The 143,466-nt window shown below is 41.6% G+C and overlaps 10 protein-coding genes across 10 annotated transcripts in view; 4 read left to right on the forward strand and 6 right to left on the reverse strand.

Annotated features, from left to right (window-relative positions):
• eif4g1a (eukaryotic translation initiation factor 4 gamma, 1a) overlaps positions 1-17,469 on the reverse strand; it is a 21,657-nt gene extending 4,188 nt beyond the window's left edge. Inside the window, exons 1-25 of the mRNA XM_084058570.1 lie at positions 17,018-17,469; positions 15,178-15,304; positions 14,884-14,970; positions 13,356-13,535; positions 12,534-12,636; positions 11,228-11,379; positions 10,914-11,006; positions 10,312-10,387; positions 9,286-10,218; positions 9,103-9,191; positions 8,243-8,429; positions 7,942-8,075; positions 7,197-7,349; positions 6,528-6,923; positions 6,029-6,175; positions 4,955-5,188; positions 4,599-4,703; positions 4,089-4,427; positions 3,571-3,688; positions 2,816-2,924; positions 2,411-2,658; positions 726-847; positions 420-592; positions 116-241; positions 1-23 (exon numbers count right to left, since the gene is read on the reverse strand). The exon at positions 1-23 is cut by the window's left edge and continues 59 nt beyond it. Of these exons, the coding sequence (XP_083914696.1) occupies positions 1-23; positions 116-241; positions 420-592; positions 726-847; positions 2,411-2,658; positions 2,816-2,924; positions 3,571-3,688; positions 4,089-4,427; positions 4,599-4,703; positions 4,955-5,188; positions 6,029-6,175; positions 6,528-6,923; positions 7,197-7,349; positions 7,942-8,075; positions 8,243-8,429; positions 9,103-9,191; positions 9,286-10,218; positions 10,312-10,387; positions 10,914-11,006; positions 11,228-11,379; positions 12,534-12,636; positions 13,356-13,535; positions 14,884-14,970; positions 15,178-15,252 (4,402 nt within the window). The 5' untranslated portion in view covers positions 15,253-15,304; positions 17,018-17,469. The remainder of the gene's footprint in view (positions 24-115; positions 242-419; positions 593-725; positions 848-2,410; positions 2,659-2,815; positions 2,925-3,570; positions 3,689-4,088; positions 4,428-4,598; positions 4,704-4,954; positions 5,189-6,028; positions 6,176-6,527; positions 6,924-7,196; positions 7,350-7,941; positions 8,076-8,242; positions 8,430-9,102; positions 9,192-9,285; positions 10,219-10,311; positions 10,388-10,913; positions 11,007-11,227; positions 11,380-12,533; positions 12,637-13,355; positions 13,536-14,883; positions 14,971-15,177; positions 15,305-17,017) is intronic.
• On the reverse strand, positions 17,414-31,488 carry LOC311045036 (serotransferrin-1-like; the record flags this gene model as incomplete). The annotated part of the gene is made up of 15 exons (XM_084056847.1): positions 17,414-17,514; positions 21,152-21,326; positions 21,517-21,704; positions 21,832-21,899; positions 21,990-22,140; positions 22,686-22,850; positions 23,519-23,627; positions 24,235-24,404; positions 24,524-24,671; positions 24,808-24,962; positions 25,110-25,168; positions 26,503-26,638; positions 26,842-27,039; positions 27,208-27,310; positions 31,336-31,488. 15 exons carry the CDS (start codon positions 31,486-31,488, stop codon positions 17,414-17,416), a joined length of 2,079 nt encoding a protein of 692 aa, XP_083912973.1.
• Positions 31,489-40,185: 8,697 nt separating this feature from the next.
• ubxn7 (UBX domain protein 7) lies at positions 40,186-52,141 on the reverse strand. Its single transcript, XM_084057158.1, has 11 exons — positions 52,056-52,141; positions 50,888-51,047; positions 49,207-49,271; positions 49,005-49,070; positions 48,675-48,787; positions 47,777-47,923; positions 46,979-47,069; positions 45,353-45,483; positions 41,651-42,152; positions 41,462-41,541; positions 40,186-41,326 (listed from the first exon to the last, which is right to left on the reverse strand). Exons 1-11 carry the CDS (start codon positions 52,123-52,125, stop codon positions 41,165-41,167), a joined length of 1,587 nt encoding a protein of 528 aa, XP_083913284.1. The 5' UTR covers positions 52,126-52,141; the 3' UTR covers positions 40,186-41,164.
• A 1,052-nt stretch (positions 52,142-53,193) lies between these two features.
• On the reverse strand, positions 53,194-58,886 carry ppp1r7 (protein phosphatase 1, regulatory (inhibitor) subunit 7). The gene is made up of 10 exons (XM_084057064.1): positions 58,828-58,886; positions 57,948-58,043; positions 57,774-57,829; positions 57,535-57,600; positions 57,178-57,308; positions 56,480-56,642; positions 56,217-56,333; positions 55,997-56,101; positions 55,706-55,792; positions 53,194-54,980 (listed from the first exon to the last, which is right to left on the reverse strand). The coding sequence occupies exons 1-10, from the start codon at positions 58,865-58,867 to the stop codon at positions 54,804-54,806; spliced, it is 1,038 nt and encodes a 345-aa protein (XP_083913190.1). The 5' UTR covers positions 58,868-58,886; the 3' UTR covers positions 53,194-54,803.
• A 4,514-nt stretch (positions 58,887-63,400) lies between these two features.
• LOC311045640 (uncharacterized protein) lies at positions 63,401-68,346 on the forward strand. The gene is made up of 6 exons (XM_084057595.1): positions 63,401-63,597; positions 63,690-63,884; positions 64,919-65,179; positions 65,907-66,005; positions 66,310-66,330; positions 66,946-68,346. The coding sequence occupies exons 1-6, from the start codon at positions 63,540-63,542 to the stop codon at positions 67,029-67,031; spliced, it is 720 nt and encodes a 239-aa protein (XP_083913721.1). The 5' UTR covers positions 63,401-63,539; the 3' UTR covers positions 67,032-68,346.
• A 1,298-nt stretch (positions 68,347-69,644) lies between these two features.
• cdc20 (cell division cycle 20 homolog) lies at positions 69,645-75,811 on the forward strand. The gene is made up of 11 exons (XM_084057221.1): positions 69,645-69,728; positions 70,867-71,082; positions 71,669-71,811; positions 71,897-71,993; positions 72,078-72,203; positions 72,489-72,685; positions 72,789-72,883; positions 73,031-73,253; positions 73,785-73,910; positions 74,323-74,440; positions 75,071-75,811. Exons 2-11 carry the CDS (start codon positions 70,872-70,874, stop codon positions 75,250-75,252), a joined length of 1,518 nt encoding a protein of 505 aa, XP_083913347.1. The 5' UTR covers positions 69,645-69,728; positions 70,867-70,871; the 3' UTR covers positions 75,253-75,811.
• Positions 75,812-76,551: 740 nt separating this feature from the next.
• Positions 76,552-80,316, reverse strand: elovl1a (ELOVL fatty acid elongase 1a). Its single transcript, XM_084058250.1, has 8 exons — positions 80,003-80,316; positions 79,138-79,232; positions 78,822-79,012; positions 78,575-78,655; positions 78,265-78,321; positions 78,024-78,129; positions 77,342-77,481; positions 76,552-77,194 (listed from the first exon to the last, which is right to left on the reverse strand). Exons 2-8 carry the CDS (start codon positions 79,196-79,198, stop codon positions 76,886-76,888), a joined length of 945 nt encoding a protein of 314 aa, XP_083914376.1. The 5' UTR covers positions 79,199-79,232; positions 80,003-80,316; the 3' UTR covers positions 76,552-76,885.
• A 7,105-nt stretch (positions 80,317-87,421) lies between these two features.
• On the forward strand, positions 87,422-93,067 carry kncn (kinocilin; the record flags this gene model as incomplete). Its single annotated transcript, XM_084058085.1, has 5 exons — positions 87,422-87,569; positions 89,525-89,593; positions 89,770-89,844; positions 90,566-90,659; positions 92,792-93,067. 5 exons carry the CDS (start codon positions 87,422-87,424, stop codon positions 92,835-92,837), a joined length of 432 nt encoding a protein of 143 aa, XP_083914211.1. The 3' UTR covers positions 92,838-93,067.
• A 4,701-nt stretch (positions 93,068-97,768) lies between these two features.
• Positions 97,769-98,389, forward strand: tmem275a (transmembrane protein 275a; the record flags this gene model as incomplete). Its single annotated transcript, XM_084058840.1, has 1 exon — positions 97,769-98,389. The coding sequence occupies one exon, from the start codon at positions 97,769-97,771 to the stop codon at positions 98,387-98,389; it is 621 nt and encodes a 206-aa protein (XP_083914966.1).
• Positions 98,390-136,739: 38,350 nt separating this feature from the next.
• Positions 136,740-140,319, reverse strand: glula (glutamate-ammonia ligase (glutamine synthase) a). Its single transcript, XM_084057621.1, has 7 exons — positions 140,219-140,319; positions 139,457-139,644; positions 139,202-139,363; positions 138,951-139,097; positions 138,716-138,843; positions 138,396-138,595; positions 136,740-137,779 (listed from the first exon to the last, which is right to left on the reverse strand). The coding sequence occupies exons 2-7, from the start codon at positions 139,620-139,622 to the stop codon at positions 137,467-137,469; spliced, it is 1,116 nt and encodes a 371-aa protein (XP_083913747.1). The 5' UTR covers positions 139,623-139,644; positions 140,219-140,319; the 3' UTR covers positions 136,740-137,466.
• Positions 140,320-143,466: the final 3,147 nt, after the last annotated feature.

Consider the following 143,466-nt stretch of genomic DNA (forward strand, 5'->3'; position numbering starts at 1 on the left):
GCACTAGAGGCTTGGAGATCTCCCTGAATACACAATTCACACAAATTAAGATCTCACCAGTTCATGCGTTATGATTACTCTGTGATGATGATGAGGTCTACAGTCAAAGCCTCACCTGAAGAGCTGTCCCATAGGGATGCCTCCTTCGTGAAGCATGGGTGTGATGAGCTCCGCCAGGTAGAGCCAGAAATGGGGGATGTCGATGGCCATGTCCTCTCCCACTTCCAGTATCTCCTGTAGCCTACAGGCCGGCAAAGCACAGCAAGGACGGCTCAGTATCACCTCAAGTCATTTCTTCTAATCTTTTCAGGTCACAACACATTGGGGAAGTACCCGAAGGCAAGATCTTTACCAGTGTGGTAAAGATCAGAGTGAAATACATGAATAAATATGCAGTGTATGACCCTCATCTCTCTCACCCTTTGTAGTACTGCTGTGTGGTCAGCGTTCCAGCCTTGACGAGCTGCTGCAGCAGCAGGCCCATGTGTTCCCTGGCGATGGTGCTGCGCTCGAGTGTCGACTCCAATCCAGTCCGCACGAACACGAAGAGCAGCGAGGCACAGTTGAGCTCCGCCACACACTGCAATGCCTCCTACAGTGCCCAGAGAGGAGAGGGGGAATCATAAGACATCATGGTCATTTAAAAAGACGCCGCCTCCAATACTTGTACACAACCTGACAAAGTAATTTTTCATAATAAGTGCAAACGGTCACCCGCTTTGTACCTTCAAGTCATTAATGTGCAGATACTCCTCTATGATGGCGTTGGACTTCTTCTCCAACTCATCTTCGCTCAAGGCGGGTTTGGAAAGAGCAGGGGGAGGAGTGGGGGCGTTTTCACGCTTTACTGTTGGGGGGGGGGGGGACAAAAACCTTTTCAGTCTCATCCTCTCTGGTTTTTCATCACATTATGTGCATAGTTCTATATTACAGCACTTGTTACGGGGCCAGGCTTCCAGCATGGACCCGTTTTGTTATTGGCATTATTCCATTTCTTCTTCTTCTGCCGTTTTTGCCAGTTCGGGCTGAACCGTGCATACGCTTTTTATGAAACTCGGCCATATGATAGATGGTCATAAAAAACTATCAAGAAATAAATCTCACAATCTTTCGTCAAAAGGTGGCGCTATAGCACTCAGTTGAAAATGCCAACTTTGAACAGGTACAACTCATGCCCTGTTTGACCTACAGCCATAAAACTTCAATACACACATGCGTCTCCTCATGATGAACAACTTTCACACTCTGACTTTTGACCTCTGACCTTTAGATCTCCCACCATTTTGAATTACATGAAAAGCTGTTAAAATCTATCTCCTCCTGGGATTTTTGAGCAATCTGCACGAAACGTTTTACACATGAACTTTGGACCTATGCCGACCAAACGGTGCAAGCGGATTTTTTCTAAGTGAAAAAATGAAGCTTTAATGAGCCAATGAATATTGCAGTTTTATGACAATTATTCATCTGCCCCTAACACATACATGCACACTCACATTTCTTTGAAAATTTGTAGTAATGTACAGGGTCATTCCAAATATCACTGAAACCAATCTTACTCCAATTGGTCAAAGGGGGGCGCTATAGCAATTTTTTGAAAATGCAAACTTTAAACAGGCAAAAGTCATGCCTCGTTTGGCCGACAGCCATTAAACCTGCTTACACATGTGCCTTGACTCATGAGGAACACATGTATCACTTTTACCAGTAAGCTCCGCCCTTAGATTGTCCGCAATTTTGAGCAGTTTGAGCAGTTTTGATCTACAACCTCACAACTTTTTAGATAGCAACGTTTTGTGAACTTGTAGATCGGCTACTTTCACTAGTTTTCGTTCTGAGGAGACACAAAAATGCCTTTATTGGTAAATGGTTTGTGAACCAGTGATTTAGAGTAGTTCGGGACACAGAGGCCTGGTTCAAAATGAACGGAAATACTTGTAAATATCAACAGACACTATGAGGGAGGCCATATATCTAGCTCAATGAGAAGAAAGGCAGTCTTGGAGTCCGTAGGTTGCTGGTTCGATCCCTGTCCACGACAACGTATTGAGGTGATCATGATTTGGCATTATTCGGATAACACATAGTGTGTCTTGAGGATAGGCTTAGGCGTTGTTTTACTGAGGTTAGGGTTAGTGAGGGTTTAAAATCCTCATGTTAATTGCATGGTCTTCTTTCTCTCAAGTTCAGTATTCTATGTTTCAATGGCTTATTGTGCATATTACTTATCATTGCTTCTTTCTTTTTTCTCTCTTCAATACCTGGCCCTGTATTATCGCTGCTTGCAGCTATATTTTTAGCTTGTGCTTCATGACACCTCTCCCTCTCTCTCATTCCACAAAGCCATTCAGAATATGCAGCCCGCCCAGCCCCAAATCCCCAAAGTTTCTGGTGCTGGTGCTGGCTATACCTGCAGGCTCCTTGCTGTGAGCCCTGTCTCGGCTTCCTCGGTCCCGGTCATCAGTCATGCTGGCCACGCGGCGCACAGGCTCTGTGGAGCTACGGCCATCTCCCCCGCGGGTGCCACGCTCCTCAGACTCTCGACTGAAGCTGCGCTTGGTGATGGGCAGACGGGCCCCGTCGTCGCGCCCTTCGCGGCGCTCGAAGCGGTCAAACCTGTCACTCCGGTCTCCACCACGCTCACGGCTGGAGCTGGATCTGAGGGACAAGAAACAAAGAGTCCAGACTGAAGTGGGTGGATACTGGAGATGGTGAAGAAATGCAGTGAGGGAAAACAGTGAAAGAGAAGAAGCAAAACCAAATAGAGATTGATACGGGAGAGGACTTGATGATTAGAGCTGTTGTCAATGAATACCTCTGTGGGACTTTGCGGTCAGAGTCTGCAGAGGACGACGAACCAGACTGGAGGGCCGAGAAACGGTTGACGGTGCTGGTCGCTGGACGACCCGAGTCTGCTGCAGCAGCTAGAATGGAGCACATGAATCACCCTAAGAAACTGATACCATCTTTGAGACCAATACTAGACTCGCTTTGAGTCTATGTAAATATACATTTCCTACTGCTGCTAATGATGCCATACCTGCCTTAAGAGTTTTATCATACCTGCTGTTCTACTTGTACTTTAACTTTATTTATACCTTCTCTACCTTCTAAATTATCTTCTAGTTATATTGTAATGTTGTATTAGCGACATTATAGTAGGGCGTCTAAGTACACTGTGACTGTGTCAGGCCTTGAAGCTGGCCATGAAGCTATACAATGATGCCAGTGGTCGTTCCACCAGGCATCCTGCCCGATCCATGGTCAAATGACCAATGTGAAAAGAACAAGTGGCTTGGGTACATCTTACTACAAAGAATCTTATTATGATTACAGAGTGCCAAAAAACAACCACCCAGTGGAAGATGAACAACTTGGATTAAACACCTAAAAAAAAACAAAGATTATCATGGGGATGCATTTTCCCTTGTGGGATTAATATACTGTAGGTCTAAACAGTCTCTGCGGCACATGTCCCACCAACATTCCGCTGCATGTACCTGTATGAGTAAGGGACAAATACTGTAAATCCATCTTGGTGCTTGATACATGCATCTTCACACATCTTACCTGGCTCTCCACCACTGACTGGTTTGGCTCCGGTTGTTCCTCCACTACTGCCTTTGCCCCAGCTGCCCCACATGCCTTTGCCACCTGGGCCCAGTATCTGGTTGTCCAGAGAAACAGGCTAGAAGCAAACACAGTGTACAAACATTTAGGCCAATAGACGAGGAATTTAAAAGCACAGTGCATTGTAACTAAGTAAGTAGTAAGTAAGTAAGATCTTTTAGATTTCTTTGGCTATTCAAAAATAGCTTATATACAAGCCCATAGCACGGTGCCGCGCTATGAACTTGTTTAAAAAATAATAAAAATAATCTATGGTTATTCAATAAAAGCAGATATACAAGCTCATAGCACGGCACTCTGCTTTTTTTTTTGTGAAAAGTTTTGCTATTCTTTGAATATATAATAAAAACTTCCATAAAAACGGTTAGGATTTAGAAAACATTTGTAGAATCGGCCACAGGTCTTAATGGGTTATACACTACTACAGCCTGGGCTTAATGAAGGTACTGTACACATACCTTTGTGATCTTGCTGAGGCGGGAAGGGTCAATGGGCCTGTTCTTGGTGGATATGGGCACCGTGTTCCAGCCCTCATCCTGGGGCTGGCTACCGCGGCCACCTCCTTCCCGGCCTTCCCTGCCTTCCCGGCCGCCTCCTTGGTTGTGTGAGCCACGGCCCCCCATGCCTCCTCCCATCCTGCCGCCTCCTCCTCCTCCTCCTCCTCCTCCTCCGTCCTTCTTGTTGAACATCTGCTGCTGGACCTTGATCTGCTCCCTGTGTTCCTCTAGTTCTGCGTCCTTGTGGATCTGGTCGATGGTCTTGGGGCCCTGGTCCCCTCTACGAGGTACCCATGAACACTATGGAGAAACACGGGGGAGAACATCTCTTACATTATTTGACGTTTGAACCGAGGAGAGGAGGCTGAACAATGGGGTTGATGAGTTATGAAGGATAACAGGACATGTTGAGGAAAAGGAGTTTGAAACCAGGGCAGCAATTTCATTGTTAATTTATAAATTCTATCCTACCCTTCTGAGGTCTATGAGGTCCTGCAGCATGAAACGGATTCTGGACGAGGTCTTCCTCTCCTTGATGATCTTGTCCATTTGGTTGAAGTACTGATCCATTCGAGGCTGCAAGGGACAGAGAGATGGAGAGACACTGAAACTACCATTTAGCAGAAAAGAAAGTTAAAACTGTTACAGTGCTGGACTGTTTCAAGAATCATCCTTAGCCGCTCAATCCCAGACACGTTGCTCAAAGGAAGTCATCATCACTAGAGAGAGTTTGATGCGGAACGTTCAATAACCAGCATCCCATTCCCTTTTGTGTTTGTGTATGTGTGTGTCTGCGTTTGTGTGGGGACATGTATATGCTCTGCTACCTTGGCTTTCTCAAAGTCTAGGTCCTTGCCAATGGTGGACAGCAGCCTGCAGAGGCACTCCAGAGACTCTTCGTCGTGATTCTTCAGTAGTTTGACCACGCAGTCGTGCATGATGGCCTCTGTCAGCATCTTCAGCTTAAAAAGCTCGCCGATGAATTTGATGTTGCCCAGCGAGCGCCGGCGGGCCTGGTCCCTGGCGCTGGTCAGCTCCAACTGCAGGCGCTCCTGATCCTCCTTTAATCAATTATAAACAACAAAAGTAAGGCTGGGCTCTGTCTGGACTGGGGTTTCTCCCAGTTCAGTCACTACTGCAAACAAGAGAAAATGTATGCGTATCATGATGGGTGCCAAAAGTTATATTTCTATCCAAATAGGAAATCTTAAATATAATATAATATATATATCTCTGCTATCCGGCAGGAATCAGCTAAATCCAAAATGTTGGAGTTAGGAGGTTTTGTTCATCATTGATAAGAACAGCTGAATGGACCTCCAAGCTCACAATAGGTTGGAGGTCAAAAGGGGGTGGAGCCTGGAGTCAGCTAAAACAGCTAACTCTGGCAGACTGAGCTGGTTTAGCAGACAATTTGAGGATCCAATGGAGTTAGCTGGTTTTGTCAGAAGCGCTTTTTAATGCTTTTCATTGGTTCAATATTTTTTTTACCAACACACAGACGTAAAGGGTGTTCTATGGCCCTGATTTATGGAAAAAAAATGCAAAAGCGTCAAAATGGATTTATCTGGTTTCTGCCGGACAGCAACAAATAATAAAATACAAGAATAAAATTGGTGAATTTGGTCCATTTCCAACAATTGGGCTGATGATGGATTCACTGAATGCTGAGTGCTAGCTGCTCCTCAGCCGCTCAATCCCATTAGTTATCCTTAGTGGCCCAGACACATGGCTCAAAAGAAGAGTCATCACTGGAGAGAATTTGATGTTTAACGTTCAAAAATCTTATGACCCCACAAATCAAATCATAGCCTTTTGATGCATTAAATGAGATGCATCATAATTTGCATTAAAACCACTTGAGATGGAATGATGGCTTTAAACAGGTAAGTGTTTCTCACAGGTTTGGCAGCCTCTATCTCCTTCTGCTTTTTCTCGAAGATCTCGTCATCGTCCTGGTCCTTCTCAAACTCCTTCTGGCAGCGGTTGAGCAGCAGCTTGCGGAAGTTCACAGTGACTCCTGGCTTGTCTGAGGTGGGGACTTTCAGCTGAGGACATCAGAGAAACATGTTAGGATACACCCCAAAGGAAAATGTGTTGCCTTGTCTAATAAAGACAACCAATGGGGGGGGGACATACTGTAGCACAGAGGTGCTGCACACTGGAAATTTAAGATCTACAAGCTCACCCTGTAATATGTTGTAAGCAAGATCAGTCATTTATAGTACATGCGACAAGATGTGCAACCAAGTATAAATCAGGCATCAGAGATGTGTGGTTGACGCTTCGTAGGTTGCTTAATCCCATCATTAGCAATCAGTGACCCAGACACTGTTCATCACTGAAGCAAATGGACTTCAGAATAATACATATATTGAAGTAGAAATGATGACTACTCACCCCCATAAGGCAGCGGCACATGTTGGCGTAGGCCACGGAGAAGTTGGGCTCAGAAATGGCCTTCTCAAAGATGAGGTCGATGACCCCCTTGAGCCTCTCCTCCGTGTCGATGGTCAGCTCCGTCACCTGCTTCATCAGCTGCTGGAACTTCTGTGGGGTCAGCTTGTTGAGGATGCTGCGCACGCACTTGAACAGCTCTGCCGTTTTCTGATTTTCGTCATTTCCTTCCTCTGCGTTTTCGGCGTCCTCCCGCGCGGTCGCCCGCGGCTTCTTCACCGACGGCTTCCAAGCCTTCTCGGCCTTGTTGAGCTGCACGTCATCGTTGAGTGACATGCTGGTGATGATCTTCCTTGGCTCTTTCCTTTGGCCCTGCTGTGAGCGACGCTGACCTATCGGCTGAACGGATGTCAATTGGAAGTGGATCGGAGGAGAGGTGGAGATGAGAAATGTGTGTGTGTGGTGGGGGTTGTTCGGGGGCATGAAGGAAAGGAGAGAAAAGAGGGATTAAGTAATAGGTTAAGTTAATGTGGCTTTAGAGCTCTACCATCTGTAGCAAGCTTCGTGCCGCGCTGCGAGCTAGCACATCTGCTATTTTTTAACATTTTAGAAAAATCTTGAAAGGGACAAAAATAATTCAGTAGCCAGAACAAACATGCAATTCACTCTTACCGGGCCTCGTGGTCCTCCTCCTCCTCCTCCTCCTCCTCCTCCTCCTCCTGTCTGCGACTGTCTTCCCATGTTGCCCAAGTATGCAGGAGTAAAGTCAGGGCCAGCGTGAGCCATGCGAGCAGGGTCAGCAGGACGTAGTGGAGTCTTATTGGCCTACAGACATACAGAGAAGGGAAGAATGTTTATTTATGCAAGTCATAAAACTACAAAGTATGCAAGTAAGTTATTTTGATGAAGCCAACATTTCCCAATCAGTTATTCAACAACAGTTAGGTCTGCTCCAAGTAATTTGTTTGGTTAAGAGGCTTTTACTCTTACTGTAAAAATATGAATTTGCTAGGCAGCTAGGTATTATTTGCCCGTTATACACACCTAGTCGGAATCAGTAAACATCATCATTCAAACCAACATTAAAAGGCCCTAACTCTGCCCACTACTTTCTTTTTTCTTTCCACTTAAATTGTATTCATTTTTCATGAAACAACACACAAGACAAACAGTTAGACATCACATATGTTGTCAGACATCATCTTATATATAAAAAATAAAATAAAAGGACAAATGCTGTTCTATGTTAATAGGAGATTGCGGATGAAAAAAACGTTTTAAAAGGGAGTAACATTGAACAATAAAGAATAAAAACAAAAGGGGAGATTTTAGCTCGTTTCAGACTTTCAAACAACCAGTTTCATTTTTTTCCCTGCCCACTACTTTCAAATGTAACTGTGTGCAGAGGCCGACATACCTTGTCCAGTACCACATCACTGATGACAGGTAATCCTTCAGGTTTGTTCATGCTGGCACCTTTAAACTGGAAGGTTAGCAGGAACTCCCTGTCGTACCGCTTCTTATCCTCTGGGTCAATTGGCTTCCAATTCTCTGAAGGAATAGCAGAACACACAGTGTGAGACATTTGTACTGGAAGGGTCCATCCTGTCAGTGTTGACAGAGCCATCTTTAAACACAAATGACAAAGCTATGCCCACTGAATTGAACTTACATGGCACGACTTGAAAAACTGGTAAATATTTAAATCCGGTACACACCTCCTTTGTACTGATACTTCTGCTCAGCGGGGGTAGCTGTGGGTGGGTCAGTCTCTGCATTCTGCTTGTCTTCTTTCTCCTCCCAGGTCTCATCTGGAGCCTCTGTGAGAGGTTTGGCCAGAGCGGCGGGGACAGGTTCGGCCTGAGTGGATGAGGGCTCAGGGGTGTGCTTCACCTCCTGCTGCTCCTGGATGGAACAAAACCACAAGTTGACCATTCATTTCATTATGAAGTCATTTTATATATCATTTTAAGTCTGAGATCGTGTTGCAATATACTGTCCTTCAATCATCTTTGTATACACGCCATGTTACGCGGACATCAACGCTAGAGCCATATGAAATCCGTGTTAACGGAATCGCGGACGGAATCGCGGAAATGACCAATAAAAATGGAATTGGAATAAAACACGGAATATTGCAGAATTTGAAAAAAAAAAAAAAAATCGCGGTAAAATATTTTTTTTTACCGCGAATTTTTACAAATCCACGGGACACCACCATTTTGCATGGCCACATCCTACTTTATAAACAGTAAAATCCACGTAGAAATAGTCTTAGAAAGACGATAGAAACAATAATACATGCGCGACGCCATTTTGCGCATGCTCAGACCGAAGTCACCGAATTATTTTGGGAACATTTTTGCGTATAACACAACAAGGGCCATGTATGGACTGTTATATCTTGAACATTTATTCATTTCCACTTACCAGACACTTTTTTTTATGGTAAAAATGAGCATAAAAAGCAAAATACAGAATTCAGAAATATTAAAATGGAAAAAACAGAATTTGGGAAAAAATAAAACGGAATTGGGAAAAAAATAAAACGGATTTCATATGGCTCTAATCAACGCACCTCTTTGAAGGCATCCAGGAGGTCTCCGATGGCCTCCTTCTTGTTCAGTTCCTTCATGTTCCTCTTCTTCTTTGGCACAGACACAGCAGCTTGTGAAGAGATGGAGAGGGGGTTTATGTTAAAAATCCAAGTGGTGATAACTTCAAATGTTAAAATGTGAAATTTGACTGCTTTGTGCTTTACCTTGCATAGTAGTTTCCTCTGCAGGGCAGCTGGCAGAGGTAGGGGCGACTTCCTCAACCGTCTCCTTACCCTCTTCCTCTGTCTTCTCCTGGGCTGGCGCTGCCACGGCAGCAACAGGTGTGGGTTCCTGAGGTTGAGACGCGTCTGACTTGGTGAGAGGTGTAGTGTCTGCAGAATCTGCCAAAGCCTCGGACAGGTCCTCATCCATGTCCTGAGGAAGGCCGTTAGAGAGAGGAGGCTCTTCTTTGTGCGCCAGTTCAGGTGCGGGTTTGGGTTCAGATTCAGTTTCAATGGTGGGGACAGAAGTCTGGGCCAGTGGTGCGGCGGTTTCCTGTGTGGAGACTGGCGGCTGTATGGCACACTCGGACTCAGAGGAGGTCTCACTCATTGTCTTTGTAGGTGGAGGAGCAGCTTCGCTGGTTGCAGTCTTAATCGGGGCGGCGGCTGTGTGAGGGGCTGCAGGCTCTGCCTCTGTTTTGACAACAGCTGCAGGCGCCTCCTTTTCGGATTTCTTCGTCGCCTCCTCTGTATTCTCCTCTTCCTTCTCTGGTACCTTCTCAGCTGCTGCCGGAGCAACCTGCGGTTCTTCCTTTTTCGTGGGGCCCTCTTTAGCTGCAGGCGTCACGGCTGGCCTGACGGGAGCGTCCACTGTGTCACCAACGACAGCTTCTGGCTCTGACGGAGGAAGAGGACAAGACAGTGCTGGAGGTGAGGGAGAACGAGCAGACTGCTTGTCCTCTTCTTCTGGCGGGGTTGGCGCCTCTGTTGCTGGCGCCTCTGTTGCTGGCGCATCTGTCACTGACGGAGTGACCAGCTCAGCGGGCGGGGCCATCTGGGTGTCCGTTTCTGCTTTGACCTCGACGGCGGGCTCTTGGTCAGCCATGGCAGGGGGGGGCGGGGTTTCAGCTATAGCAGCAGGTTCCATGTTTTCATCTGGTCATTCAAACACATCGAAGAACAGAATGAGGGCAGGTGGTAACAAACGCATCATTTTACAGATGTTTTTATAGAGACCAAAAGGCCCACCTGTTCTCGTCACCGCTGTGACGGGCTGTGTAACTTCACCGTTGGTCTGGACAGGGCTTCCCTCTGATGAGGAAACCTATGAACAAAGAATTTAAATATAAAAACAAATATTGGTAGTGTTGGATTAAAATTGAAAGGTTCTTGCAATTATTTAGTAGGTTATTGTTATGATAGAAATTACTGTATTCTCAGACAAATAGTTATTAAAATGATATTTTTTTGCAAAGTAACTGGCTGAGCCACCAGGAACCCTAAATAAATACATAGACCGACCAACGTACCTTATAGCAAACAAATCTAAAATTCAACTAATCCAACTGAAGAGTGAAAATGGCTTAACTCATTCTAGAGTAAACTTAAATTCTGATAAAATGTGTACTGTATACTTATGATAAACATATTTGCTGTGTCATGTAAGCCAGAACAAACAAAATGCCTAGGATTGGAATTGCAATAGTGAATACAACAACAGGGCAGTATTTTTAAGTTAAACTTGATAGGATATTGTGGTGCAGTAGTGCTGGAGGGATTGCACTTCTTGGTTCAATCGTTGGACATCAAAAGTAGAAGACAACAAAGGTGCATGTGCTGCAAAGTCTTACCTGTGGGGGAGTTGGAGTGGTGGTGGACCTTCCACCTGACATGATCTCCTCTGTGATATCACGTCCACCCTGGTTGGGGTCTCGTATTCTGATCTATCAAGAGAAAAGGGCAAGTACTGGTTAAGTCTCCACTACACACTGATCCCACATCCCAATCCTATGCAAACGATCCTCTCCCCACTGATCTATAGCAGCGACCCATCATAATGAACACTATTGTCATTTTGAGGCAAAAGGGAAAGTTCCACATTGAATGGACAATAAAGGTCCCCTCTAGTCAACTCATCCGCTGCCCTTTTGTTGGGATACACTACCGGCTTGCGCTCCCTCTTGGGCGGGCCTTGTGGCTGGGCTGGTGGCTGCTGAGGGGGCGGAGCTTGTTGCTGTTGCTGGACGGGGTTGATCATGACGGGTGCGGGCTGGACAGAGGGTGAGTACTGGGTCTGGGCTGGATAGTACGCACCGGCTGTAGGGTGAGATGAGGAAAGAAGAAGGGGCGAGAGAGAAATAGAAAGAATTTTAGCTATACCATCCAGGAGAAATATGCAGTGTCACACAAACAGACTTCCCTTCAGGATTTTGCAGTTCTGCTGTAATTGCAACAGCAAAAGTTGCTGTGCGTCTCCTTTTTATTTTTTCTTCTTTTTATTTTGGAGGGGGGGTTGCAAAGCAATCTGTTGGGTTTTGTTCTAATCTGAAAGTGTAATCAGTGGCCATGCTTGTTGATGAGTTCAAAGGAGCCTGTGATGACATTTTCAGAGGGGCTGCTGATTTGACAAAACACAATATAGTCATCATACAACTGCGAATTCCTGACAGGATGTAAAAGAGGACACCGAAACAGACACTAAAAAGGAGAGGCCACACCGAGCGCCAATCTAAGCCCTTCACAAAGCATGCACTGACAAATACAAACTTGGCAAGTAAAAAGGTAAATTTATAACTAAAATCCTACAGGCATACAAAGCAGCACCACTGAACACAGGGAATGCCATACGGTCTTTGCCACTGAAGCGTGCTGACCAACACACAAGCACACACTACTCACCGGGGTAGCGCTGGGAGGTGAGAGGAGCACCGTGCAGCGAGAGACGCCCGTTCTCTCGCCCGCCCCCTCTCCCCCCACCACCCCGCCTCTCCCTCGCAGCAAGAGAGGGCTCTGAACCGACGCCGCAAAGGAGAGGAAGGCAGCGAGAGGGAGAAGAGAGGAAAGGAGGGCAGGAAGAGACAGATGCAGAATGAGTAAATGAGAGGAACCAGAGAAAGCAGGGTGTTAAGGCTGTGTCAGGTGAAGACTGCAGATAGAAAGAACACAGACTGAGAAGCAAAATCAAGCCAGACCTCCATACAATTGAGTGCTCACCACAGAGTGGCGTGCTGCTGTTCCAGAGAGACAATACACAATGCCAACCTGCCAGGCAAAACCATCCAACACTACCATACGAGAAGGTTTTTCACTAATAGACATAGATCCAAACCAGAAATGCTACAGTACGTTGCAGTTAAATCTAGAGTACAATAGGGTCTTTGGTTTTTGAATCAAAATAATCATGTTTGTTGCATGATCACTGTGGTTATGGTTGTGCTTGGCAGGCATGAGTCCAGCGCATAGCCACTTACCATAAGCTTGGTATTCAGCAGGGCTGGTGCCAGGATAGAAGCCTGCCGTGCCACTGGTCACAGGATACTGCTGAGTAGGAGCCATGGTATATGGAGCTCGATACTGCAGAAAGAGAAACAGGTACAAAACGCTGTTTGCCAAGGATGGGTCATGATGAAGTTCATATATTTTAATGTGTCTCCAGTTCATTGTTTCCAGATTGTCAGTAGCACAATGTTCAGTAATATGTGACTGGCTACTTGTGTAAAAGTTATGGGTGTAACAGTTTACGGTTCGAACAAGTGGTGTCATAGTTCAGTATATTTTGGAACATAAGTATGATCTTTTTATTTTACTTTTTTTTTTGCGTGTATTGTTCAGTTCGTAGTATGTGCCGAACTGAAAGCCTTGTACCGAACGGTTCAATCCGAATAGGCTTACTTATATTGTTAAACCCCTACTAAAAGTACAAAATATTTTTTTCAATGAATGAGGTGCAACCATGAAGAAAAGGGTTTAATGGTGTAGACATCCAACCCTATCAAGTTCTGGTGGTAACGAAAACACAAAAAGGAAGGATATCCACACACTGAAAATTACACTCCCAATAGTTGAATATCAAACATTTCGGACACATAGACCTTCATCAGGCATCACGACCGATGAAAGTCTGTGACTGAAGTGAGATTATATAAAGCTTAAAGCCCAATTTATGCCTCTGTGAAAATGTGTTGCGAGACCTGTCGCCCGACAAAAATGACATCTCAGACCGAAAAAAGTGTTGACACTTAGGCTCAACTTTCAGGGTGCCGATAACCTTCCCTTTTGAACATGAAACCAACCTGTCCAGGAGGGATGAAGTAGCCCTGAGGGGAGCCAGCAAAGGAGAGCTGCTGCTGGGGAATCATCATCATTTGGGAGCCAGGCTGGTACACGTGAGTGGGTCCCACAGGCCGCGGGCCACTGCTTGTCTGGACCCTGGGAGCACTGGTGGGCATTGCCGGCCTGTTCTGATAGTAAGGCTAGAGGATAGAAGAGGGTGCACAGAGGGGGGTACAGAGAATATAGTAGTCAGGCACCACTTTCAACCTGGCTATTTGGGGCATGTTTTGGTCATGACTAAGGTTTTAAAAAATGATCCAAAATGTAAAGAATTCTTTGAACAGATCTACAATCTGACAACGCGTCACAATGCGACTTGTGAGCTTGTAGATCTGCTATTTTCACATGACTCTGACGTACATCAAAATAGCGCTTAAGTGGTTAGCAAACATACTGCCGTGCGAACATATCTGAGTACACAGGGTCCTACTAAGCTACATCTCGGATGCATGGGTGCGTGTGTGAGCGGGTGCATGTGTGAGCGGGTGCGTGTGCCTGTGTGTGAGTGCTTAGTCAACCGAGAGCTGAATGGACTGCACCCACAGCAACTGTCAATGTGTCGTGCAAGTTCACTTCTTGGGTTACACAGCGTCTAAATTGTATAGAATTTCATTTCGGCCAGCACCACTGAGGTTTACCAGAGACAGGAGAAGGAGGAGGAGAAGAGGAGGAAGAAGAAAAATGCCGTTACCTGTAGTGCTCGGTATCCACCCTTCACGTGCAGAAAGCAAGAGAGAGGGGAGTGAGATACGGGTGAAAATGAGGACGAAAGAGAACGTGGAAGGTAGAGGTGACAGCGCGTACGGATAAGCAAGTATAAGCAGCAGCGGCTCATCACTTAGCCATCAAGAGTGATAAGCTCAAACTACAAATCTACAACACATGCAACTCTATCACAGAAATACACAGAGGGCATCTATAGTGTAAATACAGTCATCCAAGGTTGCTTGTCTGCTGGTCTCACTCCAGCCTTCATCAGCAGAGCCTGATTATTATTAAATGGCTTGCTCAAAGTTTCAATGAGGTGAGAAGTGAAACGAGAAGACCATGCATCCCACAAAGAAATAGACATCTCTATTACATCGGTTTGGTTTTATATGTCAAGTGCAACAGGAATATTTTACTCTTACTAAACACAGGACCTAATCCTCCACTAAAAATGCATGCATCACACTGGGAAGAAGGAGGACAATATCGAGGAGAAGTGATGAGTGTTAGTACCTGTTGGTGTAAAGCACGGGGCCCTGCCGCAAACTGGTAGGACAGCGAAAGAAAGGCAGGAAGACAAGAGCGACAGCCAGAGAAAGAGAGTGCAAATAGACACGGAGACACACTTTAACCAAAGCCTTTAAGCATAGACAGCCTTGTCAGAACACCAATGTGAAAATGAAGGAATGAGAGAGTGACACCCTAAACAAAACCTATCAAATGCTTTAAGACACCAGTGAGCATTAGGAGAAAGACATCTAAACATGCACATATCGATACCTGTCTCGGCTGAGGTGCAGAATTCATTTGTGGAGGTGCTGGGGTTGCAAATACAAGCGAAGTGGGCTGTCCAGGGGGATAGGCAGTCTGAGCAACAAAAGAAAAAAGAATAAAATAAAATGTCAACAAACCTCCTGCAAGTGTCAAAACTGCCAAAGAAAGCTACATCGTTGCATATAACCCATTAAAACCGGGAAAGCATTAAAAAATAGCAGATATACAAGCTTATACATCTGCTTTTTTTGAACATTTTTGAAAAATGTTGAGTGTGAGAATGGGACAACTGGCTCTCACCTGTGTCAATCCAGGGGAGGGGGCAGGGTGTGGGACAGATGTGGGTCCCGTTATAGGCTGTGGTGGTTTGTTCATTTCACGTGCTTCTGTGGTTCTGCATTAGGGTGGCGCTGACTTGCCAGCCTACCTATGGGTAAGAGGGGGGAAAAAGAAGCTGATGTAACTACTAATAACTATACTAAGCGACACTATAAATCTGACTTACTTCTGGCTTGGATAAAACATGTCCATGACACATGTTCATAAATAGTCAAAGTACATTCAAATAAGAATGCTAAATTATATTTACCAAAAGTGGTGTTGTAGGCCCTTGTAAAAAATAAGGGGGAAAGAAATCGCAATATGCAATTTCAAATACTATTTCACAACCTGCACAACCCCATGAAGTCATAATAAACAATTTTGTGTTGAGGTCTGAACTTGAAAATTAGACAATTTCTGGCCAAGAGGGTGTGGTATATGTCCCCTCCTATGATAACACTGATGATGATGACCCCTCCCATAGCACTGTTCTCATTTCACTGAGTATTATTCAGCAACTGGTACATATGCTTGTATTATTTCCAATAAGTCAAATGTTAAATTAAACCAGTGGCGGGTGTAAATAATTTCCTAAAGAGTATGTCCACTGCAATTCTAAGCAATAATATCCGCAGTCCCACAATTAGCACATCTATCTATTGATCAGAACCCAGTGCTGTTAAAACTGCTCTGGCAAGAATATCTCTCTGTATCACATTGGCATATGTTATTTCAATATTTGAACCCCAAGCTAATACACAATGCATCTAATATCACGTTGTGTACTTAATTTTGTTCAAATGGATTTAAATAGCAGCTACGATTTCGTATTTAACACAGCTCATGCCTGACTGAGAATTTGGACTGGCCAGGATTTGAGTGTGAATTTAGGAAAATGGATACCTCAGGTCAAAGTTCATTTACAGTGTTACCAATGGCTTCCCTACCCCCCTACCCCCTCCCCCAGCGCTAAATAGACCTGACAAGAAATTCTTCTGATGACAGTCAAAACAACATTCCATATCACACGAAATATTTGTCCTGACTATTACTTGGATCACCACCCAAGTCCCAAAGAGTGTCAAATGCATCTGATCGGGAGTCAATAAAGTGATCATGACGACAATTCGTGTAGCAGACGTGTCATACACTATATCCACCTGCTGGAACAGTGGCTAGCATTAGGCTAGCTGCTGTAAAAGCAGCTCCATGCTGGATCTAAACGGGAGCGTCCATCATGTAATAAAGCCACCATATGGTTATCCAGCAGCCGGCACTGAGTGACAAGAGAGCCGTTTAAACCCCGACAGTGCTTATCAGTGCACTCAGTCACGCTGTGGCGTCAACAGTCGTGCGGTGGATTGTAAATGGAAAAACGTTATTGGCCAATAACTAGACGTTGATTCACAGGTTGTGTAAAAGCTACGCTGGTTAGCGTTGTAGCACAGCTCTGGTCCTAGACGTGGATGCACAACAGGCCCAAGGAAGGATCCTTGGGCCTGTAAGCTCCACGTAGGACCCAGGACTCAATGAGACCACCATGATCAGCTTATAGCAGGCTGTTAGCTCCAGCTCCGAGCCCTGCTACACCGAAGACTTTAAGTTGATTAATGGTCTTAACGTTATCCAAATCCAAATCTGAACATACAACCATTATCAGTCATTTAATTTACGACAAGTCATACACTTCACAGCAGGGGGGGAGATAGCTGGGCTGGGCTAACACGAGCTAACCTTGTGTGGTTTGACAGCCGACAGGGCCTCTAATTAATAATAAGCTGTGCCAAAAATTAAAACCAACAATAAAGGTTAACAATACCTGTAATTATGCTTCTTCTTACCGGGAATGAATAATGTCTGTGTGATTTGATGGGAAGACGGGGGGACTCTATCTTCTGTTAATTGAAAGCAGTGGCTTTAGGTTTCTTGTCCTCTTTCTCCAAAGGGAGAGTGGTTGCCCTTCTTTAGCTATTGACTTAGCGAGCTAGCTAGCTGGCTAAGCTAGCTGGCAGGTTAGGGTGAGTGCTGTAGCTGTCACTTGCTATTTAAATCCCCGAAGCGTGCAAAAGTGACAGCACACAAAATCAAATAATATAGCACTTCAGGAGTACTATTGGCAACTCCGATGCCCCCGAAAAAAGCCTCTGGACCGGAGGTCCATCATCAAGGCGCCGATGGTAACGGATTGCCGGTAAGATATGTTTCGGTACTAGGCTTACAGCGAGGCCATAGTGCGATGTTTCTCCTCTAGGGAGCCGGTGAGCCCAGAAAGTCGCATGGGCACTTCCGGGAAAATTAAAACGTGACGCCGGCTCCCTGATCACGTGACACAGGAGAATAGTGTATGGCTCTGGTATAGCGTATAGTGCTTTTTCAACCATAGTTTTCAACCCTTTTCATATCAAGGTCCATTATTTATTTGGCATTTGGGCCGCAGACCACCGTTTGATGAAATTTATCCTCTCAGACTCAAATCTTAGAATATTTTGTTATCGTTGGATAAGATTTTACACAATTCCATGCTTGATGTGATGCCATAGGAGAGATAACAGGCCAATGTTCATCAAAATAACAATTCTTCTACATTCTAATTGTGTAGACTTGTAAATTAAGTAATGCAGATGTATAACAATAATGTAACTTCTTGAGAGCATAAAATGAAACGAAATGGACCATTTGGTTGGTTTCATTTTACGCTCTCAAGAGTTCTATGAGAGATCTATAAGGGTCCATTTGGTTACCAAACCAACTCTCCATCATTTAGCTGGGGACCACCTGGAACCCCCTCAAGGACCACTGGTTGAGAACCACTGGTATAGCCACATTCAGGTTCATTGTAATGACTACATTAAACAATGCTGTTCTTTGTTACTCACATAATTTGGATCCTCTATTGCTGCTAAGTGGACTCAACCATAGAGTGTGTCCCTCTATTGTGTTGTACTTGTGCATGTTTTTAGTGTTTAATGTATTTGGAGCCACATAATATTGAGCCATAAGGTTTCTTAATTTCATAATATTAGCGGTGTTTTGTAGGTTTTACACTTTTAAAGCAGCCAGAAGAATCTTTTTCGGACAATTACATTCATCGCTTTACTCCTGCTCTTCTCTCGGCCAATACAACTTATTTTTTCAGGGGCATCCAGTGACAATTAATACTGTACTGCAGATGTAGACCATTCTGAAAGGTATTTCCTGTTATGATTCTGAAAAACCAAGGGTCGAAATATGGCCAATGTTTCAGAATCCTTGTTTTTTTGTTTGTTTTTTGTAAAATATTTGTATTGTTTTTTAAAGACATACAAAATACAAACACAGACAAACAGAAATTAAAAAGACAAAAAAATACAGCTCAGAAACAACATTTAAATAAAGATAAAAAGATGAGCAAGAACACGATCATAGGTCAGACTAGGGCCGGTATGGGAATCCCCCAAGCACAGTGGCGGACAGCGTAGGTCTCAGAATCCTTGTTAATTCTGTCTGTCTGTCTGTCTGTCTGTCTGTCTGTCTGTCTCACAACATTTGTCCCTGGTATAACTCGGGCAGCATCTGACCATTCAGTCTTAGCTTATTGTTTTTAGACTTTTAACGTCTTTCTTTTTTGCTCCTAATAAAATAGTTTTTAAGCTGTTTTGTAAAGCGACTTTGGGTACTAAGAAAAGCGCTATATAAGTCTGATGTATTATAATTATTATTATTAGTCTCAAACTCAATTTGGCAATTTGGACGGACCAGAACTGAAAAATCACGAATATCTGTATATTCCGGCCCATGGGTCTGAGAAGGTGGCACAAATCCTCTGTTTGTTCTGGAGATAGTATGCGGCTTCCCTGATTGGCCAACCCAAACCGTTGGCTTCACGGATTTGCGGAGCATCACGTCACGTTTGTGCCGCTATGGCAGTATTTAGTCCCTGATAGCGCACCGAAGTCTGACGTAATTTACGCATCCTACCTGGGTCGCGTTTTTTCCCCCGTTCTGAATTCCCATAGACGTGTTTAATATCGCGTCAAATAAGAACTGTGTTCCAAAAATAAACAAATGACCCCGGCGGTTTTACTCTCATGGATATAAAGCATCAACTGACGGTGAGAAAACCCTAATGTTACTTCCGCCGAATTAGTTACATTTTCGCCAGAAACGGACTGTTTCAAATATGAGTGACTGACTATCATAAACGATACAGAGCCACCTCCCTGACAATATTGCAGAGACAGTTTGTTTATTTTTGGACCACTAACCTGCTAACCCGACCCGTCGGCTTAACTGATTGGCCGAGCTTTACATTTGTGCCGTATAGCAGTATAATCGGAACGACTTGCATCGTTCCCGACATGCATGGCCCTTAATAGGCTGTCTGGTGCCCTCCTAATCATTACCACGCCTCATCTTACTGGTCATCAATACCTCAACAGCTTCCAAGAAGCTACAGATCTTCTTCAAGGACAGTACATTATCAGATCTTGGAGAGATTGCATTGAGGTCAAATGAGATCTGAAGCTACGTAACTTGATTGAGTTGCGCAGTAGAGACAATCTGTTCAAAGAGAAAACACCATTGAAGAGTCTGGTTTCATAAGTGCTTATGTCAGGTGGGGCAAAGAATGGTATTCTGCAGTTTGCAGAAAATGGCCACAAGCATATGATGTATGGTGCTGTTGATGGATGTACATCCCCACAGTGAAAGCTCAAGTAAAGAAAAGTACCTAAAAATGTACAGTACTGAGAAACTCATTTTGGTGCAACGCCGTTAGCCCTAAAGCCTGTGCTGTGTGCTGCCACCCTGTTGGCCAAAGGGTGATGATGCTAAAGGAAAATCCATGAGGTCAACAAAATCAATAGGGTTCATCCTGCAGTGCAAACTGTATGTTAGCTTATGAGATATCTAGTGCAAAGGTGACATTTTGGCCTGAGGGTGGCACTAGAGCAAAGGTCATGGGTCTCTACACTTCCTTCAGGGAACATGAAGGCATGCGGCACCTTTCATGCTATCTATCTATCTATCTATCTATCCATCCATCCATCTATCTATCTATCCATCTATCTACAGTATCTATCTTTAACTTTAGCCCTGTGCCACCCAAGTGCCCACATATTACATTTTTACATTTCGCAAATGTAATCGTTTTTCTTGAGACATTACAATGAAAGTCAAAATAATGATGTGTGATAGAATAGGTTGTGAAATTGAGTGTTGTTTATTTGAGAAGGGTGAAGCAAAGTACCTACATGCATATGAGACTGTCATCACCTCAGGCAATGAGGAACACCTATTTCAGTCGAAAACATGTTGTTTTTATCGAACAGTACAACATAGTAATTCGAAAAGTATACATTTTTCTTTAGTGTTCATTTGTAGAAAGTTGGGAGTAGTGCACAGCGTTGTTGTATAGGAAAAGAATGGGAGTTTCATACATTCAAAATAGGTTCAACATGTGTTTATGTATTTCTAGAAAACAAGCATCAACAAAACAAGAAAATGTCATCTTGGGGTCCTGTGAAGGTAGTTTGCACGAATCAGACTGAGTCACTTTTTTTCAACTAGTTTTTTTGCTGGCAGGAATGGAAAGTGCATGAATTCTCCAGATCTAGTGGGAAAGGAGAACATAAAAGTTAGACGTAAGAAGACAGAACAGAAATGCTATCATTCTGTGTGTGTGTGTGTGTGTGTGTGTGTGTGTGTGTGTGTGTGTGTGTGTATGTGTGTGTGTGTGTGTGTGTGTGTGTGTGTGTGTGTGTGTGTGTGTGTGTGCGTGTGCGTGTGCGTGTGCGTGTGCGCATAGTTTGCATAATGCAATAATAATATACATATCTAATGTATTTGAATTAGAAGGGGATTTCCTACATAATTGAATTAAAAGTGTATTGTACAGGTGTATTTGTGTAAGAAATTGAGTACCTCTCTCAAGCAAATATTTATCCATAATACCAACCTGAAACTGATGCAGTACATTGCCTTAGGGACTTCATGGCGGTCATATACTCAGGTCCGAGGAATTTATCATAGGCTGAACCACTTTCAACCTCCTGGAGGCACTTAGTTTTTTCCTTGAAGAGAAGGTCCTTTCCTCCAGCAGACTCGAACATTCGAAATTCGGTATTAGTGCCAGTGAAACCAAACTTGGCCTAAACATAAACAATAAGATTCAGCTCAGTGTTAGTCATTTATAGATTTCATTCATGTCTACTTCAGGGTGAAATCTAATGATAAAAAGAATATCACAGTGAAAATCCATGTAATGCTCATGGCTGCCCTAAATTCAACATTTCAACAGTGTGAGCTCAAGATTAGTTCTGTCTGGTTTGATATACCAACCTGCTGGTCGTTGAGTATGCTCACAACCACATCTCGCATTTCTGGGCGTGTCACCACAGCGTGAGCTGGCACTTTGGCTAGGTGGCATGACTCATGTTCTCTGATTGGAACGGGTGCCTTCTCAGGACAGATCAGCCGATAATCATCAGAATTGATATTCAAGCTTGTATCCCATGTTGGACGATTGCCTTGATACGAGCAGGTGCGATGAGAGTGGAGAAAGAGTTAAAGAGGCATGTTATTTGAGTAAACAAAAGGTAAGGTTGGGAGAAACAAGACTGTTTTGGGAAATAGCAGAGGTTAACAGTCTCTTACCATCACTGTTATCTGGAACAATACTGTGTTTGATGAAGGCAACATCTCCAGCACCCTCAACAAGACACCTATGAAAGGAATGCAACTTATTTAGCACAGCATTGTGAGGAAGTAGTCTTTAGTCTTAAGCAGGTCATAACTGCCCTGGCGTCCCTTACCTGAAGGCCCCGTTGTAGCCGTAGTACCGCTCTTCAGCGCTGGCTTTGCATTTGGAATTGTCTCCCACAGCTTTACCACTGCCAATGCACTTCTTACAAAGTGCAGAGGTAGTTTCAGCTCCAGGAGCACAACCGCTACTGAAGAAGTTATCTTAAGAAACGAGCAGAACACTTACTTAGGCTGTTGCTGAGATAAATCACTGTTTCCTAATTTACATGGCTCTAAATAGGAGGCCCAATGGACACTAATTACAGTAAAGGTAAAGTAAACAGTTTCCTGAATTTTATTTTAGACACGATTACTCTAAGCATTCATAATCAATCTGCGTCTAGTGGTCCTGTAAACAAAAACACATGACAACATACATAATTAATAATAATGATAATGATAATGATAATGATAATAATAATAATAATAATAATAATAATAATAATAATAATAAGGGTAACAACAATAATAATAATAATAATAATATAATCTGTAGCTAAGCATAATATTTATTTTGAAATTTATTATTATTACTGGATATTTCAAATCACTGTGTGGCACCCTGGAAGGTTTGACAAAATGTGACTGTAGTGGTGACGTTAAGCTAATTTATATAAAAATGGCAAGCATATCTAATAATGCAATAAAATGAGAGAGGGCAAGACACAGAGCTAGAGTGTGTGGGTGACAATTCCACAACTGCTTACCGAAGTCACATTTCCCTGTTTGGTCATGGATAAGGCCCATGGGGATGTTCCAGCCTGCAGTTCTACCAAGGCCAGTGTGGCAGGACTTCTTGCCCTGCAGGTTCTCCCAGGTCACCCCAGAATCCTTCTTCACCACTGCTACAGCATAGTAGGAGGAGGCTGACACTGTGGATGAAGTGCATAGGATTAGATAGGATTAGAAGACTAATGTTAACTAAAAATAAATAATAATTATTGATAATTCTCAAATCCCTGTTTAGTAGCCCCCAAACGCCATGCTGCTACTCAAAATGGTTTCAGGTGTTACTTACCAATTCCGGTGTTACTGCATTGCTCTGTGAAGAGGGTTAGAGATGTGAACAGTGTCAGTGTTGATGTAGAAGAGAATCGTATTAGTACAGTGTATTACATGTACACTATACTGTACGTGTGCAAGTGGAAATGTCAGCCTGCTCTTCTTGAACTTCAGTTCCACCTTGAACACCATCATCACACACACCCTGATATATAAACTGTCTCTACTTGGCTAATATTTGTGCAACACGTTACTGGACTTGACGAAAAGGCCCCAGTGCATTAGAATCCACAACATCTCATCTTCCCCCATCATCCTCAAAAAAGACCTTCTGCATCAAGAGGGACTCTGCCCACATGTTTGTCATCAGGCAAGAAGCAACAAAGATTCAGGTTCAGAACCACCAGGCTGAGGAACGCCTTCTTTCCTGATGCTGTGAGACTGATCAATAACTATATCTCACTGTTTCACGCAAAAAAAATGTTTTAGAATGATAATAAAATATCTTTATTCTTATATGTCTTAAGGATATTTCTACTTAGCCTTTTACCTGCATCATACTGCTCCACCATGGCAGGAACAAGACCACATTTTCCAGCTGTGTACACCTGTCCTCCATCCATAGCCATGACATCAGATTCTCCCCGCTAGGAAGCAGATAGGACAGTGTTGTCAAACCTTTTTCATGTCAAGGACCCCCAAATTCAGAAATATTTGGCGGAACCCCATCTGAAACTATTTTGTGCCAGGGAGGGACCCATATGAAAAGATTTGTGTTAAAATAATTATTCCAAATATTTTCCACCAATTTTCAAAACGTATTGTGAGCTTGTAGAGATATGCTATTTTTGAATATCCAAATGACAAGGGCGTCAATGGCTCAGGGGTAGAGTGGCTGGTAGAGCGGCCGGATGGGAACCGCAAGGTTCCCAGTTCGATCTCGGTCTCCCCCAGAGTCAGTGTCGAAGTGTCCTTGAGGAAGACGCTGAACTCCTAATTGCTCCCGATGAGCAAGTTGGTGCCTTGCATAGTTTCCTCCGCCATCGTTGTATGGATGTGTGTGTGAATGGGTGAATGTAATGCACAATCTATGTAAAGCGCTTTGGATAAAAGCTCTATTTACCATTTATTATAAGATAATGTTAAAGCGGTAAAACAACTGATTGTGGTGCTAATTTTGCTGGAGACCCCATTCAAGGACACCGGGGGACACATGAAATGGGCAAAGAGATTACCAAGCTTGTAAGAATTTACCATGATCTGCTTCACACATTCATCCACCGTGGGGGCTGTCTGGCATTCGACCACGGCAGCGCCATTAACAGCAGAGCCGACGAGGCTCCACTCGTCACATTTGCTCTTCTCAGCATGGCTCACAGCACACCATTTGATGCTTGGTGTGGCTGAAGTGGTTGCGGACGGCTCTGGAAAGCAAAGTCAAAGAAGGCAGTAATAAAATAAAATGCATTTATAACATCTGTCTGTCTGTCTGTCTGGCTGGCTGGCTGGCTGGCTGGCTGGCTGGCTGGCTGGCTACCCTTACCTCTCAGGGAACGGATGGTGCTCATGTACTCGGCACCCAAATACAGGAAGGAATCTGTAGCTGGGGGCAGCTTCACCAGTTTTTTTGTTGAGTCCTTGAACATCAGGTCCTTGCCTGAGTATTCACTAGAGGAGAAGAGATCCAAACCCTGAAAGTCACAAAGAAAGTTATTTTATGCATTATAAAGTCTCTGAGTTATTAAGACATTATGTAGCTTATTCTGTCTGTCATATCTGCAGCAATTAACATATTTATCTGGCTGGGGCGGGCCAGCTATGTATTACCTGAGCAGTGAGTTTAGTGTTAATTAAAGTAGCCAGCTCCGGGTCACTGCGGCTAACCACAGCATGGGCCGGGGCCTTGGCCAGATGGCATTTTTCATAGTTTCCGATGGGTGCTTTGGTGCCATCCTTACACAGCAACTCATAATTCACTCCGTCTGCGAAATAATAAGCCATTAAAACATATATATATTTCTTTGTGTTTGAAAATCATGACTGGAAGAGCCTTCTATATACCTTCTATATGAATCAATATTAATGCTGCAGTTATTTCATATCAGCATAGAAAATGTTTGAATACTGACCAGTAACAGTGCTGTGTTTGACAAAGGCGACGTCTCCATTTCCGTCCCTCTCCAGGCACCTATGGGACAGGTCAACACACAGTTTCAAGGGGGAGTGTAGACATATGAGGCACAGATAGACTAAACTAGGAGAACTAGAGCAGTGGTTCTCAACCTCTTTAGGCAGCGACCCCCCAAAATAATGGGATGATATTTGAACTGGGGACCCCCACCCTGACAAGCGCTTGGAATTGTAGGAGTTGAAGCATTACGTTTTTGACTTGGTTCCACAGTTACATTTGTGAAAATAGCAGATCTACAAGCTCACAGTCACAACGCCTCGGAATACAAAGCGATGTGAGCTTGTAGATCGGCTATTTAAAAAAATCTTTCTTATATTATTTGACAATTTGGCCAATGTTAGACCAGTTCTTATAGTATAGTTTGTTGATTACGTTTGATGCAGTGATGGTGTTTATATCTTTTTTTTTATAGGTATTAAAAGGTTCTTAAAAGTCCTTAGATTGTCACTTCACTGCCAAAAATCATATGGGGATCCCCCTGGGGGTCCCGACCCACAGGTTGAGAACCACTGAACCAGAGAACTAGAGCTAGAATTATTTGGTGACTGATTACTTTACCAGTTTTGAGAGCTATAGAGAAGGTTATGATTAGGATGTCATGTGGATACAACATGAGATATGTGTGGTTAGCCTATTTGGATATTAATTACGTATGATTAACATTATGTTCTTAATCTTTAGTCCTTATTGCAACCAATGAATCATTTCATTAATTATTTTATATAATCATTACACAATGAATAGGCCAAATACGTTTCTAGATCAAGGTTCAAGTTCAAGGTGTTTAATGTCAAATGAACAATTGTACAACACAGCTGTAGCAACATTGTAGGCAGTGCTATTCCTAGTAGATAGTAGTACTATGATCCTCCTCAATAGTCTAGATTAAAAACACAAATAAAATAGGAAGATAGAAATATTATAGGCTATATAATCTCTTAGCATAATTTCTCAGCACTACTGCCTTAAACATGTAATGTTGTTGTTAGTTGGAATAAACACAGAAGTACCCGGGAGGAAGTGGTCTAAGAAAGGGGAGGAGCCAAACCCGAGTTCCCGTTTTACACAAAAAAGGAGGTCGTGCCTCCATAGGCAAAAATGTAGTTTTTTTAATTTAACTTTTTTTTCACTGAATGGGTTCCCAGATTGTAGGCTATCTTGTTCAAATAAGATACCTGAACCTGAAACTGAACTGAATTTATTGTGAAGCTATTTGGTAAGGCAATATATATTTTTGTTTGCAGTCGTGTCAGTAATGCAGCTTTGAAGTGGAATTAATTAAGTATAGGTAAATAATGTACATGTTACAAGGAGGAGGGACGTGTACTCACTTGAATGCACCTGAATAGTCATAGTAAGGATTGGAGTGTGACCTGGAGCAGTCGGACCCGCAAAGCTGACAGAGGTTGGGCAATTTACTACGGTCAGCTCCTGGCACACAGCTGGCCGAGAAGAATTCACTCACCGCTACAAAACCATAACAATCATATTTAATTTAAGGAGATGACAGACAGATAATTCCTACATTGTCAATGTAATCAATGATAATTTAGACATCTCTCTAACAGTGTCTAAACATTGATAATGTATGCACCTATTTACTTTATTGACCAAAATATTGTTGGAGGAACTCTGAAAAGCAATGCATACAAGTACAAGCGAACTCTCACCCTTCTCCACAGATTTATCCTCGGTGCCTGACCACTGGATTTGTTTCAATGCTAATAGAGTTCCTATGGGAATGTTCCAGCCTGCAGACTTTCCTAATCCTGTGTGGCAGGACTTCTTTCCCTTGAGGTTTTTGATGCTGGAGACGGTGCCCCCCTTCTTTACCACAGCAACAGCGTAGTAACAGGTGTCTGCTGAAGCTATAGTTGTATACAGAGGGCACATGCATAGTTGTATAGCGATTATATATATATATATATATATATATATATATATATATATATATAATATATGTATAAAAAGAAGAAAGAAAATCGAACAAAAATATAATTAAGAGAACTACTTGCTGCACCAGTTACTAATCTTACATTCGCCATAGTCCTCAGCAATAATGGGGTGCAAATTGTAAGGAGCCAATCCAGCTGTGTAGATATCACCTCCATCCAAAGTGATGGCATCTGCTTCACCAGCCTGTCAGAAGAGATATTTATCATCTTGATAAATAATGATTCTAGAATTTACAGAGGTGTGGCATATATCTCTTTTAAACCAGTGTAGTTTTGGTATTAACAGTCGATTAAATATGCTGGTCCTTGTTTAGTCAGTTTAAGTAGAACATTTGTGGAAAATAAAGACAAAGTGAATTGGATCATGGTAGTGGTAGTAGTTGCCTATCTCTATTAAGTAGATTAGTTCTCACCTTAATTGCCTTGATGCATCCGATAGAGTCTAGTCTTTGCACACAGGCAAATGAAGAATCTTTGCCTGAGAGTGCTTCACATTTGACCATTTCTTGGCTGGATTTCAGACACCATCTGACTTTATCAGTGGGAGCCGTAGACACGAACGCTGTGGATAAGGATACATCCAGAAAATCTTGTTTTTCTTGGTTCATTCATTATGTTTTAAAGATGCTCAACATTTTTCAATTTCCACTATATTTGAGAGAAACGTTTCAAGGACAACATAATAATAATAAAAAAAGAATCGTCTTTACCAAGGCTTCCCAGCATCAACGAAATAAGGAGAAGATTCATGTTGGATCGTGGTAGTCTCCAAAATAGCACAGCAGACTGGTTCAGTGACAATAGCCTACTGGTTTTTATAGAAAACGTCAACGTGGGCTGATCAAACAGAGAAGGGTCATAGTTTGGTCAGGGTTTCCTAATGCATGGCTCTGTGCAGTTGTTCACTGTGAACACTGTGAACACTCTTTCATCTGCATGATGATGAAAGAAAGGCTGGAAATTCTGATATTTCATCATAATGGAAAGTAAAATTCCAGAAAAAGATAAATACAAACTTATACACTCTGCAATGGAATTATTTAATTTGGAATCAAAAGCAAAATGTCATTCTAGACAGAACATAGATATAATATAGATAACAAACAATCATCTATCCTGTACTGTACATTTTAAAACATGTTTTTTCTTCTGCTACAAAATGCCATTCATTCATGCTAGTCTGAATGTGTTGTTCTTCTTATTGATTCATGAAAGGTGTGACATATTTAGATACAGTTATGAACACAGCTAATTTATCACATGAGGCGAAGATGAAGACAAGTATCAACAAAGTTGGCATGACTAGTTTACACTGTCATATCAGTAAAATATGCCTAATGCTGTATACATTAGGCATATTATATATATATATATATATATATATATATATATTTCAGGTTAGACAAAAAAGTGGACAAATTCACCATAGCAAAGTCTTTTCCCTCCGAAAAGACACTGTGTGACCCATATAATGCAGTGTTTGCTGAGTCAACATTACACAACAGTAGAACTAAAGTACATGTTGATTAAAGCTAACTGATTCATGAAGACCTGCACATCAGATTTTCTAAATATTCAAAAATGCCCACTTTCACAGGAAAAGGGCAGATGAAGGTATCTGTTCACCAACAGTGTCTGTAAATGAAGGACAGTTTCACTTAAACCACTTATATTTTCCAAGGTATCATTATTGAATGATTTTATGATTACTTCTGAAAGCGTGCTGGAAAAGGTTAAAATAATAATAATAATAATAATAATAATAATAATAATTATTATTATTATTATTATTACTACCCTTATTATTATTCATTCTTAATTGTGAATGACTTGAGGTCTGAGCTGATGACACTCAGGTCACATTAGTATACACAATCATGTGAACTTTGACTCCAACCACTGACTCAGCAGTGATAGTGTAGTAAAACCTCTGGCCCAGGGAAACCACAGTTAAATCTGGAGTGTTAATTACACTTCTTTATGGGCCATAAAGGTCAATATTTACACTATGAATTCAATTTAACTTCAGTTTTTCAATTCAGTTTTATCATAGTGCCGAATCACCGCAAGTTGTCTCTAGACACTTTACATACAGTATAGAGTAGAGACCTGAAGTTGTCCTCCCTGCCCTGAGCAAGCATTTTATTAGTGACAGTGAGGAAAAACTCCCCTTTAATGGGAAGAAACTTCAGGCAGAACCAGGCTGTAGGGTTGGCAGCTATCTCCCTTGTTCTTCCTTGACCGTGACCTATCAGAGTTTAATGAATCTTACGGTGTGTAAACTACTGTATGCTTGGTCATTCTGATATACATAATTACTTTTACGTATATAGTTAACTGTACACCTGGTGCTGGTTATTCCAAAGTTACACTTGACTTAAGTGTACAGTACAGAGTGTGTTACCTGGGCCTTTAATAAAGCCAAGGTACATGCAGAGAGTGGAGATTGGAGAAGAATGTGTCTGTGTGGGGGCAATACAGTCCGTGTCCATATTGTATCAAACAACAGAGGACTCAAAAGACTTCAAATTTCAAACCCATCTTTGGTACATTATACTGTATGGCCTCATTTAGAATTCTTACAAAGTTCTTAAAAAAGCTAATCTCAATAAAAAACATTTCACATGCAATATGATACAAGAAATAAGATCCCCAGTCATTTAAAATTAATCCCACTCAATTAAAAGGGACACATAGCTACTTTCTCGTATTAGAGAAAACACATCTTTGTGAAGATCAGAGAATGGATAGTGAAACTAGTAACAGTACAATTGTTCAATAATCCATGCATATTCAGAATATGTCATGACCCCAAGATGTTAGCCTCACTGGAAATATCTTCATTAAATTTGAAAGAACGTCTGAAAACAATAGTTTTTGATCATGTCTTCAAAGAAACTGGTAAAATATTTCAGTGAAATGTTACAAGTAAAGGAAATGCCAGTTGTTGTACAGTTACCAATGGCAATACTATACCCATAAATGTACCACAGATATTTATCAGTTGGCAGAACATTGTTTGAAGACTAAAATTGAGAGACTTGTTGACTTCCAAATACAGTATGAACATGATTTCCATTATACAGTATGTAGTTGAAATGCACATTAAACAATTTGATTATTTTACAGACCTGAAAAACATAATTGAATAACAAGGATTTTTCATTTAAGGAAATATTAATATATGTATTTGATGTATGCTAAATCCGAGTTATTTTACTGTAATCCTGATCTAAGACACAACACTTCCTAGTATGCAGTGATGTATTCTGTCAACACTCATGCATAGGTTTAGATAGGGTTGGGACGGGAGTCCTTATCAATGTCAAATGAGGGGAATAAGGTCCAAACTGCTACCAGTGACAGCAGAGCCATGGGGTGTGGTAGTTGATAGTTTAATATTGTGTTACCCTATCTGCTCCCTTAAATAACATCCAGGACCGTGGCTGTCTACAGTCTGACCCGATGTTTAGAGGACTGAGCCATCCTAAACCAGACCAGATAGTCTGTCTCATCATCAAGTACATATTCCTACAACAATTAACCATGTGCTATACATTGAAAGAGGTTGTTGGGCTTGGATAACCTAATGTGATCCTGGAATATTGCTAATGTTTGGTTTTCTTTGGAATGCCTATGTTGCAACATCTATTTGTTCACTGATCGTGGTAAATCAAATAACAGTGTGGCTTCCCTGTGTAATTGAAAAGGCTTTCAGATAGTTAGCTAAATGAATTATCTGTTAAACATGTTGACCTGGCCTGGCGTGAACTGGAGATAGAAGTGTGCAGGCCCAATGGTTAAGGCACAGGTATGAGGCCGGGACTTGACGTGGCCAGGGGGATGGTGAATACCTAGTGGTCTGTCCTTTATGTTAATTTAACACAAAAATATGTGTCAGCGCTCGCACACATCCCACTGAGGACCTCTGTTCCATGGGGTTGAGGGAGATGGAAGTTCACATGGACCAAGGGTGAGTGACCTGAGCTAGGACTTCAGGAGGGATACAGAGCAAACTGGTGTCCAGAGCCAGGGCTTACCGTCACCCCCACACCACCCCACCCACCCAGTTTAGTCATTGACATGTCAATTACCTTCCCATGTTTATTGTCCCTGTCACTGTTAACCCCTACTGTTTGGTCTAGGGGAGGGTGTAGACCAACACTTGTCTCCTCTGATACACATGATGCCACTTCTTTTTCACCTGACAGTGTGGTTGGCGTCTGTGCTTGAGTGGAGTGGGTACATGCCCTCAGCAGAGAGGCGAAACTCTAAAAACCATAGGGCAGCAAGGAGGCACTTTTCATCATTGAGTGTGAGGAGGTGCTTGGTCATCATGGTGAACACGGAGATGCTCGCCATGGCTCCATGAACAACAATGTTGTTGAGGTAGAACCCACACCCGGGATCTCAGCAAAATTGGAAGCTGTGATCTTCGGCTGGGGGCCGAACAGAGTCCGAAAGCCATACTGTATGTGTGTAGTGGGAAAAAAACATTGCAAAGCAGTGAAGTTGTGGCTCTCTGGGTGTAATGGCACCTGTAGATAGTCCTGGCGGAGGTCCAATTGAGAACATTGTGAACCATGGTGAGCCTTCTGTCATTGGCAGGGTACCTGATGGGTATGATGTCCTTATTCACCACTCTCAGTTCCACTCAGATGAGCCACCACCAGGTTGGAGATCCAGGGTGACACAATCACCTACTCAACGATGTCATCATCCAGCATGAGCTGTAGCTCAGATGAGATGTCATGCAGGGCAAGGGGAGGGCAGTGAGAGAGAACAGACTAGCTGCACATTGCAATCATCATTTTCCATCAATAGTTTTGCACTAATCTTGCCATGGTTCATATGCTAAATGAGTTGGCCTCGCACCATCTCGTCCTGATGTACTGGCTCATGTGATGCTACTCCACATTCATGTCAACCAACTCCTCTGTACACCCAGTTATCTAGTAATGGTCACTGAGAACATCCACTGGAGTAACATGGACATTTTGGCTCATGATGAAGGGCAGATCAGCAGTAGTTCTTCAAGGGAGAGAAGGTATTTCTCGTTCACCTTCTCACCAAGATTTCCCCCAAACAGCTGTTTTGTGAACTGGAAACTCTTCTAGTAGATAACCTGGCTCTGTCATTTTTAGGTTACTGACCACTACGAGAAAGCTTGGCGTGCTGTATGGAAATCTTCAAATTTGTCTAGTTTAATGTTTCCTAAGATTTCTGTGGGTGTCATTATAGCCATTGATTTAACCGCTTTTGCAGGACAATATGACAAAGCATGGCTGTGCTTTGTTCTCCCTTCGGCACTGGTATCTCTAAAACTATGGCTCTTTTAAGGATTTGGTGCGTTGCTATATATTTGACCCGTACTAGCCTTAAAGGGGCTACACCATGAATTTCATTTTTTTTTAGGTTTTTAGTATTTTTTGGGCTCCCCAGTGTCTCTTGTACCCCAAAAAATATTTTTTTTTAACATTCAGTCATTCATGCTCATTTCATGGATTTCTTGAATGGGCGTGTCTGAACAGGCCATTTCAGAATGGCAGGGCAAGTGATGTCACTTGCCCTGATTTTGCATTGATGATGGCCAGACAGAATTGCTCAGTAGCTCCCCCCTGCCCAATAGGACGTTTTGGTATTGCAGCTGAAAAAGCTTGGAATGACAGACAGTCAGATTGTGAGAAAAAATATCTGGATGTTTTTTAGGCTTACAACCTGTTTAAAACGTATTAGGGGGCAATATTTATAGATAATATATATTTTTTAAATTCATGGTGTAGCCCCTTTAAGTCTCCAGACAAGTTATTGACTGCTGAGAACGAGCTGAGAGGTTCATGCTGGGTGAAAAGCTCAACATTCTTTTATGCAACATAAGACCACGCAAACAAGGTGGATGTTAGTGCAGCCGTTCTAGTTGTCTTAGAGATTTGGGGCTTGTAGTAGTGTCAGCATTTGACCTTATATACTGTATTGTGGTCCAAATAACACCTTTGTGCAGTTTTCCTCCTTTATCTGAACTTCAGTTCACGACCCCAGCTTGTCTTGTGCTTGACAAAAAAAGGATTTGCAGAATGATCTTCATGTAGTCCATGCACAGCTAAGTGAATACAATAGAGTCAATGTCCTCATCTGTTTGATCAGCTGCAGATTCCTCTCTCAGCTCTGACCTTTGTCCTATTCAGATGTTCTAAACATCAACTCGATGCACTCAACTGGCCTTCTATCCCAACACTGGTCCCTCTTTTGTTCTTTCTCTAAAGTAGGTAGTCTAGCTGCATGTTCTATACTAATTACGTGCGTATTAGGGCTGGGCAAAATATCATTATTAAATAGATAGTGACATGAGATTAGATTATATCATGATAGGCCTTATTTTATACTATACTACAAAGATTTGCAAAAATAGCCAACCTACAAGAGCCTAGATTGTTATTTTTAGTATTTAAAAAAAAATCTTTGAAAATGTTAAAACAAAATATTATCGTCATAATACCCTATTATCGTCACAATATCGATATCGAGGTATTTGGTCAAAATGATCGTGATGTTTGTTTTTGTCCACATCACCCAGCTCTATGTATGTATTGTTATTACTCCATTATTGTCTCCGCCAGGCCGAAGGCATGGTATAGAGTATGTTTTTGTTCCCGTCCCGCTGTGTGCCCCCCCCCCCCCAGCCAAGCTAACATTGGTCAAGCTTCACGTGACACGTGACAATATGTTGAAAGGGTGTGCTTTGATTGGCTAGCGAGACGCATGACGAAATACATAGGTGTGTCACTTCGAAACATTGTTTACATGTTTCGAAGTGACATCAGTGCCATCAGCCAAGCTAACATTTAGTCAGGGGATATTAGCAGAAAAAGTTCCAATCTTGGAATAAATTCCTTACCAAAAATCCTCACCAATGTGTTTGTAAAGCCAAGGTGTCTAGTAACACATCTCACAAAGACTGAAATGCAGTTTCCCTAGTTTCCCCACACCTATCCATCAGCCAAGCTAACATTGGTCAAGTGACACGTGACAATATGTAATATTGACAGGATTAATGGAGAGTATCTCTTCCTCTCCGTCCGTCTCTATGTGTCCGTCTGAAAACACCCAACATTGGTCAAGTTGCATGTGACATCACATGCACGACCTCGGAGCACAGGTCTCCGCCAGCGGACCTGTGCTATTTTAACCAAAGGAAACTAGAAAAAGTGCTCCTCGGAGCACAACTCTCCGCTGTTGGGAATGTTGGGAATGTTCTATCTGTATAAGTGTCCTATCCGTCCTGTCTGTATAAGTGTCCTATCCCTCCTGTCTGTATAAGTGTCCTATCCGTCCTGTCTATGTAAGTGTCCTATCCGTCCTGTCTGTGTAAGTGTCCTATCCGTCCTGTCTGTGTAAGTGTCCTATCCAATTGTTACAGTATCCGCCATTTCTCAACCATTTCGTGATTGTTCCTGTCTTACCTCACTCTTACCAGACTTGTGTTGGGAATGTTGGGAATGTTCTAATTCTTATGTTCTAACTGTCCTATCCATCCTGTCTGTATAAGTGTCCGATCCGTCCTGTCTGTATAAGTGTCCTATCCGTCTGTATAAGTGTCCTATCCGTCTTGTCTGTATAAGTGTCCTATCCGTCCTGTCTATGTAAGTGTCCTATCCCTTCTGTCTGTGTAAGTGTCCTATCCCTCCTGTCTGTATAAGTGTCCTATCCGTCCTGTCTGTATACTGTAAGTGTCCTATCCGTCCTGTCTGTATACTGTAAGTGTCCTATCCGTCCTGTCTGTGTAAGTGTCATATCCCTCCTGTCTATGTAAGTGTCCTATCCGTCCTGTCTGTGTAAGTGTTCTATCCGTCCTGTCTGTATAAGTGTCCTATCCGTCCTGTCTGTATAAGTGTCCTATCCGTCCTGTCTGTATAAGTGTCCTATCCGTCCTGTCTGTGTACTGTAAGTGTCCTATCCGTCTGTGTAAGTGTCATATCCCCCCTGTCTATATAAGTGTCCTATCTGTCCTATCTGCCAATTATGTATCAGCCATGCATTCATTTCGTGATGGTTCCTGTCTTACCTCACTTTGACGGTGGCTAAGACACCGTCAAAGTGACGCCATGTATTTATACAGTATTTCACCGTATTGTCACGTGTCACGTGAGGCTTGACCAATCGGTGTGTCATATTTAGAAAGTGAAAACAATACTCTCCTGCGGAGAGTAATAACTTACCCTATCTTTAATCACCTTTAACACCTATCCATCAGCCAAGCTAACATTGGTCAAGTGACACGTGACAATATGTAATATTGACAGGATTAATAAAGAGTATCTTTTCCTCTCCGTCCGTCTCTATGTGTCCGTCTGAGAACACCCAACATTGGTCAAGCTGCATGTGACATCACAATATGTTATATAAATAGGTAAGACAGGATCAATCAGGAACAGTACTTTCCAGTACAAATTACCCGACCGTGCGTGTGTGTCCGTCTGAGAACACCTAACATTGGTCAAGACCTGCCAGTGGCTGGCAGGTCTATATTACATATTCTGATGTAATATAAATAGCTTAGACAGAATCAATCAGGAACAGTACTTTCCAGTACAAACTGAGATCACAGCTGAGATCACACAATGCAACTAACTCCCAGTACGCGAACTGAAGAAGCAGCAAATCATCGTCTGAAGCTTGGTGTAGTAATAATGACTGTTCGATGGTTGATTTGATTGTGGTTGCTTACCGCCTCTGTATCTCATTACTTATTGCTATAATAATATAATTGCTATGATATAGTAACATGTTTGGTAAGAATTAGAACATTTCTAGAAGACTATGGTTAAAGATAGGGTAAGTGATTTCCTTTGGTTAAAATAGCACAGGTCCGCTGGCGGAGACCTGTGCTCCGAGGAGCACATTTTCTAGTATAACAGTATTATCATATGAATTATGTTACTATATTGTAGTGTCCTGTACCATCCCAAAGTGCCACTGGATAAGAGAGCTTCCCAGCATGCCTCTGGGCGCACACCCTGGCATTATTGTTTATTGCCGTTATTGAGTCGGAAAATTAGTTATGGTCGTTATAATTGTATACTGTATGAAGTTGCTGTCACCTCTCTCCCACATAGTTCCACCAGCTATGGGACCTACTGGAATGGAGTCTCGACATTTGCGCTGCCCATGACGAGGGCTGTCCCCAGACCACTTTGGTCCAACATGAGATTGGACCACAGCACTGTCAGTCGGACTCGGATGACGAATAAAGTCGCCACCAACAAGGACTAGCTGGGCCCCCAGAACCAAGGAGAGTTGCAGAGTTTCCTAGGCCTGCAGCAATTTCCTGCCCCCTAATGCACAAGTGACAGACCTTCCATTGGGAAGAGACATGCCACACTGCCTTCCACCAGCTATGATGGGAGGCACTCACTCACCATAGCCTGGTGTACAAATCATTCATTGTGGACAGACACCAGCTTCCACCAGCTATGATGGGAGGCACTCACTCACCATAGCCTGGTGTACAAATCATTCATTGTGGACAGACACCAGCGACAGAAGTCTGAATGCAGTGCTGTTCCAAGAGGGAGAGAATGGAGTGGTGGCGGCTTATTACAGGTGATCGTCAACGTGCAGAGCACAACTACTGTGTGACCTGACGGGAGTTCAGGCCCTACCCTGTATGGACAACAGTTCTTGCTCGAGGTCTCTGACATGGCTCCTCAGCCTGCTCTTGTCCTGAAGGAGAGGAGGCCCATTGACTTGAGTGATTTAATGTTTCTGAAGATTTATATGGAGTGTCATTATAACCATTGATTTAACCGCTTTTGCATTAAAATATGGCAACTCAAGACTGTTCTTTGTTCTACCCTGGGTACGGATAGCTAAAGACTGTGGTTCTATTAAGGACTTGGTGCTTTGTTATATATTTGACCCTTGCTGGCCACTTCACCCAAAAAAAACATTGTTTCAATGGATTAGTCACCCCATGGAGACTTGAATTCATGGATATTTTTTTAGTTTTTTGTCTCATTCCTAAGACAATAATTTGATGACCGGCAGCGGTTCCGGTAGGAGACACAACGAGTCTCAGTTGTATCTCCTACCGGAACCGCTGCCTACCGGTCCGCTGGTCATCAAATTATTGTTTTAGGAATGAGACTAAAACTAAAAAAATATCCATTAATTCAAGTCTCCATGGGGTGACTAATCCATTGAAACATTTTTTTTTGGGGTGAAGTGTCCCTTTAAGCCTCCAGACAAGTTATTAGTTATAAATTAACTTCCATTGACTGCATTCTGAGAATCATCAGAGAGGTGCATGCGTGAATAAGGTCCAACATTCTTTTTATGCAACATAAGACCCTGCAATGTGAGGTTTTTTAACCTATACTTTAGTGTTAGCATTTGACCTTATATACTGTATGTGGTCACACATTGTGGTCCAACTGATGCACCTTTGTGCATTCTTCTTCCTAGTGAGCACTCTTAACACTCATTTTTAAATTATACATAGCTTGCTGTTGTGCGGAAATGATCTTCATAATAGTCCATGAACAGTTACAGCAAGTGATTAATTAGTCAAAGGCCTCATCAGATATATTCAGATGTTCTAAACGTCAGGGGTATATCAATCGATTGAGACCTCACCCAAACAGAAAATATTTGTAATTGATAACATTTTGAGTTTTCAATAATTGGCCAAACTTTTCCATACAAAGTCATCTTACAATGAGAAGAACGGGAATACCACCGTGCCTCAGCCAGCACAAGGCAGGTCTGGTGCGCAGCGGTCTAAAGTAACGAAGTACTCAAGTAATGTACTTAAGTACAATTTTGAGGTATTTTTACTTTACTGGAGTATTTCCAATTTTCAATACTTACTTCACTACATATCAAAAGCAAATACTGTACTTTTACTCCACTACAATTATTTGAAAACCTAAGTTCGTTGTTCATTGTGATCTTGTAGAACTGCTATTTTCAAATGATATTTAAACATTTGAAAAATTGTGAAATGTGACATTCTGCATTATGAGTAATTTCAACTTTTGGTAATTTTAAGTGCATTTTTATACCAATATATTTGTAATTTTACTCAAGTAAATTTTGAATTCTGGACTTTTACTGGTAACAGAGTATTTCTACATAGCAGTATTGATACTAATAGTAAAAATGTTTTACTTTTTCCACCATGGCCGGTGTGTCACAGGAACGGGACAATACAGCAGCGAAAAGGAGTAAATTGGAGCAGCTCAGACATTTAAGCCTATTTTATTTTAAGGTGCTAGCAACAACAGGTGACTGACGTATTGATATCTACGACATCTTCCTCAGAGTCATGCCTTAAAATAAAAAAGGCTTAAATGTCCAAGCTGCTCCAGTGTCCTCTCCTTCTTACAATGATTGTCCCTGAATTCTAAGATGTACCCCTTGCTATTCATATTCTTTTCTGACTACGGGTGACAGCATAGAATTTCCTCAAATAGATTAAAATGTCCAACAGGAAAAGCTAACTTCTCCATTAGTGGATTAAAGTGAAAATAGATTTCAACATTGATATTTAAAAGGAATTAGACACAAGCATCAATGACTCAAGCACATCTTAGTTAATATCTCAAGTAAACTAATCCCCAGGGATCATAATATCGGATTTGGAGAAGGACCAGAGCCCAGTTGTCTCTGCGGGTTTAAGAAACACTAAAAGTTATTAATTTGTAACAAGACTTAAGAGTCTAAAAGCCCTGCTAGCTACACCCACCTGGAGCAAAGTGGTTTGAACAAACAGATACTGCCATCTTGAGGCCCACAAGTGGGGCTACAAATGGACAAAAGGGAAATGTAAGATTATTATTAGTGCCAGACTTGGGTAGGGGGTATTGTATATTCACTTAATGATTAACACATTGTAAGCAATAGCAGAAGCTTTAAAGTAAAATAAAGTACCATAAAAAAAAAAAGCTTTGACCTAAGGGTGGGGCTAGTAGATAAATGTCCATGAGGTGACCGAAATCAGTAGGCTTCTTTCTCCAGGAAGCATTAATGTGCTCACCCAGTGTCATGGCCAGCCGCCCAAGATTCAGAAGTCTTGTGTGGAAGTCAAAATTTTGTCTAAAGTGGTGATAGAGGTAAGGGAGGGAGGGGGCACCAAAATCAGTGGGGGCCATCGTCTGGCAAGCATGGCAGCAAATTTCACGGCAATCCAGCCAGTAGTTTTCAAGGCATGTTGTTTGGGACGTAAGTGGTAAACGAATCAACTGACAATCTTCCTTAGAAACCTGTCACTAGTGACAGGTTTACCTGTCACTAGTGTACCTATTGGGGTCAGATAAATGATAATTTTGCAGTTAAACAGCATATGACACATCCCAATTGAATTAAATGATCCAGTATTTGTGATACAAACCATTTGAGTAGAACATTATGGATGTCATAAAGACTACTTCATTGCCATTATTGTTCCAGTAGAGGGCAGGCTATAGGAAGATTAGGGCACATTATAAGGAAGTAGCCGTGATTAACCCTCTCTTTGCAGGAATATACTTCGCACACAGGAGCGAGACACCATGACAGACCCTGTGCTCACCCTGTAAGGCTCAGACAAAGTCGAAGGCCTTTGATATGTCTATGAATGCAATGAACAGGTTCTGCTGTTCTCTGCCTTTTTCTTGCAGCTGTCTTGTGGTGATTATAGCCACAGTGTTTCTGGTTTTGCAAAATCCACACTGGCATTCTGGAAGTTGCTCCATGTTGTTGAACAGCCGGTTCAGCAGTACCTGACAGTACCTTGGCCCAAACTTTACCTGCTGATGACAGTAGCAAGATTCTCCAGCTATTGTCACAGACAGTTTTGTCACCTTTGCTTTTGTTAAGTGGACGCAACGGCACGACATGTGCCTATCCCCTGAGGTACTCCGGTCAACAAAGTATAAAGGGTTTAAGTGATTTCCATACACAGGGGTGTAGGATATCAGATGAATGCAATTAAGTTAGAATAGCATACCAGTTACAGTTACATACCATGGACACATACTGACAGGTACAGAACAAGGCGTGTAACAGAAGACCAAGCCAATATACCCTTGATTTGATGGTTATATTTCAGCATCGGCATCTTTTCTTGGAAATTGGGCAGCATATAAAAAAAGAAACAGAATGACTACAGCTAAATATCAATCTCTCTACACCATCACTGTACAATGCAGGTCTGTTCAATGCATTGAACAACCCTCTCATTAATCCGCTTCTGTATCAAAAGTCAACCCGAAAAACTCAAAAACAATCCACTTGTCTATTAGTTAACCCATATAAACCTGATTAAAAATATGCAGATCTAACCAATCTTTTTGGATCTACAAAGACATCTCCAGGGGGATAGTAGACACGATGTTTGATTTGTAGTTTGTGGACCTTGTGTCTCCTTACACTTAATGATTACCACAATACCTCCATCACTGAACAAGTGATAGAGCAAATGTGGGACAAAGTAAATTGAAAAACAAAATAAAGCCCTCCTTGACCTGTCCGCAGATACAGAAAATATAAACAAGGACTAGAAAATAAATTCTGAAATCTGAAATCCTTGCAGCTTTCAGGGGGGGGGGTGAACGTTTTTTTTTTTCCTTTTTCTTTTTTTGTTACAAGTCCCCGGTGCCTCATTTATCATTGAAACATTATTCTGTCCTTTTTAATTTCATGTAGGCCATATAAAATGTATTCCATCCTGATGTGCTTTAATATATCAGAATATGAAAATGTAGCTCGAGCCAGAGATTACGTTAAAAAAGTGTGCTAGCGTCAATAACACTTTACTGGCCAGATTTTGAGCACTACAATTATTTTAGGGTATCAGTAGAGACATTGGTTGAGTATTCAGGCTAGTAGAATGGTGGGAAAACGCAATCCATCCAATATCGAATCGTGGCAACAGGGGGCCTAACTCCAGGAAAAATGTTAAGGGGCCATGGCCAGTAAAGTCATCCCAGGTCATTGTTAACAGGGTGAGGTCTATCAGAGAAAGATAAGGGGACGTGGGTAGTGAGTAGGGTTGAACGGGCTAGTTCCTCTCCTGCACAAATACAGTCTCCTGTGGACAAAGCCCTGCCTCTTGCAATGTGATGTCATAGTCCAAGTGGGCAAGCTTCCGTCTGGGGAAGTTAGTGACAAGTTCAAAGCGTTCATTGGGGTAGCCTTTTGACTGGACGTGTCTCACCAGTGCCTGTGACAGGAGAAAGTAATACAGTTGAGCGACTTTAAGAAAAGTTATAATATTCATACAAAAAGATATGAATTGACCACCATGTATAGAGCAGAAGCCGTTGCATTGATCAGAATAGATAAGTTGTCTTCTCACCATAAGTGTGGCTTTGGATGACAGAGCAATCTGTTCTCTCTGCCCATCTGGGTAACGAAGCATCAACCTTGCCTTGGGACCTAGGATAAAAATAATCATCAACATAGAGCAACACCAAACAGTATTTGTTCAACAACATGTGGACTCGTACACATACAGACAGGCACACTGGGGCTTTGTGTGTCATACCATTATCATCAAGGCAGTCAGAAGGTTTGGTGGCATTGGAAGAACCAGCACTTTGGGTTGCTGTGGTACAGTGGTTCTTTCCAGAGTCTGGGCCGGGCGGAGAACGACTTGGGCCTGCAGAGGAGGAGGGCTCTAGGTGGTTCTTTTTGCTCTCCTCTTTTCTGTGGCTGTGGTTGTTTTCTTTGTGTGGGGACTTCCTGTGCTGTGTGGGGGGGCTGTCGGGATGAGGAGGCTGAGGGGCCGGGGCAGTGGGAGGGGCTGGGGCTGGGGCGTGTCTAACTGAGGAGATCTTCTCTTCCTGGGCATCTGGCGTGTCGTCATCAGAGCCGTCGACGGAGATGAGGCCCTCGCTGTCCGAGAAAGGCTCGGCATCGGAGTCTTCCTCCGAGCGCGGGGAGTCAGGGGCCTCCGCAGCGGAGCCGGACTCGTAGTGAGTCTCCTGTAGAGATGCTCGGATGGCTGCCTCCAGCTGGCTGTCCTCACTGGCATCGATCAGACTCTCCTGAGACAGGAGGACAGACAGTATGAAGATGTTAAGGAGCTGAATGACAGCAGAGTGAAACAACATAGAGAGAGCATTGTTGAAGACTGTCCCAGAGCTGTAGCTAATGAGCAAAGTGCGTTCCATGTAGGCAGGCACAAAGCTAGACACGACAACATGGGCTCTAAACTGCTTCATGGAATTTATGTCTAATAAAAGTACAAAACAATCAAACAAAAAAGTAAACAGTTAATGCTTATATAACACTAGATGAAACACAGTTATAACCTATCCATGGCATATTGAAACAAGTTAGGGAGTTGCGTGCTTGCGGCTAACCTACAGTATGCTGTACTGTCATCCCGTTGTGAATTGTTATCTATATCACAGCCTCCTCGCTCTTCTTTTCTCTAGTCTCCGTCAACAACAAAAAACACCATGCACCTTGGCTGTTACTAGAACTCCCCCTTGTGGAAGGATCAGGAGCTCACCTGCCAAATGCCAATGGCACCCGTTTCTAACACAAACTCTCCTTCTACAATGCCTGAGGACATTTCTGTCATTTAAATGAGTCACTGAGGAACCTTGCTCTCTTGTGGAGTAAATGCTGGTTAATGCTGCTGGCGTCAACATTTTATGGAGAAATACTCAGTAGATTACTATTATCAGAACAAAGGGATTTAGGCTGAAATAAGTTCCTTTTAACTTTTTTAATTGCAATTTAAGTGTTTTCCATTTTAGTGCTTGCGGTCATGTTTTTACAGCATGGCTCCTTTGGGCCGAGTTGAGGAGGGTCTGTGCGTCTCAAGCAAAAAGACATTTGGAAATCTGGTAGCATCACACACTACTCATGCACACTACAGGATTTTATTGAGATTATGGGGCTTGCCCGAACGCAGCACCTCATTTCACCTCACGTGATCACATGCGGAAACAGTGGCAGAGTAGCAGATATGTAAACGACAAATGGAGCCGGTTAAACTTCCAGTGGTGACTGGGATGACAAGTTATAGACAGTGTTCTTGCCACGTAGAACATATACAAGCTGTCCACAGGTTGATTTGGCCAGTCGCCATGCCAAAAGTCCACTTATTCACTTCACATCTGTCTCCCTGTAGACCGTCTTTCTTTCTCTCTGTTGCGTTAATTGTCTCTGCCAGGCCGAAGGTGTGGCCGAGATAATGATTTTGCCCCTGTCCGTTCGTCTGTCTGTCTATGTATGTACAGATAATCTCCGCCACCACAAGGAGGCCAAATTATTTTTGGTACACATTATCTCTATAGTCATGTGATCAAGATAGATGTTACATTTTTCATATTTCATCCTGATTGGCTAAGATTGACTAAGATTGGTAGGGCCTAATACCTGGCCTGGCGGCCATCTGTGCTCCGAGTCCGAGCACATTTTTCTAGTTTTATGCTGAGGTCAATGGCAGTGGGTTTTGGCTGAAACCTTGCCCAGATATGTAAATTACTGACGTCATAGTACTGACGTCATAGAATGGCCTGAGATGTCTGAGATTTGCATGGAAGCGGCGTCACTATTAGACCCCGTCTTGTTTGTTTTATCATCTGCCTCAGCTGTATGGCACTTTGGGTCCACTGTGTTTTTAAATGTACTACATAAATAAAGGTGACTTGACTTGACCAGACACTCAATCATCACAGATCATGTAGATTTTCATATTCATATTACGACCTGACTGCAATCTCTCTTGTTGCTGTTTCTGCTAAATTATATACATCTCTTTATAAAGCATTAGTGGCTAAGCCATTGCTGAAATCTAAGACCTGATTTTGATGGCTATACTAAGATATCCATCACTGGTCATTTCAGCAATATCTAATTAATCTGTCCTGACAAGTGTGGCATGGACATGGCCGTACTGATACATTTCAATTAAATTAAAAAGTCTTATGTAGAAGAGGATAAGGGCCTACATTTTCTAGATTTGTATCTGTCAGTGCGAGTGCTACTGTATGTGTTATTTATAATAAAACAAAATATATGTGGCACTTCATTACAGATGAAATGTCTGATGATGATACTGTATGTATAGGCAGAGCTGTACAAGCTCAAGCAAACATTACATCTATACACATCTTCAGAGCATTCTTTCAAGCATATTGCACTCTTTAAAGGAGAATTCCAGTCATTTTAGATGTTTGCTTTGATGTATCGCTAATCACTCACCAACATACAAAGGGTCCAAAGTTATTTTTTTTTCCACAAATCCTCATTATGCAGTGTACTGACACTCAAACATGCACTGAATGTCCCTTATGAGCTGCCGTTCATGCAGAACGACATGGAGCTGGTTGCTTGTTTCTCTCACAGAATCTGGCAACACCGAAGACTTGCTTCACGTTGCCCCCACCTGCCTCTGATTGGCCTACAGAACATCCCCTTCTGTGACGCACGCGGAAGTTTCCCTCTTGCCCTGCGGAAGCTGGTGCTTGCCCGAGATACAGATGCCTCAGAGCCGGAGGAGGCGTCTAACTTTATATATCTATGATCCCATCCCATTGTAACCCAGCTTTGGTACCATGTAAGTCTGCCTCTGAGCAGACGTGAGTTTGAGCGGACATCCGTCAAAATTCACGGACAAAAAAAGATTGATGGATCAATCTAGGGGCGGCCATAGCTGAGTGGTTAGTGAGCCCGCCTAGGGAGCCAGAGGCCCTGGTTGCCCCAGGTACGATTCCAGGCCAGGCCAGCAAATGTGTCGATGAAATGAAATTTGTCCCTGAGCAAGACTCTTAGCCCCTAATTGCTCACAGGCCCTCATTGGAAACAAGACCGTAAGGACTTTCATGAACGGACCTGTTAAAAGGAATTATCCTTATCCTTATCCTAGACTGAACGTGAAAAAGCGTGTATATGCTCATAAGTACAAAATATGTGCGGTAGCCCATATCTAGCCCAAATCCGATAATGCCCTATCCAGATTGGAGTCGCATTGTTTTATGCAATCTGAACAGCAAAACAAAAAGGAGAAAAAAAACACATGGGAACAGATTTTTGCTAATCAGATTTGAATCACATTCCTTAGCCTTGTTCAGACTGCATAAAACCAATCCGACTGGATAGGAGATCAGATTTGGGCTGGATTTGGGCTGCCAGTCTAACAGGGCCTAAGTATAAAGTGGTTACGAGTGTCTAGTTAATGTGAAGCATTACCAGATCATTATCCAAATAAACACAGCAATCAAATACTCACAGAACGAGCGCGTTTTGCAGGGGGTGCGTGGCAGGATGGTCCATCTAGTTGTCCGTGCTCCGCCAAGAAGCCCGTCACCTGCTCCAGGAACGACGCGACATCCAGCTGGTTCCACTCCACCATTTTTTGACCTAGGTTGGATGCCAAGAGATGGGGGGGGATCACAACCTTTAACATGTCTCCAAAGTTGTTACATGTACGTTATGTAAGATAATTATATTTATTTACATTTATGCTTAGCAAATTTCAGGTTTGCAAAACATTCCAAAAATGGGAATGGGTCATCACATCAGTGGTTCTCAAAGTGGGGTCTGGGGACAGCCCCCACCAGGGGGTGCTCAGCTGTTTTACCACTTTAACCCTATTTCATCTGCTATTTGTGAAAGAAAATCATGTTTCCATGCATTCAAGGCTGTGCTTGATATGCTGTAGTGTTAAACCATTGGTTTAAACCTCCAACCAGTGCAAACACTAGTAGCAGTGTTATACCTTCGGCCATCTCACGCTTCCGTAGCAACAATGCCCAACTCAGAAGCTAGCATTAAGGCTTGCAAACCTAGCCGTCGAGTAACGCTCATACAGCTCAATGGTAACGCTGGTCAGTACTGTAGAAAACAAAGGCTTCCCTGATTAGCCTACTACAGAGCAGATTATTATGCATAGTTTTCCTAAAATTTTATTTAAAGTAATGCTAGGTAACTTTTTCAAAAAAAAATAGAGTTAAATTGTATATCTTTTGTGAGTGGCAAATGTTTCACAACACCCACTCCATGAATTTCACCCCCGAAAGCCTTTTATTTATATATTTTCTATTGAACTTGGTCGGGGTTGGCTGTCCCGCGAAAATGACGTCATCTGGCCGGAAAATGGAAGCGGAAATGCACCGGTTTCCTGTTTGGCCAGGAACTACTGCACCGGTTTCCTGTTTGGCAAGGAACTACCGCGCTAATAACAAAAAGGAAACTCACGCTGATTTTAACAGATTGTATGATTTGAAGAACGAAAAAAAAACATTAAAAGAAAACACAGCTCACGGTAACTAAAGCTCCACTGGCTAAGAGAAACGATCCACAGATCGTATAAAACAATTAAAATTACGCTCTTTGAAACGCTTCCGTCTTCCGGTGAAAACGAATGGAATTCTGGGTAACGCAGTAATAAACAAACGGCCTGCAGTGACGGTAATGACCAGCAGAGGCTGCTAAAAATCGTTTTGAAATCTGCACTGTACAACTTTAAAAAACCCCGCAATATATCACCTTGCATACAATAGCAAAATATATCGCATTATGTCGAATCGTGACCCCTGTATCGTGATACAAATCTTATCACCGGATCCATGCCAATACACAGCCCTAATAGACAGATATACTGTACATACAGTATGGGCATGAAGAATCACAGACAGAAAGACAGACAGATACAGAGATCTCCATTTATGGGCATAAACGGGACACAGACAGACAGATGGGGACAATGGGTACAATGAGCATTGCATAACCAGAGGGGCATGCATTCCCAACAGGCATCTGACTTGTTCATGATAAAACATAAAAGATGACATATGGAGATACACGGTTTCCTCCTGTCAGTGACAATATGCCATGTCCTCCAGTCAAGACTCACCTGTGCGGGGGTCCAGGATAGATATGTATGGGAACTTTGACAGCTTGTAGAACTGGATATATCTCTGTCCCTCTTCACTGTCATGATATACCTGCAGTTTGGAACAAGCAGATAAAAGTGGTTTACGGCAGGTATACACTGGGTGATTTCAGACATTTTAATGCACGCGTCAATCGTTCGCGATGAGTTCACGATTTAAGTGCTCACACTGTACGAGCGCCCGACGTGTTTGAATTGGCTTGGTGATAAAGAGTGTTGACAGACTTTGCACCATGTATTGATCATTACTCCTACTGATAAACACTTGGAGATAGGTATTTTGCAATGTTATGGAAATGCTGTAAGTTCAATATAATGGCTTGTTGTTTTTTTAGGGTATTTTTTGTTTCTAAACAATAATGGTTTGAATTTTGTTTAAACATTTACACCATCCCACCTCTAGCGTCAAGCAGCCCTGGCTTAACGGAAGGGCTTTAGGTGCTGAAGCACAGGGCACCAACCTTGGGGGGCACCAAACGGCGTGGAGAAAGTGAAAGAAGACAGAACTATCGCCTAAAAGCGCAGAAATTTAGACGCAGCGGCTGCTGAAGGAGTGCTAAAACGCACCGGTGAAGTGTCTTTTTTTCTGTGCTGCCCCACCCCCCCCCCCCCCCCCCCCCCCCCGACAAAATGGTCCCGGGGGTACCGAACCGGGTCCAAGCACTGGGCACCACTAAGGCTTAAGCCGGCCCTGGTGTCAAGGCTAGGTTTATGAGGCATACAGAGTTGGGCAAAGTGAGAGGGTGTTAATTCACACACCTGCCAGAAAATGAAGTGTTCTCTGATGATGGTCCTGACAGCATCGTTGCTCCACACGTCCCTGTTCAGACACTGGCAGGCAAAATCCTGCACATTCTGGATGTTGATCATCAGCCACTTATTCTCTAGCTGACCGCAGTCTTTTGCCTATGCACAGAGGACACAACATGAATTACACTCATTAGATTATGGGATCTACGTGGTAACATCCTCTGTGTTCTACCCACATTATTGGAGGTAGATTGTCTACATTTTATACCTTTTTATACTGTTTGTGCACCTAAAAGCTCTAGTAACATGCCAATTCCCACTCCCCAGGCAGTGCGAGGGCCAAGAAAGATTTCTAGAGTATAGTAATCTTTTCCTAGTCCCTGTGCGTTACTGTCTGATGACTCTTTAATTATTATTAGTATTATTTGTTACACCTAACTGTATCTTTTTTTCTGTATCTGTCCTGTGTATATTCATAACTGCTGTAATGTCATGACAACTGAATTTCCCCCACAAGATCGATAAAAGGTCCATCTAGTGTTAATTTAACTCTGAAGAGTGTACAAATGGAACAAAATGGACCCAGTACATTGGATTACTATACAATAATGAAAAAAAGAAAAAGGCAACGCAATGTCACACAGTAGTTAATTAACGATCAATAAAACAACAAACAAAACACAAATCTGGGATCTAATCAGAAAACAGGGTAGAAATCACCACCAATAAAGAAATCGGCAAATGTATTGTACAAAGATGACTGTAAAGAAACAGCTGTATAGCTGATGTACAGACAACAGAACAGACATGCTTGTCATCACAGCCACCATCAAAATTATCATTCAACATTCAGAACCCGCATAGAGTGAGTAGAGTAGTGTAAAAGATCCAGCGAGTGTGTGCTCACCGTCTCAAAGCTGCCTTTGTGCATGAGCTCAATGGGGGGGCGGAAAAGGTCTGCCAGGGTGCTCAATTTCTTATCCACTGCACTACCATTGCGCAGCTCCTGCTCCTGGCGAACTGGTAAAAAAAAGCATGTATACTTAGCCACTACAGGAGGAATTGGTACAGCTACAATGACAGAGAGCAAGAAAGAAGACACAGAGAGGGCAACCCCAAAAGAGACTGAAAAAGAGATGTGCTTATTACGCATTATCCCACAGCATTTTCTTTGTACTAAGCTTGCTCTTAAAAAAGGTCAGAAGAGAAAAAGCCTGGAGACATTAAAGAGGCTCACTTGTTTCAGTTTGGAAGTCACGGAAGCCGTCAAATATGGATCGGGCAGGTCTCCGTCGCTTTGGCACTGCAATTATAAATGGACACGGAAAGCACATTCAGACACTGAACAAAAGACTGACTGTTTGAAATGACACAATTATGTGTGAACTTTCAAGAGAATGATACAGTCAAAGGAAAGACAGTAGAGTTCAGTACAGCACCTCCAAACAGTGGTTCTGGTTCCACCAATATGTCTTGCTTCTGGGGAATGGGCGCTCGTACCTCACTGAAACACAAGACAACAGACATTAAAAGACATAAAAAAGACGAGGTCTAATAACAGTTTTCCCATGTGGATCTCAGACTTAATATGGCCAATCTGTGATGCCTCTCATCTATGATATATGACTCCATAAGTCCATACCTGGGGACGTGCGCACTAAAGTATTTGCAGACTTCGAGTGATGTGCTGTGTAGACGGTATATGCTTTTACACACACACACACACATCAGAAGTTTTTCTGCGCAGCTGTGAGGCAGGTTGTCGCGAACCCCCAGCGAATGCTTTGCGGACCCCCCAGGTGTGACCGGTGTGTGTGACAACCCGACGTGGAATGGTTGCCATCCACACAACCATGAGAAGTTGATGTTTAAGCTGTTTGATCTAAGCTAAGTGGAACTAAGTTGTGATCAATTGCTCAAGCCACTGAGGAGAAGCATGTGGGATAGACGGCCTTTCCATGTGACTGACGGACAGAGTTTATTTAGTTATAGATAAGGACAGACAGATATATATATTCATTCATTCATTTATATTTTAGGAATCCAAAACCAGATAGTACTCTCTAGATTTGGATGGCTAAATATAAAAGTCACTTAAGGGAGCTACAGTGTGACCCTTATTTGGAGTGGATCTCAATCATTGCAGTGTCCTGCGGCGTTTGCAGAGACTTCTACCGTCAGCTGAGCTCTGCCAGTGTCACCATGGAACTGTTTAATGCACAATCCATTACCACCAAGCCCTCCCTCATACATGACCACATCATGAAGAAAGGGCTTGATTTCATGTGCCTAGTTGAAACCTGGCATAAACCAGGGGATTATTCAGAGCTTGCCCCCTGGCTACAACTACATGGAAAAAGCCTGCAGCACCCGTGGTGGTGGTTTGGCCATCATACACCGGGCTGAACTGAAACTGTCTCCCCTGCTGATGCCTTGCGTTTCTTCCATGGAATACCTTGCTTTTGCAACAGAGTTCCTGAGTGTGCTTGAGTATCTTGGCCTGCAGAAGCACATTGAGGTTCCTACTCACATCAAGGGGAACACCCTTGACCTAGTTATCACTGACTCTGCCCCCATTAATCACCTGCAGGTCTACAGTCTGGGTATGTCTGACCACAAGGTCAGACACACCCGAGACAAGGTCTCAATGGCCTTGACATTTCTGCTGCCCACTACTAGACCTAAGCATCAAATGGTTCTGTCAATTACGAAACTGGAAAAGCATTGACCCAGCCACCATGACCACGGATCTTCAGCATATCTCCTTCCCAGTCTCTGCATCAATGGATGAAATAGTGGAGCACTACAACACATCCCTGAGCAGTGTTTTTGACCTCCATGCCCCTGTCAAGACACGTGAGATCAGATTTTGTCCCGAAATGATGCTTCAGACACGCTGGGCTCACTGTGCATAAACTGGCTTTCCGTGAACTTCAAAAGGCCTATTCGAAGTCCCTTAAAGATGCTCAGTCTCGGCCTGGGCCGTAGCGTGATGGTACAGGCACCCTAGGCTGCAATGCCACCCCGACAGTGTGTCGCGGGTTCGACTCTTGTTCCCTACGACCTTTAAAATCCTGGACTTTAAAATCCTGGATACAATAAGTGAGAACATCATCTTACTCTTCAGGAGGAGGACCTCTGCTGCTTGAAGCCGCTGTTGAGCCGGAGCTGGTGCTGGGCTCCTCTGCAATCCCTCCTCCATCTAGAAACATGGTCACTGCCATCTCTAAATTGTTGTTGCATGCCTCTAGCATGTGTTGTCCTATGCTCTCTGTGGCCCCTAGAGGAAACAAACGTATACCGGTTAATATACTACATACATATTATTTAATACTATAAATACATTATACAATAAAACAATGTGCATGGAAGCTGACAGCATTCACACAATGTATGTATATATTATGCAGGCAAGCCCCTACAAACCCAGAGAAAGCCATAATGCTCATATAACTTTGCCCGTGGCTTGGTGAACAAGAGTGCACACACATATTCTGTATTAAACTATACATTAGCCGACTGCATCGTTATTCAAACAAATATTCAAGGCATTTTGTATGTATGTCAGTTATGTACAGTCCATTATCAGTTTCCTGTTAACTGCGCATGTCCGTTTCACTTTCCCAAGTCTTGCTCTACAAGCCTGGCTCATCCATTCGCTAAAATACACTGATGTAGTTGAAACTCAGCACACTGTAATACAACCTCACTCACATTATTAAGCAACGTAGTCTTATAGATATCCGTGATGGCATTAAAATGCCGATTTCGATCGAGATGCCGACACGCGAGGCTAGAACAGACAGGGGAGATGTTTGATTCGCAGCCAGCCACCACTAACATGAGGCGGAGCTTCAACAGACACTGGCTGATGGAAGGAAAATGTTACGTCCATAATGATTCCACATACAATCAAACCTACAAAACACAAAAGGCAACGGGCCGAGCCATCTCGCGGTTAATCGATAACACCAGGCAACGCAATTGGTTAATCTGAAAGGAAACTATGTAGCAGGTAACGCCTCCGCCTTGTGGTTTAACAGGCCTTTGTTCGGGAATTGGGTGTTAAAGTTGGAGCAGCTAAAAGCTGCAGCCACACATACTTGTCGGCCCTCCTCCTCCCCGGCTGGCTGCTCCTATGTTCCCCCGGTACAGAGGCACTAACAGCGGGCAGTGCAACACTTCATGCCCGCTCCGTTTCCTGCCACTTTCCTGCGAAGTGGCTTTAATGAAAACGTCCCGTGACGACCCCATCAACCCAAAGGCCAAATGGGAATGTTTTGCTTACCTGTAATTGCTGTGAATTGTTGTATTAACCCATTCGCCCCCGGAGCCGATGCATCTCCGAGCGCCGCCATCTTACTTACCGCCACAAACAACAACACAAATGTTGCGCGTGCGTTCCGTCGTCCCTTCCCCTGTGGCGCAAAGGGCCTGACGTCACGAGAGAGTGGTGTTGCATTATGGGTTATGTATTTCTCCCCCCCCACAGGAGATTGCCACTTAATTGTTTTAGACTAGATCAGTGGTTTTCAACCCTTTTCATATCAAGGTCCATTATTTATTTGGCATTTGAGCCACGGACCACCAATAATATCAACAACAACAAATGATGTCCCTAGAGTCAGGTTTGTTGGAGGTCACTATTTGAAGACATTATTGGAAAAGACATATTTTATTTACTATGTTATTAATCATTTATTTCCTTATTGCCGTTATTACATTTAGCATGAGGATATTTGTCTCATTGTACATGTACTCCACTTCTGGCAAGTTCTAGCTACCAACATTTCTTACTTTCGAAATGTTTCATTGTATATGGCATGTTACAAAATAATGAATGTTTCCAATAATAGCCTACCTTTTTTTTAATTGCAAAATGTCATAATCACAAACGCGTGCTCCTCTTTCTTTTTTGGATTTAAAAATCCAAAAGGCTGTTAGGCTACCTTATTTTTTATTATTGAATTGTCTATTTTTTATATTGTCCTTGTTTGACTGCATTTTCTATAGTTCATATTTTGCCTACTGGTGGTATTGAAAAGGGTCAAAGTTATGTAATTAATTTCATCAATGGAAGAGTATAAGATGCCAATACTAAATGTCTATGTGAACAGTTCACCCCCCATATTATATGCATGTCATCTCATGATTACACCACTCGCTGGTATTCACAGTCCAATACATGTACAATACCATGCATACAGATAAATGTCCAATGCATGAGTAATGATCTAGGCCAATTTGCCAAGTAAACCTTTGGGTATTGAGTAAACGTACCTCAAGCACTCCTGTTCTACACAACAGGACCATGACAATTATCCTTAATTCTGTCTTCTTCAAATCAGTATATATATACATAATAGCAGTTTTATTACCATGATCCACAACTTTTTTGTTCTGAAGTAGAAAATGAGTCGTGTATAAAAGATGTATTTCTCTTTTAATTATAACAGGATAACAGGGAGTAAATCAAGTGCACTCAAGCATTATATATACACAACAGACCCCATGGATTAGTCAATTCTTATTTGTTTGTGGTCAAGTCAGTAATTGAAGACTTATTTGGCAACCATGGCCAACTATCATAAACAATACTATGTAAGCAACATAAGTATGTGGGGCAGTTACAGGATATTACAAACAGCAGAGGTCACCGTAGCCTTTATACATTAGAGAATTCTTAAAAAAATAATAAATTGCTCTGAGTCTATGACATAAAACGTCTGAGATTAGTTTTTTTTTAAAATAAATATCAACAACTCCCATCCAAAGTGTGAAAAATCGGTCTTCAAGAAAACAAACATACAAACAAAATTGGAGATGCTTCACAACAAAATGTTGATGAAGTCAAGTATTTTACATATACTTGCTTTTACATTTAAATTAAATTAAATTAATTGTAATTACATTAACTGCCAATGAAGTAACTCCAGAATTCGATTGATGCTGCTGACTTTACAGGCTTCTCAGCTTTGGATAAGCCTTGGAGATAACTACTGACTTTCCCAGACCAAAGAATAAAGTTTCAGCATAAAGGACTTGCTCCTTTCTGTTCTATCTTGATGCCCTCTGTCTCCACCTGGTGGCTTTAATGAATACAAACTGTCCATCTGCAAGTAAGTAACTTTCCATTGCCACAATCCTGCTTAAAATGTTGAATTTCTACACCTTATCAGAAATATGTACATTAGTTTAATATGGTCAGGTATACAATGTTATTTCCATAAAAGAAACTGATGGTATGATTAATAATCACTTATGTCAAAGTGATACTTTCATGGCATCCAACACACACTTTTTGTCTCCCCTCAAGCAGAACGTATAAGTGGATCCAAGTCTGTGTTGTGCTCATGTGTCAATGTAAACTTCCCCAGCATCAATGCATAGGAATTATCTTAGAAATGATTTTCTAATTATGTCATCTTGATGTTTATGTGATCATGACATGCACAATGACCAGTGCTTCAAGTACAGACTTAGATACACGTTACACACAGAAATTATTTGTGTACCAAATTCATCCTCTTAGAAGAGTAGTTGACCAATACTCAGTATTTCCCTTATTATGGTAACGCCTAAGACTGCAGAGCAACTTCAATAATGCTGCAATAAGCTCAACTTGCTTTTCTAAGGGCATTCCCGGGATGACAGAATAAGCACCCATCCCACATCTCCAACATGCAAAAAAAAGGGTTAAAGAGTAAATGTGAGCAGGATTAAGTTAACATGTTTTATACTTTCTAGTCACAGTCCATATCCAGCCTAATAAATTAATAAGCTTTTATAAAACAGCATAGGTTGTGCATGAATGTCTACATGTGCACATGTTAACATGTTACATGGATGAGCCATAGGTGAATTTAATGGCAGAATGTGTGCATGTATATTTATTTATAAGCAAATACGATTGTGTGTGCATACGTCAGTGTCTGTGAGGCCAATATATTTCAAATGGAGGTCCTTGTTGTAGGAAGGGCAGGCAGGGTGGTGAGGGTCAACACTTAAGTGGGCAGGCAGAATGTGAGCCTGCAGCTCAAAAGCGGATATAGGTAGCGTCGATCTGGCGTACGGTGGGCAGGGCCAACATGATCTTTCGTCGGTACTGAGGGTCCTTCTGTAGCGGGTTCCTCTCGAGATAGACCGTCTCCAGGGTTTTGGCATTCTTCAGCTCATCGAGATCTGACCAGTTGTCGATCTGATTATCGTTCATCTGAGAAAAGACATGACTAGTGTTATCTTTGCTTAGGTCTGACATGTCCAAAGTCCGGCCCAGGGGCCAATCGTGGCACGAGGGCAGATTTTATATGGCCCACGGCTTCCTTCCTCAAATGTATCATTTATGGCCTGCCAGTATAATTCATGGGAAATTCATACTGAAGTTTCTGAGTGTTTTGAAATTAATCTGGGCAGATACACCATTTCTCAGTAGAATGTGCAGCTTGTTCCTTGAGTCCTTGAGACAACTGGTTACATTTGGCTACACTGCCATTTGAATAAAAGACAATTTACTGGACTGTCAATATAATGGCAATACTTTTATGTGAGAAAAAAAGACTCAATTCAGATTGTATCAGATTTAAGCCCCTTGAGATGCAGCATCTCATTTTCGAGGGGGTCCCATATTGGTTTTGTTCACAGCAGTGACTTACATTTGGCCACACTGCCATCAAAAGACCATTAGATATTGCACTGGAATTAAATCAAATTGTTGTAATGCGATGCATTTGTATGAGACTTTGTCATGGTCCAAAGGTACAGTATGACAGGAGATGCAGTTGGCCCCAAACAATTTTCATATTTTAAAATATGGCCCCCTTTTGGACACCCCTGGCTTTAGTAGAGACACTAGACTTATCTAGTGATCAGACTGTAGTACATTAAATACAACATGATGCAGTATAATACTCCCACTTTACATTCTACAAATATACATACCCAGAATTCCTGTAGCTCTGTTAGATGGCTGATGTTTTCAATTTTCTTTACACGGTTGGCTGCAATGTCCAAGGTTGTGAGCTTTTTCTGTACAGGCATAACAATAATGTGGACATGTCATTTTAGCACGCTGCAAAATAGCTTGTTATTATACGTTTTGTGCAAGATGGTTAGTGCACAGTAAAATCCTCAGTGTGAGTTTATCGATTTGTACAAATGGGCCATTACAGGTCAATTTTACGTGGCAGGGCCCTTTAAGAAATGGCCTATTGTGTTTGTACTATGACTCACATTGTTCTCCAGGCCTTCAATAACCTCTATGCCATTGTGACTCAGATAGAGCTCTCTCAGGTTGCCCAGGCTCTGTAGGCCCTCTATTTTAGTGATGCGGTTACTCTGGAGATAAAAGACACAAATACACATATTCGCATTTAGGTAATTTGCCATGACTGTACAAAACTTGTGCATGTTTTGCTTGCCTTGTTATTGCCAGTGAATGTTGTGAATATACCTGGATACTTAAAACAGTCAAGTTGTGCAAGCCTTCTAGGTGCTGAAGCTGCGTTATCTTGTTGGTCCCAAGAAACAAACTTTGCAAAGACGAGAACCCATCCAAGTTCTCTATTACCTGTGAGCAAAACAAAGACGGCGACAGACACATACAAACATTATTTAATATACGATTCAAAATACTCCAAAATGTGGATAGAAACTGAAACCTTTAATTCTATAACTAATTTTACAGAAAGCTTTTTATCATTTCTCCTGTCTCACTCGGATGCGGTTGGAGCCCAGCTCCAGCATTTCCAGGCCTGTGAGGTGATCCAAGTTTGCAATAGTGCTGATTTTGTTATGTAGCAAGAAGAGCTTCTTCAGTTGAGTCAACCGCTCCAGACCTTCCACCTTCCTCAGGATGTTGAAGGACATATCAAGCTGCCTGTCAATCAAATAAATCAGTCCATAATAAGTCCAAAACAGTTACTTACTTTTCAGGAAATGGAATAACCTGAGTTCTAACTTCCAATGGATCCAATGTAGTTGTTATTTAGTCACAAGCTCTTATTAATACTTTTCATTGGTTAAATATTTATAAAACCCACAGACAGACTTAACCAATTTTAAAATAGCCCATCTACAAGCTCACAACTCGCCGTGATGCGACGTGTTGTGAGCTTGTAGATCGGCAATTTTTGCCACTTTTGTGTGACACTGTAGTATGAAGAAGTAGGGCAGTAATTATGGAAAGATATGAAAAGTTGAAGAATGGAGATACAAGGTTTCTACCCGACAGCAACGATATTCATCCGTCCAGATTAGTAGAAGACATAAAAACACACAACCAAACATCCATCGGTCATCATTATTACATCATCTCTATAATATTAGCTGAGCTGTGATGGAACCACACATAAAATGAGGTGAGGAATAGTCATTTTTGTTCAGTAGTCCTACGGTACACATTTCAGACTCACTCCAATTCTGTAAGGTTCTGCAGGCTCTCCAGTTTGCGGATCTGATTGTCATAGAGATCCAGTTCCCGCAGTGACGTTAGACTCTCAAGGTTCTCTATCTTTTTAATGAGATTCTGTCGTAAAGATAGTGTCTGCAAAAATACACACAGATAAACAAAAAACAATTGAGAAAATCAAATATTGATCACTCTACAGCGCATCACAAGCACCCTTTCCTTACCCCAGAACAGACAACAGACAAGTCCAAATTGTAACCAATGTCAAAAACAAAGGAGCAACCCCAAGACACATTAAAAACTACAAATTAAGTAGCAATAACTGTGGCAAAATACTAAGCCAAAATAACCCGTAACTTACTTTAGCCTTCTGTAGCACCTCTAATCCTTCAATCTTTCCAATTCGACAGTGAACAAGATCAACATCCTTGGAACAACAGAGACAGACATATTGATATTAAACACACAATGTTGTATAAATATGGTAATATTTAATACACTGTGAAAGGTTTAACCACTTTTAAAATCATAACAGTTGGTTCAAGGTGGTTTATGGTGACTAATAGCACAGCAGACCATCTAAAAAATACATCCACTCACCTCTTCATCAGGGTCGAGGGTTATTGTTTCCATATCAACAGGAGACTCTTCGTTACCTAAATTGTAACAAGAATAAATGACATGACATCATTCTGAGACTGCATTTTAGCCCTATGTTTACATATACAGTACATTGTATTGACACACACATATTGTACAGGCAGGCAAACTTACTTGTGGTAACGGGCTTATTAGGGTCCACTTCGCCATTGATGCTCTTCCTTCGGGTCTCATCGTCACCAGACTCCTCTGATTCACCCCTTCGGTCCACTACAGACAGACAGGAAACAATGGCAGCTTATGTTTCATTTAAAGACCAGTTATTGGTGACACGCTAGAAATTGAGGGATGATCTCAACTGATGCGCTCAACTGCATCCTATCCTTCTCATTCTTATGTATAAATCTGTGCCTTGTTTTTGCAAACTGTTAATAAAGTATTAAATCAATCAATCAATGCAAACCTGATTACGGTCAGTAGAATGCAAGTCCTTGACATCCCCACATGTTCAATAATTATAATTTTCAATTTAATTGCAAAAACAAACCGTGAACTCCAACATCAAATGAAACATGGGTCTATTGTCTAGGAATATAAAAAACAATAGCATGACAGGTTTTGATCGAGGGCCGATCGCTTTCTTTTACGATAGCTTGATGGGTAACGTAAGCTAATAATTGCTAACGCCTTAGCCATGTCTGTTCAATTGAAATTACTCTAAAAGCAAGCAAACACCTAGAAATTGTATTATCACACAGTTGACAACATAAAGCAACCTGATCATTATAACGATTAGGGTAGGTGGGCTCAGAGAAATGATCCATCGATTAGTAGGATATGACAAGTACATAACATTAGCATGTTGTTAGCATATTAGCTGGTATAGCCAAGGATTAAAGTATGGCCAGTAAGTAAATAGTGCATTGTGCAAGTTAGCATTGAGAAGGTGGGTTGCTTTATTCAGGTATATGTGTGTTCGACTAGATGAATGACGGTCCAGTCAACTGCCACAACAATGAATGGAGGCACCACCATATATTTATTGTTTACTCACCTTCCATGTCTTGAGGCTCTCCTACAGTCAGGGAAGCCATGTCTCCTGCAGTGTTGACAGGTTTTGCGAGAGAAACAAGCAACCAGGTCTATGAAAACAAGCCCAAAAGAAGCGAACCCGGCCTTCGCCCGTACATTGGCTAATTTAAACATTTTAACAACACAAATCTTGTATGGGGGTTCCCTGGCTGGCATAAAATGTTTTCAGATGGGGATCTGCAGACAAATATATAATCATTTGGGGGTCCTTGAATTTGACACTGTTTTAAACAAAATTAGGAATAAAGCACAAATACACTTTAGAAACAAGCCCAAACAAAAACGCAACCTGCAATTACCAATATTTACAAGCAACTTTACAGAAAAAACAAGCCCAAACTCGCTTATAATAAGCGGACATGGCAACACTGATCTCCTGGAAACACTCCTGACAACCACGCTCAGCCAATCAGGTGGCAGAACATCTGGCCGCTGTATCGCTGTTTGTCACAAGAGGGCGCTATAGCGGCCCTCCAACGGGTTGACTCAAAGATTCATTCATTCATTCCTTCATTTATACCGGCAGTGATGGAAAAAGCAAAACAAATTTTTACTTAAGTAAAAGTATCAATGCGTTCGTTGTACAAGTAGAAGTCCGGTAATCAAAATGTACTTGAGTAAAATTACAGTTTTGGCAAATATACTTAAATTACCAAAAGTATTCATTATGGGTATATGCACTGCAGAACGTACCGTCCGTTTCACATGTTATGTCTAAAATGTATCAAAATCTTTTGAAAATAGCAGATCTGCAAGCTCACAAGCGTTGCGAGGCAATGCCTTGTGAGCATGTAGATCGGCTATTTTCAACTAGGAAATTGGAAATACTACAGTAAAGTAAATGTACCTCAGTCAAAATTGTACTAAAGTACAGTACTTGAGTACATGTATTTAGATACTTTCCACTACTGGATACCACTATGTAGCCTGGTAAACCCACCCTCCGGAAATCTCATTTGTATTTGAGGGGGGGACTTTACTAGGCTAACCGCACAGATACAGGAAATAATCAAGTAGCTAGTTGCTTTCCCATTGTTTTTGCTCGTTGATGCTGATGGTATTTGAATTTAGACATTTCTATTATTCCCTTTAATTGTACATTCGTTTATTCCTTTTTATTGTTTTTATTTGACACTGGCTTTGGCAATGTAAATGTATGTTTTCTTGTGCCAATAAAGCTCATCAAGTGAATATATATATATATATATATATATATATATATATATATATATATATATATATATATATATATATATACACGCAGGCACGCACGCACGCACGCACACACACACACACACACACACACACACACACACACACACACACACACACACACACACACACACACACTGCTTCACAATATATATATGTTTATAATGAAGGTAAAGCACATCATATAAACAATCAATAAAGCACGCACATCCACTCACTAAAAAACAGGTGCTGGGCAGAGGTCAGAATCCAATTTTTAATTTGTTTTTAATTGCTTTCGTAACTATGATAGATACGAAAGCAAAAGTCAGATGAAATACATCATATGATAGTCTTGATCCAAGGCTAGCACACTGGATAATACCAGCTGACCAGCTGGCGCCCATGGGTGCCAGCTAGTCAGCTGGTATTATCCAGTGTGCTAGCCTTGGATCAAGACTATCATATGATGTATTTCATCTGCTGGCAGCCTGGCACCCATGGGTGCCTGCCAGCTAGTCAGCACAACATGTAGATGTAGGTGCTTGTGTTTACTTCACTGTCTGATGAAGAGCCGTCAAGGCTCGAAACGTCACGTCCAATGTTGATGTAAAAGGAACCGATAAATTGTTAAACTTTGGAGCATGATCCAGTGTGCAGACTTTATATTTTTGAAAGCATATCATATGAAGCATGAAGCAAACAACATTAAGCAAACAGCTGGCCACCCCCCTTCCTCCCACACACTCAGATTCAGACTTTCTTTTTCTTGGCTTTTTCTGTCTTTTTCTTGGCTTTCCTTCGTTTTTCGCTGCACAACAGCATACAAACAAGTTGCTCAGCGTCCATCGTTGAATGAAAACAAATTAAACTTTTGTTGTTGTTCTACCAAATGTCGGGCAATGTGTAGGGGCCCTTAGAGGATCACTTTCTGTCTGCCTACTTAGGTAGGTCAGCAAGAGTGTTGAATCATTGATGTAGTGATCTTTAGCTAATCTTTCACTAAACATTAACACTATTGTACCCAGTAGTACCATGCACATAAACACACAGGGCGAGAGACAGTTCCCTGTCCCAGATAGTCCCAAGTTATCTTTGTAGGCTTTTCAAACTTACAGAAAGATATAGTAGCCTGAAAAAAAAAAAGTGGTATTCATGCAATTGACCACGAGTCTACTGATACCCTTGGGAGGAACAAGATGTTCTGCATTCACTGATGCATAGGATGTACTAACATAAACAAAAGAAAGGGTGTTGTGATAGTCAAAGTTTCAACAACATCTGACACAACATGAATGTCATCTTATGGTATTGGCTATATTGTATTTTACAGTACAGTGCTGCAAAATCATGGCAGTGCAAATATACCAAATTCAAGGAATCAGAAAAACTGATCTTGTGTGGTGTGAGTGTTTATCTTCATATTTGTTACATGTTTTTATGTTTCTGTGTTTTTGTTCTAGCTGTAACACAAATTGCATTCCATTTTGGGATAAATAAACTTGACCTTGACCTGCGTGCTTGCGTGCGTGCGTGCGTGTGTGCGTGTGTGCGTGTGTGTGTGTGTGTGTGTGTGTATTTACACTCAAGTCCACGCACCCAAAGGCGTTCTTGTGCATGTCAGTCCATGCACCCATAGGTAGCACAGTAAAGTGTGGGTGTGCCTTCCATGGAGTGCATGTCAGTGTATGTGAGCGTATGCTTATTCAGTGTGTGTGTGTGTGTGTGTGTGTGTGTGTGTGTGTGTGTGTGTGTGTGTGTTATCAGTGTGCTTGCTAGCTGATTGCCGGCCTCAACAAGGCAACAAGGCCAATCAAACATCTAATACTGATTGGATCATTGGATTATGACTTGTGTCACTATCATTGTAAACTGATTGAAGAATCAGATACAACAGAAAACTGTGGTCACATCACATGTGTGTCTGTGTGTGTGTGTGTGTGTGTGTGTGTGTGTGTGTGTGTGTGTGTGTGTGTGTGTGTGTGTGTGTGTGTGTGTGTGTGTGTGTGTGTCATTACAATGCAGGGCTCCTTAGGGCAGTATGTTAATTAACCCCATAACAAATGTCTGGGAAAACATACCGCATATGGAAATGACGTTACGATACATGTGTATCATACAATATATCAAATTAAACCTATCTATCCTCTTCAGGTGGTCCTGGATAGTGTTCATCTTCATTCCTCATCCTCCTTTCCACAACCAGCTCAAGACTGTATGGGTTCATCTCTCGCTATGGAACTGGCCTTCCTCACCAGCTTGTTCAGGCATGCCTTGTTACCCCCCTAGCATGCCACAGGACAGAAGAGGACCATGGCTACCAGTACTACAGAATTGTAGAACATCTGCAGCAGACTGTTGCACTACTACTGCTTGTAGTAGTAGTAGTAGTAGTAGTAGTAGTAGTAGTAGTAGTAGTAGTAGTAGTAGTATAGTAGTAATCCACTAACAATTTCATGGTCTTTCAAATGTTGAGCTGGAGGTGGTTGCTGCATGTCGCACCACTCTACAAAGCTGTCCACTGTACTCCTCCTTGTTATCATCCATAATGCAACTGTGTCAATAGAGGAGACAATGGATAGTTTCACTGCTTGTACATGTATGAGTATAAGTGACAAATAAACCTTCTTGATTATTGAGTCGTCAGAGAACTTCTGTGATTGGCATCTAGCCGAGTTGAAGCAGAAGTTGAAGGTGTAGAGCATGAACAGGAAAGGTGACAGCACAGTTCCTTGGGATGTGCCGGTGTGCTCACCAACACATCTTGGCTCAGGCTGAAACCTTGCCCAAATATGGAGATAAATTACATCATAGTACTAACGTCATAATTTAGATGTCATAGGTAACGGAAGTCCAGCAGAACAAGGTGATAAGGGTTTAGGAGAAGTAGGCTAAATGTAAAACAACAGTTAATCAAACGAATGGATTCAGTCTATTATTTAAAAAGAACATATTAAGATAAAATAATTTATTTGAGGGGCATCAACATTTTCTTTTCTTTTTTCTTTCAAAAAATAGCAAATATGGCAGATCTACATGGGTAGTCAGCTGTAACTGGGATTTTATTCCAGTACTTTTTTTTTTACCTTCCAATGTTGTGCACTAAAGGGCCCTCACTGAAACCCCATCCAAAACAAAAACTATTAGCACCTTCTATGCCACCTCCATAAGCCTGATTTAAAACACCCCAGCGAGTATACTTGAACATGACAGTCCCCAGAGTCTCCAACCAACCAATGGCTAGGCCTACTACTGAAAATAATAACTGACAGGACACACTGTGGCACCTCCCAACAACACTCACTAACCAATCAAAAGCCAAGTCCTGGCATATATGTGCATTTAAAGAAAACATTGAGAAATTGCAGGCTGCGTAGTATTTTCTTACGGTCGCTGGAGACTTAAACGGATTAAAGTAATCGTATTAGGTTCTGATCGGTGCATTTTGAACTTGTCTCGTATATTGCAACTAAAGTGCTTCAAATGTATTCATCATTTACCATCATTTTGTTGTGCCACTTATCGTGGGGTTTTCCAATTGGTAAGTATAACTTGTAAGTATTATTGTTGTAGGCTATAGCCCTAATAATTAATTACGACGCGTTTTAAAGTTTGTAGCCTACTTTTGTATAGACACGGTAATTCAGATCCAACACACGGGAGTGGTCGGCAGGGCGGAGATCGTGGATCAGGTCCTTGTCAACGGAGCGTTTCTACCGAGCAGAAGCACGGAAGTCTCTGAGATCATAAAGACGTTGTCGACAGGTTCTCCCCTCAGATCCCTGGAGGCTGAAGTGATCGATGAAGTCAATCAGACTGCAACATCAGGTAAGCAATAAACGCATGTCCTTTTGTGGCTGCAGTCGATAGCATAGCCTAGAAGGATATCAGGATAGACTGTGCAGTGCACGGGCATCTGGGCACCTTGATGTAAAATTGGCTATTTTGTCCAAAAAAAAAAATATTTGAAAAATGGTCTTAAGTAATGAAAAGTATACATGATGTGAACACATGCACGGTACATCATTATCAAACTTAATTTTATCCTTCAACTTCTTGTTTATGCCCCAAAATGACTGGATGTACAGGTTTTGTAGCAATTTGTAATTGGCGAATGTTTAAGCATGTTATAATCATGTATACTTTACTTAAGACAATTTTCAAATATTTAATTTTTTAACATTTTGGACAAAATAGACAATTTTACATCGAGGTGCCCAGATGTCCCTAGTGCCTACCTAGCCATGGTTCACATGACGCTTGTACAAGCGTCATGGTGCCGAGTCGCCCTGGCTTATAGCGGTGTTCGATTTTTTTTTACATTGCCAACTCTCACATGTACTTAAACGTTCAGATTTCAAATATAAAGTGCTTAATCCCGAGCCACGGATGTTACAAGGCGACCCGGACCGCGATAAGTACACGTATCTCCCGTATTGTTCAATAAAACGCATTTTAATCCGATTGCCGGCCATTTTCTCCAATACTTTCAACCATGCGACACTAATGGTTGGGATGTGTTTTGCACTATGATACATAAAAAAAAAAAAAGGGAAAAACGGCGATGGGATTAAAATACTTTTTATTGAACAATACGGGAGATATGGGTACTTATCGTGGTCCGGATTGCCTTGTAACATCTGTGGCTCAGGGTAAGCACTTTATATTTGAAATCTGAACGTTTATGTACATGTGAGAGTTGGCAATGTCAAAAAATCGAACACCGCTATAAACCAGGGGGACTCGGCACCATGACTGTCATGGTATGACAGTCATGTTTCAGGGCTAGTGCCTACCTATCCTGTTACCACTTACCGCCTAGGATAATATGCAGTTTGATTTAGACTTTTCTTATTCCACAGACAACCACACTTTTGTCCGTTTGCGTGAATGCAAACTGGACGGGTCACAGGTGCATTTGACTGACAGTCTTTTCTACGACGGGGCGGTATACTTGATTCTGGACCGAACCGCAGACACATGGACAGCCCAGAGACCCCAGGCAGTACCACTCAAAACACGATGGGACCAGGAACCAGAGCGCACCAGAAAGGAGAGGATTCAGCTTCAGGAGGGGTGCTCTAAGCTTATGGAAGTGTTGAGGCTTTCTGAAGACAAAGCTGGTAGTATAGCCTAATATTCTTTCACATTTTACCGTCTAACTCTGCACACCATATTCCCTATAAAGAGTCATGGAAGCAATTTTGGATTCACCCATCCATCATTCACGCATGCATACAACTCTGTCTCGGAATGAATAAGCATGGGCACACAATAGTAGTTTAAACAAGTTTCTCCAACCTTCAGCAAACACCCTGAAGAAGGCGTTTGCCGAAACGCGTTGGTGTTTTTTAATGTTCTGTAAGCCCATTGCCCAATAAAGGCTTTTTAATTTCAAATCCACCTGAGTGCCTGGACCTGGATTTTTGTGCCTTTTTGGCACATTCTTTCCTTTCATGAGCACCGGTGGTTTGAGGGATACCAGTAGCGCTCCTGCCATCTCTCTCTCTCCTTCTCCAACCTTGTTGGAGTTGGCCATAAATTCACATTTTCACATTTTCCTATCTTAATTTCGTCACAGGTCTAAACAATATATTGATGAGGGTAAAATACCCTGATATTCGCTACGGCTACAGTGTCCATGGTTTCAGTTTTCAAAATGATTGTGCAAATTATTTTAAAGTTTTATATTCCATGACAATCGGTGTTGTGTGTGTATATGCTAAACAGTGAAAATGCATTGCCCATTTGACAAACCTGTTATACAACACATTCTGAACTGTGACCTGCAAAACTAGTAGTATGCAAAGTTCTATACAATATGTTTATTAATTGGGAATATTGTCCTAGTTCCACAGATGGCTATGACTGCTATTTTGGTACCAATCTTGGCACTGCTGGCTTTTATTGGGCTAATAATGGTCAGCCTACTCATCTCTAAAAAGCAAGGTGAGTGAATGTGATTTACCTTTGCATTTGTCTCATCTGCAACTATAAAACTGAATATTTATAGCCCTGCCCAAGACAGTTCTGTTATGTCAACAAACATACAAAATAATCCTTAACTCAAAATAATTGGGCTGTTTCGCTTTAGGACTATTTGCTTATGATATTATTGACCCAGTTTTCTCCTCTATAATTACACATGCTTCATTATAAACATGTTGTGGTATTTGAGGTCACATGAAGTCAAGTCTCATTCTCACGAGAAAATGTTCTGTATGATCATGGGATCTTTTTTTTCTGCTTCCAGGAGGAGTGAGACACCCTGGAGGTAAGCACAAACACATATTCTCATTTTGTTAGCCGTTTTAGTTAACAGGCATGGGTGAAGATTGATAGAAAATTAAAGATTAAATATCCACCTCACAGTAATTTAACCATAGGGTGTGAGTGTGACTGTGTGTGTGTGTGTGTGTGTGTGTGTGTGTGTGTGTGTGTGTGTGTGTGTGTGTGTGTGTGTGTGTGTGTGTGTGTGTGTGTGTGTGTGTGTGTGTGTGTGTGTGTGTGAGGGGGGGGGGGGGTTATGTCAGTCACATGGGTATGCAATTCCTGAATGACTCTGTCCTCAATCACATTTTATTATGAGTTAAAGTGACTATGTGCCATTTCACCCAGTGACAGGAATGACAGAAAATGTAACACAGACGTGCCCGTAGACCGTAGTCAAATAATTCATACTTGCAGATCAATGAGGCTGTGGGCAGGCCAAATGAAGTTTACTCTCTGTGTGTGTGTGTGTGTGTGTGTGTGTGTGTGTGTGTGTGTGTGTGTGTGTGTGTGTGTGTGTGTGTGTGTGTGTGTGTGTGTGTGTGTGTGTGTGTGTGTGTGTGTGTGTGTGTGTGTGTGTGTGTGTGTGTGTGTGTGTGTGTGATTTCTTTCCTCACAGGTGTCATTGGCTCAGTTATACACTATCCTCAGGACATCACAGAACTGTATCAAGAAGGAAAGGGCAATGGTTACCAGGCCTTGTAATTCAAAGACCCGGCTCTTGCATGTCATCGTCATTTATTGTATCCATTTCATTTTCCATATTGACAATAGGTCAGTGAGTATAACCTCAACAATCTGCTGCAACGTCTAGCATATTGTACTTTTTGGTCCTCTTCACAAGTTTGTTTCTCGCACTTTAGAATGTTGTACAGTATGTGTCTACTCCTTTACATTGGTGCATTTGAATATACAGTGTATATTTATATTGTGTGTGTGTGTATGTATGTATGTATGTATGTGCATATATGTACATATATATATATATATATATATATACACACACACACACACACACACACACACACACACACACACACACACACACACACACACACACACACACACACACACACACACACACACACACACACACACACACACACACACACACACACACACAGCTAGCTCCCTTGGAGGAGCAAGTTACGGCCGGGTCTTTTGCGGGGTCGCTACACACGCCCTCACGCTTCACTCTCGAGTCCCTCATGTCCCTCACGCAAGGGCACGCTCCACCGGTCCTCAACCGCTTCTGACACCAATGTAATGCTTTGCGCACCGAGCTGGAGATATATATATATATTTATACAAGTTCAGTCCTTCAGGTGTGAATATTCTTGATCTACAAGATGTGTTCCCCTTTTTCTTTTTACAGAATTCTCCTATATTCATAATTTCCATAATGTTTTGTCCAAAAAACGGCAGAAACTATGAAATAATAACGTTGGATCCACACAGATTGCCTTACACACATGAGCTTTTATGTTTTTTAGCTTTTAAATGAGTGTTTTGTTTTTAGAATCTATAGAACACTGGAGTGACAGTTTGGTCTGAATTTCTACTGGTCAATAGTGCAATATTCCCATTTACATTTGGTTAGGACAGGGGTCTTCAACAGGGCGTCCGGGACCCCTAGGGGGTCCTCAGAGTTACTACAGGGAAAGAGAAGACCAAAGGTAAAGTTGACCAAGTATTGACGGTTTAAGTGGTTAAATGTCTGAAGATACACATTGACTTGAATCCAGCATACTGATGACAGTGCTGTCAAACAGGTGTATGAAGCTATCTAAATCTATGACTTTTATACAATATGTAGTGGGGTTCCTGCTTCATCTCTCTCTCTCAGCTAAGGGGTCCTTGGCCTGAAAAAAGTTGAAGACCTCTGGGTTAGGATATTAACCTTCTTTTTTTTTTTTTGTCAAATATTTTTCATGTTTTGGATATGCATTTTGTTTCCTGTTGACTTGAATATGTCTTTGTGTTACTGAAAATTATATTAATAAAGAGATTTTTTATGAAATCTTTTGTGTTTTTATTGACGGGCCTCTAAGTTTATCTGGTAAAGATTATCTTGTTCACCTGTTGTCAAGATCCAAGGTTGATGGGGTCCATACTAAAACTCTCTCCCACAGCAGACGGAGGGTTGTTTTGGATTCCTTTTCAAGTTTTACTCGATGGATCAGAAACTGGACCATTGCTGGCACATCATTCATCCAATACTTTAATAAACTGCCAAAAATGTTCATATAACAATGCTCATATCAGCCTATAATGATTTTAAATTGATTGATTGAATACTTTATTAACAGTTTGCAAATAATACAGTGGTACGATTACACGAAAAGCCCCTAAGGGCTTGTTTCCATTGTGGTCCTGTGTATTCACTTCATCGAGACATTAAAGACATACAATAATATACAAGACATCATCAACACTAGTAGCAATAAAAATGTAAATATGTAACGTAAACAGTTGTGGGGTGGGGGTACGGGGGTCATTCAAATAGAAACACAAGTGCAAGCTGGAGATAAACCCCAGCATCCTTCTTGTGGGGAAGGCTTTCACAGAAAATAGCAGATCGACAAGCTCACAGCGAGTTTCAGCAGCTATTTTCAGCGAAAGCTTTCCCCACAATAACAGAAAATACACTCGTACAGAGCCCTGAGGGACTAGTTAAAGATTTATTTAAGTGTCAGGAAGTTATTTCCAAGAGGTGTACCTGTGTTCCTGTCAGACTGCATTATATGGCCTATAGGCGGCGGTACACATTGAGTCTGCCACCTTTCCGGGGATGGGAGGCACGATTTTGTCTGGTGTCGTTTGTTCAGGAATTTTGTTTTGCGTTTGTCGACCAGTGTTGCCATGTCTGCTTGTTATAAGCGACTTTGGGCTTCTTTTTCTGAAAAGTTGCTTGTAAAAAGTGGTAGTTGCGGGTTGAGGTTTTTGGGTCTTGTTTCCAATGTGTACTTGCTTATTTAGGCAAACCAGTGGTTCTCAATATTCTCATGAAAATGTTTTGTGCCATTTGTGTTGTTAGAATGTTTCAAAAGAATATTCCAAAAATTCCACATTTTATTGCAAGAGAGTTTTTGAAGATAGCAGACCTACAAGCTCACAACTCGTCGCACCGCAACGCGTTGTGAGCTTGTAGAAATAGCCGATGGTTTAAAGTGCTCATGTGGCCTAGTTGCTTCTTTTGGGCTTGTTTCTCTCTCAAAATATGGCAACACTGTTCTCGACCAATCATATCCATCCATACTCAAGCCCGTTGGCGTGGCAACGGTTTGAACGGACCAATGAGGAGAGCGCTGAGGGACATTTAAAGCAGGCGTTGTTTCTCTTGGCGAAACATTTGAAAATCCATTCTGATTCTCACTAACAGGAGCTATCCTTCGTCCGGAGGTAAATATACGGTTTATTAATATGTATTCTATTATTATATCATCCGAAAGAAAATTTAACATTTAGTTTTTTACAGGAATATCACCATTGAAATTCATGTTTTGGAAGAAAGTACCGTCTAACGTTAACTTAATGTTAGCAATGTATGTAGCTAACCGACTTTTTTGTCTAATGCTAATAACAAGACTTGGTAACGACGCCATTATCCCCGGTACCGGCGATTAACAGGTTAAAGTAATGTTAGCTAAATTAAACAGTGGTTGAAGAAGTACTCAACATTTTTTACTTAAGTAAAAGTACCAATCCACGATGTAGAAATACTGTTGCAAATAAAAGTCCGGTTTCAAAATTGACTTGAGTGAAAGTACAAAGTATTTGCATTAAAATATACTTAAGTACTAGTAAAAGTACTAATTTAGCATAATGTTCCCTTAAACAAGTTTCCAAATGTGTAAAAATGCTTTGAAAATTGAACAGATCTACAAGCTCACAACGTTGTGAGCTTGTAGATCTGCTAGTATTTCAAATGGCCTAAGTATGCACAGGGCTGAAGTGGTTAATGCATATTGTAATGATCAAATCTACAAAGTAACTCAAGTTTTCAAGTAATTGTAGTTGGTTAGGGTTAAAGTTAAAGTACAATAGTTGCCTGTTAGATGTGGTAGAGTTAAAGTAATACATTGGAAACCATTAAAGTATAAACTCCTCAAAAGTAACCAGTAAAGTATAAAATCCTCAAAAGCACTTAAGCACAGTACTGGAGTACATGTACTTAGTTACTTTACACCAGGGGTCTTCAACGTTTTCAGCCCAAGGACCCCCTAGCTGAGAGAGAAATGAAGCAGGGACCCCCTACTCTATATTGTATAAAATTGTGTTTCAGATTAAAACATTTTGTTTTACTTAGTCTGCTCTTTTCCCCCTCTACACCTATAGCCTCTTTGCCGAAAATAGGCTAATGTTTCCCTCAGAAAAGGAATTGTAGGTTCAAGTTAATGTAAAAAAAACTAAATCCTATCACATAAAGATTTGGCAGACCCCCTATAGTAGCTCTGACCCCCTGTTGAAGACCCCTGCTTTACACCACTGAAATTAAAGTTGTGTTAATCTCGGCTTGTGATCTACATCTCTTGTCCAGTTGCCATGGCTCAGTTTGGATTTGAGAACGACATTCAGAACATCATGAAGCTGGACATGCCCATCACCAACGCACCCATGCCCAGGTGGCAGAGGAAGGCCAGTTCCACCTCAGGCTCAGCTCCGCTGAGCAACAGCAGTCTTACACCAGGGAAATCTGGCAATAAGTCGCAGAGCATGTCAAAGACGCCTAGCAAAACACCAAGCAAAACTCCAGGTAACTTGCTCACTGTGTAACTAACTCTGAGAGGCTACTGTAACACATTTGGTCAGTGGTGGAAAACAAGTTTTACTTGGGTAAAAGTACAAAAGTATTGGACTCAAAATATACTTAAAGTACCAATTACACAGACTGTCCCATTTTACAAGTTTTAAAATCAAAATCTTTTTAAAATGGCAGATCTACAAGCTTGCGAGCCGTTGTGACCTTGTAGATCGGCTATTTTCAAATGGCCAAAGTTTAAATGGGTCTGAAGTGGTTAATGCGTGTTTTGTAATAAACCAAATCTACAAAGTAACCAAAGCTTTCCAATAATTCTAGTGGAGTAAAAGTACAATATTTGACTGAGGTGGAGTAAAAGTATAAGCTATTGGAAATACTCCAGTAAAAGTACCTAAAAATTGCACTTAAGTACAGTACTTAAGTAAATTTACTTAGTTACTTTCCACCACTGGAGAGGGGGTACTGTAACAGATGGAGGCAGGCTCCATTTGGTTACATTTGTGCACACATACAAATGGCTAAGTTAAACCGATTTTACTCAAATTTCATAGAAGTGAATTGAACAATGCCTTGTTCCTAGGTAAAAATGTGAAGTGTACACCATCCAAAGTAGGGGGTGACCGCTTCATTCCCACCAGAAACGGCAAGCAGATGGACATGGCGAGCTTCCTACTTACAAAGGAAAATGAGCCTATGGACACAAACGAATCTACAGCTTCGGCAGTAAGTTTGTTTTATGTCATGATTGTGTTTACTGCTCATACATTTTCAAAGACTGTTTGTTAATCAGGTTATGTGGTCTTTGAAGGACAACCGGAAAGCTTGGTCTGTCACACTTAATGGCTGTAACATTGAAGAGGCTAAGATCTTGCACTTTGGAGGAAAGCCACTTTACGCTCCAGAAGGTAACGTAGTTAGTTACTCATTCCTTTTTATATGGATATAGAATCAAGAAGCAGGTTGTGATTATACTTTCTCCATTTCCACAGGTTATCAGAACAACTTAAAAGTCCTCTACAGTCAAGGTTCGACTCCAGGCTCCTCCAAAAAGACAAGATACATATCTTCTGTTCCTGACAGAATCTTGGATGCTCCTGATCTCAGGAATGACTTCTGTGAGAAATTTAGCCCTCATTTTCAATTACATGCATTGTCAAAAACGCACATAGGCAAAAATGCCCCTGAAATCATGTGTCTGAGGGGGCAAAAATTGCTTTTTTGTTATGCTAACTTAAGTAAATCTCCCAAGATGCAGCAGGCATTGAGGGGTACATTACTATAAGATGTACAGACCTTTGGCCACATTATGTACATTTCCGTATCTGAAATTCTCAGGTTTACACATTGGTTTTATTATACTCTCGTATACTCATGCAGTGTTTTTTCCTGAATTCTTGTAGATCTGAATCTGCTTGACTGGAGCAGTCAAAACATGCTTGCTGTGGCTCTTCACGACAGTGTCTACCTGTGGAATGCCAGTGCGGGAGATATCACTCAACTGATGAAGACCGAGAATACAGAGGAGTACATCTCATCTGTGTCTTTCACCAAAGAAGGCCACTTCCTAGCTGTTGGCACAAGTGACTGCAAAGTTCACGTGAGTATGCCATACAACACACAAATAGTTTAAACTTGTTCAGGATCACATTACATTAATTTGCTGCTCTCCTTTTGTTCCCTTCTGCACTTTTCTTGCTTAGTTGTGGGATGTAGCAAATGAGAAGCGTTTACGCACCATGACTGGCCATTCAGCCAGAGTTGGAAGCTTGAGTTGGAATGAGCATGTGTTATCCAGGTACACTTTCTGACATTTGAATGTCTAAATCTTGAGTTGTGGTTGCCTTGCAGTTATTTGAACATGGTGCTAATGAAAGCTAATTATTCAACTCTTGAGTGAGCACACAAAATTGCTTGGTTATTTACTCAGTAATTTTCCTTGTAGTGGCTCCAGATCAGGACACATTCACCACGATGATGTAAGGGTGGCAACACATCGGATCGCTTCACTGAGCGGCCATTCCCAGGACGTATGTGGCCTGAAGTGGTCCCCTGATGGGAGATACCTAGCTAGTGGTGGCAATGACAATATGGTGCATGTGTGGCCTGGCGTGGCGGACGGCGAAAGACCATTCCACTCCTTCACTGAACATACTGGAGCCGTCAAGGTCAGCAAAAACTTTAAAAACCAGAGGTGTTTAACCTTGAACTTTAAAAGGATTTAAGTGAAATGTATTTTTCTTTGTAAAAGAAAATGAGTTTAGTAGCTCTATATTCCCATGGTAATAGTTTGTTCAGGAACAGGAGTCTCCCCTTCTCTCTAGCTCTTTAGAAAACAAATGCAGGATGAACGAGCAGACAAAATTGGAATTGGAACACTGATAAATGGGTTATCTCTCCTGAGTGGTGACCCACCTGAGAATTTTAAAGAGTTGGAGAGACGGAGACCCCTGTTGGCAAACAAGCCTATATATGACTATCTGAATACAGAGCTCTAATGACGTTTGTTTTAATAAAAACAAAATCTAATGCAGCGCCTTAATTCTTTTGAGGAACCAATGCATTTTGCTTCATCCTTGGTCCTCAGGGATTCCTTGTATACTGCTAGGCTTTGAAATGGCTTATCAGTTCAAGGAATCCCATGCAGGCACATGATCATGGAAATTCAGTGGTTTTGTAATGTAAAATTTCTCCCTTAGGCTTTAGCCTGGTGCCCATGGCAGTCAAACATCCTTGCGTCTGGAGGTGGTACCAGCGACAGATGCATCCGCGTCTGGAATGTCAATAGTGGCTCCTGCATCAGTTCTCTTGACACTCAATCCCAGGTAATGGCACACTCCTGCTTCTTCGATGCTGCAAGTCTAATGTACTCTAATGACTCGGTTGAACTCTTTTTGCAAGCCAACTTGGAGGCTTATGGCTTTCCAACTGGAGATTTCAAAACAAATTAAAATAATTTGGAGCTTGACCAGAAAAAACTTACTGTCTGCTGTTTGCATAAAACTACAAACTGTAACACGGAGCACTTTTGACTAGATGACTCAAGAGACTTGCAGCTCTCGTAATTCCCCATTTCTGTCTGAAACTATTGTAGTTATATTGAGATTGATAGTAACTATTGTAGTTATATTGAGATTGATAGTAACTAAACTATGATGCACACTGTGTGGCTGCTACAGCTGTGGCTTTCCTCTATAGAGTCTATAGTCTAGCTGAATGATGACTCTGCCTTTTCAGATATCTTCCCTGGTGTTTGCACCAAATTACAAAGAGCTTGTGTCTGGCCATGGATATGCTCACAACAACGTTGTCATCTGGAAGTACCCATCATTTTCTAAAGTCGTGGAACTCAATGGTAAGTTATGAACTTCAGTAAATTGTCACATTAGTGGGTGGAATTGTTGAGCACACTACCCATGGATTGCAGTTATAATTAAAGTAACATTGTTGCTGTTTGTTAGCTGGTAGATCAGAGAAATATGGAGACACAAGTTCTTCCAATGTATCACAATGTGCTGAGCTTGTACATCGTTTTTGAGAATAAAGTGGTCTGTTATATTAGAGCTTGTCTAATTATCCATTGGAACGCATGTTTTTTTCCCTTTCCTGAACTGTTTTGGGCATACAGGGCCCTATTTTTGCCGGTGCCTTACACATTATCCCTAAACTTCTTTGCCATTTTTACTGTTTTTAAAAATATTTTCAAAAAGTTCAACTAGCCGATCTACATCGACACGTTGTGAGCTTGTAGATGGCTATTTGAAAATGTTTTTAAAAATAGAAAATGGCAAAGAAGCTTGGGGGTAGTTGGTAAGGCACCGGCGAAAATTTGGCCCACAATGTTTTCACCCAGCAGAGACTCTGCTGGAATATGTGCAGTATCAATATGTGCAGTATCAAATGGTCAATGGAAACCTACACTGCACAAATTTCCAAATCGGTATTGTCAATGTTGTAGTCTCAGATGTAATTCTCTTGTTTTTAGGCCACGAGGACAGAGTTCTGAACTTGATTCCTAACCCAGACTGCTCCGCTGTTGCTTCTGTCGCCGGAGATGAGACCGTACGCCTCTGGAAGTGCTTTGAGTTGGACCCGGTTAGGAAGAAGGCCAAGGACAGAGTTACCAAATCTACATCTGGTGTCATTAGTCACCACACCATCAGATAATGGTTAAGATGAAGTTGAGGTTTAAAGGGATATTTCACTTTCAAACATGTTTAGGGTAATTGTAACGTCTACTCAGGCTTTTGTGAGCACCCCAGCCCAGACAGTTGGTTGCTTGATTCAGTATTTTGATATCCATTTTATCAAACATGCCCCCCTATACGACCCCTTTTTTTAAATATATATAATGATCCATTCATCAAAAACCCGTCCTTGGTTCTGGTGACTGTCATTGTCCTTTAATGCGTGAGGGGGGCCTTGTTTTCTTTCATTTATTTTTGCAAAAGGAGAAATCTAAAACGTATATTAGGAGGGCAGTATGAGTCACATTTTGGATTAATCTATTGTGACTAGACTGACTGATATAGACTGTGTTTGTGTCCTAAAATGAATATGTAAATACTGAATAAAGTCACTTAAACTGTCCGGGGTGGTCACAAAAGTCCGAGTAGACGTTAATGACCCAAACATGTTTGAAAGTGAAATATCCCTTAAGGATTTTATTCAATTGTGTACAGTTTTTAATTACGCTAAAATAAAGTTTCTCTTTTTTTTCTTTACATTTTGCATTCAGAGTTGCTGTTTCTCATGCATAAACTGTAATTTTAGAATTTCAATCAGAAGTGGTTATGACAACTACCCAGTCAGGTTTTTTGCAGTGTTTTACGCATTTCCAAGGCCTGCCTAATTTGTTAGGAAATTCATGGCACAAATGTTTAGTGTGGGCATTTAATATAATTCTCGTTTTTGTGGTGCACAGCATGCAATCAATAAATGGCTCAAGCCATGTCTCCAGGTATTAAATGGCGTGAAAGTAATGTATGGTAACAATTGCAGGTTTGTTTCCCAATCATCTGTAAATTGCAATATGTCTCTACTACAATAAAGATGTATATAATTATACTGTGTATCTGCTTCAAATAACTTGACATTGTCATCAGTAGCTGACCTGACCAGGGTATTCATTTCTGAATGGTATGGAGACTAATTGCAGATAGTTCTATTGAACACAGTATACCAAGCTTGTGGATTAGTGATTTGGTGTAGGAAAGGAGCAGATTTAAGCCCCTCTCAGATTTACATAGTGAGATTAAAAACAGGGAAGTAGCGTTCTTAAACATGATGCAGCTCTCAAGACTTGTGGAAGAGCATTCTAAAGTTAGCAGCCTTTAGTTTAGTACATGCACAACAGCAGTGCTTGATAATGGCAGGCTCCATGGATTCACTGAACCTTTCTGAAAATTACCAGTTCATTACGATTTCTGTTTACATTGTGTATTAATCAACCAAGTCAACATTTATCTAAAACATTTTTATTTCAAGATAAATAAGAACCGTTTAACATTAATTGTGTACAGGTTATTTACAGATGCCAGTCTTTTCAATGTACATTTTATTATGCTCCCAAGGGTCGCAACGCCAAACTCCTGTGTTGATCTTGTGAATACCATTCGTGACAACCGAACTAATAATCTGTGCCTCAGTTAACCATTTGAACAACACCGTGTCAATTTGTTAAATAATTTATGCCATTCATATCCAAAAACGAGGCATAAATACGTGTATGAAAAAAAAAAGGTTTGTACAGTTCAATGAGGCTCTCTCGACAGTCATTTCTCGCTCCTCCTGTGACAGGTTAGACTTCCTTCACTTTGCCAAGGATGACTTTGCCATTAGTGGAGTGGTGTGCTGTCCCATTCTCCTGCTGCTTACCATTGGACATCACTTCAACTTGGCGGGGTAAACCATTCTGCTTGGACTTGTCCTCCATGTTGACAGGAAGGCGGTTTCCCTTTATATAGGCCTGTACCCAGAAGTGAGAGAAGAGGAGGAAAAAGAAGGTTCCATATATCCAGATGAGGGCGATCCACGCAGGAACTTGGTAGTCACACTTCTCCATGAAGTAGTACTGGCTGATGTGAAGAGAGACCAGAATAAACTGTGTCTAGGAAGGGAATAGGATAGTGTAGAACAGGAATGGTATGAATAAAACTACATTTGTAATTCAGCTTTGAGCTATGATGGTACAATCAACTATGCTGCTAATTTCTGCAACTTAAAATTGATGCAGAAATAGACAAAAGGGACATACCAGCTGGATTGCCGTCATGTACTTCTTCCACCACAAGTACTTCTGGAATCGAGGTCCTGCAGCAGACAATCCATAGTATGTGTACATGATTACATGGACCGTTGCATTCACCATGGCGTGGAAGGAGCCCATTCCACTTGCTGGTGACAGAAGGAAAAACGCCCATTTATAAAAAAAGACCCATTTTCACAGCCTTTACAGATTCTCCCCCTACATGTTTGGCATAGTATTGTAATCGAGTGAGTGAGTAAAATAACTCAAGAAAAGATGGGTGGATCTTTATGAAAACATGGTGGGAATGATCAGTACAACGCCCCAAATAAATTATTAACCTTTGGGTGAAAAATAAATAAATTATAAAACAAAATATAAGGTTACAGGTTAAGGTTAACCAGACAATAAAATCAATGTTTACAAATTGCAGACTAGAAATCATTGGACATTTCTAGTTTATGATCATGTACAAAAAGGATTGCCGCAAATGTTACTGAAGGAAACTGAAGGAAAATATTTTCCATTTCAAGCTGTCGCTACTTTTCACTCTTTTGTCAGTGTGTCATTTCACACAATGTCGATGCATGAAAATGTGATGCTATCAAAACTGCTAAAGCTAAAAAACAATCTCCAGTTTTCACTATGTTTGTGTTGCATGACATTATACATAATATTGTGTGAAGCTTACCAGGGGTCAAAGTGATACCCCACCACCAGGTCCAGGGCATGAAGGAGTGGTGGAACACATGGAGAAATGTGATTTGGCTTTGTTTCTTTCTCGCCACGAAGAATACCTAGAATAAAAAGTTAGAAAGCTCAGGTTACTTTCACTAGTTTATAATCTATATCAATGAAATATTACATCTAAAGTGAAAAGTGTGGAAAATTAATGCAATATATGATTTGACACAAACAGAAAACATACTTACTGTGTCAAGGAGCTCAATGTATTTTGAAAAATAAAAAACATAACACGCTCGAACCATCTGGGTAAGGAATGACAAAGATCAGTCAGGCAACAATAACTGTTATGTTAAAAGAACTCAACTTTTTTGTTGAATAGGTCGTTTCATTAGTTTTAAATGAAAGCTTACATTTTAACAAAACTTCAGATTGACAAAATCAACACAGTTTTGCCTTTTGGGCCACAATGGGCACAGTGAAGGGAATCAATCCTGAGATTCTTTATCAAGTCTCCCAACTATGGGGAGGTTGATGGTACAGGAAGTGTTAGCTTACCCTTAGAGCATCTGGAGTGGTAGAGGTGTCAATAAGGTCACATCTCCAGGTATAGGTGGTGCCCCATCCCGATATCAAGAACTGATTAGCAAAACACACACACACACACACACACACACACACACACACACACACACACACACACACACACACATATATATATATATGGTCAAATATAATTGTTCAAGGGAATGTTAGTAAGTGATAAAACGTTACAGAAAATGCAAAAAAATGAAATCATGCTCACCTCATACACTATGTAGGCATTCAGTGCAACCATAGAAAAATTATAGACAATCATGGCCGTGTTGAGACGAAAGGGCTTGCGGTTGGCCATAAAGCGAGGCCCAACATACACAGAAAAAAACACATAGGCCAACAGGATGGTGGTCATCTCTATGGGGCTCTGCATCAGAGGATAGGTTTTCACCCTGTCATCTGAAGACAAAGGTAACACACATCAATATGTGAGCATACCAGCAGCAACGGTTACATGAGATATCATGTGATAGTAATGACTAAATATGTATAAATGAATAACACAAGAAGAGTAAGACACTCACCAGTTCTTTTCAGGACATAGTCATGAAATTCTAAAGCATTTGATACAACTTCCCGCAGCATGTTGACTGCCTCCGTTTACGTGGACTACAGATCCCTGAAATACACGAAAGACAAGCAGTCAGATTCTCAATGTCGCCCCGGAGAAGAGGCTGAGCTAACTGGGGGGGGGGGGGTATGGGGGGGGGTATAGACAGGTGAGTACAGTAACAGAGCGACCTGTCCAGCTGCTCGCACACTGACTGAACAAACACGAGACAGCTGTGGAGGCTCATCAAACGGCTCACGCTGCCCCCATACACCAAATAGTTGGTAATAATAAATAGGGAAACCTGTACAGTACAAGTTGTGATTTACTTAAGACTTTGTGATTTACAAAAACGTATTCAATAAGAATAGACCAATAACTTATACAGTACTTTACTAACAGTTAGTCAAATTATAGTACCAAGGCAGTGCCAATTGCCTCATGTAAAAAAAATAGAAAAGAATCGTCAGAGTGGTGCCACTCCAACAATGAGGCACTTTCATTGACTAACAGAGCAAGTTGAGCAGGTGAGGCAGAGGGGCAAGCCTATATGGTTAGACAACCTACATTAGCCCGGCATGTCAGCTCACAAGAAAGTAGCCGATTCATTCTAAATAAAAATGTTATATACACACAGCAAACAAAAACACCCACAAATGTGAATGTTTCCCTGCCAACTATGATAAGAAAGCTGATACAAAATACACAAGTCTGACCACAATGCAGTATGAGAAACATACCCTAGTGTGAAAAACTGTTACAACAGTACTGTGGATGAGCTGGTGGCATCACTGAAACACCTAATGTATCTTTTGCTGTTGCATTAGCAAGGCACTCACCTGCTGAGTTCAAGTCCAAAGCCCTCTTGTTAATCTGATGGCGATAACAGTTGAAAAACTCACGTAGGCAGCACTAGTGCTCACAGTGTGCCAACACAGTACAGTGAGAATTATGGATATAAATAAATAATTGTAGTCCTTGGGCTGTAGTTTCCGGTTGTTCTCAAATCCTTACTGAAATCCTGATCCAAATGATAACCACGAAGAACCTGGAACACATGAGTATGAGAGAGGGAATGAAAGATGAACAAGTGTAGGAGGCGATTCAGGCGAATTATGACAGCATGGGATTGGAAGCATTCGACTCAATTTAAAACCAGGGACACATTACAGACAACGCCTTGCTAGTTTCAGGACCACACCCTATTTCAGCCCTAAGCTCCACCTTCTTCTGCACACTTTGCTCATACGTAATTGGCCTGTTTCACTAATGGTCATTGAAAGGGCAGGGAACTAGTATCAATGAGTAGCCATGCATAGGGCCAGACCATTATTGCGTAAATATCTATCTGGTTAATTGTTTTATGTTTCTTTTATTGTCATTGTTTTGTTTGCATTTTACTTTGCTCCCTTCCTTCTGTTAACAATCATTGAAATCTGGAAAGGTGCAAAAACACAATATATTATTGTGATTACTGTTGGCATTGCCATTTCATGAGAGGTACTGTAGGTCAAGTCCACCTGAAGTTCAAAACTAATACTTCTCTGGCTTCATTAGAGGTGTATGAGGCTTTGCCACACTATCCTCCTTCCCTGCAGGTATCGATCTAAAGGCGATAACACAGAAGTCTGAACAGAATTTGGGCTAAAGGTGAATTCTCGTATAAGGCAACATGAGGCAATTTTGAATGTTACCCATCCCTTCCTGTCTCTTAAGGTGCTCACTCTCCGAGATGCATATAGAGGCCAGGCTAAGGGCTGCCCCGGTAACGCCCATGTTGCCTCGCTCTCCTGTGGCTCTGGTTCTACCTGTTCCCCAACCGATGAGAGATGGGTGTGTGTGGCCCTGATGGGTCTTGAAACTAACTCACTAACCCATACTTTGGAATGAAAGGCTGGCTGGAACGAGAAGAATTCAGGCACAGGGAGGGAGGGTGGGGTGGGGTGAGTGGGTGACGGAGACACATGAAAGGACCGGAAACAAGTCAGGTGACACACTGCTTAAGACATTTGTAGCACATAGACTAGAGGATTTTACTTGAGTTAAGTCTAATAAAGTCCTAGAATCTTAGGAGTTCTTCAGAGTCTTCTTAGTTCTCTTCCGTACCAATATAATCAATCTGCTGTTCTGGCAGTGTATTGAGTGGTCCTCTGTATAGTGATGCAATCACCATATTAGGGCATAGACAACACAACCCCCAGGCACTGGCTGCATCTCCGCTCGTCATCGGCTAATGGCAATGCCGTCATTCATATAGTCTCTTTAAGGAAATTCCCAGACATGAGGACATTCTAAAAGAAAATCGTAACATTGACTAACACATACATTCTCATTTCTATTTTTTAGTTGAGAGGGGATTAGAGGCAGATTGTTAAGATATATCAAAGACAAATTTGCGTAAATGCAGCTGTCAAAGGAGTAGCTTGTCACTGATCTATACATGTAGTTAGCCTTGCACATTTAAGATGATTTAATGTCCTTGAAGCTAGGTGGCCTCAGGCATCCAGTGACTACAAGAACGTCAGGTGTGATTCCCAATTGCAGTGTCTTCAGGCAACCAAAATGATTGTATAAACTAAGCTCATTAGCATGTATAAAGGTTTTGGTTATTGAATCCCCAAGTGAGCCAACACGTACAATACAGTAAGTGGTTTCTGCAAGGGCAGAGTGACACAATTTGTCACCCTAACCCTATACACAATGTGGGTGTCATGTACGGTATGTCCCATGAAGACTCCACAGTAAAACCAAGCTGTTTCAAAGCAATAACTACTATCTATCAAGGAAAACTTGTACTAAATTACAAAACACTAGTATTGTATCATACATACTACTTCTACTGCTGTTTTTCATTAAAGTTATGACTGCTGCTGCTGTCATGACATTCCAATGCCATGAAGGAAAAAGTAGTGGCCATTGTTTGTACATTCAATGCTGTCCAGAGCGTCACTTGTTTGTCACAGATGACATTATGCTACAAGACGACGGCTGTTTTGGTGGATCTTGTGACCGTATTTATGTTTGGTTAGCTCTCAGTTTTGCCCAAATGGCAGAATTCACTGCACAGAGACAAAGAGCATTACATTCATACGGTGCTCGGAGACTAGCACAGCTCATTGCTCAACAGCGCTGTGAGAGAATAGAGAGGATCCACGAGACTTGCCATTTGCCCTCAATCAGTGAAACATGGTAGAGGTCTCTGGAGGAAGTAACTGAAAGGAATTTGCAATGAATGAGGTTAAATAAAGCAGTGGTTCTCAACCTTTTCAGGCTGTGACCCCCCAAAATAATCATATTCAAACTGAGGACCCCCACCCTGACAAGCACTTGGAATTGTAGGAATTGAGGCATTCAATTTAGTTTGGATCGGTTCCACAGATAAATATTGTGACAATAGCAGATGTACAAGCTTGCAACAAGAGGCGTTTTACCTCTTTCTAAAAGTCCTTAACTGCCATCTGGGGACCCCCCAAAATCAAACCCACAGGTTGAGAACCACTGAAATAAAAGATGTGTATATTTACGTCTTTCACCCTGTGATCATTACGTAATTGTTCAGGTTGCCTAGCCTTGGTTTTCAAGGCTCATACATTCATTCTTTCAGTGAGGGTCACAACATTTGAACATTGTTGGAATTGTTGGTTAATGCCTCAGCACTTGTTACTGTCATCTGTCTGTCAGACACCAGAGCTAATTAAAATGAGCTCAAGCCTATGGGGTAATGGGGCTTCATCCCAAGACCTCCATAGGCACTAAATGCACACTATGATTTTGAGGACTAAGCCAAAGTTTGTGAAACTGAATTCATGGGCAAAGTAGACCTACTTGCATGCAACCACAAAACCTAAAGTTTGACACAATCCATGAACATCAGTGGTGTAGGCCAACTGACCTTTACTTCAGTTGATTTGAGTCATGCCAATTAAAGGACACATTGTTACTTTGCTTACTCATGTTAAAGCATTCATTTCATTGCCTTGTTATTTTTAGACATGACTGACTACACAAAAGAAAAACAAAGGAAAAAAAAAACGAATTCTAGGCCTAACCTGCCACGGTTGATTGTTTGCTGTCAGGTTTTCGTATTATGTTTTGTCTTCATTCTGTAGGTATAGGCCTACACATATTTTTGCAGTCTTTTGTGGGTACAATACCGTTTGTATTATAGGCTATATCCATTTCTAAATACAGGGAATGAAAAATACAAGTTTTATGCCGAATAAAACTCTTCCCAGGCCAGGCCACCAAATATAGGCTGTGTTACATGTTGACCCACGTGGGTTCATCAAACGATGCGTGTGTGGCTCTGACAAACACTCACCTAGAAGTTCGAACAGCTGTTTTGCAGAGCACAACAAAATGCTAAATCTTCACTCAACAGCGATCTGGGGCCGCTTTGACACGGACGTGAGTTTGTTTGTGGCTGCAGAATGAACAGTGTGTGGAGCTATGGTGTGGAGTCAGTGGGGAAGCTACTCTCTGCTAATCAGCATGGAGTTTGTGAAGGTGCGTCTCTCATTCCACCAGTGGTGGAAAAAGTACTCACATTTGTTTTACTTAAGTAAAAGTATCAATACTGCTTGTAGAAATACTCCGTTACAAGTAAAAGTCCGGAATTCAAAACTGACTTGAGTAAAAGTGCAAAAGTATTGGTATCAACGTACCAAAAGTAGAAAATACTCATTATGCAGAATGTCCCACTTCACAAGTTTTCAAAAGTATAAAATGTATAAAAATCTTTTGAAAATAACAGATCTACAAGCTTTGGCTATTTTCAAATGGCTGAAATGTAGGGTTGAAGTGGCTATGTATGTTTTGTAATAATAATCAAAATCTTCAAAGTAACTGAAGTTCAAATAGTTATAGTAAAAGTAGCCTACAATATTTGCCTCTGAGATGTAGTGGAGTAGAAGTAAAAGTACTGAAAATGGGAAATACTCCAGTAAAGTGAAAATACCTCAACATTTTACTTAAGTACAGTAGGCTACTTGAGTGCATGTACTTAATTACTTTACACCACTGCACGCGACACCTTCTCTGACCACTAGGTGCTGCTGTTTGCCATGTGGTTTTGATTGATTGATTGAATACTTTATTAACAGTTTGCAAAAAAAGGCATGGTGGCACAGATTTAAAAGAATGCTATAAGGATATCCCAATAAGCCCAGGGCTTGTTTCCATTGAGGTCCTGTGTATTCTGTGTATGGTCATGATTTTTCAAGTCCTCTGCATTCCAAGAGCACAAGACAATAGGCCTATATTATATTAACCTGGCAGAATAACAACTAACTATAGGCCTAGGCTACTAGCTTCAGGTAGCTTCCATTTAATTTTCATTTAAAAAACCTTAAAGCACCTAAATGCATCATTTGCATCCTCATGATTAGCACTAACTTGTGTGCTCTACAAACCTGTTATCTGGGATGGCCTCCTCCAGTTTGGTTAGTTAGGCGATTATGTAGATGCTGCATATCCATTTTCATAATCTATGTATGGACAGGGGCATTTTTATTATTTCATTTTATTTTTTATTTATCTTGGTTTGGTTCCGTTACCTGTAGGCCTACTTCTCCTGTGTTTCATGCTATGACACCTTGATTTCCCTACGGTGAAGCCGGCTTATCTTATCTTATCTTATCTTATCTTATCTTATCTTATCTTATCTTATCTTATCTTATATCGCAAGGAATTCTGGTCCCCATTCACATGACTGACCCTATGACCACATGGTCCACATCTAAACTAAACTAGAAACGGGTGCTCCTCGAAGCACAGATCTCTAGGCCTGGTTACCTGCCCCGGGCTGTGTCAGTCGTCAGAACATGAGGGAAATAAAGAGTTTTAGTTAGGAATTTAGTTTAGTTTTTATTTAGTTAGGGTACGGGTCACACCGCACTTTCATTCTACGTGGATTCTGCCAAAGCTTTTCAATGGGAATGGCGTGGTTTGATGGTCCTGTGCATCTTTCTGTGTGTCACGCACACCTGCGTTCTATACACCTTGTCTATTTGAAGCAGATAAATGCTCGAGACAGGTTCTGCTTTTCCACCTCTGTCCAATTGTGTGAGTCGAAGGCAGACCGTCCCAAGACTCAGGAAGCGACCTGGTGCTCGCAATTGAGCAACTGTGGGCTACGGGGAGGGTCCTGAAAGTGAGTGACAGGTGCATCACTACACTGGTTATTGGGACAGAATGTGCTGCAAGCTACTTCGTTTCTTAGAATGTGCTGGCTGCAAAAAAAAAACAGTTCATCAGCCGGCAGCCATAGTTTGGTGTGACCGTGCCCGTAGACTCTTTTTACGTTTTTTCAAAGAGTGATTTATAGAATTTGAGATAGGCAGCAAGTCAAGCATGACAAGTCAACACCTGAAATCATTTATTTCCTTTTAGTTTTAGTCTTACTAGTTTTAGTTAAATATAACAACACAATTGCTTTGAAAAAATCTGTCACTCTTTGTTGTCATTAGGATCACTGCATCACAACACACTTCTCTGTGTGTTGCGTGTAGGCTATGTGAAGATAGGTTAACACCTAATGTTATGCAAAGCAGGTGGGTGCTGATTTGAAAACATTGGAGTGGAGGTTCTTTATTGGCCTACTGGGAGTCCCAGTTTCACGCTTGCCCGATATTAGCTGCTCACAGTGACAGACAGACTCACAGTGGTGAAAACATAATCGCTGCCCTAATAAAAAGTTGATGTGCAGGAAAAAGTGAAGAAAGATCACAGACATTGAATGCTCAAGCATAGAAACTTATCTACACAGACAGAAGGCTTTACAGTGTTCAACCACAGAGGGTACGTATGTCCCCTTTATCTACACATTCCAACACAGGGAAGAAGGCTGTGAGCTGACAGAGCTCAGCATGAATGATTGAAACAGCCTAGCTCCTCCGCCTGACAGCGGCAGGGTTTCTCTCACAACAGGCTGGCGATACTCGTTTTTCGCAGCAGCCTTGCTATAGCGCAGACATGCTGGAAGGTAAATGCAGTTGAACGTAACATAACAATTCTGGGTTTACGTGTTACTGTGTACCAGCATGGACTACTCCTGTACAACTCTATGTTAGCACATAGAAACCTGTAGAAACACCATTCATCAGACCAAGAATTAATGTTATTATCTTCAGCTGTCTTTACCCATGAAGATTTCAGCTATGTTTTCCCATGATTGGTCATGGTTCTAAATGTTGATTTTAATAATTTGATAAATACATTTTTGCATCGGAGCTACGAGTGTGTGTGGCTGCTTCTTCATCTTATCTTAAAAGAACCCTGCCCCCAAGTAATTAATTGGACGTAGAGCAAGCTTGTGTAATTAAAGCCATTCATATTTAATTTAGGCATTTAGCACCAGGGGAAAATGGAACAGCTTCTCTTCTGGAACAGGAAAATACATCTTTTCACAACATAAGTTCATTTGTTACCCTATTTGCTAGTGTTAATCCCACTTACCCTCCTCGCTCTGTTGCCATGGATATGCTATTCCTATGGCAACTAGAGGCCTTTGCTGATGGCCTCGGGCCCCGACCGCAGAGGACTCTCTGAACCTTTCATTCAACATTCCCTTCAAGCTCGTAGATGAATCACATTAACAGTACATACTCTCTCTATCACTTTCTATTTCTCTCCTTCTTCCCTGCTCTGTTGAGAGTAGCTGTCATAGCTACCTTAATCTTAGATCACTTACACATTCCATGTGTGTGAGACCACATAGCTGTTTGTGACTCCGCATTTATTCTTCTAACATCACACGGCACGATGCCTGATAAGCTTCTGATGGTATCAAAATGTAATTTGATAGGTACTTTGAATTAGACGCGCTTTCCTGGCTACTTGATAGCCTACAGTTTGCCAGTGTGTTTGGCATGTTGCCTCGATAGTCGGAAGGAGGGGGTCAGCTGTGATCAGATTTATTACGTAGCCTACGTGTCTGCCACGGACATAAGAGTGAATGCCACAAGCTTTTTAATTTTTGGCAGCATTGGAAACCGGAGCTCCATCTTTAAAGATGCATGAGAAGTCTTGAGCAGCGAAGAACGGAGACGGACGCATTGACAGAGAAAGTGTTCCTTTATCAGTGAGAGTGGCAGAAGGGAGGGGCCACACTACACGCAGGTGACACTGGAGCTGGAGGTGTGTTGAGGGCCCCATGTCCAAGTAGCGTGCCTGTCTACGGGTGTGTCAGGGTCAGTCCTTGCGTGCGTGTGTCCGGAAGCTGGGCAGCACGGGGCGGGTGGGGGTCCTCCGCCTGCTGAATGAACACAGTCAGTATCGGGGAGTACCATGGCTTGCGGGTGGGCGCCGCCGTGCTCATCATTGTGGCGGGCTGCATCATCATCGGGGTGTCCAAGGAGTGTGAAGCTGATGCTGTCGGGGGCATCTTCCTGGGAGCAGGGGGCCTGGGTGAGTGCTTGTGAAATGTACATTTCAGAATCAACCGACGCACTTTCATCATGGTTATTTGCGACAGGTGTATCATTGTTAATTCAGTGCAATGTCCTAATTGCTGATTTCTTTTGCCAGACTTTTATCTCCCAGAACTTTTAATTTAATTTCTTAATGGTATTTACTTTTGGCCTGTAGTAGTGACCTGAATAATATTATATATACACATAAAAGCGTGATAAGCATAATAAAACACTCATTTCCAATCTGGTCCTGATGCTGCGTTTACTGTTGGCCTGTAGTAGTGACCTGAATAATATTATATATAGATATAAAAGCGTGATAAGCGTAATAAAACACTTATTTCCAATGTGGTCCTGATGTGTGGGTTGAGGAAGGCATGCACTTTCACGCACTTTCATAAAGTCACAAACTTATGAAAATACAATTGAAAGATCAGTGGCCAATGCTATTTTACATCAACCTTCCATTGAAAAACACACCTCAGTGACCATGCGATCATTTGATACAACATGGTAACTGAAGTCGCCTGATAGCGTAGGGAGCAGTGTATTCGTCTGGTCTGCCAAGGCAAGGAGTTCTTTGTCAGAGACTAAGTGCATGATCTAAGATATAAAATGTTATGTGTGATAGATGTAGTATCTCATCTCTCTATTACAAATGATCTGCTCAACTAAATTAGTATGTTTGCTGTCAGCATGAAGATGAGCACAGGCATTCTGCAAATTAAAAGAAAGCACATGCTATCTCTTTTGCCTGAGTATAATTAAAAGTAATCCAACCCATCATGTATTTCTTGGGGTTCATGTGCCAGAAAGTCTGCTCCAGAATGTGGACTGAGTGCTCTTGCTTATGTATCTCAACTCTTTCTGCTGTTTGAGCTGTTATGGCTCAGACCACCCCAGGACTGACCAGGATTTTAATGCCAACCCTACATGATAATTGAGATATTTTGTCAAGATTGAGTCTATCCATGCATGTTTTTTATTTGCCATGTCTCGAGGTACAGTATATGAATTTTCATGACAAAAATAAATGGATTCCATTCCACTATGGCACAGGAGTAAATACGCCTTTTTAGAGGCACAACACTGATCTCATGTAGCCTATGGGAAGCCATTTTCCTCTGCTCTGTCTTCAATGGGCCTCCGGGGAAATTTGATGCCAGTTTAAGGAAACTAATCTTGCATCCTCCTAGCACACTGCTGTTTCCTCGACGTTTATTAAAAGGGATATTTCACTTTCAAACATGTTTGGGGTCATTTTAATCTACTCTGGCTTCTGTGTTTCACCCCAGACAGTTTTTAAGTTGCTTGTTTCAGTATTTACATATTTGATTTTAATTTTATTAGACACGCCCCCTTCCTATATTAACCATGTTAGACTCATTTAAACTCACGTACCTCCCTGGTTCTGGCGACTGATATTGTTCTTCTAATGTGCGAGGGGCCGTGTTTCTTTCATGTAGGGGGGGGGGGGGGGGGGGGGGGGGGGTCTTATAAAATGAATATAAAATATCTAAATACTGAAACAAGCAACTTAAAAACTGTCTGGGGTAGACACGAAATCATGATTAGATGTTAAAATGACCCCAAACATGTTTGAAAGTGAAATACCCCTTTAATTGTTTGGTTTGGGAGTCACTGGTGGAATGTCAGTCTTTTCTGCTATCTGTTATGAGGCAAATCTAGTAATAGTAGTAGTAATTCTTATTTCAGTCTTGAACAATTGACCCAAGTAAAAAAAAAAAAAAAAAAAATGTAATTGATCATCAACTTATACAAGATATTGAAAACTATTCTTCATACCCTGCAATCGATCAAACTGCCCCATTATTAGAATTAAAGTGGTCTGAGAAAGTAAGTCTCCTATTGGTTTATGAAAGAGAGTAAACTTTTATAAACAGGTTCTTATGGTGTCATCTATAAAATCAACTTTTTTGTGTCTTGCAGGCCTGCTCATATCTGTATATCCCTTCATAAAAGCCTGGCTTAACCTCAACAATATGATGCCAATGTTTGGTAATTAAATGCCCTTCTTCACTATTTGCCAATTACATCTTTGTCAACATTATAGCTTACATTTAGCAGAGACAAATGTGTGAAAATAATGTAATGTTTATCCATGACATAAAGAAAATCCATCTCTTCTATCCATGTCAAAAGCCATCATGAGACTCAATAGTTTTCCATCACAGGGAACAGAATACGGCCTCACTCTCAGCCTACTGTCCCTGCTCCTGAACTACCAGCAGATGTACTGAGACGGGAAGGTGAGTTTAAAACATGATCATATAACCTCACTGATCTCCGGACATAAATGATTTTCAAAAATGCATCTTCGTTATTTTCTGAATGTGTCGTCGTGGTCGTATGAAAAAGTATCTATAAATTAGGCTTAGGATAAGATCAGATAAGATCAGATCAGATAAACCATCACTGATCTCTTGGGGAAATGCAAGTGTTATAGCAGCAACAGCAGTGGTGAAACAAAGGATAGGTGCAGGTAAGAGTAAGTCAAGAGCCAAACCTAGATAGATAAGAACTGCAAATGGTGGAGATAATATGCGCTTCTGTGTGCATCTCAGGTGTTAATGGGACACATCATTTAAAATGAACACGGATAGAGAAGGTGTAATGTCAACTTACAAAGGTACTAGTGGCTTCGGGACGTCGTGTCTTTTTTCAAGTTGGAAAATCTTCTGTTAGGGACACACCGCAAAATTTCTCCATAAATGGAACTTTTATTACTTCAGTTCCTTACAAACTACCTCCTGACTGAATCCCCCACATGGAAACATTGATGCCCCATGTTGTGGTCAATTCCCTGTTTGGCCGAGCCACTAGTCTAAACAAAGACTAATTTGCTCCGTAATAGACTAGAATGAACTCCTACAACTTCATATTTCTATCAGTTCACAGAAGTCCATGGACTTTATATTTCATACAATGTAATATTTTATGAAAAGTTGATCTGTTCTCCTGTTCTCAAAGGAACTCAGAGCCAGCTAAACCTGGAACGTTCCAAGAGTCGAATGGGAACCTTTGCGGAAGGAGGCCCAGCGGCTGAGGCCAACCCTGATGAGGGGTATGACACACAAACACAAGGCACACATACACTATAACATGTTGACACATTGCTACACAGACACATTGCAAACACACACGCGCGCGTGCGCACACACACACACACACACACACACACACACACACACACACACACACACACACACACACACACACACACACACACACACACACACACACACACCAGTATGAAATGGTTAATTGTGTCAAGGAAGTTTCCATTGATGCACTTTAGTGTGCGTGTACACACTACAGTGTGCTTAAGCTGTTATTTCATACCTACAAGGTCATGGTACCCCAGAGTCTGTTTCTGTCATGATGCCCCAGAAGGCAAGGTCATGATCCCCCAGAGTCTGTCTCTGCGGCACTCCAAAGTAATGGAATAATTTGTGCTCTTTGGATGTGTGTGCTTTTCTCTCGCAACGTACTACTGTTTCAAGAGGCTCTGCAAGGGTCAGATACTTACTACAGCATCATCTGCAGCGATAGCTCTCAAAGATTGCTTTCTAGTGGGATTCAACGGCAAATTTGCCCTCTTCTGTATTTGACAGCTTGTGTGAATCACCCATGAAAGGGGCTCATGTTGTCATTCAGCTTGAAAGGAAATAAAAGATTTACCACAAGGCAGTTTTTAGATGTAGTAAAAGTCTATTGCTCAGATACATATGTTCAAGCACTACTATATTTCTATCAGTCATATTTCCCCTTTTGAGGACTGGACTTTAACTTATCATTTCTGCCTCTGCTCCATTGTGTCTGGCAGATGACGATTGGTTGAGGGTCTCAGAGAAGAAGAGGATAAACTTGTGAGTTCCATGTATTATGGAGATTTTTATAACAACAATAGCTCCAGAAGAACAACCAGAATAGTTCATAGGAGAATAGTATCTGTATTTCTGTTATTTGCCAATCAATTTACAAATGGAAATGCCACCTCCTAAAAGTTAAAGAGTACAATTTATCAGAGTGTAGAAACTAACAGCGTGCCACCTGACCCAGACTCATGTAACAGCGCCGCCTCCATCTTGGTTGTGTGTACTGTGGTGGTCATACTTTTCTCGGTTTTGACCACAGCCTTCTTCAAGGGTATTGTATAGATCAGTGGTTCTCAACCTGTGGGTCAGGACCCCGAACCACAGGTTGAGAACAGTAAAAAAAAAACTCTGGGGGTCCCCACATGATTTTTGGGGGCTCCCCAGATGACAGTGAAGTGATCATTTAAGGACTCTTAAGACCTTTTTAATACCTAAAAGAAAGCTAAAAACAAATCAAATCAGAAAGTAATCAACAAGCTATACTATAAAAACTGGTCAAACATTGGCCAAATTGTCAAAGACGCAAGAATTGTAAAAATAGCAGATCTACAAGCTCGCAACGCGTGGCGTTGAGAGCTTGTAGATCTGCCATTTTCACAATATTTATGAAACCGAGTCAATTCTTAATTGAATGCCTCGACTCCTACATTCCAAGTGCTTATCAGGGTGGGGTCCCCTCTTTAAATATGATTATTTTGGGGGGTACGGTCTGAAAACTTTGAGAACCACTGGTATAGATCCCATAGCTCACAATGGTGTCTCCCCACATCGGTATGACTGCTCTGATGAGTACACACATCCAACATGGTGGGGCGGCACATTATACGTGATTCATACTTGGTTGTGCGCCATGTCACACACTGAAAATAGCCATGTTAGCTCACACAACTAAGTATAAATGACCCCGTTACACAGGCACACAATGATCTGACCTTTTTTTTTTAAATAAATTATAATGAAGCAATCAACTCATACTGGATTTTGTTACTAGGTAACCCAGATTCTATCTGCGTTACCAGAATCTGGAAACACAGATTTCGTTCATACCTGACAGGGTCTTTTATCCACCTTGCAGGACATGTCTGCACATATTTGATTTGATATTTGATTTGACCACAAATAATTAGGTTTATTCTTATATCTTATTTGAATATAAGTATTTTGAATTAATTGGCACAAATAAGGGCCAGATAATACAACATTATCTGATCACATATGCACGTATTCATTCATTTACACTCAAACATACAAGCTCTCTCCCTCACACTCCCTCTTATACTTCTCTCACATGCCTAACTCATGTTTTGATCTGTTGCAGGACATCCTCAGACATGCCGGACGTCTTATCTCGGAGGAAACTTTAGCAGTCACCTTCTGAGCAAGACCAGCCATGATGTCATCTGTTAACACTGACCTGACCTGTCCTGACCTCACCTGGCAATTGACCATATTCACACAGCGGCCATTTTGCTCTTACAGAAATGACCAGTGGTGGACAGTAACTACAGTACATTGTAGTACTGTACCTTTTTGGCGTTTTTTGTTGTTGTTGTAAATAATGACTTTCCCGCTACATTTTAAATAGAAATATTGTACTTTTGCCTCCATAAAACTTCCAGGAAGGGACTCTTGCCCCCCCCCCCCCCCCCCCCTTAAAAAAAGCTGTATTTCAAATACAGTTAAAATAGCCGATCTACAAGCTCACAACGCGTCACAACACGACACATTTGTAAGCTTGTAGATCTATAATTTCTGAACATTTCTGGAAATTTCTAAAAAAATCTGGAAAAATTGGAAAATTCGGGAAAATTCGGGAAAATTCGGGAAAATTCGGGAAAATTCAGGAGAATTCAGGAGAATTCAGGAGAATTCTGGAAATATGTTTGTAATGTGTACTTTTGAATACTTTGAATTACTTGAGTTTATACTTTGTCCACCATTGGAAACATCATAAGATCAAAATGGTTCCCATGTCAATATGGACAGTAACATTATCAATTTTATTTAAAGGAGATGTAAGTGATATTTTGTAAAAAAAAAAAAAAAAAAAGAAAGAAAAAAAGGTAAAAAAGTTAAAGCTCTATATTCCAATAATAGGGCTCTCTCCAGCTCTCCAGCTCATTAGTAAGCAGAAAATACATTTTCAGGTCGGGACACCAATTTTATCCAATCAGGAGAGAGAACCATCATTTCATCATCAGCTCAAGTTTATAGTGTTCCAGTTCCAATTATGTCTGCTCACTTTTTTGTTGAATCACTTCCAATTTCACTTGTTTATCCATTATCATGTATGAGTTCTCTCCTAATTGGATACAATTTATTTTCTGTTTACTAAAGAGCTGGAGAAACAGGGAGACCCTTGTTACTGAACAAACACTATAATGATTGCTATTGAAATATAGAGCTACTTAGCACTACAGCACTACAGATTTATACGCACACACACGCACGCACGCACGCACGCACGCACGCACGCACGCACGCACGCACGCACGCACGCACGCACGCACGCACACACACACACACACACACACACATTAATGTAGTAATTAGTGCTATGCTTTGCTAAGGCCACTCTTTCCATTAGGTTACCATAGTTGTGGTACCTAGAGAGATGATAATGAGATAATTTGGTTACACTTTTTTTGTTTATTTATTACTATACTAATACATACAGGGTCTTGCCGGGCTCCCTGTGGTATTTGTTGAGGTCATCTTATTATCCTATGAATTTATTTATACAATTAAACTTTCAAAGCTGAAATCAACCTATGGCCTCAAACTGTATAATGTGTCAGTGAAGTACTTGTATTCTTCACACCGACTCTTGACACAACCCAAAGTAGAGAATGTATGCTCCCTCTCAAGCAGCTCATATAGTATATCATCACACAATGTACTCAACAACCAATCAAGAAATTATTATGATCATCATGGGATGATTGAGGTCTTAAATAATTCATATCCCCTAGCCTGTGTTGGGAGCATGGATTTCCAATTATTTTTGGTCTTGCTTGTGTACGTATTGATGACTAAAATGAATACACGTGTGCACACACGCAATAACATGTAGGGACATTGCGAATTGCACCCCCCCCCCCCCCCCCCCCCCCCCCCCACACACACACACACACACACACACACACACAGTGAAAAACACAATGCATTGATATTCAGGACAGCACAGACAGAACGGCTGCTGCATGGCAAATAGCGTGGGGAGAATGTACTGCTGATCTCAATGTGATGTGGTGTCAGGCTGAATAATGTGGTATTGCCCTGTCCCTGGTCTCAGAGGCAGGGGTTTGAACATTGTGTTCAATGTAATTATATAACTTTTAAAAGCTGTGGTTTGAGTTTGAACTGTTTTGGTCTTCCTTTAGCCTAAGGGCTGCTCTTCAAAGAGCCCCGAATGTTAACCACTTAAGCCCTTTATACGATATATAATAGCAATAATAGCTTATCTACAAGCTCACAATGCATCACATTGTGATGCATTGTGAGCTTGTAGATCAGCTATGATCGAGACATTTTGAGATATAGAATGACATGCCCAAAATAGAGACGCCAAGTCGAAAGTGCACAAACACATAGCTTACTACAATAATTACAATTAAACAAAAACAAAAAGCAGCAGTAGTGAGAAAGACACCATGGTGTTTAATAGTAGCATGAACAATAATGGTACAGTAAATATAACAGCAATAAGTAGTGCAATAAACTGAGATAGTAAAGTGATGATGTTCATTGTCAAGAGACAGTAGTCAATAGTCAACATGCAGGTCTTAAATACAAGCCTTGCCCTTGGGTCAAGCTTTGGCTGTTAGAAGCCTGATGGCTGCTGACACAAGGACTGGCCAAATGGCTTTGTGGTGTGCCATGGGGGGGATGTTCCTCATCCTCACAAGATCATTGTAAAGGGCATGAGAAGATAGTGATTCTCTGGAATAGCTTTCAGCTTTCTCATCATCTCCCTTTCAGTCACCACCTCCAGACTGTCCAAAGATTGTTCATTTTATTGGCATCCCCTGCTCCCCCCTGCATGCCACAGCACTTAAGAGAACACTACAGTACTACAGACTGGTGGGACATCTGCAGCAGACTATTGCACAGTTTGAACGACCTAAAGGTTGAAGCATAATATTGCCATAATGAATCTTCTTTTTCTTTCTTCTTCTTGCTAATTCCCTTCAGTGGTCACAGGGGATCATCTGTTTCTGACTAAATACTAGCCTATATTTTTATGATGAAACGAAAAGAAAAGAAAAGAGAAAAAAAGCTTTTATTCTGACTTACACCCAGTATAGTATGTCAGAGTAAAGGCTTTTTCTCTATGAGTCTGTCAAAGGTGTTCCACTATCAGACTTTTCATATAGCACTGTTATTTGTTAACTTAAATAAATTAAGTTGACAACCTCCTCTGTTATTTTGCCAATAGTAACCAGTCCCAGTGCCACTGCCACCACCACCATGATACATTTGGTGCTACAGCCGTGCTTTCGGTTTTCTTTAAATTATGTAAGGTGCACGCCTCATAATTGTAATTCCTAAATGAAGCAAATTACGTATTTATAGGGGGGGGATTGGGAGGATCGTGTTTAGATCTGGCCATGTCATGCCATGTCATTCATAAATCAGAGGTGACAAACCACAAGGGCATGTGTGTGGAATGGATTGACTATGTATATATATATATTTATATTATATAATATATATATTTTGGAAATAAGATAAGCTACTATTTGCCTGGGCAAAAAAAGATTGGGAGTTGAATTGGTGTAATGCAGAGTGCATACGATAAGCAACAAGTAAAGCTGTGTCGTTGTGAGGTTTGCGCCACTAGTTTCAGCACCAGGAGCTGTCCACTCGATGCAATACCCTCACCTCCATTATCCACCTTCTAACAACCCTCCCCCTCGGGTTTCCACACGCGATTTACAAAGGACGGAGCGGGGAGACAGAAGACTCACACAGAAGACTCACACGGACACTGGTGCACAGTTTTGAATGGAAGAAAGGGGCAAGATTCAATTGAAGACTTTTAAATGACTGCAAGAAAAATACTTCAATCATAGGCTACAGTAGTTTCACCTTTGTCGTGGTGCATGCTTCTGAGCTGAACTGTGTCGCGTCTGAACTGTGTCGCGTCGCGTCTTATTAGCCTACAGTTTTATATTCCAGAATTCGAAGCAATGCCATCTCACCTAAAGTGAGTTTTTCCTCGGTTTGTCTGTATGACTGGGTCGCATGGCCTTTCTGTGGTAGGCTACTGTCAGCATAGCCTATTGGTGTCTTGGCTTGATTGAACGACTGTCATGACTTTGTGCTGTTTGAGATGTAACCCCGCAAACCATGACGAAAATTCCTTGTTTAATAAATCCACGTTGCTGAAACAACCGAATAAACACCCTCAAGTGCTCGGAACATCAGCGTAAAGGGTAAGATTTTTTTTTGTTAATGTTCTGGAGCCTACAACAGATATTAAATAATAGGAAAATAATATTTCATTGAGCTCGATGTAAACAAATCCACGATCAAGATTTTGATATTAATTGGCTACATATTGTGTTCTTTAGAAGTATGAAATAAAGAAAACCCTAGGTGTTAAATGTCATCTGCATTTGCTTGATTTAGACCTTTTCCCTGTTCATTTGGACTGATTTTGAGAGGGCGTTCGTTTGATGGATGAAAGGGGTCATTTGGCAGTACTAAAAGATCATGTTATTCCTCATGTGGCCTTGAATTAATGAGCCATGTCTCAGTACCATGCCTTATTGCGCAATTCTTATTAGAATAACAGAAAGACAAAAGCCCTTACTGATTCCGATTAGGCTACTTGTAATGTAGGATAATATCTGAGGCTCCTATCTACTGCTGGCCATACTAATGGTCTCCAAATGTTTTAATTTTTTTTGCAGAAATTCACAGGAAATTTGATCAGATAAGCTATTTGGTGTAAGCTTGTAGACAATCACTGAGGGGTGTCTTCGAGGACAATTTATACTCTGTAATAATTACCTATCTGGTGAATGATAGTCTACCGTGTCTTTTGTAGCCCAAGAGCATTTGAATGAGTAGCCATGTCAAACAACAAAAGGGGCATGTAATTTTTATCAGCAATGATGCATCTTCTTTTTTCAGGTGCAGGTGATTTTTCATTGTGAACACTGGACACAATTTAGTCGAGGGTTGCCATGGGGAACAGTCTTTGCTGAACCATAAAAAGAGAAACAGCTGAAGAGAGAGAGAGAAAGAGAGAGGGAGAGAGAGACAGACATAGCCTTGCGGTGAAGACATGGTCCTCACTGAAAGGAGCTCCAGCACCTCTGTGCCTAAAAAGGAGTCAAAGAAGAAGAAAAGGAAGAAGTATCGCCCTCACAGCCTGCCCTCCCCGGCACTCTGCTGTGCCTGTGGACTGTGCATTATGCTGGCTGGAATCAACATCACCCTGGTGGGGGCATTTGCCTTCAGCACCCTGGTGCCTTCTGCCAATCCTCCCATCATCATTGGGCCTATTCTACTTCTAGTGGCCTTTTCCTTTTTCGGAGCCTGCTGCGTGTGCAGTCGCCTGCCCCCTGCCCAGGGTTTGCGTGGATCTAAGGTGGGTGGCAGGGGCACAGGGATGATTGGGCGCAGTGGGTTTGCTGGAGGAACAGCGTTCGAAATAGAAACTAGTGAACACACATTGCAGGACACAACCGCAGTGCAGCTCAGCCCCACACCCTCCCCTGGCTCGTCTCGGGCATCCAGCCCTGAGCGAGATGGTCATGACACTGCCCCACCTGGGCCCTGCAAGCCTTTTGCCACAGAGTCCAATGGTCCTTCTTCTATTTGTGCCATTGCTACCTACTCAGCCTCCACAACTACTGGAGGTGCAGTGAAGCTTAACTTGCCACGTGAAGAAATGGCCACCTAGTGCAGACCAAACTGACATACCACTGTAGGAACCTTCTGCCAGGACTTGACTGCTAGCTATGTAAATATGTTTGGCTTGGTGGTTTATGTGTCCAACAGTTTCCATGAAGTATTATTTTGCTGCTTGTATACTAATATCAACCATTTTATGTTGTTCTTGTCCAGCCAACCAGTGATTAACATGCCATGTTAACTACAGTATGGGCGTTATGAAACATTTTAATGTGCAAATGTAGCCACTCCCTTGTCTCTGGTCCCACTTTGAAGAGGCCGGCCTCTGAAGGTGGTCTGTACAGGGGACAGGTGGTGATTATGTGTTCTGCGGTCTGCTCAGGCTCGCCACACTCGCGTGCTGCGCTGTCTACCAGGTCCCACTTCTTTATAGTTGACTTGAAGCAACCGACCCCAGTATGCAGGCGGTTCAGCAAAGTCCATTGCCGGCGTGGTAGATCTTCTCCTATGATGCCATGTCCCGGGTCACTGGTGTAGCGGTGGATATGTGAGGGCCCGGCTGACTCCCACTCCTACTTCCAGGATGTCACCAGCCATACGCTTGTAGACAAGTCCTCAGTGACAGAACGGAGCATCTCTTGTGCCGCCTTGTTGTACGGATGGCGGGACTTGAGGCGGCTCTGCTGTCATTGTAGTGTCATGCAATGAAGCTTATTTAAGGAAGGGACACCTACGTCATTTTCTCTATCCAGCAATTCCAGCCGGCAGATTCATCACATTGGGTGCCAAACTCACACCAGAAGTTTGGTGAAATAACATTGGAGTCTATGAGAGCGGCTAGACAGCTTATGAACAAACACTATTTCTGAACGATTGAGACCTTATACTCGGCTCATGAAAATAAAAGATAACATATCACACATTGTTTTCTGCTGTGTTGCTTTTCGATGTGTAAACTGTATAATTTTATAGAGGTATCTAAAGAACACAAAGTATGTTTCTGAACGTGCCAGGTATCGCAAGACTGTTTCTGTCTCGCGATACCTCCGAGACAGAAACTATACCTGCCACTGTTTAGATGCCTCAATAAAAGGATGTACTGTGCACATCGAAAAGCAAGTGATTAGAAAACAACCTGTGATATGTCTTCTTTCATATTCCTGAACCGATTATATGACAAAGGTCGCAATCGTTCAGAAATAGTGTTTGTTCATGAGCTGTCCAGCCGGCTCTTATAGACTCCAATGTTATTTCACCAAACTTCCGGTGTGAGTTTGGCACCCAATGCGACGAATCTGCCGGCTGGAATTGCTGGATAGAGAAAATGATGTTGTGTCCCTTCCTTAAATAAGCTTCCTTGCAAGACACTCCATTCACTGTCATGTATTTCATCGAACTTCCGGTGCTAGGTTTACCCATGAGCGTCATATTGCATCCCCGGCGGCTAGCGCGTCCCTTCCTTAAATAAGAGATTCCTTGGTAATATGTATGTAGTGCCATGTACAGTATCTGGGCTTTCCTTGCCAGGTTGATGGTAGCAGGGGCAATTCCCACACGGACAGGCAGGTGGGCTTCAGGCAGCCGGTTATAATCCGTAGAGCGTTGTTGATGGCAGCATCAACCTTCTTGACATGTGGGCTCCTACATCAGGTTGGAGCACAGTATTCGGCTGCAGAGAAGACAAGGGCTTATGTGAAAATTTGTAGTGTCTTGGCCGAAGTTCCCCAGCTCGTACCAGCAAGACGTCACTCTTTCAAATCTGCTCACTTTGGCTGTCATTGTCATTTGGGTGTATGTAATGTGTTTTAATAGACAAGGGATGGTTCAGGGGAGGGGCAGAGCAGAGCTGCTTTATTTTGAAACACTATGGCTTGTAATTCCCCTTGTTTAATAGTAGGTGCTGTGTATCACACAATAGAGCTTTAAGGATATGATAGTGCTTGAGTTGAGCCAATGCATTTGTCATGAATGATTCTGTGTATTCTTACATTTGCTTTTTTAAAGTGTTATTGTGTATATAGTATAGGCACCTGGCAGCATAACTACGGTGTAAGTTTGGGATTTTTGGTAGTACAGTATGTCTCTAATTTTGTTTGTATTTTCAATCATGACACTTGAATTAATATGTTTTAATGTCATTTCCTGAGTAATGTTCTGTAATGATGTAGCTTTGTGTTTTTTGGATGCAGTTGATAAGTGGAAAACTGTTGCTTATTCAAAATACCTGCAACTATGATATTTGTTTTGGTACAGTATGACTTAACAGAGGCTGGGCATGTGGTACCAACGTGACCATCTGAAATATACAGTACTCACCATTCTCACGAACATTGATTCACTGTTTGCATGGTTTGTATCTTAATGGTCTGATGGTGATGTACTGTTTTTACATAAAACACTGTCTTTTAACACTTGCTTTTCAAATTTGATATGGCATGGCAATTCATTTGTTCACCCATATTTTAAAAGATGTTGACTTTGTGTGTTGAAGTACCTATACATACAGTGCAAATTTGTAAAGCATGTGTCACTGCCAGCCAAGATACAGTGTTGTGTGGGGACTTACAATGTGTACAGTATTCCCCATCACTGTTACTAATTGATTGGCCAAGAAAATACACCCTATCCTAATTTCCTATTTTAAATCAATGCTGCATTTGACTGAGATCTCAGGATCAAACTAACGAGGGCTATATGTGCATTATTTGGTTCAGAATTTATTTTCCATATTGTTAGGGATGCTCTAGCTGTGATGTTTAAATGCATATCCATTACAAAAAGTGTGAAACGTCACTCTACTGATAAATATGTAAATGGTTTATAATAGTCTGTCTCATTTTAATCTCTGTGTCAGTATTGGCTGCATGTAGTCAAATTGCTGAGCTCCTATTTAGAGTGGAATATTGGCCAATTGCATTGAGCATTTGCATTATATTTTCTCTCCTTACTTAAAGGAGAATTTCGGACTTGGCGTTTTCCTACCCTGATTTGTGTTTGAAAAGTCATGAGAAGAGTGGTCCCGGACCCCCAGTGGAGAACGAGTGAATTTCTCCATTCTGCGGATCGCTCCGCCAGCAGCTTTAACGGCCGTGGAGCGGTCTTAGCTCATTCTACTATTAATTCTACTATATTCTACTACTATTGAAACCCCACCGCAGTTGTCAAACCCCCACACAATTGTCAAACCACGCTGAAAATGAAAACCATTGCGTATTTTACTGAGTTTGTTTTGACAGAGAACAGGTGTGAAAGTTAACATCATGTTTCTGGTGATCTGGTAATATTATTGTATATAACACTTCTTAGAGCCTCTGAAACTGGAAGAGATTTAATATTTTTGTGAAATTTGTTTATTTGAAGAGATATTGTGTCACATAAATATGAATAAAAACAACGTTACAGTACAACACAGAGCTGCTTATTATCTATACACATGGCATGACAGTGTGCTCTTGTTACATGGCATATTATATATCATCATGAAGTGGAGTAAATAAAAATGTGTTGAGTTTTGAGTGTAGTTGAATTCATGCATTAAATATTCAATGAAGTGCTCCGCATGATAAACTTCAAAGACATTTTTCATCACAAGAGGGTGATTAGTTTATACAGCGGTTGGTTAAAACATGCTCAGCAAGACATGAAGATTACATGTTTTCTCACATTAAACAGAGAAGGGGTTAGCTTACAGTATGTTAGTCACAGTTGAGTGTATGCTTATAAGTTGACTCTTACAATGCTGATGCTATTGGTTGAAGTGATGCAAGCATGAATGAATGAATGGTTTTATTTTAGTGTCATGCCACCTTGTGGCCCATCCCATATGGGATTATATGACACCTTTTCCAACATAATAACAATATTCAAAAGAAACATTTCTGATACAAACAATGGTTACCAATCATTGCTGATCATATACAACATAGATACCAACAGTATCTATTGAAGGACTAGCTAGCAATAGTCTGTCTGTCTGTCTACAGTGTCTACAGTGTGTGTGTGTGTGTGTGTGTGTGTGTGTGTGTGTGTGTGTGTGTGTGTGTGTGTGTGTGTGTGTGTGTGTGTGTGTGTGTGTGTGTGTGTGTGTGTGTGTGTGTTCTCAATTCTTAAAAATGCAGCGATTGATGAGGATATTCTCATCTTCACGGTAAAGGCACGCCTCCAAGTGCTGCCAACCAAACTGAATCTGTCCATCTGGTACCCTAATAAACATGACTCGTACTGCCTACATACACCATGGACAGTATCAGACCATAGAGTCCATGTCCCAGGACTGCACATAGCAAGGCATGACAGAATTGTTGACATTACCAAAGATGTGTCACCCATGTCTGATTCCTCTGTTGTGTTTTACAAAAACTCCTGTGTGAAACCAGAAATGTTTCAATGCAATGACCCCTATGTATTTGCAAATATAACAGCTAATACACCAGAGCAGAACAGCAGAGAGGTTTTGTTATTGGAAGTTGGCTGTACTTTTGATTCAAGTTTAGAGGAAGCTTTCCTTACTAAACAAGTAAAATACCAGCCATTAGTACAAGCCATTATACATCTAGGCTATAAGTGTCAGCTCATTGTTTTTAAATTTGGCAGCTTGGGCCATGTCCACAGGCTGGTGGTCAGGGGCTTGAGGATTATGGGGTTGTCCAAGTGTAAGGCAAAGCAGCTTGCAAAATATTGCTCAATCTCCTCCATTATAGGCAGTCGATATATTTGGAGGAGAAGGTGTTTCCTGTACCCATCATTTTTCTCTGGTGTGTATGACCAATGTTAACTGTGAATATGTTCATGCACAGTTGTGTGTGTGTGTGTGTGTGTGTGTGTTTGTGTGTGTGTGTGTGTGTGTGTGTGTGTGTGTGTGTGTGTGTGTGTGTGTGTGTGTGTGTGTGTGTGTGTGTGTGTGTGTATTTTAGCTGCTCTACACTGTCATTGCCACTAGATAGAGCTGGAGATCCATAATTGGAAGTTATGCATACCGTAAATGTCGTTTGAGATAGAGCCAGTAGATGTCAGCAGAGTATAACTCTGGGCTATTGCTCAAGCTCTATGAGAAAAGGGTGTGTGGGAGACATGGGGAGAATGGGGAGTCAGGAATAGGTATAGCCTATACGAATATGAATACAAGGTCTTAATATGTATGACCTACATAACCAGGAGTGACTATTAGCTGCAAAGGCCAACATAGAAACTGTGTAGACAAGCTGTATCAAGCATGTTTTGTAAAATTGTGCCTAATCAGTACTATCAGTGTACAAAAAGATGATAGACTAATATAGTTCTGACTGGCAGCCACAATTGATTGCGCAAATTTCACCAACAATATCGGTCTTGTTTTGAACACAATGCTAGGCATACTTGTGATGGTTCGTTAGACCAATGTGAAAACTGATAACGTGAACTCAGCTGATCACATTTTTATGATAGACGACCGTCGTATTACTTAAATTTCCCACTGTCCAGTGTCGAAGGCTCATAATCAAGGCATGATTGAGAAATGGAATGGCGTCCTAACTGGTGGTAATAAGTAGGCATGCAAAATGGTAAAATGCTCTCAGATGATATAATATCATACTATAATTTTTATTATAGCATCACAACAAGAAGATACTGTAGCCTACTGATTGAGTCTGATTGGACCATTTCTTTTTTTAACCATTATGCCTACATTATTTTTCATAAGAGTTTACTAGCTATGATCTGGCGAATAATGTCCCAAAGCTGAAGACTGCCTCGAGTTGTAAATGCTATGGATAATAAAATAGACCTTTTCCCAGAAATTCCCACAGCAGTCATTTTGATACGTAATAGTAGGGTAAACACAGGTGTATACAGCCTAGCCTACTAATTAAGGTTTTGTTGATCAGGTCATTTGCCGGAACAGGTTACATGTTGGATCACCGGAAAGGCTCCGCTATCGCCTTCCAAATTGAATTGAACCTTAATTAGTAGCTATCATTGGTAACACCTGTGTTTAGCCTGCTATTTCGTGTCGGCATGGCTGCTAAGAAAAGGCAGGCACCAGATGGAGACATGTGTGGAATGTAAGTCAGACCCAGAATAATTATTGAGTTGTTTTTGATTTGTGATTAAATAAATGTTTCTCAAGAGCTGTTTGAGAATGACCAACTGGTGGTTCATCATGTAGCAAATGATTTACTGTCTAGTCAGAGGTGAACGGGGTTGTGGGCATGAGGAGAAGAGACGTTCTATATCTGCATGCTTGCTCCATAAAGGCCAGGGTGACGAGATGTGGCTTACTGCTCCAGTTTAGTTTTACCCCTCAGCCACTGCAACATGCCTACTACAACACTGTCACGTGTGTAAAAGCCCAAAGAGATAACCCTATCTCTTCCCAAGGCCTGGTGTGTGTGTGTGTGTGTGTGTGTGTGTGTGTGTGTGTGTGTGTGTGTGTGTGTGTGTGTGTGTGTGTGTGTGTGTGTGTGTGTGAGTGTGTGTGTGTGTGAGTGTGAGTGTGAGTGTGAGTGTGAGTGTGAGTGTGAGTGTGAGAGAGAGAGAGAGAGAGAGAGAGAGAGAGTGAGTGAGTGAGTGATCAGGCTTTTTGTGTTTTATCCTTTTGGCAGACACATGTATGTTCATGTAAAAGCTTTTATGATGATGATGGCCTATTTTCTAAGATAATTTGAATGTGGAAGCGCTTGTTTCTTTTGCGAGGCTCTATGCACAGCAGTGATATTGGAAATAAATTGGGCATCTTCCTCTTCCTTACTTCCTTCACATGTGTTACCAATGAAACTAATGAAGGCTCTCTTCCATTCTGGTCCAACAGAGTCAGGGTGCTGATGTTGTGCATGCTGGCTCACTGGAAAAACTCTGCTGCACCAAGTGGGTCTCAAAGTGGGGTACCCTCATGGTTCCCAAATTGCCCTTTATGGGTGTGTAACTCTGACACACCCATAAAGGGCAAAGGGAGAGTGTACAAATGGAACCAAATGGACCCTACAGGTCCATTTGGTTCCATTTGTACACTCTCAACTATGTTGTGATCACCATTCGCCTGACTCTTTGAAGTCGTGTGATGAACACACGCTCAACTAAAGACTGACGCTGACCTAAGCGTTTAAACTGAAGTGATCTCTGTGGGTAGTTTCGATTGTAGCGTAATGCCTTCACAAAAGTCTGAAGTTGGACTAGCTAGTGCTACATCTTTTGTCATAAGTGCCACTGCTTCCCTGGCAATCCCTGCTGTAACAACGATGTTAGGAACCGCCCGGCTCCTTTCATGTCATGCATCAGTGAGATATTGCGCACAGACAGACAAGGCACAGTTACTCGTGCGCACTCACGCACATGCACGCTCACACACTGATTGATTGCTTAAATACTTTATTAATGTGTTTGTTAACAGTAGGGCAGTGCAGTAAAAAATGATAACAAAAAAGCCCCCCCCCCCCCAAGCACACACACACACACAGACAGACAGACAGACAGACAGACAGACAGACAGACAGACAGACAGACAGACAGACAGACAGACAGACAGACAGACAGACCAACCATCCATCCATCCATCCATCCATCCAAACTGCACATGCACCCTGCAGTCACACCTGCAATCACAAGCAAGCAGCCACAGTCTGGTCTGAACACAAGCTGTGAGGGGTTTCGTGGTGGGTGGACCCCGTACTGCCCATCCGCTCTAAACCGGAGCATAGCGGTTTCTGATGCATTGCATGTGTGTGCATGTAGAGTGCATGTCTGTGCGTGAGAACTCAGACGATTTGAATGGTTTGGTGAGATGAGGGGGAAGGAGGGAGTAATCAAGCAGAAAGGATTAGAGGAAGACGAGCTGCAGAGAATAGAGAGAGAGAGAGAGAGAGAGAGAGAGAGAGAGAGAGAGAGAGAGAGAGAGAGAGAGAGAGAGACAGAGAGAGAGAGAGACAGAGAGAGAGAGCAAGAGAGAGACAGACAGACAGACAGTGGTTATGTAATCTAACCCAGTTCATTCTGCCTTACTGGGTTAGATGGGAGGACAGAAGAGGGATTTGGAGGAATGGGTGACTTCTATAATGGAAATGTCTTTCATTGTGTAGCCCATTTATTCTCAACCCTTTTAATGATGATGATTATGCATTAGGCCACGGACCCCCATTTGATTTTTTTTTTTTAATCTCTGGGACCCCAAACTACACTGTGAAATCCTAAATTTTAATTTAACTTTGTGTACACATTGAACAAAATGGACCAGAGAGGGTCTATTTAATTTAGCAGGGGACCCCCTGCAACCCCCTCAAGGACCCCTGGGGGTCCCCAGACCTTTCTCATCCCAACCTAGGCGTGGATTCTAATCTGCATTTTAATTTTGTGCCAGTGTCATCAGGAACGACACCCATCATTTCCACCTAATTCGGATGCTATCAATGCATTAACAGTTTAGTAAGTTTAAGCACAGGGCATGGAGACAACACATTAGATTTTTACAATGCTTATATGGTCTCCTCAATTGTAATAGTTTAGTGGGCAAAAGGTGATCACGGGTGGTGGTGAACTTTATGAACTGACTGGCGTCTCTTGGAACAGTAGCCTATCTAGTGGTCCACGTCGTAAACTATATGGGGCTATAAAAGGCCACAAAACCAATGGGCTGTGAAACACTAACCTATGGTTAGTTAGTTTAATCTTATCATGTTACAAATTCTAGCAATGCTGTTCATCAGAGAGCATACAAAAGGCACTGTTTTGGGATGTTTTCGTTTAACGTATGCCAAGGGTTCCCAAACTTTTCAGGCCCGCGACCCCCCAAAATAATAATATTTGAACTGGGGACCCCCCACCCTGACAAGCACTAGTTTGACTCTGTTCCACAGATAAATATTGTGAAAATAGCCGAACTACAAGCTCACAACGCCTTGCATCTGCGAGACGTTGTGAGCTTGTAGATCGGCTATTTTCACAATGTTTGCCCCTTTCTTACGTAATATTTGACCATTTGGCCAAATTGGTATTAAAAAGGTCTTAAAAGTCATTAAATTGTATTTTGTGAAGAAATGTACAGATACCCTGTACACACTTATACTGTTTGTTGGTTTGTTTACTGTTGAGTGAGAAAACAATGTTGCACATCAAGCTAATCATCTGGGGATCCCCAAAATAATTTGGGGATCGTTCCGGAACCACTGCCGTATGCTAGGCATGGGTAAACCTTTTTCCATTGGTCTCTATGACAGAGGGGGGGGGGGGGGGCAACATGGAGAACAAAACTCCTTACAGATCTGGGGGGAAATGATACAGGGTATTTTGATCAGAACCCCTGAGGGTCTTAATAGTAATGCCACAGTGCTCTGAATACAAATGACCACTGACAATGTCCAACTTGCCACTGAGCCTCTCTTTTCACCCCCCATCAAATGGCATTTTATTCAAGTGTCCGGGTTGTTGCATAACCTCCCTTTGTGTGTGTTCACAAGTCTATATGTGAGTCCTGGGAGAAGAAAACATAAACAGTGTGTGTGTGTGTGTGTGTGTGTGTGTGTGTGTGTGTGTGTGTGTGTGTGCGTGTGTGTGTGCGTGTGCGTGTGCGTGCGCGTGCGCGCATGTGTGTGTGTTTGTTTTTTGGGGGGTTCAGTTCCGGGTGGAAGGGGGGGTCGGGGGGGCTGCCCTTTCTCTGACATTGCAAAATAATAGTGTCACTATGGAGATTGGGAGTTTAGTTTGCTGGTTGTTGCGTGAAACGGCGTTGATGCTGTGGCATGCAGATCAATCCGTTTCCTCTTTGCAAAGGTCAGCCTTCAGTTGTTTCAGTGAAATTCAGTTCCCATGCACTTGGACTTGGGTGAATCAAAATTCTAATTTTGATTCACCAAAGTCCATCATCTGTTTGTTTTTGACACATTGATGTTGAATGTTCTTTCCCGGTAGCCCGCTTTTAGGACAAACAATCAATACCCACACACCAAAAATAGAAGGGTCTTTGTGCCAATATTTGTGTGTTTGTACAGGGATGCTATGCAATGTGAACCTCTGGCCTTTTGCACAAAGTGGGCCATGCATGGCACGTTGTCAGGGCTGGTGCATGCACAAGTCTTGTCAAGCCTTGTGAATACCTTTATCTACAATGATACATAATAAGTGTAAGGAGAGAGCCATGTGCTATAATTATTGGGAAGTGGAATCAAATTGGAAAATCAAGTAGAGATTTCCTGGTGTGAAGAAGGCTGGGTAAACAACATGCCGTGCTACTTTTTGTCCAGCAGAGGACTCTATGCTTCAAAGAGCCACAGGAAAAACAATGAATGAAAAAAGCCTTCTTGTGGGTTCAAAGCAGACCGCTTCAGACCTGTTTTTGCTCATCTAGAAATAGCTAAGGTTTACACTCAAAGAAACCCTATGTATATTGCAGTCAACCACTACAGCAAGAGAAAGTAAAAAAAATGCTTTGTTTCTGTCTTGTGTTGTTGTTGTACAGATATCGATGTCAGTGTTGTTGATATGTCTCTGCAAGTATTTTTATTTTATTTTCACATGCACTTACAGTACAGCTGTGCCAACATTGCAGGCGGTGAAAATATTGCTCTAGTCGACTCAGCAGTGTGATAACAATACAATAAGATTAATACAAAATAATACTCTGTTGTATATACATACATACATACATACATACATACATACATACATACATACATACATACACATATATATATATAGAGAGAGAGAGAGAGAGAGAGAGAGAGAGAGAGAGAGAGAGAGAGAGAGACACACACACACACACACACACACACACACACACACACACACACACACACACACACACACACACACACACACACACACACACACACACACACACACACACACACACACACACACACACACACACAGAGTATATGAGTGTGTGTGTTTGTTTGTTTGTGTGCTTGTGTGTGTGTGTGTGTGTGTGTGTGTGTGTGTGTGTGTGTGTGTGTGTGTGTGTGTGTGTGTGTGTGTGTGTGTGTGTGTGCGTGCGTGCGTGCGTGCGTGCGTGCGTGCGTGTGCGTGCGTGTGTGTGTGTTTGTGTGTGTATAGTTACAAAATACATAATACAAGTCACAAAAGTGGCTTCATTGACAGTAAACTGAACAGTGCAGTATTCTTCTATACATTATGCAAACCTGTCTGCGTGTGCATCTGTCCCTCACGTATCTTGAAAACCGTCTGACATCAAATTCAGTGTGCGTAGCGCCGAGGACCTGTGGGAGTGCCGTGCCCGGTGTGAAGTCAGTCGGATAGGCAGTTGTCTAGAGCTACCAATATAACTGATATGCCGATATATGGGCAGGGATCTCCATATATGGGCATAATAGGGACACAGACAGACAGACAGACAGGCAGACAGACAGACAGACAGAAAGACGGACGGGTACAACGGGAATTGCTAGTTTCTATATCCTATATTGAAATTGGCGGATCCTTCTGTTTGCATATCCGTCTGCCTACCCCCCCCCCCCCCCCCACCCCACACACACACATCTTGAGATAAGAGAAACTTGGTGTGTGTATCGAGAACCATCCTACCGATCAACTTCATTGTCTGTGATCATGAGTGAACAGGGAGTACAAGAAGGGCCTGAGAATACATGCTGGGGGGGGGGGGGGGGGGGTATGGGGGTTGTGTTAGGCGTCAATGTGGAGGTGCTGGTGCAAATCTGCACCACCTGAGTACTGCCTGTCAGGGAGTCCAGGATCCAGTTGCACAGGGAGGTGTCGAGTCAAGGTCTCTGAGCTTGGGGGCAGTGAGGAGGTGATATGGGCTTTGACTAGCCACACAAAGAACTTTGTGGTTATTGGTGTAATTGGTGTAACCTGTTGCAACTGGTGTAATTGCAACAGGGCAGTAGTCATTCAGGCAGCATACAAATAACTATGTACTGTATTGTACAGCCCAAAGTTGCTGTTATGCTGTTGTGGCTTTGTAATGCTAGGTTTTTACAGGTCATATCGGTGGTGAAAGACTCATAGGTAGTTTTGCACTTGCCCGCGTATAACACAATACACCTCTTAAATAGTATAGTATGCTGAGTGATCCAAGCAACCTGAGACTCATGCCGAATGGACCCTTGCTTAAATGTGAGGCCTCATCTATGCATGCCTAAGCTAGACTAGTGTTATGTAACAGGTGTTCACTAGGTCTCCCATAAATAAGTAATGGCAGGCTGATCTTTGATGGACTCTAGCATCCAATGTGCCTGACAAAATACCCACCACACAGCAACAGCCTCCCCACAAACCCAGAAAACATTCCTCAAAGTACTTACAATAGTTAAAAGTCCCTTTCCTGCTGGGAGAAAAGCACTGATTGAGTAGATGGCTGGTGGTCAGTTGCCACCTGTGGAAGAACGGAAGCTCTCCATGCGTATCCGACAGGCCGCTTTTTAATGGCAGGCCGGTTTGCCATGGCAGCGGCCTTCAGCACGCATAGCAGTGTGGGGTTGGCCGGTCTGTGTCAGCACTCATTACCGTCCACAACCTCATCGGATCCCCCTTCCAGGAGTCCCTTAGAGAGGAATAAAAGGGGGATGCTTTACACTTTAATGACTTTCCCACAGTGGCTCTCCAAAACAACAGCTCCCGTTAAATTGCTGTGCCTTGGCTGAGGCTGGAGGAGAGTCCCCAGCGCTGAACAGACTGAGGGGGAATACAGAGTCCACTGTCTGTCCACTCTGTAGGGCCAGCCAAGAGGGGGGGAATAATCAGCCCTTTATGTGGCATGGGGCCTAGGGACAGCCTCAGCATTGTCCCCCCCCACCTCCTCCCCTCTCACCCTGGACTGATTGTTCCTCTGCAGGCAACATGTGGTCACGTTGTGACACCCCTTCACCCTGACCCAGGGTTTATGCGTCTATGCAACTACCTTCCCCCATACTCTCAACCTCCTCTGCAAGAAAACAGCATGAGGTGAGGATATGCGGAATGAATAGAGAGTTTAGAAGAAAGAATAAGCAAACAGACCAGGGGACCTACCTCAGAGATCATAACTCAAGCTGCAGGAGACAAATGAGGGCTATGTATAACTCTTTTCTTTGTGCAGATTTATACTACTAGAAGTTTGGGCCTTACATAATAATTTAGTCCAATTATGGAAATCTCAGTATCTGTCAGTCCCTATATATGGAGATCAGTAAATGGCCATATATTGGCATGCCCCATTTTGTGCCCATATATTTGTTTGCGCCTGATGTCACAACAACAACGACGACAACTACTACAACAACAACAACAACAATAATAATAATAATGCATTTGATTTGTATTCCATGTTTTGAAAAGCTTGATCCAATGATGATTCACAGAAAATGTGGTAACAATCTGACCTACGCTTTAGATGTCAGAATGTGTTAATCACAAATTTTGGTTGGAAAATCTTGTGTAGTAGACAGACTTTAGTTGTTATATTGATTCAAATTTGTAGAGTGAGGATAGATTGAAGTCTTTTGCAAGTTCATGGTGTAGGAGACTTTTCAATGTTCAAAAATGTAACCTTTAATTATACAGCCCCATCAGGCTGATTTGGGTCTTATTTCTTGTGAATGTAATGGGCATAACTTCCAATTTCATTTGTCTACCACTTACCATCGAATGGCAATTTGCTAAACAGAAGGAGAAAATTAAACAGAAAATAATAGACTTGAACCCCTAATAATGGAGGATTTAAAGCACATCTAATATCCTCTGCAGTCATTGTCGTTCACATAAATGTAAACTGCCTGACGTCAGTGAGAATAATACAAGCACTAAATGAAGATGTGCCTGCGTATGGTTTACCTTGGCTCGCCCCTTTATTGTACTGTACTGTCAATGGCGTCAGATCCTTGACTATCCCAAGTGATGAGTCAGCAATAGGTTGTCACTCCTTGCATTACATCATCTCTTCTAGACCTATGCAATGGCACGCTGTTCGCAAAACCACGCACCCAATTGTAATACTTACTTTTAGTCTTTTCAGCTTTGAGTAATGCTGTGCTTGAGCTGAACACCATATCTTTCAGATGCTGGCGAACAAGGCCTGACAAAGTGGATTACAGTTAGTAATGGTGTATGTAATAAAACATAATCCCCACTGTACTTGTCAACACTGTAAATCCTCACTGAGCCAGATATGCACAAGCAGACCCCAACCTGTGTGTGTGTGTGTGTGTGTGTGTGTGTGTGTGTGTGTGTGTGTGTGTGTGTGTGTGTGTGTGTGTGTGTGTGTGTGTGTGTGTGTGTGTGTGTGTGTGTGTGTGTGTGTGTGTGTGTGTGTGTGTGTGTGTGTGTGTGTGTGTGTGTGTGTTTGAAAGAGAGAGACTGCGTGTGGCCCTATCATAGGCTTATGGGCATGGCAAGTGGCCTCAGGCCTGTGCGTAAATGTTAAGTATGTTTACTATGTGGGTGTGTCTCCCTACACAATACTCCCTCCCTTTGTTTGGAAACCATGGTGACACGTTACTATTGAGAATACTGACATAAAAAAACAACCCAACAACAACTGTATGTAATAGATAGCTGGCACCTATCCATTCTCTAATCGGAATGGGTATTTAAGATGGCAGACCAGACTCCCCAAGCCAGAGTATCAACTCTTATAGTCTTAAGTCTTCAGCAGCAAAGGTACTGTAAATGCGCTACTAACAATATTGACTAGGTAGTTAAAGACCTCCTGTTCTGCTATTGTTTTGCATGGTGTGCTGTTACACCTCACACAAAGAATTCAAGCGTATATGGAACTTCTCCTTCTCTGTTTAAATGAACTACGGTAGTACAATCACTGAGTGGCTAGGATCATCCCATGTGAGGGACCACGCAGGTAGACAAATGAGACACAGGATGGTTGTGCACCATATGGGTATTTATTTACCAAAAATAAAATAAAAAATACATGGGAGCCAAGGAAAGCGCAATTGAAAACATGAAAGTGAGTTTCCCCAAACAATAGCTTAACAGCACCTTGCTGTGACAGGTCACAGCAGTGCTCTTGATGAAGATTTTACTGGATGTTTCCTGGCAAGTTTCCACTTCATGTTGAACCCACAACAGGCCATGAGCCTCCTTCACTCTATGCAATCTGATTACGTTTTATTCAACTCTAGGGAAGCATGAGAAAGAGTGAGAGAAGGAAGAAAGACATTTCCTTGAGAAACTTGAAATCAGATAGTCTATTTGACAGAGATTGTGATAACAAACAGGTTGAAACCCAGACAGACAAACTGACTGTACCTTTGTTATGGTTCAGAGGGCAAAAGTCTAAACTAATTTGGGTGTCTAAAGGCCTCTAATCAATGAGTAGCACATCTGCATTTTAAAACCGCTGATGCGTTCCGCCACCTAGACAAGTCTGCATGTAAAGCCAGCACAAGGAAACAGCTGTTTCCTTAGCTTATTCTGAATCAGGACATGGCCAAAGCTGACTCATGAGAAAGAGTCACGGATAACCCTTGCCATAAAAATATAACATAAGACTATATAAACCCACTACAGCCTGATGATGAGAACGGACAGATGTAATCATTTATATATCTCCTGTGAATGAGAAAGTAATGATGACTATATCTGCTTCGCTTTTAAAGATATCCCTGAAAGCCATGCTGCTCTTTACACCCAACTGAACCAAAGTGGTTTGAACCGGCCGAGCACGGCACTGTCACTAGTGGAGTTGAAAAAAAAGATAATAAAATAATAAAAAAAAAAAAATATTGTATATTCACTCAGTTGAGTTGAGGTAGAGTTCAAAGGACGTGGTAGATGATAATTGTCCCCGGCGTCAGCGTCACTAGCCCTATGATTGACATATGCCCAGCCTTGTGACACAGTGTGATCTTGATGTCAGCATAATCACGCTGCCATAAAGAGATGCTCCATTCATACAAGCAGACAATGGATGGCTCCTTCCTTTGAGCGTGTGTTATGAGATATTCCTCGGGTCAGTAAAACAATTCACTGGTTTTTAAACTGCTAGTCATGACACATACTGTAAGTGGGTCACAGCAGGGGGCAGGTGGACCATGGGATGGCCAGAATAAACCTTGTGAATGTTATGCTTGACAGTGTTTTAAGTTTTTAGTACAATTCCATGCACTATTTGTGAATTTGTGTATCATTGTTATAATTTGCATTAAGGGTTACATATCTGTTAGTAAAATATCTTAAAATATGAGTGATCTTGATCTTGTCTTTTACTAGTATGTTTGAAGACGGAAATATGGTCTGCATGCATGCCGGTCTGACTGGGTCATGGTATAAAAATGTTTGGGAAACCCTGCTCTAGATCAATAAAGTCAATTCACCCTGAAACTGGTCATGAAATTGACTTATTGATTATATCTCAACATAATAATTGTAGCTGACATCACAGCTCTCTTTTATCTTATTTTCTTTTTTTAAATGGCTTTGCTTCACCAAAAGTTCCTGTGTGCATGTTTGGAAAATAGCACTTGTGAATTTAAAGAAACAACAAACTAATGACATTACATAATGTCCAGGAAGTAAAGACTACTTGACTTTAAGCGGTGGGTGTGTACAGAGGGATTCACATCTGCTACCAGAGCTTTATCCCCTTGTTCTGCTAGAGCAAACACATGCTTGAGCCGATCAGTGATTGAGGATTTTGTTTCGAGAGTAATAAACATTTCTTTGAGTTTTGTCAACTACGCTGGGTGCTACCGTATGTGCAATGACGTCTTAAATAAAACACTGCAGGACAGAGGGAATTACTGTAAGAAGGCCATCATTCAATTTCTAAAATTCCATACACACGTTATTAATGCTTCAGGAGTGATTCTATAGAAAAAATAAATAACCTAAAAAACATATGATACTACTACTACTAGCAACAATAATAATAATAATGCTAAGAACCTTATAAACTGGTCTGCAGGGGTTGACCACATGTAGCCTATCTTTCTATATCAAACTCAAATGTGAAGAGTTTCTTCCATAAGGAAGGACACTGAACTATTTTAAACAGGGATTTACATGTGCAATTTTCCGGTTTTCACCTTCGAGTCTGTTGCTGGCTGCTGTACTGTACCTGGTCTACTGGTGCAGAGAGCACCATCAATAGGCTTATGGGCATCAGCCCTTAATGAGGATTTGTACACTCCAGTCCCCCTGTCAGGAACAATGACCCAGCTGTGTGAAGTCCTCTTCTCTGCACTAACCACTGAGTAAACTTTTGTATAGTAGAATACAGCGGAAATGACGGCTCTGCAAACAGGTCACTGGAGTGCTAATGAGCCCTCAGCTGTTGTAATGCATGTAATGCTCCATGGTGTTATGACCACAGATGGATTACGTCCGCTACACAGCTCTTATTTAGTGTACGTACTGCACCAGGAACTCAGGAGAACTCAGGTGTTCAGGAGAAGTGGATAAGAACTGGGGCTGTTGGAACTGGAGTCTGGACACTACAAAGCGGTGCTCACGTGTTTAGACACATCATAGATATCATCGCTCACGCTCAACGGCAAATTACTGCTCATTTGATTTAACTCATTTTGCAAACCTTCAGGCTGGGGTGCCCGAACAGGGGAGGCTTCTTATGTTTGAAGTTTCAAAGAGGCTTTAGCCGCTCTGCTTATAATGAAGCCATTGAGGACTGATGAGGCTTTTGCACACTATGAATAAACAAACCCTCACGCTCTTACATAACAGTTAGCAGGGCTAGCTCCAATTATCATACAGCCATTGACAATAGACTTTGGATAAGCATTTCATTGTGTCAGATTTGGTTTCACGTTGTTACCCGTGATGGATTTGGCAATTTAGTGAGAACCCCTATCTATCTGCCTCGCCACCACAAACTTTGAATGACACATGCACAAGATTTCTCTCTGCTTGGATGTAGCCTCAATTCAACTCAATGCTTCACATAATATAGCCATGGACTACTAGTGGTCCATGGCATAATTACAGGCGGTCCATGGGAAAACGTTCAAAAAGGAAATAAATATACGCTGTAAAATATATTGAAATATATTCATATAATATTTTATAAGTACAAATGTTTTAAATTAAAAGGTGGGGTGGGGTGGCCCTTGAAGATTGCTTGAAATATGCTAGTGGTCCAGAGCTCAAAAAAGGTTGAGAACCAACCACTGTTCTATGCCTCTTTGATTGATTGATTGATTGATTGATTGATTGATTGAATACGTTATTAGTCAGAAATGTAAACAGCTCGTGGTACAGTCAGACATTAAGGCTAAAAGGATAACACAAAAAAGTCCTGGGGACTTGTTTCCAATGTGGTCCTATATGTATTCTATTCATCAACATAGAATAAATAAATTACAATAATACATGTCATCAACAAATACAAAACACTATGTGTGCAAAGGAGAAAAGGGAAAAACGGCGGCAGTGAATGACACCTCCTTTCGATGGGAATTTGCATTTACCTCCCCTTGTGGTCTCCTGATAGATATATATGTAATATCAAAACCAATCATACTCCCTTTTCTGTGGAATTTCTTGAACTCCGACTTCCCAGTAACTGACCACATTGATGCGTCATCTTACTATAGATCACGAGGTCATTTAGTGCACTGTTTCTCAACAAGTGGTCCATGTACCACACTGGTTGTCCATGGCATAATTACAGGAGGTCTATGTATTTTTAAAAAAATTATTATTTTTATCCCACGATTTTGTAACCCCTATTTTTTTACACCCAGTGCCAATTGTCTATGTAATCCTGGGCACCCACTCCCTCTACCAACCTAGGGAGGCCAGGGCCGAGCTCATGCCTCCTTCAATGCATGAGAGCCAACTGACCTTCTTATCACCTGACAGGGGAGAGTTAAACGTTATTCCAACCAGTTCCTTTCCCCTCCATCAGGCGCCCCGGCTGGCCAGGGGGAGGCAGTATTGTGACCAGGATTACTGCATGTTTTTGTAAGGGTACCTACCCTAGGAGACACAGGGAGAATATGCAAACTCCACACAGAAAGGCCCTTTCGCCAACCCCACCTAGGGTATGGGCACAAGAGGTAAATGTATGTCTCTTCTTGGCTATAGTGGTGGACACTATAGCCACTAAAGAAGTAGGCCCCTCCCATAAATGTAATGGGCTAATTATATTGTCACTCCTGAGATCACTTATATTTCATTTTGAGAGGTTTGATCCCCCCAAAAATCATGTTTTTGCATCAAACGGTTATTTTGCGCATTTGTGGCGCTCCCTCTGAATCAAAGTGGAAATGCTTTTGGGAAAAGTAAACCACCCTTAACATGTGATTCAAATTTGGGATTGACTGGATGTTTTGTTCGGGATTTTTGGCATTATTTGTAAAACAAGCCCCTCCCACCAACTTTGGAAGCCTTTTACGGACGAACGGTATGGACTATCAGAATTCCACTTACTTGGATATGTTTATTGCATGGGTCCAGAGATCACGTGTACCAATTTCTTTTTGACAAAGAGATTTGGACAAAATCTGTAGGAGAAGGTGCAAAAAGTGGAAGGAATCCAGGGGAAAATATTGTTTTATTCTACGGTGATCACTGCCTGAATCTAGAGATGTCCGATATTATCGGCCTCCCGATATTATCGGCCGATATTAGCATAAAAATTGATATCGGGAAAATATCGGTATCGGTTTTTGAAAAAAAAAAATAATAATAATTATTATTTATTTTTTTTGCTTTATAAATAGGTTACAGGAGTTCTTACTGTATATTGTGTGTGTGATATGAAATTTGAGCTTACCCTAATCACAATAATCCCCGCATATATCGGTATCGGTTGATATCGGTATCGGTAATTAAGAGTTGGACAATATCGGTATATCGGTTATCGGTAAAAAAGCCAATATCGGACAACCCTACCTGAATCTTTTATTTTTATTTTTGTTTTGGTTTAATTTCTTTTAATTTCGTTATTTTGTTCAAGAGTTATAGGCCGAAACGTAAAGTGGGCTGTTATAGCGCCACCATGATCTTGACTGGTGTAATTAATTATTTTTTTAATAATTTTACACTTGACTATAAACCTCCCCTCCAAGTGTTATATATATGTATATGTAGCCCTTACGGTTTCCGAGAGAAAAATACTTGAGTGGGAGTTTTTGCAATTCCCATTATATGTCAGTGGGGAAAATTAATTCACTAATAAATTCATATAAATTAAACTATGCAACCTATGTCTTAGCAAAATACAAGCACACGATCAGCAAAAAGTGTGGGAGGAGTAGCGCGGCAAAATAAAGTTTATCTATAATAATAAGAAAGTCGGACAAGTACTATGTGTGGTTGCCCTGTTAGGGCAACCACACTAATCTGTTTTACCAAGGTGTATGACAACAAGGTGTATGTTTGTTATCGGAAAGCCAAGTACGGATTTTGCTGAGTTCAGAACTGAGGGCATCCTCAACTTGCATTTTGTTCTCGCCCGAGAGACCAGGAGTGTTGAGTAGTCAGCGAATAAGAACAAATTGCAGTAACAGGCTGCTTTCAGTTTCACTTTTGTTATCAATACCACTCCCTCTGTGGAATTTCGTGACCTCTGACTTCGCAGTATCTGACCACATGACTGACCACATTGATGTGGTCAGTCATGTGGTAAGTCATCTTAGGTCACAAGGTCATTTAGTGCACTGTTTCTCAACAAGTGGTCCATGGACCACTGGTTGTCCATGGCATGATTACAGGAGGTCTATATCTCTTCTTGGCTATAGTGGTGGACAGGGACAGTCTCATGTCATTTTCCGGCTCCAACCTTGCCCTGTACATATTCTTCAGGTAGGCAGCGTGGAAATACCACTCTCACAGAGATACGTAGTTTCAAAAGGTAAAATACTTTTGCTCTTACTGTAAGCTTTATAGGAATTCTGCCTGATAACTTATTCAGAACGTCACAGGGACTGTGTTTCATAAATGTGCCTCATGAAAGAGAGATGTCAATGAGCGGATCATCTTCTTGTAGTAGTTTTGGAATTGAAGCACAAGAGTCCTCAACTGACCACTGATAATGATGCTGATGTCTTTCTAACGTGTTTCTAACTGCTGTACTGCCTTTGGCAACTGAATTTCCCCTGCGGGATCAATAAAGGTCTATGGAGTCGGCTGATCATTCTAGGGAAGTCTCTGCCAGTCAAGCGTTATTATGAATCCCACGCCGCGTCCTGGATTTAGACCCGCCTTACGTGTCTGATTGGCTCCCCGGCAGGCATAGTTTTACTGAGGTTAGGGTTAGGGTTAGGGTTAGGTTTAGGCATAGTCTTACTGAGGTTAGGGTTAGGGTTAGGGTTAGGTTTAGGCATAGTTTTACTGAGGTTAGGGTTAGGGTTAAGGTTAGGTATAGGCATAGTAGCAAAAACGAGAACTGTCAATCACAGCGACTACTGACCAATCACAGCGCCCGCTCAGCGGGTTTGCCACGACGCGGTGTGGGAATCATAATAACGCGCCAGTCAAGCAGCCCAGGCCTCCGGTCTCCAAGAGGGAAGAGAGAGAGGAGTTAATCTGGGGAGATGTGCCTCTGCCATTTAGTACAGCAGGTTGTCAGAGTCCATTAACTAGGTCTGTTCTGCTTGGGGGGAGGGGAGTAGACTTCGGCTAGCCCCCCAGCCTCAGTTTGGCGTAGGGAATATGTAGGGTGGGTGATGGCTGATTTAAACTGAGATTAATTAGACTCTGAGTTGAGCTGAGTGTGACTACACACCTGTTATGTGTTTCGAGCCAATCAATGCACACAGGATAAATCAGAGGAAAAACAACCCCCCCCCCCAACCAGGGTGTCCTTGAGGCCGGGGTGGACAACTCGCTATCATACGTGTATATTGTTAAAAGAGGACACAAGCATTAGCTAGTGTTTAGTTCCTCCTGTTTAAGCCGGTGTTAGCTTCCCGTTTAGTTTAGTTTTAGCCAGGCAGCTCTCTTGGCGCCCAGTCTCGTCTCTTCCGTTTCGTCGTATTTTAGCTCCCGTTTTAAGAAGAAGGTCTCTTCAACTTGCGCCCAAAAACAAGCGCTGCTCGTTCTGCTTTTCCTAGATGTACAGCTTTCCTTCATGGACATCCATATTACATCGGCTGTCCCCTGCAGCAGTTTTTATGTAGCATTACAGTTTCTGTTCTAGTCTGTTTCATGGCATGGCAAGCACAATTGTATGGTTCTGTAAAGCACTGGAAATAAAGAACTGTGATCTAAGAATTGACATCTGTACCCCACCATTGAGCCTGTCACACATAGATTATCAAAGACAATACAACTTTGAAGAGTTGCCATTTCAATTTGGAGCCTGGAATTGCATGCCTGCAATTTACATCTGTCAAGTAATACAAATACTACATATTCCCTGTTAGGTAATGTCTTATTATGTTTTTCACCCTTGGACTTACATGTTATGACAAACTGAATAGTGTCAGCATGGCACATGCTGTATTTATTGGTTTGAATACAGCTTGGTCCGATGACAAAGAGCATGCGATTACACACAAAGATAAGGAGTAGCCCCTTATCTTTGTGTATAACTATTATGCTTCAATTCTGGATTTCACAAGATAAATACTTTACCAAATACTTTAATGTACTTCTCCCATGAGCTCATGTGTTAGACTGTTTTTTAGACTGTTTGTAATTTGCCTCAACACTTGGTTGGCCCCATATATGCGCTTGACCATATAGCGGTCGGATTGGTGGTTCCGGACAACCGGGTATGGGCGTATACTGCTCAAGGTATACTGCTCAAAGACAAATAATATATTATATAATATTATTAATTCATCACATAGTCTGCAGAATCAGTAATGTAAGTGAGTGGATGTGTGTAAAGTATGGTGTTGGGGGATGGATGCAAACAAACAAATCAAAATGTGCAAGGGGAGAGCGGGTTAGAGAGGAAAAGGACTGGTTTTAAAGCCCTGAGAGCACTGGGCCCAGGTGCTTCAGATCAGAGCTGATGGCCTCCGAGCTCCACCTACCAAGTACCTGGAACCTAGCCTGGTAAAGGTATGAGGTCATTAGAGAGCACAATAATTGATTTTTATACGAATGCGAGGGGTAATTGTAATGAAAACAAAACGATATCGGTATAATTTTATGGAAGAAATGGTGAGATATGTCCATTTGCCACTGTTTTTATGCATGTACTTGTCTTTGTTTGTGTGTCCTTCTGTTGTTGCCGCTTGTCTGTTATGTTGCGTTTCTTGAATGTAAGCAAGCAAAGTCATGACGTTGTTATGTCGTTAGCACAGCAACCAAAGCAACGTCAACCCAGGCTCTTTGTTGAAGTTGTTTAAATCAGTCTGAACCAGTGTTGGAAAAGTTACTAAAACATAGTAATATATTACTTATTACATATTACTTGTTTAAAAAGTAATATAGTTACTTTACTTATCACACCCTGCCAAGAGACTGGAGTTAATTGGGGCACAAATCGAAACACCGACCGGAAAACAGTGACCTTCAACAGTTCACAGAATGGCTGCGTATTGGTGAGGCTGGCAGCCAGCAGCACATGCTGTGTTTTCAAACAACTCCCTCCCCACACTTTCAGGATACAAGCGGGACTCCCTTTTCATTCCACTGTAACACATGGAATCTATACAGCAGATTTTGACCTCACGGCGTACCCCAGCCTAGATCCGGAGCGAATCTCGGGCATGAATATCGTCTAGTGTGAGGGTTCAAAAATCCAATCTTAACCCTCCCAAGTTGCTCACAGGACGGTCGGGCCGCCCGACCATTTTCAAACATGCTTGATATTTATCTGGATCGCTACCGTATGGAAGACCACAGCGGGGGACCGAGAGAAAGGTGGCCACTGTTCCGAATTAAGCAAGGGACGAGGGCCGCTCTGACGCGCGCAAGGCAGCCGACCAACGTGGCTGGTGATATTTTTGGGCGGTGTAGCCGCCCCTATATGTGAGGTCGGGACATTGACATTTGCTGCACTGTGATTGGCCACCCATTGTACCCCCCTAACCCTGCACTGTGATTGGCCACCGATTGTACACCCGTAACCCCTACACATTCAATGCAAATCTATACTTTTCTTTAAGTGAGCTTCCATCACTGTGATGACCACTAGCTGCACTGTGATTGGCTGACTCTATTGGCTGACTCTATCCAGCACTGTGATTGGCTAGCGAGACACATGATGAAATTAACAACCTATAAATAGGACTATGCACTTAAAAAAAAGATTATTTTTTTAAGTGAGTTTCAAAAAAAAATGATGACCACTGTGATGACCACACCACCCACTTCACACTGGGTGTGATTTTTTCATTTATTATTGCTGTGTTCGGGCAAGCCAGAGAATCTGGATATAATCCTGTAGTGTGTGATGCCTTTAAGATTATCTGATAAAATAATCTTACAAGATTATCCTGTAGTGTGTGATGCTACCAGATTTCAAAATCGTTTAAGATTAAAAAAAATCCTGTAGTGTAGGCCAGCTTTAGCCTTGCCCTTTAGAACATTTTTGTAGCAAACTCACAAAATGTGCCTAGGGTTTAGTTCCCCTCTAAGAGCACTCAGCTAAAGGTCTTTGTCAGTGTGTGCATGCATGCTGTACTGTAGCCTACTTTGCTTTGTTCGTTGAACAACTTAGTTGAACTTCCCACTGCAGTGTACTGCCCCTGAGGGGAGCAATTGGAGGCTTCTAGCCTGACTCGGTTCGGTCCAGCCGGGTAAAGTTACACGGAACACAGAGCTGCGTGCCAGCTAAATGAATTGGGTCCACTCCGAGGGACAATCCTCTTTTTATCTTGCTGTCCCTCTTGACTGTTCCTTTTCCACAATGCACTGCTCTAGGCAGATACAGTTCCCACGGTACAGTGGGCAACCTGGTGTGGTGTTACTGGTTTGATACATCAACAGAGTGTTTTCACCTGAAAGTCTGTTGTTATCTGGCATGGAAAGCAAGGGGACTGATTGAACAAAGATTCCAGACCTCCAGAGAACAGAGAATAAGCTATATTCAAGTATAGGAACATCCAACACCTTTTAAAGATGCTACCATCTGGTGACACAGCAGGGTAGGAAAACAAAATGTTTGCTGAAACATTGTTGAAACATTCTTAGGGGAACCAACAGAACAAAGGAGACATGAAAATACCACAGAGGAAGTACAGTAGGCTCAGACTAAAAGAAAGAGCCTTCATGTGTCCAGGTCAAGGTTTGTATTTTGACAGGAAATTGAGACAGGCATATGGTACCTATGAAGAAAGCTTTTTGTTCATTTTGCACACATGCACTTTAAATTTGTCTTCTTCTGAGCAAATTTGTTCTGGGCAATTTCAGTGTCCCCCTGGGATAGAAATATAAATCAATAACACCAGGTTCTGCTGACCAACAAATGCTTTCAATTTGATATGTCAAGCACAGAAAGCACAAAATCAACAAGCATTTCATTTATATCGACATTGTATAAGAAATAGAAAAACTTTATTTTTAGCAGATAAACAACACCATTTAATGTTGAGCATACTTAAAATGTAATGGCACAAATGATGACCTTTTGGTCTGTCATGTATCAGAAAGATTCAACCTGACTGAGCAGCGTTAGAAAGATTCTTGATACCGTATACGTTTCTAAAGATAATGTTTTAGCTGTTTCAGTGATTTTCATAAAACATACAAGTAAACAAGTAATTGCGACAAAAGGTCGCATGGCCTTCGCCTTCAGGAGCCCCTACCCTTTGGAATGCCCTGCCCCTAGAGATCAGGCTCACTGAGTCTGTCCCACGGTTTAAATCCCTCCTTAAAACCCACTTCTATAGATTAGCTTTTAATGCCCAGCCCTAGTCGATCTCCACTGGTCTTGCACCGGTATGAAAGTGGTCTGTTCATGTGCATCTCTGCATTGTTTTCTGCATTGTTTTTAATCTTTAATCTTTCCTTGTTTTGTTTTGTGTGTTTTCTTTTGCTGTTTTCTTTGTAAAGCACTTTGTAACCCAGTTTTGAGAGGTGCTATATAAATAAAGTTGTATTATTATTATTATAATTGCACATACAGTAATTCTTTTTTTACACATCTGTAATGGTTTTCCTTCATTACACCAAATGGCCCAGGTACTTCAATAATAGTCTTGAAGATAAATAATAATGAATTGTAATATTTTACCTGTACAGTATAAACATAAAGCAATAAGAGATATTATGCACAATTGAGCTGTGTAGTTCATTGCCATAACATTGAGCTTCTTGACCTTGACCGTTGACTATCATATACCATATACCAGATATTGAGTTAAAGATCTAATGTCTCATGGCTTCGTGTTGTGTTGTGATTTGATGATGGTGCTGTGTATTGAGTCATTACGGACAGTACATGCAGGGCATCACTACAACAGTATTGTAATTGCTTTGTGGCTTAGCTAATCAAAACTGTGGCCATACTTTTCTAAACAATGCTTACATGACTTGTTACATCTTTTCAATAGCCTATCATCATTTCTCTTTTTTATGTTCAGTAATGATATGCTACTGTACGTTAGATTGTGCATAGGGTGTCCAGTTAGTGGTGTACTCGCCCCGAAGTTGTGGCCCTGACCACCAGTATTCTTTCTCTGCTGGCCACTGGAGGGCAATCCATAGCTTCAGTGTCAATTTACTGTCAAGATGCTGAAGTTGTGAACCCCTGAAGAGTTGAACCCTTCCAACATAATGTTATGAGTATGTATTTTATAAAGCTGAATGAAACAGTAATGTTTTGCAAACATAGACATACAACATTGTTCTCTTTTTAAGGAAAATCGGCTGTACTTGGATTAGCAGAACATCATCATCATCATCATCGTCATCGTCGTCATCATCGTCATCATCGTCATCGTCGTCATCGTCGTCATCATCAACAACAACAACAACAACAACAACAACGACTTTTATGGTTCACTTAAGACATCCACCTAAGACATCATCAGACACCTCTTAAAAAAAAAAAAACTTACGAACTTTATACGTTACTGTATGTGAATTTATTATGGTGGCTGAAGAGAAGGATAAATTATCTGGCACAACACCATACTCCTGATTATTCACATTTATCACATATAGTGTGAAACTTCAGTAGATATAGTAATAAAACTATAATTGCACTGACCTTTATTCTTTTATGCCACTTTAGTTTTATTATTTTATTCCCTCTATTCCTAATTTCTCTTTATGCACAGTTTTTGCCTTTTTTTAGGCTGTAAAGCTCTTTGAATTACCTTTGTGTATGAAATGTGTTGCACAAATAAAATAAATACTGTCATGCCTACTGTGATGAGTTTAACAATGAAATGATGTAGCACTTTTAATACTGATATCATATTCTCAAATACAGGCTGCTTTATTATTACTAGACCATACCCGGTGAAGGGCGCCCTTCACCATACCCGGTGAAGGGCGCGCGTCCCCTCGTATATATATAAAAATTTGCTATATAAAAGAGCAAAATAGGCTTGCTATTTTCTGTTGCCCTGCAGCAGGCTTGAGTATATTTTTGATGGCATTTTACACCACTAACAACATTAATCAGAGAATCACACGTCTTTGTCACAACTCGTGTTTTGTCTTTTTTAACCAACACAGTACAAAGTACTGGACACACAGATGACACACAGGTCATAGATGACTCGGGTCATAAACCTGGAAATACAGGAAAATAAACATTGTATTACCATATATTCATAGCATATATGATTCACAATTAAACAGCAGGTAATGTAGCACAGTCTATCACAGTAGAACCGAAATAGCAGAAAATGACTACAATACCCATGAGGCATTCTGAACCATGAGCCAACAACGCGTCGCCCCAGCTACCATTAAGTTACAGTGTCCAAGTTACAATACACAAAATACACCAAAATAATACTTTTCAATGGACTACTTGGGTAGCACTGATAATATTAACCACAGTAAGGTTCATAAAGTGTGTTGATGAAACGTTTACATTGTTGATTAAGTCACGATGACGACGTTAGCATTAGCGTTAGCCGCATGCTAGCGCCAAACGTCCGTTAGCTTAGCATCACGCTAACGGCTCATAGTAACTTGGTTTGGCTAATAAACATTAATCCCAACTAACGCCAACACAGTAATGGATGTAAACATACACAGACATGCTTTGGACATTATTATCAGGTTGCATGTTGGTGGTATGGGGTTCGTTTGGTTTGGCCTCGTTTTCATAGACCTCGTTGCTTGTTTCTCTCGCGAAACCTGTGGCCATGTTTCCCATTGAACCCGGAAAAAAACCCTACGTCCGCTGCCACTACTGCTCGCGGTTTGACTACAATGGGAAACATGGCCACAGGCTGACTAAATAAGCGATTTAAACGGGTAGTTTCGCTGGCGACCTAAAATATTATGCAGCCGACCAAACCTTAAACATCCGTGCGGTTTAGAATCTACCATTAGTTTTGGGATACGATGTATACAAAAGGGTAAACAGCGGAGCCTTGGCGGACGTTCGCCCGATCCTGGAAGAGAACGACATAGAACCGTTCTTTATGGAGCTAATGTGCATCGTGTGTGGGGAAACAAATCTGGAGTGTTTACTTTCCACAGCAGAGAGTGGGCGGGGTCTATGGTGTAGAGTCGGTGTTGCCATGTCCGCCGATTGTAAGCGCTTTAGGGCCAATGTTGGTGTTATAGGGTTCGTTTGGTTTGGCCTCGTTTTCATAGACCTCGCTGCTTGTTTCTCTCGCGAAACCTGGCACACAACGACGCATGCGCAGTTTGATCGGAGACCCAAGACCCCATCCACCCACCCACCCACCGTCAGCTTACTAGAATTATAGTAGGATGTGCATTCATGGTTCTTGACTTTAATTTGAATATAGTAACATGTTGCAGACAATCTAAAGTAAATAAGTGTACTTAGCCATTGAGATGTATAGCCATTCGGCTGCTATACTTCAATGCCAGAATTAGCCAAGAAGCCAAGATTATATAACAAAACTGATTAACTGATAAGATTTCCTCCACTGAAAGCCCATGGAATGTGTGTCCATTTCTCTTTAAGTTGCTGTTTGAGCTGGCTGAAATCAAACATCTGTAAAAGAGATTAAGTCTGTCTAACCCTTGTAATCTGACTTGTTTCACCTTGCTGACGTAGTTTGTCGCTCAGAGACAGCTGCTGTCACATGAGTGATTATATAAATGTAATATGCACTTTTTGTATTTGCATTACAAAGACTACTTGGCAGAATGTACTTAGTAGCCCTCAAGGTTAATGTTCTACTCTGAGGAGAATGAAGTAGAGTAGTTCTCTTGATAAACTGATGTCAAACTCAGTAAGATAGCGTATTTTTGCTATAAAGACAACTGAAATTATACAAGGTCAAAGCCTGCCTGACTGTTGTGTAAAATAAAGTACAGCAGAAATTAAGATGATGATGATTACAATGGAAAAACAATTACAACAGATAACTGCTGTCCAAATAACATTCACAATGGCAATGACAATCACAGCAGATCACATACAGTACAGAACAGTACTACTCACACCGTGAATTCTCCACAACCAGTCCTTATTCTCAGTACATGTGTCACATGTTCATTTGATCAACAACGGCTTTAAGAAATGCTAGACATGCATCTGTCCAATCAAGGTTCTGAGAGGGTTTAAGTGTCAAAGGCCTTCTCATCATGCCCTAGCTTCGCCACCATCCCCTGACCACCCTAAAATCCTCTGCCTGTGACTGCAGTGATCCTATTACTCTACACAGGACACCAAGAAGAACATAGTCTTATAGGAACATACGTCATCCCTGTCTGCTATGCATCATTCAGTTTTGATTACTGGCCATGGATTAGAGGAGAATTGATTCACCGTGTGATGACAATCTCACGATAATGACACAGCAGTTTTTCTTTCTTGGCCTCTTTGCTCCCCTGCCTTGCTGTACATTATTTAGGGCAGGCAGTCGTGTGTATTACTGTAGATTCAAGCACCCTGCGCTGAGGAAAAATAAGGATTTGGTGGTATTAGGCCTTTGCACCAGATTACGGCTGTAGAAAACTTGCTGTGGCACCAGTAGATACATGATCTGGTTTTAATCTTACTGGGAGGGGGGTGGAAAGGGTCAGGGTTAGGACATTTCTTTCTTGTAATCATCTCGGTCAGTTCAGTCGAGTGATTTTTCCATAGTTGACATTGAAATCTATAAATTCTTCAGAGAATATTAAGTCTTTCACTGAAATAGAATGAAAGAACCTTAACTACACATGTTCAGGCATATAAGCACATACTGCAAGCACTGTGTATGGAAGCATGTGCTCTCTCTCTCTCGCTCTCTCATATAGTTAGTTATATGGTAAAACTGTACCTCTGAATGATTGGGGGACTACTCTTATTTAAACATGGTGTATTATTACATGTGATTATTATGCATAAAATGTGTCAAAGGGAATAATGGAACTTTACTTTTTAGACCTTCATTTAACCTGGACACACTACAAAGAAAATAAAATGTCTAGTTTGTGTTGAACCACAATTTGTCAAGGTAGGAATTAGAAAATAATATACAGAACATATAGACGCTTGAATGCGTGCATTTAGATTGAGGCTGTCATGTGGACATTCATACTTTTCAAAATGTGTGTAATCGATGTAACAGTTATATTAGCCCAATTGTGCATGTGCTCTCACGTGGACAAATGGCTGAATGATTGGTGTGTTGTGTAGTGTGTACTATTATGTAAACATGTTTGGAAAAGTACATGGTTTGGGAAGGTTATATACGGTAAATAGGTAGTCAGACATAGAGGTTTACATAGACGGTCATTTTGTTTCACAGGTTCATGAATATGTATAGAATACCCATTTATTATATAATATTATGACTGAGCCACACACACACGCACGCACGCACGCACGCACGCACGCACGCACACACACACACACACACACACACACACACACACACACACACACACACACACACACACACACACACTTTGACACTACTACATTATGATTATTATGTAATCTCACTGTAGCTATCACTCATGTGTGGCTAATCTTTGAATGCATTTGGTGCTTTGGGTATTGCAAGCGATAACCACTTACCGCCACATTAACCCTGTGTCATTGTAACTACATTTAGTTAGAAGTCTGTGTACCAGTGGTTCAGCCTACAGGTGAAGTCTTTGGTTACATTTACAGGTCCATTTAAATCCATGTTTGTGTACACTCTCAGGGTTCGATCGAAGATTTTACTGTGTATGTCAGATATTTGTCTTGTCAACATGATCCCCACTGCCCCCTTTGTTAACCTGAACTATCCTGCTTTATCACCTATAACCCCACTGGGTTATCCAGCTCTATACCCTTAGCACATCAAATGTCCACAGTTATCCTCATGTGACCTCCAATAGTTTGCCTTTCCGAATTGTGACAGACACAGGCTCAAGATTGACTTGCTTAATCTAATTATAGAAGCAAATGCCTTCTTTATTATTCAGGGGGGGAAACTACACTACGTTAATTGGTATCAGGGAGAAAGAAATGTGTGGCAGTTTGTCTGAATGTTACACCTATCACACAGAAAATGGTGGTTCTTCAGTGGCTCTTCCACGGTTCTTTGGGATAGTTGAGGTGCTACACAATCAACTTGTTAAGGCCGTGTATGGTTCTTAAGACCAGCTCATTGGTTAGAGTGTCTGCCCTGAGACTGGGAGGTCGGGGTTAAATCCCTGGCCGTGTCATACAAAAGAAAAGACAATTCAAAAAATCATATTCTACTCGGCACTCAGCAGCACCAATGGTTGGATTGTGTGTGTACAGTAAGTCCCTGCGACATACTAGCATCATGTCCAGGTGGTGTACTAGTACATCAAGCTGCCTCCCTCTAGGAAACAGGAGATAGGCTCCATGAGATAGGAACCGTTGGTTCTTCAGTTTACTGTAAGTTTAGGCACCTCTAATGGTTCTGGAGAGATGGGATGATTTTCAAACAAAACCTTTTCAGGGCCCTCTCTTGCCGCCTAACCCCTTATGCCTAAACGTTTTGTTTTTTTACTAATCTGAAAAACATTTTAAAATAGTTCAAATAGCTGATCTACAAGCTCACAACGTGCCGATGTAGATCGGCTAGTTGAACTATTCTAAAATGTTTTTCAAAATAGTAAAAAATATGGCTACTAAGTTTAGGGCAAGATACGGCCTAATAATTGATACAAAGCCATGTCACCTACCTCAACTCACCCTGTGACCTGGTCAGTGTACTTGTGTAACAGGAACTTAAACATATCTTATTTCCAGAGCAAATGCAATCAAGATGAAATGGTTTATTATTATAATGTTTATTTTTTTGTCCAGCTGATACGTACCTTATCATTATTTGCTCCAGTGACATGTTTACTGTTGAAGATACTATAGCATTATCACATTGATGTCCCTCCCTTGTTTTGAGACGGAGTACTTTGTTGAGGTCACCGATTGCAGTGTGTGGTTCTAAACACAAGCTTGTACCATAAACCCAGGAGGCACGACCTAAAAACATGTGTGTGTGTGTGTGTGTGTGTGTGTGTGTGTGTGTGTGTGTGTGTGTGTGTGTGTGCGTGTGCGTGTGCGTGTGCGTGTGCGTGTGTGTGTATGTGAGTGAACACATGCATGTGTAAGGGAGGTGATACTGTACACAGGTGGTTATGTCACATGATCACATGAATCCTGGAGGAATAAGCATTCCTTTTGTTATCTAAATGGTCAATTGTTCCATTGGTCCAATAGGAACATCACCAAACAGGCTTCTCCTGTCTTACCTGGTGTGGACTAGAAGCATGTTGATGCTTTAACACTGAACGACAATTGAGTTGGTCTTTTACTCTGACCCACCATTGTCTGGGACTTAGGAGGCATTCATTCAAGGTAACCGCAACAATAGACGTTCCCTGCTGGGACGTATTGGTCACATGGAGAATTCAACTATGTCTTGATTTCACGGCTCCAAACAATATGTCCACGAAGCACACAACATAGCTACAGTGCTGCTCTTTAGTAAAGTAGTATACTTTTCAGGTTGTCTTATCGAAATCTCAACATATTGTAGAATTACACTTACAATTTAGACGTTTAGCAGAGGCTCTTATCCAGAACGATCAGAGTAAACATCATGAACTCAACAACAGCATAAGCGATAGAGTGCTACAACAAGTATGTGCATGTAGTACACCAGATAAACATCAGAATCTGTTCAAATAACATATTATCTACGGTAAATAACAAACATTGCACATTTGAGATGACAATAGCGGAGGAGGCAGAGCCACAGCTTGGGAATCGGAAGGTCCCCGGTTCAATCCCCGGCTTCCCCTGGGTTAGTGTGGAAATGTCCTTGAGCAAGACACTTAACCCCTAACTGCTCCCAATGAGCAGGTTGGTGCCTTGTACAGTATGGTTTCCTCCACTGTTGTTCTGTGAATGTAATGGGCACTGTAAAATCCAGTTCAGTGGCCTTGCGTTTAGAGTGTCCGCCCTGAGATTGGGAGGTCAGGGTTCGATCCCCGGCTAGGTCATACTGATAATGACAGCAACTGCCTCCCTGCTTGGCACTCAGCATCAAGAGTTGGATTGGGGGTTAAGTCCCTGCGACATACTAGCGTCATGTCCAGGGGGTTTACTTGTACAAGTAAACCCCTCAAGCTGCCTCACGCTACAGAAACAAATAGGCTCATATGGGCCTCATGGCTCGTCAAGGCTTACTTTATGTACATCGTAAATAGCTTTGGATAAAAGATGCCTTATAAATGCACCATTTACCATTGTATGCTGTTTAGCATACATCTGGATAAAACATCTAGCAACCATCTATGGCGTTTTTCCGCTGCATGAAACTTCATTCGACCCAACTCGGCTCTTATCGCTTTTGGTACCAGGTACTTGTTACTCCCCCCCTACTTATTGTTCCTAAAAGAACGATGGTGATTTGTCTGGAAACTATCTTTATTTCACCTATATAGTCCAACATGAACAGTTTCAGATAACATTTTATGTGAGAATCAGGCCAAGCAGATGCGCAGTATTGAGGTCACTGTCAAAGTTTGTTAACAATATTTTGGCACATCCTTGCGGGGGCTTTATCCACAGAAAGCGTTCTTTTCAGCTGCCAGCGCCTTTCTGACATGCATTGTTATTATTTCTATGGTTCATCATACAATAAGCACTCAGTCTGCTTTGGAAGTACTCTTGGGCATTCATGTATTAGATATCCATATTCTCCGCCATAAAAATAAACTCACCTTCTGTGGACACATAGAGGAGTCTGTCATGATGCAGTGACACAATGACACTAATGACAATTCTCACTGATTAATCATTAATTTAGTATGCAGTGTTTTCACGTCATATTTTGGTATTGCCACATCTCTCTCAGCACTTCAAAGGAGGTGATACTAAAAAGGTACCAGGTACTATCCACAACATTGCCTGATGGGAAACCACACCAGAAAAAGGCAAGTAGAGTCAGATCAAGTTGAGTTGAGCCGGTACTAAGCAGTGGAAAGGCATTATAAATAGGCAACAACTACTGATATAAAGAAATAAGGCTGGTGCAGCTGCAATTCTGACAGAGGGGGGAGGTCACAGTAGCCAGGAATGAGAATCGTCTCTCTTAGTGTTGGCCAGGAAGATATCACATGGGATGGACAGACGTCCTCATTATACAGTATTCACTGACAAACAACATTAAGATCTTTCAAAACAAGGTGCGCTATCCATATCACAATGTCCCAGCCAAAGCACTCACTTTGTTGGCAACTTATTAGCCAACAATCACTCACAACAGGATGAGTTTCAAGTGCTCACAAAATGCAATTCTTCAAGTGCCAAAGCGTTGAAATGATATCCTGTTGAGATGAGAAATTGGGCAACTGGATGGCTGTGGGATGTGACTGGTATCTGGTACTTGCACCTCTTGATTCATTAACACCTCAAAGTCACTAAAAGCAAAACTGTAGACCCCTCAGAACAAACTAATATGACTACTTCTAGGCATTTCCGCCAGGACTCAACCTACTCACAGCTCTTTTGCTAGTCTAGGGTGGCTCACGTTACTATAGAAGACAGAGTGCAACATCTCTCTATGGGCCTGGTCTTTAACTCCTTGAACCCTTGTTAGTAGATTCCCCTGACACCCACCCCCTTCCCTACTTTCTCTGTAAATATACCTTAGGATTCTGGGTAGCTTTATTCCATGATGTTTTGTAGTATATTTTGTATTGTATTGTATTGTCTGTATTACTGATTAATTGAGTACAAAGGACCACGATGGTTATCATTTTAGCATAAGCCTTGACTGTACTACCTACAGTACTGTTAATAAGCATGTTAATATAGTATTCAATCAATCAATCAATCAATCAAATTCTGACATGAACCATCTGAACATTAGAGAAATGCTGTTTGTGATATAAAAGGCCCTTTCGGCTGTCTCAGGAACGGCTGTAGCCGCATAGTCAAAACTGTGTCACTGTGTCATATAATATATAATGGTGTGGCCAGTCACACACTATACCCTCTGCCTCAATATGCATGTGTTTTTCTCTACCTCTATGCATCATGTTTACACAGTGAACTCATGTGCGCAAGGTTATGCGCTTTCTATTATTATAGAATTATAGAATATATATATATATATATATATATATATATATATATATATATATATATATATACATATATACTAGAAGTTCGGGCCGCTACGCGGCCCGAACGCCTAGCGTGACGCGTCGTTCACTTTGCAGTGCCACCTTACAGGCACCTCACAGTGTGAGAGAGAGTTTTGTGCTCTCCTAAATCCACGGCAGGCTTTGAAAGTACCCACTTCAGAAAGAGGTGACGTGCATCACCTCTCCAATGACCAAAACCCACTATGGAAGCCGTCGAACTGGTGCGATCTGACGGCATCCTAGAATTTATAGGTAGGATGTGATGTCATGCGTGATGTCATGCTGTCGTGAGATTACGTCACACTGGCGTGATGTCAGATTACGTCACACTGGCTACATACATACATACAGACAACCGACATGGCGCAGGATTCAAATTGTATATATAGATATATATATATATTTTTTAATATATATATATTTATATTTTTATATATATTTATATATGTAGCTTTTCCATTAAAGCAGAATTACTTTTAATTTCACATTCTCATACAATGGCGAATGAGAACAAGTACTGGCTTGAACTGGTTTATGCGAGTTACACAACCATAAGCACAATTTGGGAGACTTAATCATGCAACAGAGGGCAAACTGTTGACTGATTGCTTTTGATGGATGTGCCATACATCATCATACTGTGCATTGTGTATTTAAAGAATATAAACACATGCATGATGGCAGTGACTATGTTTTGCCTTGAGGGATGGGGGGTGGGGGGTTATTGTGCAGCTCCATATATAAAATGTGATTTCATATTTTTCTCCTTACGTAACATGGGTGAGGTTCTCTCTCTCTGCTCTCCCACTCAATACGAGAACCAACTCGGTCGAGCCTGTACATTCCGGTTGTTGTCATAGCAACAGAGCAGCATCCCTCCCAATCCATTGTCCACTGTCTCCACATCGTTCATGCTTCCCAGGCTGAGGCTATTTGGATTCTGTGTGCTACTTTGCCTCCTAATTGAGCTCCCAAGCAGCGACGGAAAGCAAAGAGGGGTGTAGCAGATAGTGAATGCTATAGGATGCTTTCCATCCTTGTGATGTGGTACACAGTGTGCTTATGCAGTCCCCAACTCCTCTTTTTTTTGCTAGTTACAATATCTTGAATACTAACACAGTTAAGTAACAGGGAGAGCATAATGACAAGGCAACCCTTGGGCATGGAGGGAATACATTGAGACTTCACCATATGGGTACCATATGTCAATAGTGGAACTGGAAACCTAGATAGCATGATTGACTGAAACCGAATGCCCTGTTAATTTTCCCTTTGGCTAAAGTTTATATCAGTGTATCAGTGTGCATTTCATTGGAGTCATGTTACAAACTATTTCCGCACTCACAAACTTAGCCTTTCAGATTATTTACTAAAGTGCACAGCAGGATTCTAAAATGCTTTTAATCCTAAAGCCTTCATCAGTGTAATTTCATTGTATCAACAGTAAAGACAAAAGCTACATTACAAATAGAAAAACAGCGAGGAGCTTCCTTGTAGAACTAAGATGCTTTTGGGAACTTGATCCTCTCTTTGTGATCCCATAAGGTAATTGACAGTCTGTGATGTGTTTTAACACCCACCTCTGTTTTAGTGTCAGTGTATGTTGCAGTGATATTATTATTATTGTTGTTGTTGTTGTTGTTGTTGGTGGTGGTGGTGGTGTTGTTTTCTTATCAAAAATAACAAATTGATTTTCTCTACCAGAAAATGTTCTTGTTGGGATGGCCTAACAAAAACAGCAGCAGCAGCAGCAGCAACAACAAGACTATTAAAGTTTTTTCTCTGCACCCTCTGAACTCTTTCAGGTTAAAAAGGTGTGGCTGACTAGACAAATCTAAAGGCCATGCACTTGCAGAGTCACAGGGCATACTTTAGTAGGAGGAGTTACTTTGGGGAAAGCAGCCAAACAAAAGGCAGCAAAAACAAAGTTGCAGTACTTAGAACAGGATAGAACCGGCCCTCAGCATTATGATTGGCTAACTTGCTCCTCAACAGGCCAATCAGTGACAGTCACTTTTCTGTTGTAGGGATGTGGGCAAAAGGTCTCATAACAAACTTGCTGCCCTTCCCCCTCTGTCAAAGGGAGGACACCAAGTAAATATTTATGTCCCATGAAGTTAGGATGTTCTGTTTCCAGTTAGATGTGATTTGAAATGTGTCTTTGTCCTCTTAAAAGTACTCAAATAACTGTGTCCCACCATGTGTTGCCTGTCTGCTGTGGTGAGTTGCCACATACTGTTTGTACCATGAACTTAAACTCATAAACAGATTTAGCAAACCTTGCTATTTAGACGATGCAGTCAGCTAATTTCTTAGCTTGCAGATTTTATGTACAGTGTGTGTGTGTGTGTGTGTGTGTGTGTGTGTGTGTGTGTGTGTATATATATATATATATATATATATATATATATATATATATATATATGGTTGAAATGTTGTACATTCTAGGAATTTCATTCTAGGAATATCCCCCTCTGTCAAGTGTTAAGACAGCGTAACATCTAGTGAGTACAGCACGTGCTAATTGTTTTCAGATGACCTCAGACACAAGAGAACAGCAGTGCCAGAACATACAGTATGTGTAGCTGGCTGCCTGCCTGTGCTAATCATACTGTCAAAAGTAAGGTGTAGATTAGTTACACTAGAAACTCCTTGAGTAGCATTTTATCTCATCTTAATCATAACCACTGAAACAACAGTCTGTGCTGCTCTGTGTATCCAATCTAGTGGAAGGCAAGACATTTGAGTTGGGCTTAACTTCACCATTTTCTTACATCATCTCCCTACAACATTAATAGATTGCAAGCGTGTCAAGAACCAAGCAGGCAAGCCGTGGTAAAAATAAATGTTTTAAATGCATCGATAAAAAACACCAGGTTCAGTACACAAGCTCTTACCAAATCAGGTGCATAACAGTATAAGCACACTTGACAAAAGGATAAAACTCCTCTTCTTACAGTCTTACAAGAATTCTACAAATGGCAAATGGACCCACCACATGTTTAGACAACAAACATCTGGGTACTGACATCTACAGTGTACAATAACTCAAGAGTGTCAAAATCTGAAGACAACACGTTGCCACTTAAAAAATAAAAACACTTCAAAGAATTAGTAACATTGAAGACTTAGTTGAAAATGCAGGTCAACACATACATTACACAAAATAGCCATAATTGTATTCATCAATTACACATGCGGCTAAGCCTTAGCAGCTCTACTGTTCAGTGTCCATGTGCTTTAGTTCATTTTAGTCATTAACAGACTAAGGGAATGGTACATCATAAAACTGACTTGTTATTCAAGCCAATCCCTCCTAAACACATAAAGGGAGCTGTCATACCCTGCAATACCATGTATTAAACTACCAAGGATAAGTTACCTTGCCATGGTAAGTTGACCAGTCAACTTTAATCTATTTTTAAAACGCAGGTTAGAATCATTTCAGTGGAGAAAAAATAATGACAGTACAGTACTAGTTCAACTTTCAGCCATTTAAAGAAGAGAGCATAGGGAGGTGTGGAGAAGAGGAACGAGGGTTCAGTTCAGAAAGATGCTCTAATAATCCGTTGGTTCTTCTCCCTCCTCAGACAGCAAACAGGTGCGTATCAGGGCCTCTGTCACAGCGTAGGGGTCACAGTTGGCGGATGGACGGCGATCCTCAAAGTAGCCCTTCTTCTCCTGGCCAACAGAGCGGGGGATGCGGATGCTGGCTCCACGGTTGGCTACGCCAGCAGAGAATTCATGGATGTTGGAGGTCTCGTGGTGGCCGGTGAGGCGGCGAGCGTTGTCAAGCCCCCCTTTGGGGTCATAGGCGCGAATGTGATAGTTGTGCCTCTTTGCCAGCTTCTCAATGGACTCCTCAATGGCTCTGAAGGGGAAAGTTGGTGTTAATCATCTGAATCATTCAATGCAACAAAGACATCTGATACCCTGTGAAATCTTGAGTGTGAATTTAAAGGGATAGTTCACCCCCATAATGACTTTTTTCCTATCAGTTACACACCCCATGAAGCCTTGAATTGAGATTTTTTAGTTTTTATCACATTCCTAAGCCAATAATTTAATAACGGGTGGAGTCTCCGGGAGGAGACACAAATAGTCTCCTTTGTGTCTCCTACCGGATAAATTAGCATCTTTATTATTATCCTCAAATTATTGGCTCAGGAATGTGACAAAAACAAAAAAAAAATCCATGAATTCAATGCTTCATGGGGTGTGTAATTGATTTTTTTGGGTGAACTACTCCTTTAACTCTTTCAAGGTGTACAAAATCTACAAATGTAACCAATGTTCACATAAGGGTCCATTTGGTTACATTTGTACACTCAGTGTACAAATGTAACAAAATGGACGACCCGTAAGGGTCCATTTGGTTACATTTGTACACTCTCAGAGTTGCAAATGATAAACTAACACTGAGGATTTTACTGTGTAGCTAGCTGTCAGCTAAATGTCACGACTCACAAGACAGTTCAAACACTCACTTCAATCCACCATCTTCCCTCATCTCTTTTGTGCTGAAATTAGTATGACAGCCGGCACCGTTCCAGTTCCCAGAGATTGGCTTGGGGTCAAATGAGGCCACCACACCAAAATCCTCACAGACACGATGTAGGATGAAGCGTGCCACCCAGAGATGATCACCCATGTTGATACCTTCAGTAGGCCCGACCTGAAACTCCCACTGATAACAAAAGACAGATTTTAAGCCCACGTGAGTCATTTAAACTGGTCGTTTCAACGGCTGGTTAAGTCACAAAAACATGTTGACAGCCCCAACAGACAATAGGTCTTTTAAGATTACCTGTGCAGGCATCACTTCTGCATTTGTGCCACAAATGTCAACTCCAGCATATAGGCAGGCTTTGTAGTGGGACTCTACAATATCTCGACCATAGGCTTTGTCTGCTCCAACACCACAGTAGTAGGGACCTGTAAACAAGATGTAATAAGACAATTCAGCCACAATTTTGTGCCAAGTTGACAACATACAGTGACAAAATGTTATTGTTTTTTTTTCAACGTTTTTTTCACCATACCTTGTGGCCCAGGGAAGCCATTAGATGGCCAGCCGTAAGGGTGTCCGTCTGTGCCCAGGATGGTGTACTCCTGCTCCATGCCAAACCAGGGATTCTGATCTGACACCATATCCATGATCTTTTTACATGACTTGCGTAAGTTGGTTTCTGTGGGTAAGAATTTCATATTAGAAAAAATACAATTCTTTAGTCTTGAACTAACACTAAAAAACACTGACAAATAAGAGTTCGTACTAGAGAGTGTGCATTACCTGCAGGCTTGTGGTTGTACTTAGTCACTTCACACAGGATAAGCTTGTTGGGATCTTTACGGAACGGATCACGGAACATTGCAGAAGGAATCAGATACATATCACTGTTGGATCCCTCAGACTGGTATGTGCTGGAACCATCGAAGTTCCATTCGGGCAGATCTGTTAAACGAATATGTTATAATCCTATTAGAGCAGAATCTTTGGCAATACAAATGTACAATAATAGTGAACGTAAGAGGTGAGGTGTTTTACCTTCGATGCTTTTGGGTTCACAATCAAGTGTTCTTGTTTTGCATCTGAGTCCCTCTCCGGTCCCATCAATCCAAATGTACATGGCTTGTACTTTATCTCCCTGAGGAAGATTCATGTACTGCTGTTTGACTGTTTTACTCAACGTGGAGCTGGCGGAAGTAGCCATCTTAATTCCTACTATAAAACACCTGGGGGCGAGAAGGAGACATGTTATTAAGTCGCTGTGTGGTTTATCCATTGAAGCACATGACCCATAACAGCCTGAACATGTGCAAACACGTTTTTCCTGATTCCATAAGGACATACAACGAACGGCAAGACTAATATCCTTGTAATTGATAATTTCCCGTTAATTTAATAGACAAATAGACACAGCAAACAATGAACCACCTATCTCCCCATCATCCCAAATTAGTAGGAAGAAATTAAGACTGATAACACGCCATAGTTGTCACTTTCTATGTCCCATCAACATCCTGGCGTTTCCAGGGCAGTTGTAGTCATGGTTACTAGACTGCGGTAATGAGGCAACGTTACATCATGGCCGTATTGTGTCGGAAGAAAACATCATGTATTCAAAACACAACCCCGGAACTCAAGTGAAAAGGTTATACATATTTAAACACGCCCTTAACACATTTCACAAATGACATAGCCTATTCCAGTAAGTAAGCTATAGCTTATTCATTAATTAATAAGCAACGTGATTGTAATGTCACCCATTACAGCCTGTACAAAAAAGACAAAGAAAATAGAAATTACCTGAATAATCGAAATAAAACCTAAAGGACGGGCAGGTCCAGTGTATTGCTGTTAGATGCCTCGATAGTCGTCCTCTCATTCTCTAATACCACAACTCCGCATGCAAGCACATTTATAAGATTGTGGAACTGGATGCTCTCGGCTGATTGGTCAGACGGTGGTGTTTATTCATAGGTTCATTCCAAGGCGATGGAAGGCACATGCTGCATGCTCATTGGACGGGCTTCAAAGCAACACAAGTGAAACGCCCCCCCCTGCTTGAAAAAAAAAAGCGCTGCGTGTTGTTTTGTGTGACTGGCTGGCTGGCTCGCCTATGAGGCGTCACGAAAACAGCAGACCTACAAGCTCACAACGCGTCACAGCGTGACGCGCTGTGAGCTTGTGGATCTGCTGTTTTCGGGAGTTTAACAGTGCGGATTCTCATACTATATAAAAGGGGGAACAAGCGTGGCATACTGTGTAGGCTGTTTTTTTTTTGTGTGATTGAAAATAACAAGACCGTATAGGATATAGCAAATTGTCTTCAATTATAATGGAGGACAATTTGCTCGCAATTGATGTTATTTCACTGGAAAAGACAATTAAATACAATTACCAGACATGTTTGCTGAATGCTGAGTAAACGCATCCATCGATTTTATGCAACCTGGGACGCCACCACGTGGTAGAAAGAAAAGAGGACGTGGTGGGCCGTTTGCCAGATTATACAGATCTATCAATGGATTGTATGTAAACAGATTCATGTACACTTGGCAGACAGGCCTATTTAATTTGGGACACACGTGTTCTCCAGGTAGTGCATACAGTAGTAGGCCTACAGTTCCCTCGAAATGTCTGATATCATGGGTACAGTCAGCCACAACCCTCTTCTTATCACTGTTGGTGTTGGCACTGCAACTCTTTTGTCTGGTTTTGACAGGTTTGGGTCCAGACAGGTGATGCAGCTGTTGGACTGTAGGGGAAGAGTCACACACTGTCAGTGGTGGTAAAGGTACTCACATTTTGTACTAATAAGTAAAAGTATCAATACTGCAATGTAGAAACACTCTGTTACAAGTAAAAGTCCGGTAATCAAAATGTACTTGAGTAAAAGTACAAAAGTATAGGCATCAAAATATACTTAAAGTACCAAAAGTAAAAGTAGGCCTACTCATTATGCAGAATGTCTGTTTCACAAGTTATCATATATGTCCCCAAAAAATGCTTTTGAAAATAGCAGATCTATTCGTTGTGAGCTTGTAGATCGGCTATTTTCAACTAGCTAACGTTTAAATAGGGCTTAAGTGGTTAATGTATGTTTTGTAGGCCTAATGATAATCCAAATCTGCAAAGTAATAGTAACTAAAGTTTTACAATAATTGTAGAGGAGTAAAAGTAAAAATTTGTCTCTGAGGTGCAGTAGAAGTAAAAGTATTGAAAATTGGAAATACTCCAGTAAAGTAAAAGTACCTCAAAATTGTACTTACGTAAGTACAATACCTGAGTAAATGTTACTTTCCACTGCACACTGTCAACTTTCTAATGCACCATCATGCATCTCTTCTGCTCCGAGTAGTGCCTTCTGGTAATGGGTGGCCTGGATTCACACTGCTAGGCAGGGAGGGTGCCTGCCTGCTGGTGAGGATTATGGTGAAACAAAATATAACTAAATTACACATTTCCTCTCATCTTTCCACATTTTCTGACGATGCCCTTTGTGGGGAAATTTGTCATGCATTTGACCGACCAATTATTTAGAGCAGTGGGTACTAGTGGGCAGACACTGAGAACTTCTGGGAACTCAGTGCAGACACTGATTAGCTTGCAGATCAGTCATTGTTAAATTCAGCATCATGTCCCTATAATATCATCATGCATACATTTCATACGATATTCATGTGTCAGAAAAATATCTTCTTATCTTCTGTTTCATGATGTCATTACATCCTTTATCAACAATCCACAGTGAAATGTCACTGCATCTAAAGGATTCTCCTTAAAACTCCTTTTCAGTTCTGTGGTCAAATAAATGGAAAGTGTGGGGTTTTGCTGTCACCTGGTGGACGCAGTGCTCCAATGCAGCAGGTGAAAAGGATGGATACAAAATAATATCTAAATTATATTCCCAGGGCCCAAGAATTTAAAACCTTTAATCCCTATCCGAGTGGATCAGATTTGGATTTTGGGTGTTAAATATATTATTTGAATAATAAAACATATATTTCTTATTGACATAATATTTGTTGAGATAATTCTATGATCACGAATAAGATATCAAAGTGGTCCCAATGCTGTTTTTGTTTTGTACTACCTGGGCAGGGATTAAACGTTTTTAACTCTTTGGCCGAGGGGTGTTGAGCTGACCTCCCTCATATCAGAACTATGACTCATAAATACCATAAGGTTGCTGCGTTCACAGAAAGTAGTTACTGAAGGAAGTACAAGGTTACCCATGCTTGGCCAAACTTAATATGTGAAAATATATTGCGGATGCTGGAAGTCAAGTGAAATGTATTTGTATAATCGCAGTTACAGTCTCAATTGGTTTTTCTCACATTTAAGAAAGGAAATTACACTCCCTGTCCTTAGACAGGAGCTTGTGAATTGAACCCATAGAGCTATGACTCAGAAATACCCTTAGGATGCAAAAGAAACAGAAGAGCAACAATATTAATTGTCCACACTAGTAAAGTCACAGTTATAGAACACATTTCACTCAATAGTATACGCAGTATAATAGTAGTAAATACAACGCAATGAGGGATATCAAAGATCAGTTGAGTCCACAGTGCAATTAAATTACAATTGCAAATCACAGCCAGGAGACATGCCCTAATAGCCCTAATAGCCTTGTTTGCAGTAAACGTCTACACACAGCCATGACTTTTCTCTCTCACAAAAAGGACTGTCAATGGAAGGAATTGCGACTTATAGGTTTACCTCCGAGTCACTTGCGGCTAAACTGGTAACTGGAGCAAAACTCGTGGCCCTCCTCCCATACATCAAGAGTCCAGAACTGGGCCTCCCCTGTGAGCATGTACCTCACGTAAGCGAGATGGGAATGTTCCGTGGAGAATGTGTAGGCAAGACCAAGGAGATGATTGGGCTTTTCTGCCTTTATTGATAGTATTACAGTGAAGAAGGGACAGGAAACGGACAGGATTGATTGATTGAAATTTTTATTAGGCAAAAGAATGTAAAACAACACAGTTACATTTATAATGCTTTTGTCTAAAAGGTCCGGCCAAAAGAGTCCTTGCGGGCTTGTT

Source organism: Gymnoscopelus microlampas (assembly GCF_963454915.1).
Source record: "Gymnoscopelus microlampas genome assembly, chromosome: 5".
Classification (NCBI taxonomy): Eukaryota; Metazoa; Chordata; class Actinopteri; order Myctophiformes; family Myctophidae; genus Gymnoscopelus; species Gymnoscopelus microlampas.

What these genes read in the sequence shown, in the direction of transcription:
- ppp1r7 (XM_084057064.1), bottom strand. Translation starts at nt 58,867, where the DNA reads ATGGCTTCCCTGACTGTAGGAGAGCCTCAAGACATGGAAG. An exon ending in TAATAAGCCCGTTACCACAA is followed by an intron (nt 57,830 to 57,947) that starts GTAAGTTTGCCT and finishes GTTACAATTTAG; the next exon opens with GTAACGAAGAGTCTCCTGTT. An exon ending in TTGAAGGCCTGGAGAACAAT is followed by an intron (nt 55,793 to 55,996) that starts GTGAGTCATAGT and finishes ATGCCTGTACAG; the next exon opens with AAAAAGCTCACAACCTTGGA.
- LOC311045640 (XM_084057595.1), top strand. Translation starts at nt 63,540, where the DNA reads ATGTATTCATCATTTACCATCATTTTGTTGTGCCACTTATCGTGGGGT. An exon ending in ACTCATCTCTAAAAAGCAAG is followed by an intron (nt 66,006 to 66,309) that starts GTGAGTGAATGT and finishes TTCTGCTTCCAG; the next exon opens with GAGGAGTGAGACACCCTGGA. An exon ending in AGGAGTGAGACACCCTGGAG is followed by an intron (nt 66,331 to 66,945) that starts GTAAGCACAAAC and finishes CTTTCCTCACAG; the next exon opens with GTGTCATTGGCTCAGTTATA.
- ubxn7 (XM_084057158.1), bottom strand. Translation starts at nt 52,125, where the DNA reads ATGGCGGCGCTCGGAGATGCATCGGCTCCGGGGGCGAATGGGTTAATA. An exon ending in ACCAGAACCACTGTTTGGAG is followed by an intron (nt 49,071 to 49,206) that starts GTGCTGTACTGA and finishes TTATAATTGCAG; the next exon opens with TGCCAAAGCGACGGAGACCT. An exon ending in CTGCAAAACGCGCTCGTTCT is followed by an intron (nt 42,153 to 45,352) that starts GTGAGTATTTGA and finishes CTCCTGTCTCAG; the next exon opens with GAGAGTCTGATCGATGCCAG.
- glula (XM_084057621.1), bottom strand. Translation starts at nt 139,622, where the DNA reads ATGGCTACTTCCGCCAGCTCCACGTTGAGTAAAACAGTCAAACAGCAG. An exon ending in CAGAAGTGATGCCTGCACAG is followed by an intron (nt 138,596 to 138,715) that starts GTAATCTTAAAA and finishes TTTTGTTATCAG; the next exon opens with TGGGAGTTTCAGGTCGGGCC. An exon ending in AGGGAAGATGGTGGATTGAA is followed by an intron (nt 137,780 to 138,395) that starts GTGAGTGTTTGA and finishes TTTCCCCTTCAG; the next exon opens with AGCCATTGAGGAGTCCATTG.
- cdc20 (XM_084057221.1), top strand. Translation starts at nt 70,872, where the DNA reads ATGGCTCAGTTTGGATTTGAGAACGACATTCAGAACATCATGAAGCTG. An exon ending in AACACCAAGCAAAACTCCAG is followed by an intron (nt 71,083 to 71,668) that starts GTAACTTGCTCA and finishes CCTTGTTCCTAG; the next exon opens with GTAAAAATGTGAAGTGTACA. An exon ending in AATGAGCATGTGTTATCCAG is followed by an intron (nt 72,884 to 73,030) that starts GTACACTTTCTG and finishes TTTTCCTTGTAG; the next exon opens with TGGCTCCAGATCAGGACACA.
- elovl1a (XM_084058250.1), bottom strand. Translation starts at nt 79,198, where the DNA reads ATGCTGCGGGAAGTTGTATCAAATGCTTTAGAATTTCATGACTATGTC. An exon ending in CCACTCCAGATGCTCTAAGG is followed by an intron (nt 78,322 to 78,574) that starts GTAAGCTAACAC and finishes TTCCTTACCCAG; the next exon opens with ATGGTTCGAGCGTGTTATGT. An exon ending in GGGTATCACTTTGACCCCTG is followed by an intron (nt 77,482 to 78,023) that starts GTAAGCTTCACA and finishes TTCTGTCACCAG; the next exon opens with CAAGTGGAATGGGCTCCTTC.